The sequence below is a fragment of the Callithrix jacchus genome, chromosome 11, assembly GCF_049354715.1.
Source record: "Callithrix jacchus isolate 240 chromosome 11, calJac240_pri, whole genome shotgun sequence".
NCBI lineage: Eukaryota > Metazoa > Chordata > Mammalia > Primates > Cebidae > Callithrix > Callithrix jacchus.
This window is the reverse complement of record NC_133512.1, coordinates 30,893,227-31,028,725: the sequence shown is the minus strand read 5'-3', so window position 1 is coordinate 31,028,725 and position 135,499 is coordinate 30,893,227. Positions and strand designations below refer to the sequence as shown.

General features: G+C 49.5%; 13 protein-coding genes and 6 long non-coding RNA genes across 26 annotated transcripts in view; 6 read left to right on the top strand and 13 right to left on the bottom strand.

Annotated features, from left to right (window-relative positions):
• Positions 1-19,395, bottom strand: part of SKAP2 (src kinase associated phosphoprotein 2) — a 432,987-nt gene extending 413,592 nt beyond the window's left edge. For all 3 annotated transcript variants that reach the window (XM_078342524.1, XM_078342522.1, XM_078342525.1), the window contains exons 1-3: positions 19,122-19,395; positions 4,737-4,855; positions 2,938-3,056 (exon numbers count right to left, since the gene is read on the bottom strand). The gene's annotated coding sequence lies outside the window, so the exon portion shown is untranslated. The remainder of the gene's footprint in view (positions 1-2,937; positions 3,057-4,736; positions 4,856-19,121) is intronic.
• A 4,948-nt stretch (positions 19,396-24,343) lies between these two features.
• Positions 24,344-29,937, bottom strand: HOXA1 (homeobox A1). Of its 2 annotated transcripts, XM_035253569.3 has the most exons (3): positions 26,886-29,937; positions 26,588-26,682; positions 24,344-26,116 (listed from the first exon to the last, which is right to left on the bottom strand). In XM_035253569.3, the coding sequence occupies exons 1-2, from the start codon at positions 27,234-27,236 to the stop codon at positions 26,623-26,625; spliced, it is 411 nt and encodes a 136-aa protein (XP_035109460.1). In that variant the 5' UTR covers positions 27,237-29,937; the 3' UTR covers positions 24,344-26,116; positions 26,588-26,622. The 2 variants fall into 2 exon arrangements, with proteins under 2 accessions (XP_035109460.1, XP_002807080.2); XM_002807034.7 differs by having other exon boundaries at positions 26,588-29,937.
• On the top strand, positions 27,493-31,575 carry LOC103794762 (uncharacterized). Its single transcript, XR_622197.4, has 2 exons — positions 27,493-27,720; positions 31,099-31,575. It is a non-coding gene; the product is annotated as an uncharacterized LOC103794762 (long non-coding RNA).
• Positions 31,576-31,582: 7 nt separating this feature from the next.
• On the bottom strand, positions 31,583-33,999 carry HOXA2 (homeobox A2). Its single transcript, XM_002751454.7, has 2 exons — positions 33,428-33,999; positions 31,583-32,786 (listed from the first exon to the last, which is right to left on the bottom strand). Exons 1-2 carry the CDS (start codon positions 33,813-33,815, stop codon positions 32,047-32,049), a joined length of 1,128 nt encoding a protein of 375 aa, XP_002751500.1. The 5' UTR covers positions 33,816-33,999; the 3' UTR covers positions 31,583-32,046.
• A 4,308-nt stretch (positions 34,000-38,307) lies between these two features.
• Positions 38,308-71,435, bottom strand: HOXA3 (homeobox A3). Of its 4 annotated transcripts, XM_035253563.3 has the most exons (6): positions 53,755-55,860; positions 50,831-50,880; positions 49,361-50,166; positions 46,881-47,114; positions 41,428-42,073; positions 38,308-40,004 (listed from the first exon to the last, which is right to left on the bottom strand). In XM_035253563.3, the coding sequence occupies exons 5-6, from the start codon at positions 41,951-41,953 to the stop codon at positions 39,199-39,201; spliced, it is 1,332 nt and encodes a 443-aa protein (XP_035109454.1). In that variant the 5' UTR covers positions 41,954-42,073; positions 46,881-47,114; positions 49,361-50,166; positions 50,831-50,880; positions 53,755-55,860; the 3' UTR covers positions 38,308-39,198. The 4 variants fall into 4 exon arrangements, with proteins under 4 accessions (XP_035109454.1, XP_035109456.1, XP_054093112.1 ...); XM_035253565.3 differs by lacking the exons at positions 46,881-47,114; positions 49,361-50,166; positions 50,831-50,880 and adding an exon at positions 71,302-71,435 and having other exon boundaries at positions 53,755-53,837; XM_054237137.2 differs by lacking the exons at positions 46,881-47,114; positions 49,361-50,166; positions 50,831-50,880.
• LOC118143651 (uncharacterized) lies at positions 44,865-47,905 on the top strand. Its single transcript, XM_054237139.2, has 2 exons — positions 44,865-45,297; positions 46,666-47,905. Exons 1-2 carry the CDS (start codon positions 45,021-45,023, stop codon positions 46,797-46,799), a joined length of 411 nt encoding a protein of 136 aa, XP_054093114.1. The 5' UTR covers positions 44,865-45,020; the 3' UTR covers positions 46,800-47,905.
• HOXA5 (homeobox A5) lies at positions 44,877-74,914 on the bottom strand. 2 transcript variants are annotated; one of them, XR_013523909.1, is made up of 7 exons: positions 74,279-74,914; positions 72,991-73,302; positions 71,302-71,405; positions 53,755-53,837; positions 50,831-50,880; positions 49,361-50,166; positions 44,877-47,114 (listed from the first exon to the last, which is right to left on the bottom strand). XR_013523909.1 is itself a non-coding variant. In XM_035253567.3 (2 exons), exons 1-2 carry the CDS (start codon positions 74,838-74,840, stop codon positions 73,052-73,054), a joined length of 813 nt encoding a protein of 270 aa, XP_035109458.2. In that variant the 5' UTR covers positions 74,841-74,914; the 3' UTR covers positions 72,271-73,051. The 2 variants fall into 2 exon arrangements, 1 of the variants encoding a protein (XP_035109458.2); XM_035253567.3 differs by lacking the exons at positions 44,877-47,114; positions 49,361-50,166; positions 50,831-50,880; positions 53,755-53,837; positions 71,302-71,405 and having other exon boundaries at positions 72,271-73,302.
• HOXA4 (homeobox A4) lies at positions 59,737-61,957 on the bottom strand. Its single transcript, XM_035253570.3, has 2 exons — positions 61,312-61,957; positions 59,737-60,778 (listed from the first exon to the last, which is right to left on the bottom strand). The coding sequence occupies exons 1-2, from the start codon at positions 61,931-61,933 to the stop codon at positions 60,432-60,434; spliced, it is 969 nt and encodes a 322-aa protein (XP_035109461.1). The 5' UTR covers positions 61,934-61,957; the 3' UTR covers positions 59,737-60,431.
• LOC128928402 (uncharacterized) lies at positions 62,197-65,619 on the top strand. Its single transcript, XR_008473334.2, has 2 exons — positions 62,197-62,624; positions 65,300-65,619. It is a non-coding gene; the product is annotated as an uncharacterized LOC128928402 (long non-coding RNA).
• LOC103794765 (uncharacterized) lies at positions 71,610-84,836 on the top strand. The gene is made up of 3 exons (XR_622201.5): positions 71,610-71,758; positions 82,885-82,989; positions 83,576-84,836. It is a non-coding gene; the product is annotated as an uncharacterized LOC103794765 (long non-coding RNA).
• On the bottom strand, positions 75,691-80,369 carry HOXA6 (homeobox A6). The gene is made up of 2 exons (XM_002751453.7): positions 78,497-80,369; positions 75,691-77,130 (listed from the first exon to the last, which is right to left on the bottom strand). Exons 1-2 carry the CDS (start codon positions 78,936-78,938, stop codon positions 76,871-76,873), a joined length of 702 nt encoding a protein of 233 aa, XP_002751499.1. The 5' UTR covers positions 78,939-80,369; the 3' UTR covers positions 75,691-76,870.
• A 152-nt stretch (positions 84,837-84,988) lies between the features above and the next one.
• HOXA7 (homeobox A7) lies at positions 84,989-87,978 on the bottom strand. Its single transcript, XM_017975237.4, has 2 exons — positions 87,470-87,978; positions 84,989-86,484 (listed from the first exon to the last, which is right to left on the bottom strand). Exons 1-2 carry the CDS (start codon positions 87,846-87,848, stop codon positions 86,171-86,173), a joined length of 693 nt encoding a protein of 230 aa, XP_017830726.1. The 5' UTR covers positions 87,849-87,978; the 3' UTR covers positions 84,989-86,170.
• A 5,738-nt stretch (positions 87,979-93,716) lies between these two features.
• HOXA9 (homeobox A9) lies at positions 93,717-96,846 on the bottom strand. Its single transcript, XM_035253558.3, has 2 exons — positions 96,187-96,846; positions 93,717-95,143 (listed from the first exon to the last, which is right to left on the bottom strand). Exons 1-2 carry the CDS (start codon positions 96,761-96,763, stop codon positions 94,905-94,907), a joined length of 816 nt encoding a protein of 271 aa, XP_035109449.1. The 5' UTR covers positions 96,764-96,846; the 3' UTR covers positions 93,717-94,904.
• Positions 96,847-100,608: 3,762 nt separating this feature from the next.
• On the top strand, positions 100,609-103,234 carry LOC118143650 (uncharacterized). The gene is made up of 2 exons (XR_004727918.3): positions 100,609-101,081; positions 102,614-103,234. It is a non-coding gene; the product is annotated as an uncharacterized LOC118143650 (long non-coding RNA).
• HOXA10 (homeobox A10) lies at positions 101,921-105,609 on the bottom strand. The gene is made up of 2 exons (XM_002751450.6): positions 104,638-105,609; positions 101,921-103,474 (listed from the first exon to the last, which is right to left on the bottom strand). Exons 1-2 carry the CDS (start codon positions 105,593-105,595, stop codon positions 103,200-103,202), a joined length of 1,233 nt encoding a protein of 410 aa, XP_002751496.1. The 5' UTR covers positions 105,596-105,609; the 3' UTR covers positions 101,921-103,199.
• A 7,001-nt stretch (positions 105,610-112,610) lies between these two features.
• On the bottom strand, positions 112,611-116,347 carry HOXA11 (homeobox A11). The gene is made up of 2 exons (XM_003733569.6): positions 115,548-116,347; positions 112,611-114,117 (listed from the first exon to the last, which is right to left on the bottom strand). The coding sequence occupies exons 1-2, from the start codon at positions 116,260-116,262 to the stop codon at positions 113,885-113,887; spliced, it is 948 nt and encodes a 315-aa protein (XP_003733617.2). The 5' UTR covers positions 116,263-116,347; the 3' UTR covers positions 112,611-113,884.
• Positions 116,348-116,540: 193 nt separating this feature from the next.
• On the top strand, positions 116,541-120,443 carry LOC103794760 (uncharacterized). The gene is made up of 2 exons (XR_001913129.3): positions 116,541-117,380; positions 119,689-120,443. It is a non-coding gene; the product is annotated as an uncharacterized LOC103794760 (long non-coding RNA).
• Positions 118,339-123,259, bottom strand: LOC144578344 (uncharacterized). Its single transcript, XR_013523908.1, has 2 exons — positions 122,727-123,259; positions 118,339-122,209 (listed from the first exon to the last, which is right to left on the bottom strand). It is a non-coding gene; the product is annotated as an uncharacterized LOC144578344 (long non-coding RNA).
• Positions 123,260-125,402: 2,143 nt separating this feature from the next.
• On the bottom strand, positions 125,403-131,132 carry HOXA13 (homeobox A13). Its single transcript, XM_009002237.5, has 2 exons — positions 130,169-131,132; positions 125,403-129,447 (listed from the first exon to the last, which is right to left on the bottom strand). Exons 1-2 carry the CDS (start codon positions 131,079-131,081, stop codon positions 129,203-129,205), a joined length of 1,158 nt encoding a protein of 385 aa, XP_009000485.2. The 5' UTR covers positions 131,082-131,132; the 3' UTR covers positions 125,403-129,202.
• Positions 131,133-135,499: the final 4,367 nt, after the last annotated feature.

Genomic DNA, 135,499 nt, shown 5'->3' with positions numbered 1-135,499 from the left:
TTTTCTTAGTGATATTTAAAGGTGTTCATTGTACTTTTGCCTAAGACAGGTAATAAAAGCTCAGGAGCTGAACACTAAGCTTAAGATATGTGCAGATGAACAGGAGGGATAAGAGGACTATAGTAAATAGTCGATTATTGCCAGAAATTTGAAACTGGCAGTAAGAGGAAGCCAGCGGCTGTATTCAACTGACAAAGTAGTGGTACTTGCATCCTGGCATGTGTGGCCAAATGGCAAGATGCCAAATATTGGCTGGAATAGCACAAACTACTGATTTCTTTTCCACAAATTGAGGGAAGGAAGAGTTTTAGCAACATAGCAACAGTGTTTTATGTAGTCACATTAAACTATCTGTTACTTGAGTTCATTTTCCATATTCTAGTTTATAACTCACTTTTCTTTTTCTTTTTCTTTCTTTCTTTCTTTCTTTTTTTTTTTTTTTTTTTGAGATGAAGTCTTGCTCTGTTGCCCAGGATGGAATGCAGTGGCACAATCTCAGCTCACCGCAACTTCTGCCTCCTGGTTTCAAGTGATTCTCCTGCCTCAGCCTCCCCAGTAGCTGGGACTAAAGGCACGTGCCACCACGCCCAGGTAATTTATTGTTTTTTCAGTAGAGATGGGATTTCATCATGTTAGCTAGGGTAGTCTCCATCTCCTGAACCTCATGATCCGTCTGCCTTGGCCTCCCAAAATACTGGGATTACTGGCGTGAGCCACTGTGCCTGGCCTCCCTTTTGGTCTTTTAAACTTGAAACTGTCATTGAAAATAAACTCATATTTATTTGACTATTGATCAAACGGATATCATCAATAAAAATATTTTTCCAGGTGATTCTATCCCAAGCTGCTTTTGTCTTTCAATTAAGAAAAGGTTTTCGCTGGGCGCAGTGACTCACACCTGTAATCCCAGCACTTTGGGAGGCCGAGGCAGGCAGATCATAAGGTCAGGAGATAGAGACCAACCTGACTAACACGATGAAACCCCATCTCTACTAAAAATACAAAAAAAATTCCCCAGGCGTGATGGCACGCACCTGTAGTTCCAGCTACTTGGGACGCTGAGGCAGGAGAATCACTTGAAGGGAGGCAGGAGAATCACTTGAAGGGAGGCAGAGGTTGCAGTGAGCTGAGATCATGCCACTGTACTCCAGCCTGGGCAACAGAACGAGACTCAGTCTCAAGAAAAAAAAAAGAAATGGTTGTATGTTATGCCAATAGGATGAGATATTTAGAGGATTAAATCAATAGACTACAAATTATATGTTTAAAAAAATTAGGTCACACAACCTAACAATAAATCTGTTGTGTCAAACTACTCTGACACAACAGATTTATTATTAAAGTGGGTAATTCCATAGCAATTCACATTAGTTTTTATAAAGTAGAGACAGGGAGAGATCAATGATAACTTTGGCTTACTGCTGCTTTTAATGGTTCATTTATAATAGCTACTTATCTCCTATTATTTTAGCTTACTATAATAATGTTAAAACAAGAAAAAAGATAATCACCATTATGGGAATATATATTTAATTCAAGTCTGACTGATTGTTCTTTAATCTGATTCATGTATTTGTAGAGTGGCCAGAAGTACTCTAAAATGCATAGTGATTCTTAGGTACACATAAAAACCCCATTATATAGTCTATATCAGGTTTAGAGTAAAAAACATCTGGCAGTTTTGGCTTTATTTTCATAGGCATATTATTATTAGACAAACAACCACATTGCAGGGTACACCCAAAACCCACCAGCTCAAACCCAACTGCTACTACCAACATCAAGAATAACAGCCAAATCTTAAATGGACCTTTTAGCCTCACTGTGTTTCCTGGAGACAATTATCTTTGCAAATGAAAACCAGATTTTTGTTCTACACATGCACATGATCCACATTCCATTCCTGGATTCTCTACAATTGTCTTGCCATACTTGATGATTACTCTGATTGCAATGGAGATTTAATACAGGCTTCCAAAGGTCATCTCAAATGAAGGAGGAATAAGCTCACTGATTTTGTTTAAGAAGGTTGAACATGGGCAGTCCTCACCAACCAATCCCCCATATATTTTCTTCTAAGGACACTGCTATGAAATAAATATTAAATGAGAGGATTGGGGTTATAGAATTAGGGAGGAAAGTTTCCCCAGTACCATCATTATGGTGAATGGTAAATAAGGACCAGGTCTTCTTGGCAATATAAGGTGGCTCTACCATTGTTCATCCCTATTGGTTGCCTTGTTAAATCTCTGCCCAGAAACATAAGGAACCTGACTGATCACTCCTGATTCTCTTCATCTCTGAATGACACTATTGGTGGTGTACATGCAATTTCACTCCAGAATCAGTGGTTACAGTATACCCTCTAAAAAGCTAAAGTTAATAAGACAAGCAATACCAAGTATTGGCAAGGATGTGGAATAACTGGAACTCTCATACACTGATGGTGAGAGTATTAAATTGGTACAACTGGCTGGGTGTGGTGGCGCACACCTGTAATCCCAGCACTTTGGGAGGCCAAGGTGGGTGGATCACCAGAGGTCAGGTGTTTAAGACCAACCTGACGAATATGATGAAACCGTGTCTCTATTTAAAAAAAAAAATGCAAAAATTAGCCAGGTATGGTGGTAGTCCCAGCCACTCGGGAGGCTGAGACAGGAGAATTGCTTGAACCTGGGAGGCAGAGATTCCAGTAAGCCAAGATCCTGCCACTGCACTCCAGCCTGGGTGACAGAGCAAGACTCCATCTCAAATAAAAAAATGAATAAATTGGTACAACCGCTTTAGAAAACTGTTTGGTAGCCTCTATGAAAACTAAACAGATACCTAGCCTATGATCTAACAATTAATTCCACTCTTAGGAATATAGCCAAGAGATATATATGGATACATATTCTCACCAAAAGACATTAACAAGTGTGTTCATAAAAGACTTACTCAAGGTCAGTGTGGTAGCATGTGCTGCTGCAGTCCCAGCTACTTAGGAGCTGAGGTGGAATGATTACTTGAGCCCAGGAGATCAAGGCCAATCTGGGCAACATAGTGAAACTTCATTTCTAAAGAGAAAAAGAAAAGATTTGCTAAAAATAGCCAAAAATTAGAAATAACCAAAATGTCATCACAGTAGAAGAGACAAATGAAACATGCTATGTTCATACAATAGAATACTACAGAGTGATTTTTTAAAGGATAAACTATTATTACTAGCTATAACATGAATAAATCTTACAGATACTACATTAAGAAAAAAGACACACAGTATCTATAGTATGAATCCACTTATATGAAATACAAAAATAGGAAAACTAATCCAGCAGTAAAAGTCAGAATAGTGGGGGTGAGGAGTGAGGGGTGGGAACTGACTGGAAAAGGGCATAAAAGAATCCTCTGGGGTGCTAGAAAAGTTCTATATCTTGATCTAGGTGATCAAGATACACATCAGATATACATCACATCAGGTATGATCAAGATACACATCAAATACAGGTATGTGATGAATCTTAAAAGCATTATAGAAAAAAGACGCAAAAGCCTACATGTAGTATGATTTCATTTTGGAAAGGGCAAAATTGTAGGGATAGACAATAGCTAAGTGGTTGCCAGAATATTTGCGTAAAAGAAGGGAACTAACTACAAAGGATTACAAGCAAACTTTTGGGGATGATAGAATGATCCATATCTTGACTGTGGGTGTGGTTATCTGACTCTACAGTTATCTTAAATTTAAAAGGATGAATCTTATCATAGCTCAATTATAATTCATTTCATACTTTGAAAATATTCAACACTCTATACATTTAAGATTAGTATACTTTATGTACTTCCTATACCATGTGTATATTATACCTAATTTTTAAAAGTTTGAAAGGTAAAGAAACAAAGAGGTTAAGTGGGTTGTAAGACATGCATTCCAGTCCAGACTTTGCTACCGATTTCTTATGTGAAATGCTTTAATTGTTGCTACTGAATAAAAATACAGAAAGTGCTAGGCCTGGAATGGGTACTTAAATTCACATAATCTCACCGTGATCTAGAGAGGAGAAATTATCTATGAAATTTCACACAGCTAGTCAGTTGTGGAGGCACAAAGGAAAACCCAGGACATCTGACTCTCAGATTCTAATTCAATTCCAGTTCAAGGGAGATTTTTAAACAGTCAAACTCATCATCTGACACTACAGAAGTAGCAAATTTTCAACCAGTTGTGTAGTACTGGGCCTCTGTTTCCACATACAGTCATGTGCCACATAAGATGTTTTGGTCAACAATAGACCACACATACAATGGTGGTCCTACAAGATTATAATGGAGCTGAAAAATTACCGTCACCTAGTGATGTCATAGCTGTCAAAATATAATGAAATTAATTTTTTAAAAATAAATTTAGTGGGCCAGGCACAGTGGCTCAGGCCTGTAATCACAGAACTCTGGGAGGCCAAGGAGGGCAGACTGCCTGAGTTCAGGAGTTCAAGACCACCCTGGGCAACATGGTGAAACCCCATGTCTACTAAAATACAAAAAATTAGCCATGAATGGTGGCACATGCCTGTAGTCCCAGCTACTCAGGAAGCTGAGGCATGAGAATCGCTTGAGCCTGGGAGGTGGCGGCTGCAGTGAGCCAAGGTCAGGCCACTACACTCCAGGGTGGGCTACAGAGTTAGACTGTACCTCAGAAACATGGCAAAGCCTGGTCTCTACCAAAAATACAAAAATTAGCCTGGTGTGGTGGCACATACCTGTAATCCCAGCTACTCAGGAGGCTGAGGCAGGAGAATCATTTGAATCCACAAGATGGAGGTTGCAGTGGGCTGAGATCATGTCATTGCACCACAGCTTGGTCAACAAGAGTGAAACTCTGTTTCAAGAAATAAAGAAAGAAAGAATTTTAAAACAAATAAATAAATTTAGTGTAAACTAAGTATACAATGACTTTTTTTCTTTTTTGAGACAGAGTTTTGCTCTGTTACCCAGGCTGGAGTGCAGTGGCACAATCTTGGCTCACTACAACCTCTGTCTCCCCGGTTCAAGTGATTCTCCTGCCTCAGCCACCCAAGTAGCTGGGATTATAGTTGCCTGCTACCATGACTGGCTAATTTTTGTATTTTTAGTAGAAATAGTTTTCATCAGGTTGGTCAGTCTGGTCTCAAGCTCCTGACCTCAAGTGATCTACCCGCCTTGGCCTCCCAAAGTACTGGGATTTCAGGCGTGAGCCACTGCACCCAACCAATGTATAGTGTTTATTAAGTTTACAACAATGGATAGTAATGTCCTGGGCCTTCTCATTCACCCACCACTCACTTCCTGACTCATCTAGAGCAACTTCCAGTCCTATAAGCCCCATTCATAGTAAGTGTCCTATACAGGCATAAAATTTTATCTTTTATACTGGCTTTTTATTGTATCTTTTCAACATTTAGATACACAAATATTTACGGCTATATTACAACGGCCTACAATATTCAGTATAATAATATTTTGTACACGTTTGTAGCCTAGGAACAGCTATACCAAATAGCCTACGTGTGTAGTAAGTTATATACCATCTAGATTAGTGTAAATTACACTCCATGATGTTTGCACAAAGATGAAATAATCGAATGATATATTTCTCAGAACATAGTCCTGTCATTAAGCAACATATGACTACATTTGCTTTCCACTTCCAAAGACGCCACTGTACTCCAGCCTGGGTGAGAGAGTAAAATCCTGTCTCTAAGAAAAAAAAAATTATATATATGAGTTATCAGTGATCCTTTGATAATAGCAATTTACCCAAAAATGTAGATTATGACAGCCTCCATTTAGGGAGCTCCAACTCAAAACTAAATCTTGGCATACCGTCCACCCCTTCCTGTCTGAGGCCATCTCCAATAACACTTAGTCATGCAAAGTACCCATACTAATCGACTGCTAGGAGAGATGTTTTAGGGTACAATCTAGATTTATATGACTCCTTAATTAACTCCTCTGAAAATTTAGTTCCTCTGAAACAAAATCAACTTTTTTAAGTGCACACATTCACAAACACTCTAGACCTTAACAAATTCTATAAGATGGTGTTTATTGTGCTATACAGGTCCCAACAATATTCTCATAAAATTGTGAACAAGAGCAGTTAGGCCATACTTCCATCTCTTGAAAATTGAAACATTAAGGAAGTGCTAAATAAGTGGTCCCTAGTTTCTCTTTCTATGCTCTGTAGCTATCTAAATGATCTTTTGACCCCCCTTCCCCTCCCATCCTCACTAAAGCTCAAACACCAACTTCTCTCTGATCTCCACCCACAAAATAGAAAAGACACTAGTATGTTATTTATACTTTTTGATTGACTGGTTACACTTTAGTTCCTTTTTTTTTTGCTTTTTTTTTTTTGAGACAGAGTCTCACTCTGTCATCCAGGCTGGAGTGCAGTAGCTCAATCACTGCTCACTACATCCTTGACTTCCCAGGTCAAGCAGTTCTCTTGCCTTAGCCTCCCAAGTAGCTAGGCCTATAGGTGCACACCTCCACTCTGCTAATTTTTTTTTTTTTTTTTTTTTTTAGTAGAAATGAGGTGTCATTCTGTTGCCCAGGCTGGGCTTGAACTCCTGGGCTCAAATAATCTTCCCTCAATCTCCCAAAGTGCTGGGATTACAGGCTTGAGTCACCACACCTGGCCCACCTTAGTTCCAGTACGTTTTAGCAGTATGTTAATTCATGTAATATTGACATTTTAAGCCATTTACCCCTTATTGTATAATGAAAAGCCAACTGCTTCTCCATTAAAGAATTCTGACTTTCAATTTAACTTCAGTAAGCAAGTGAGAAAATATTTTAGAAACAAGGAAGAACTTGCAACCACACTTTGTATTCCTAGCCTTGCAGAGTCATGAGCCACATTAGAATAGTTGAGAGGCTACAGAAAGAACCCAAAGGATCATTTGCTCATTTACTCACTCATTCATGCATTCAGTAAACATTTACCAAGTGTCTACCATGTGCCAGGTATTGTACAAGTCAGAGAGAATCAATGATTAATAAGATATGATCTCTATCCTGAAGTAGTTTCAAAGAGGAGTCACAAACAGATGAAAAACATTTAAAGCCCAAAAGTGAGAAGTGCTCTGACAAGTAGAAAACACTGAAAAAGAACAGGAGAGATGGGATTCACTCCCCCTGGGGAGAGTCAGAGCAGGTTTCATAAGGACAGACCTGTGAGCTCAGCTTGAAGGAATGTGACATGTTGAAAGGCAAAGAAAGGGTTGAAATGGGCTTCCCAAACTTTCAGCCAAATATGAAAGGAGACGAGAGGAGGGGAATGAGTTACCTTTCTTTGTACAGAGGGAATTTAAGGCCAGAGAAGCAAATGCCAAGCCCAGTGCCTACTGTGGCCACAAAGAAAAAGGGCCGTGGCAGCAGCAGGGCCCTTTCTTCTTATCTGCAGTCACATGGAGAAGATAGTTGATGACAAACTTTGCCAAGATGCCTTTAGCCACTTTAGGGGAGGACAGATGCAAGCATTTTCATATAACTCCATGCTCAGCCTACACGCTTTAAAAAGTTATGTTGATATCAGGATATATCATTGGAACATTAATTTTATCCACATCCTTTAAAATAGTTACAAGTTTTGCCATTTTTGGACTAAAAATTTCAAAGCCTTTGTTGGTATTGAATTTAGGATAACAAAGTTTTGTAATCAAACAACGTCCTTGACTCAACAAAGCTTCCTTCTAGCCAGGCAAGTATTAGAGGGGGTCTTGCCTAGCTAATATCAGATAAAGGATTATTCCTAGAAGCTTGCTGAAGGCAAAGAAGCTCCTATTCCATCCCCCCCAAATTCTAGCAAAGCCAGGTGTATCTCTACAATACCCAGTGCTGACCTCTTTTGCACAATTTCTTGGCCTAAGCAACTTTCTTAGCTCTTTAACTCCCTTGCCCCAAAATGTGCAGATGAATAGGTTGTCATGAAGCATATTTGATGTTAGTTAGTGTCTAATATTTTTTTATCACATCCGTATTTCTTGGAGTTCTAAATATAGCCCTCAAGGCTAGGCGCAGTGGCTCATGCCTACAATCCCAGCACTTTGGGAGGCTGAGGTGGGTGGATCACCTGAGGTCAGGAGTTCAAGACCAGCCTGGACAACATGGCGAAACCCGGTCTCTAATAAAAATACAAAAACTAACCGGATGTGGTGGTGGGCTCCTGTAATCCCAGCTACTGAGGAGGCTGAGCCAGGAGAATTGCTTGAACCTGGGAGGCAGAGGTTGCAGTGAGCCAAGATCACACCACTGCATTCCAGCCTGGGCAACAAGAGCAAAACTCCGTCACAAAAAACAAAAACAAAATAAAAATAAAAAACAAAAACAAAATAGCCCTCAAACCCCTACATTATTCCAAACTCTGATCATGTAATAATGAACATCTATTCTTTATTCTTTTTAAAAATATATTCATTCTTTCAATAGCATTTAGCCAACAGTGAGGCAATAGGTTAGTTATCCCAATGCCCATTTCCTCTTCTTCCATTTTAGCTGGGTTCATGGCCACCCACCCAGAGACAGTATTTCCTAGTATACTAGGTGCAGCCACACAAAGTTTATCACAATGGAATGTCAGTGAATTTTCCAATTATATTGTAAATTCCTGGTGATCAGAAACCCTGTCTTTACATATATTTTATTTCCAACAGTACCCATCCGGTATTGAGTATGTTAATAAATGTTTGTTGACCTAGCTTTTTATCTTGAATAATATTTCATCTATCTATATGTTTTGGATCAAAAATAAATTTTATGATTCTAGAAACATGAAAAAGAATAGAATGTAAATGGAAGTGATATGTGCAACTTACAAGTCATTTACTTCACAGGAAATTGCTTGCTCTCCATTTTTCCTTTACTACTCTTCCTAAAAACAAATAGGGATGTAGAGGTAACACAGCTTCAACCATGTAGACAAGAAGAAAATGTCAGAGCAGCACAGTGAAAGAAACAGATTCTGAATGACTTCATGGTGCTGAGGCACCCCAACAGTGTGGACACTTACATTCCTCTAAAATGTTACATGCAGGAGAATTAAACTTCAGCCATATGTAAGTGACTTTGTATTTAGGTTTCTTTGTTACAGCAGTTTAGCTGGACCCTAGTTAATATAAACATTTACTCAACATCTTTTTGACCATTTACTATGTGATAAGAACTGTCTTCTGGGTAAACATAAAGTGGTGAATACCAGAAAAGCTCCCAGGACACAGGTTGCTTATAGTCTAGAACAGGGGGGTCCAATCTTTTGGCTTCCCTGTGCCACACTGGAAGAACTGTTTTGGGCCACACACAAAATACACTAACAATAACAACAGTTGATGAGCTAAAAATACATATCAAAAAAAATCTCATAATGTTTTAAGAAAGTCTACAAATTTGTGTTGGGCCACATTCAAAGCCGTCCTGTACTGCATGCAGCCCATAGGCCATGGGTAGGACAAGCTTGGTCTAGAAAGTGATACTAATGGCTGGGTGCAGTTGCTTACACCTTAAATCACAGCACTTTTGGAGGCTGAGGCGTGCAGATCACGAGGTCAGGAGTTCGAGACCAGCCTGATCAACATGGTGAAACCCCATCTCTACTTAAAAAAAACACAAAAATAATGAGCCAGACATGGTAGCAGGCACCTGTAATCCCAGTTACTAAGGAGGCTGAGGCAGGAGAATTGCTTGAACCTAGGAGGCAGAGGTTGCTGCAGTGAGCTGAGATCATGCCATTGCACTCCAGCCTGAGTGCAAGGCATGGAGCAAGACTCTGTCTCCCAAAAAAAAAAAAAAAGAAGAAGAAGAAAGAAAGAAAGTTATACTAATAAAATGTAAAACTAAATTTTCAAACTGTGTTAAATATGTAAAGGAAACAAAGAGAACGCTGAGGTAGAATATAACAAAGAAGGATGTATTCTGAGTGCAACAGTCCACTAAGGCCTCCCTGAGGAAGCGTCATTTAGCTAAGGCCTCAAGGTCATAGAAAGAAATAGGGAGAAGGAGTCCATTCTAGCATTCAAAGACCTAAGGCAAGAAAGATCTTGGCTCTTTGAATCAAGTTCAAGAAGACAGGTAAACAATGTGAGCAGTGTGATATTAAGAGGAAATGTTTCTCCTAAAGAGAGATATACATCTGCATATATACATCATTGCATAGACACAGACACATTAAATAAAATTATAGGTAAATTATCTTTGCTTTTATAGTTGTTCCTCACTCTGTTTTCTTTTTTTTAAACCAGAACTTCCTCTAGTCACTCACATATCCCAGCACTGGGTCTGGAAAAACTAATCACCTTGAAACCATAAGAACTCTGTCTGACTTGGTAACGTCCTTAAACTCCAGAATTTCCCCAAAAGCAGATCCCCGTTTCCCTAAATACACAATCTTCCCAGGGTCATTTCTGTCAATTTTATCCTCTTTTCTCATCCTTTCTGACTTGTAAAAACTTGAAAAGCCTCAAGTTTCTATAATTTTTACTCCTTAGCTTTCCATTCCCTTGGCTTCTACAAACTGGGGGCATGAAATATATGTTAATATTTCCCACACGCTTTGCTTTCTCAGGCAAGTGTTATCAAAAAATTTTAGCAGTTGAACCGTATCACATACTGACTACACTGCCCCAACCAGAACTAAAGGTTTACTTTCAAGTTACATATATTGGGGAGAAAGAAATGTCACCTCCAATTACTCTATAGAATTTTTGTGGGTAGACACAGGGTCTTGCTATGTTGCCCAGGCTGGTCTCAAACTCTTAGCCTCAAGTGTCCACAGAATTTTTATAATAAAATCCTAAAAGTTTAAACATCTAACTGAATTCTAATAAAAATATTACTAAACTATATACTATAATATAAAGTAGATAATAGGTTATTTGTTGTACAATGATTTGCAAGCTCTTTGATAAGAGACTGCATCTTCTCTCTATAAAAACTTTATATCATCCCTTAAGTGTTTTAATTAATAAAAGACAAAGTAATTATAAATAATTCAAATAGAGGCAGCGAGATAGAAACCAGAATAAGGAGACAAGAGCAGAAGTTCCAAAGAGGTTGCGGGGAGGAATTCCTAGAGCCAGAAAAGCAAATCTATACATGCTTGTCAAGGGTACCTGCAGCTGACAGGTACCAAACCACTTTTATAGACGCTCAATTACACAATTATAGACGCTCAATCAGAGTCTCCACAGATGCCTTCATGACATTCTCAAATAAGACAGAGGGCCGGGCGGGGTGGCTCACGCCTATAATCCCAGCACTTTGGGAGGCCGAGGCGGGTGGATCATGAGGTCAAGAGATTGAGACCATCCTGGTCAACATGGTGAAACCCCGTCTCTACTAAAAATATAAAAATTAGCTGGGCATGGTGGCGCGTGCCTGTAATCCCAGCTACTCGGGAGGCTGAAGCAGGAGAACTGCCTGAACCCAGGAGGCGGAGGTTGCAGTGAGCCGAGATTGCGCCATTGCACTCCAGCCTGGGTAACAAGAGCGAAACTCCGTGTCAAAGAAAAAAAAAAAAAAAAAGACAGAAAAAAAGTAGAGAGAAGAGAAGAAAGAGGAAAGATAAGAAAAAAGAAAAATAAATTTCTATTCAGTCAAATCAGTTAGGGGAAAGAGTAGAGAGTGTTATTAAGAATGAGTGCTTGGGAGCCAGACCACTGAGTTTAAAAGTGGCCTTTGCTATTTTGCAGCTGGGTGACCTCTCATCCTGTTTCTTCTTTTGTAAAATGGGGGTTTAATGGCACCTACACCTCATAAGGTTGTGAAGAGGATTTAAATGAGTCAGTCCATGTGAAGTACTTAGCACACTGCCTAGCACAATGTAAGTAATCAACAAGTGTCAACTACTGCTATAGGAGCCTCAGAAGAATAAATACTCAAGCTAATATGATTGGAAGGCTGTAAAATAAAATAGAAAATAAATTATGCTCTCCAACTCAATTAGATAAATTTGAGTTTTCTTGGTGGGTAAAGAAAAGGTCCGTTATTCACTGTTTTTATGTATTTACATAGGTTTGACAAGGCAAAGAGAGTGTGCATTAAAATAGACCAAAGCTAGGTAAAGAGAAAAAAATGGAATATAAAGAAGCTGGCTTCTGGTTCACCTTCTATAGATACTTACGAAATCATATAGTCCAATTTTCCTCACACAATTCCAGACCACAGTCTACAGGCCCTAAAAAATTTCAAAGCTCAATTATTTGGTTTATTATATGGTACGTGTATCAGCTTTCCTAGTTATAAGCAACAGCAACTGAATATTGGCATTTTAATTGGAAGAGGAACAGATGGGTAGCTCAGAACATTGCTAGAAAGACTTCAAATCAAGTTGCAGGAAAAATGAAAAGGTTGGCAGTCAGATCCAGGGCTAACAGTCACCACAGATCCTGTCTGGTAAGGAGACAACTGCTCCTGCCCCAAACCTTATGCTGTCATCTGCACTGTCAAACCACTAGACCTAGTCACTACTGAATGCCATGTCTAGCACCTTTATCATGGCTGTGCTAGAAATAGATGAGGCTACTGAGAAAGCATCTGGATATGGCCTTCTCAGACTTACAATTTAAAAATTCCCTAAACATAAAAGGTTCAGATGGTAGCCAACCCCACTCAAAAAAGTAAAAAGAGGCCTGGCACAGTGGCTTATGCCTGTAATCCCAGCACTTTGGGAGGCTGAGGTAGGCAATCACCTGAGGTCAGGCGTTCGAGACCAGCCTGGCCAACATGGCAAAACGCTGTCTCTACTAAAAAACACAAAAATTAGCCAGGCACGATGGTGGGTACATGTAATCCCAGTTACTCAGGGGCTGAGGCAGGAGAATCGCTTGAACCCAGGAGGCAGAGGTTGCAGTGAGGCGAGGTCGTGCCACTGCACTCCAGACTGGATGACAAGAGCAAGACTCCATCTTAAAAAAAAAAAAAAGAGGCCAGGCATAGTGGTTCACATCTGTAATCCCAGCACTTTGGGAGGCCAAGGTGGGCAGATCACCTGAGGTCAGGAGTTCAAGCCAGCTTGAACAATGTGGTGAAACCCCATCTCTACTAAAAATACAAAATTAGCTGGGCATGGTGGCACAGGCCTGTAATCCCAGCTACTTGAGAGGTTGAGGCAAGAGAATTGCTTGAATCCAGGAGGTGAAGGTTGCAGTGAGCTGAGAGCATACCATTGCACTCCAGCCTGGGCAACAAGAGCGAAACTCCCCATCTCAAAAAAAAAAAAAGTTTTGCCTGGGCGCAGTGGCTCAAGCCTGCAATCCCAGCACTTTGGGAGACTGAGGAGGGCAAATCACGACATCAGGAGTTTAAGACAAGCCTGGCCAACATGGAGAAAACCCGTCTCTACTAAAAATACAAAAATTAGCCAGGTGTGGTGGTGGGAGCCTGCATTACAGCTACTCAGGAGGCTGAGGCAAGAGAATCGCTTGAACCCTGGAAGTGGAGGATGCAGTGAGCCGAGGCAGTGCCACTGCACTACAGCATGGGGCGACAAAGAAACACTCTGTCTCAAAAAAAAAAAAAGGAAGAAAAGAAAGAAAAATTTCTCATACAATAGGTAGTGGTACATACATTGCTTTAACCAGTCATTAAATAAAACTATGTTTATGATGCATCATTAAGGTAAAAAAAACAAATCGAATTCAACATTGTGGTAACATAATTGCTTCTAAGTAAAAGTGTACTTAGAGACAAAGACTGGACTATAGAAAAAAAGCTATATTTCAGGGAATGTGATGGTAACTGGATACTTTTTCCTTATTTTCTATAATAATTGTATATGTATAATATGTTATGGAATCATGCTATTCCTCCACTGACATGTCAGTATTGTAAGCAAGTCATTTTTATTCTGAGAGCTTCAATTCTATCAGCAACCCCACAGATAGAAAAATAAACTTTGTTGGCCAGGTGCAATGGTGCACACCATTAATGGATCACACCAGTAATCCCAGCACTTTGCGAGGCCGAGGTGGGCATATTGCCTGAGGTCAGAAGTTCAAGGCCAGCCTAGCTAACATGGTGAACCCCCATCTCCACTAAAAATACAAAAATTAGCTGGGCATGATGGTGGGCTTCTGTAATCCCAGCTACTCAAGAGGCTGAGACAGGAGAATCAATTGAACCCAGGCAGCAGAGGTTACAGTGAACCAGTATCATGCCATTGTACTCCAGCCTGGGTGATAAGAAACTTCATTTCAAAAAATAAAAATAAAAATAAACCTTATTCTATGTGTGTATATAGTCATATATATTTTATTGTACAAAACTAAGATCATTTATATTGTATACACAGGTTGAGTATTACATATCTGAGATGCTTGGGACCAGAAACGTTTCAAATTTCTCATTTTTTTGGATTTTAGAACATTTGCATATGCCTAATGAGATATCTTGGGGATGGAATCCAAGTCTAAACACGAAATTCATTTATATTTCATATACACATTATACACACAAGCCTAAAGGTAATTTTGTGCCATATTTTAAATAATTTTTGCATAAAACAAAGTTTTTGTTAAGTAGTTATGTGTGGAATTTTTCACCTGTGGTACCATGTTGACACACAAAAACTTTAAGATTCGGCAATATTTCAGATTTTGGATTTTTGGATTAGGGATGCTCCATCTGTATAGATTTATAACAACCTAACACCAGCCTTCTAAAATATAAATATATTTTAAATATGAAATTAAATTTGATTAGTTCTAATTACATTTCTACTTTTGCAGTCCTAAAATGAGATTTCAACATGTGATAATTGAATGAAATGCACGGGCTACAAATTCCAACTTTGCTAATCACTTATTGTGTAGTGGTGAGGAACTTACAAAACTTCCCTAAGTTCAGTTTCTCCATGCGTAAATGGGGATAATAAAACCCACATCATAAGGACGCTGTGAGGAAAAATGAGATAATACATATAAAACCCTTAGCTCAGCATCTAGTGCCAAAAAAAGTCTTCAATAAACGTTAAAAATAGAAGTTGTCACAATTTTCTGAAGTCTAGATTTATCTCATAGAAAGAGTATTTCTTTCTTTCTTTCTTTGTTTTTTGAGACAGGCTCTCACTCTGTTGCCCAGGCTGGAGTGTAGTGGCACAATCACAGCTCACTGCAGCCTTGATCACCAGGCTCAGGTGATTCTCCCACCTAAGTCTCCTAGGTAGCTGGGACTACATCCACGTGCCACAATATCTGGCTAATTTTCTGTATTTTTTGTAGAGACAGGATTTCTCCATGTTGCCCAAATTGGTCTTGAACTCCTGAGGTCAAGTAATCCTCCTGCCTTGGCCTCCCAAAGTGCTGTGATTATAGGAATGAGCCCCCGTGTCCGACAGGAAAGAGTATACTTTACGTAAGATAATGAACTGCAAGTTAAGTCTTTATGGTTCATCAATGAAGCCAGAATGCCCTCAATTTCAAAGATTCCTGAATCAAACAGTTGACCAGGGAACTAACATGCCATCTGAGTTGCTTGGGCAGGGCATTTTATTTATTTATTTATTTATTTATTTATTTTTGAGACCGAGTCTCATTCTGTCACCCAGGCTGGAGTGCAATGCCTCGCTCTCAGCTCAATGCAACTTCCACCTCCCAGGTTCAAGCGATTCTCCTGCCTCAGCCTCCCAAGTAGCTGGGATTACAGGTGCGCACCACCACACCCGGCTAATTTTTGTATTTTTAAGTAGAGACAGGGTTTCACCATGTTGGTCTCAAACCCCTAACCTCGTGATCCGCCCACCTCAGCCTCCCAAAGTGCTGGGATTAGAGGTGTGAGCCACCGTGCCCGGCTAGGCAGGGCAATTATGAAGCTTGCTTTCTTGATTTTTTTCTCTGCCTCATCTGGAAAACCATGTAAGGAACTTGCAAAATGGAAGACATAAAATAGATCAGCCAGTTTCTCTTTACCCATTGAGCAGGAGAGAGCTAAGCTGTTACCCTTCCTACAGGGTTTATGAAGGCAAAATAGGAAGAAAAAACCCTCTGGCCAAATACCTGTTAATTCAAACTTGCTTATTTTTAATAACTTTAAGTTCTTCAATATTTAATGATTACTATAATTAGTATGCTTAATATCATAATTAATTATTGATGTTATTAATATATCTAGTCTGGAATTAATTTTTTCCTGTTTTATTAAATACATACTTAAGGTGAATATTAAAGATATAAGTAATTTTTTTTTCTTACCATTATTGCTGCTAACACCCTTCTAGGCCTATTTTTTCACCTGCAAGATGGAGAAGCCAGATCAGATGAATTTAAAAGTCTCTTCTTTGATTCTGTGATTCTAGATATAACTAAATAATGTCAGTAATTTCTTTTTTTCTTTTTGCCACCACGCCCAGCTAATTTCTGTATTTTCAGTAGAGACGGGGTTTCACCATGCTAACTAAGCTGATCTCCAACTTCTGACCTCGGGAGATCTGCCTGCCTTGGCCTCCCAAAGTGCTGGGATTATAGGTGTGAGCCATCGTGCCCAGCCAATGTCAGTAATTTCTAATATTGATAATTATACCAAGTCCTTGTTCACTTATGCAAGTTAAAAAAGAAAAAACAGGAGAGGCTGGACGCAGTGGCTCATGCCTATAATCTCAGCACTTTGGCAGGCCAAGGTGGGCAGATTATGAGATCAGGAGTTAGAGACTAACCTGGCCAGTATGGTGAAAACCCGTCTCCACTAAAATACAAAAATTAGCCCCGCATGGTGGCATGTACCTGTAATTTCAGCTACTCAGGAGGCTAAGGCAGGAGAATCACTTGAGCCCGGGAGGTGGAGGTTGCCATGAGCCAAGATCACACCACTGCACTCCAGCCTGGGTGACAAAGCGAGATTCCATTTCAAATAAATAAATTAAACAAAAAAAAAATATGTAATAAATAAATAAATAAATGAGCAGGAGAAAGCAGCAGTACATTCTTCTACACACAACTCTTAATATGACTTTGTGTCAACTGAGTTCTGAGAATGATTGGTTTCCAAAGACATTAGGCCTTAGAACGTATTATTTCAAGTTCATGTTGAACCTAGTGCTTCTGGTTACTGTTAGTCAAGAGGTGTTAAGTTGTAAACTATGAGGATTAGCCCTTTGGGGTGAAGATGAATTCTTTCTTTTCTTTAAATGTAAATCATGACTGGATTTGCAATATAAGAGCTAGCCAAATGAAAACTGAAGGTAGGGTGCAAAATCATGCTTCCAATCATACGGCTGCCAGCTTTCATGGAGCTATAACATCATACTTTATATTGACTAGCTCCATTTTAGTCCACTTTAGGCATGCCACAGACATAACCTGTAAATATAAAGGGTTCTTGGCTGAACACGGTGGCTTACACAGGTAATCCAGCACTTTGGGATGCCAAGGTGGATGAATTGCTTAAGCCCAGGAGTTTCGGACCAGCCTGGGAAACATGGCAAATGCCCGTCTTTACAAAAAATTAGCAGAGTGTGGTGGCACACACCTTAGTCCCAGCTACTCAGGAGGCTGAGGTGGGAGAATCACTTGAGCCTGGAAGGTAGAAAGAGTGGTAATCACACCATTGCACTCCAGCCTGGGTGATGGAGTGATACTTTGCCTCCAAAATCTAAAATAGAATAAATGTGCAAAAAAAAAATTGTAGCCATAGTTTGCATATATGCCTGACACTAAACAGTTTCTCTGGCTATTTTTTTTTTTTAAACCAGTGAGCAACTACCCACTACAGCAGCACTTGAATCATAAAATGGTAGCCTCTCTGTAAATGACTTACGCCCAGTTCCGTGGCTGGCCCTAGGATAAATGCTGTAACAAAGTGGGTAAGAGTTTAGGCTCTGGATTCAGTGGACAAGTTACTTAACATCTTGGACCTCTCCTTTTCCTTATCTGTAATATCTGAAAAACCATGTAAATTTTAGAGGACAACCTGAAAGTCAACAAAGAGTCATTTTATCATTTAAAAACTTGAAAGCATAGTAAGCTTAAGTATCCTATCAAGGCTCATAAGGTGAAATGAAAAAAGTATAAAACACAGGCATCCTGAATTCTAGTCAAGCTTTTATACTACACAGGACTGTGTCTTTCTGTTTCTGAGACAGGGTCTCCCTCTGTGGCCCAGGCTGGAGTGAAGTGGGGTGGTATCAGCTCACTGCAGCCTCTGCCTTCTGGGTTCAAGCAATCCTCCTACCTCAGCCTCCCAAGTAGCTGGGTTTACAGGTGTACACCACCAGACTCAGCTAATTTCTGTATTTTTACTTTTAGTAGAGATGGGGTTTCACTGTGTTGCATGTCTGGTTCCAAACTCCTGGGTTCAGGAGATCCTCCCGCTTTGTCATCCCAAAGTGCTGGGATTACAGGCATGAGGCACCATGCCCAGCTGTACACGGGGCTTATTTCTTAGTGTTATTGGAATTTAAGATCCCCGTGGGGAATCCAGTTCACATTTCCAGTGAGGTGCTGTGTAACAAAGCCTCCCGGGTAAACGGTGCCAGTGTGGCCAGGCACAGTGGCTCACGCCTGTAATCCCAGCACTTTGGGAGGCTGAGGTAGGCGGATCACCTGAGGTCAGTTGTTTGAGACCAGCCTGGCCAACGTGGCGAGACCCCCGTCTCTACTAAAATACAAAATTAGCTGGGCATGGTGGCACATGCCTGTAATCCCAGCTACTCGGCAGGCTGGGGCGGGAGAATCGCTTGAACCCAGGAGGCGGAGGTTGCGGTGAGCCGAGATCGCATCACTGCACTCCGGCTTGGGCGACAGAGCGAGACTCCGTCTAAAAAAAGACTTAAAAAAAAAAAAGTGCCATTGTTAGGAGGGGGAAGCAGAAACAGTGGGAAGCAGTACTTGGAAACTTTCTAGAAAGAAGTGAGTTGAGGCAAGGCATTAAGGCATTTGACTCCACAACTGGAGGAGGAGAAGGCATTTAAGAAGCAAGGCAAGGATGCGTCCCTGAATATCCAATGTTCGGAAACCCCCACAGCTGCTGTTTAAAACTATCATGAACTAGAAGAAGAATGAATTTGTTACTCAATTAAGTACACTCTGAACATATCTGGGGTGGGGGGTGGACAGGGAATCAAAACTCTCTTCCGCTTTCACATCTTAGAGAGCAGGATGAGGGGCGAGGCCTCAGACCTGGGTTTCCTCAAGTGTTGGATTCGAGGCCCTCGCCGGGAAGTCAGGTGGTGGCTGCAGGCAGCTCAGACCGCGCCACACGAACGCCAGAAGCGGAGAGACTCTGGCAGGAACCGAATGAGGAAACGCGAGGCCTTCTTGTCTCCCGAGACGAAGCTGGACTCTTCGCGGCTTCGGGGACGTGCAAGGACTCACTTTCCCTTCCTTCCGAAGCCACCCAACGGCGCCGCTCGGGAACAGCGCAGGCCTCACGCTGGGCCCTGAGCGCAAACCCGGGAAGAGCCCGGATGCTGCTCCTTTCCCGCCTTGCGCCGGCTGGGGTCCGTACAGAGGCGCGACGGCTTCAGGCCAGGGAAGGGCCCGGATGCTGCTCCCTTCGTGCTCTGCGTGGGGCCCAGGAAACTGGAGAAACGGAGCGGCGGCGTTGGGTCAAGAACTCAGAGGGAGAAGGCTGGGAAACCAAGGGAAGAAAGCTTTCCTGATCTAGGCTTCGGAGCTCGCCTGCATCCCCGCAGGGCCGCGGCATCTTCTCCAGCAGTTGCCCCGGCCGGGCCGCGCGCTCTCCGCCGCCCCGGCAGAGCCCCGCCGGCAGCCGCTGCCAGAGCGACTCAATCGCCCGAACCGACCTCTTCCCAAGCCTTGGACAGCTGCCCCTTGTGCGTCCTAAAAGAAGGACCCCATTTTTTCCTCCGTATGGGAAAATTCCCGTGCATACTTTGCCAGAACCGTGTTGCTGATATTTCGGTGGTTGGAGGTTGGGGGGGGGGGCCGGGGTACCTTTTTAAATTGTGGCTTTCTGCATTCTTGTTACGGTTCTGTGGCGGCTTAGAACGCAGTGGGTCAGAGATCGTAAAAATGTCCAATGTGGCTAAAAAGTGTCTCAGTTTGGAAAGGAAACAAAAGCCGCTAAATATTTTTTATTTTATTGTCTGTTGCAAGTATTTGTGTATTTTTTCCCAACCAATTAACCACACAGGCCTAAATGAAAATACAAAACAATCTGATTTCTATAGATTAGCCTTGTGACTAGACATTTTACCAACCCGTTTTTAATACAAGAGTAAAATTTAATGAGCTGATTAAAAAATGGAGACACGTGTTTTAGTTGTGTCTGAACAGGTTGAAAAAGAGACATTTGTCTTTTCATTTATTTCCAATAAACTAAAAATGCAGTCATTTAAGGATGTTTTGAGGACGAGATGAGGATTTAGAGTTGCCTAAGGCGGGCGGGGGGGGGGCGGGGACAAAGGTGTTTAGAGGCTAGCGCCAACTCAACATACTTGTTTAATTGATTTTTTGTTTGTAGTTCTGCAATCGAAGGTCAGCCGTATCTGATGGCTGGTGTTGTTAAAAATAAGGCACTAAAACGCTGAGGATTCCAGCTTAGCTCTTCAAACACTGACAACCATTGATGTCCCTTTGGGCAACAAGTTCTGCTGAGATCAGTAGGATCCCATGGCGATGAGATGAAGGAGAATGTGGAAAGTTGTATTGCAAGGAAACTGTTAATCGTTTGGGCTTGGTGGGGCGAACGTGTGTTAGGTAATGAGTCAGTCTTGGAAAAAAATTAAGAAATATGAGTCAGAACAATTTAGGAGGTATGCTGCACTACAAACTACCCAGAAAAAGCAAACACATTTTTTAAAGTTTCAGAGTTAGAACCCCTCCTGGAATGTCCCTTGCATATTGAAGCCCTTTCTAGATGATACTTCTTGACAATTTAATGGAGGTTGAACTTGTGTGTAGGCAGCTCCTCTTTCATTTGTTCTTTCCCATCTAAGTTTAAAAATAAAAATATATGTGTGTGTTAAACTTTACCTGCCCTCTAGATTTCTATTTTATATTTTAAGAACATGTGTCTTTAAACGTAAGTAACACATTTTATTATTCAAAGATAGCAGAAGTATTCGACTCAGATTGTTTCAAAGATTTGGTAGTCTCAAAGTCAAGTACTTGGCTGAGTGAGTGGTCAGTAAAACAGAAATAGAAAAAATAAATCATATCTAGCCTGAAACAAATTGCGTAGAATAAATCAGGGAGGGACAAAATCGAATCAGGATTTTATAATTTAAACATGCACTGGACTCAGGTTCTAAGCTGCCCTGTTTTTTTGTTTAGGAAGTAAGAGTATGGATACTGACTGTGCTCTCAGTCAAACCAATACACCTCTGGGTGCCTTTTCCTGATCCATAGAGTAAGAGATTAGGGATATGGATCCCATTCAAGTCTGGTCATTTAGGCACAAGGAGTCCTAAGGCAGAATTTTTGTGTGTTGTCAGAAATGCAGGCACAAAGGAGACTTATCTAAGGCAGAGGGTCACCAAAGTTGCCCAGTGACTAGCTTATCCTGTAGTGGCATGCTAATGTGTGTTCTTGTATGTACTGAAAAAGCCATAGCGTTTCTAAGTGTGAGAGAGGTATTTTACAGCCCCATCCAATCAATATAAAGAAAGATGCTGTTCATGCACTAATTTCAGAGTTTTTAAGCAGAGAGGTTGCCTGTCTCTCAAAATAAATTAAAGCTTGAAATGCCTACTTTAAGAATGATTATTCTTAAGGAGGAAACACAAACAGCAGTGACCATTTTTCACAGACGTGCTCAGCCATCAGGAAAGCTTAATAAATCCCTATTTAGTATGCATTTATGCAGTGATTACATGAACTTTGACCTCTGAAGAGCTGTAGCAATTAGCTTCAGTGTCTAGCATCTTCTACTCACCATTCCCCACTGGCTTCCTTGGGTCTTCCTTTTTCATCTCTCAATAGCTCATGCATTAGGAACGCGTAAAATTTTAAAGTTGACTTTCCACCTGAGGTATTTGCTTCTGTGCAAGCCAATTCTCCCTCCCCCCTTTCCCACTCCTGTCTCAACAGCCATCTCAGATTGATATTGGGGCTCTGATTGTCAATATTACTCAAACACAAATGGATTTCAATTCAATCTTGCTCTGTACTTTCACAAAGATAAACTCTAATGGTCCAAAGAGCTTCATTTCATAGCTCGTGGCATCTGAAATAAATCAGATCTTTTCTGTCAGACTAATTTAACATTTTAAAAATATTTGATGTAATTTATTTAAAGTCAAATGAAACCTAATAGATTAGCAGAAAACTAGAAGAGGGGGCAGAAAGGGCAGCTGGACGCTTCCAAAAAAAGAAGAAACAAGGAAGAAAAGAAAAGAACCAGGAGGGGAGAGGAAAGTGTTTTAAGTTTCTAGTAAACATTGTTTAGCAAAAGAATAATAGGAAAGTTTCCCCTTTACCAAAGAGGGATGGAACTATAATTGTTGCCTTTAACTGAGAGCTCAGATAAACTGCTGGGACTCATTCTAAAGTGACCCATCACTGCATTCATCTCTTCTTGAACTTTCGGTGAACCTGAGATTAAACAGGGGTGAGCAGCTAAGCAGTTTGTTGTTAGCAGCCTTTTCAACAACCCTTTCAGACTGAGTAAATATTGATCGGGTAGAATCTGATTGCCCCTGAGGAAAACACCACCGCATTTGAATAGCCTCCAAAAGTAAACTTTCAAAGGTGAAACTCAGAGCAGACTTCAGAGCCAAAGCAAGACCTCCACTCAGCCTAGTTTGGGGACACTCAGTATTTGGGGAGTACTTTGGATAAATGTAGAGGAAGCGAGGAAAAAACGTTAGAAAACTAGAATTTTATATCACAATTATCCCAAGTGCCTAATTGAGACCCTTGTTTTCTTTTTAAATGTATCAATAAAATGTTATTTTCAGTTTTCCCACTGTGTGTTGTTTCAGTTACCATCGCTGTCATTTTTCAAGTAGCTAACTGTGCTCAGAGACTGAAGCAGAAAAAGAGAGACCTTGAAATAGGATGTGTTAAGCGCCTTTGATTTAATCGATTGGGACAGCTAAAAAGATACAAATGTTTTCCTTGTTGAAAGGTGTATTAATGTTTCCTAAATGCATTGCTTGTTAACTGATTTATTCCATGATCTAGAGAAAGCTAGAGATGGTTAGCCATAATTTACTGTTCTCTCTCTCTCTGCTGCATTAAAATCACCTTAAAGACCGGAATCTCCGGGATTCCAGTGTGCCCTGCTTTTAGATATTGAAATGGAGCCAGTGGCATGCAAATGACACTTTAACACATTAAAGTATTTGGAAACCAGCCATCTGTTTTGCTGTGTGGCCTTACACTAATAAACAAAAGATACAGTATAAGGCCAAGCAGGAAATGAAAGAAAGGATTGACCGTCTTTGAAGTTCTTCTCCAACCACTTGAGTCTTTTACAGGCAATCTCAGAACCCAGCAGCTGAGGGGAGGGCACCCGGCGCCCTTGATATGGCCGCAGCAACTGCGCCTGCAAAGTTCGGGCTTCTCTCCTTTGACAGAGCAGTGCAGGACTTCTCATGAATGCTCTAGACGGCCTGTAAATTCCAAGTTTCTGTAGGGTTTTTCTACTCCAGCCCATCCTTTGTAAAACACTCTTTGAAGAGGAAGGAAGTCATATGTCTGTATTTGTTTTCAATGCTGTAAATTTTCTGCTCTACTGTTGGGCTAAATAAAATGCCTCCAAAAATATGTGAAAGTAAAGGAAAGTGATAAAGAGGTCTGGAGGAGAGCCCCTTTGAACTCTATCATTTGCTGGCTTCCTCTTTTGAGAGCAGATATGTGCCTTGGTCAGAAACAACTTGGATATTGAAAGACTTCAGGGTAGCTTCCACAAGTTCACCTGGAAGTACCTGTTGAGCCCAGAGAAGAAAATAATTTTTTTCTGGGTTATGTGGCATGGAATTAAAACTGTGGATCCATTACAGCCATGATGGCTATAAAATCAAAACTGAGTCTGAAGGAAATGAGATGTGCAATCCAGAGATGGGGAAGAAGCGGGGAAGAGCTACAGGAAGGGATATATGTTGACAGGAAGAATGGGGAAAGGGATGCAAGGGTTTACTAAAAACACTACATTTAAAGGGTGGAATATATTGGAATTCTGCCTGACAACCCAAAAAGAAGGAAAAGGAGTAGAATGAGGGCCCCATCCTCACAACAGCTTTATACTGGAGCTAATTAAATGTGAATCTCTTAGCTCTTGGTTCACTGATGTGAGGAAAGACTGACTGAAGACAGTTTGGGCTTTTGAAGGGAGTTCTGTTTATATATACGTCAACATCCAGTTGGAGGTGAAAAGGTTAGCACTTGACCCAGGAAGTATCCATGTTTGTTTCAAAAATAAATCTGCTTCATAAATTTCTTCACCAGTCTTTTTTTTTCATTATGAGCTTTGATTATAATAAAGGAGCTGTAATTTTAAAGAGAATCAACCTATTAAACAGACATTGGTTAAGGGAAATTATACTCATGGGGGAGTTTCAGCTACATGATAATGGAAAACATTAACTTTTATTCAAGAAAAGTTTCATCTCTTTGAAAATATTTACCCTTCTCCCTTTTCCCACATGAAATGTGCCAATGTAGGAATTAACAAATTGTAGCCCAGCCAAATACACGGATGCTTAAGCATACCTGAAACTTGTATATATATTTATTACAGACATCCTAAAACCCGTAAACTCTGCTCTGGATCATATCACTCTAGAATCTCAGAGCTGTTCTTGATTGTACAGGAAATGGAGAATATCATAGGCTCACAAAGGATAACTGATAGAACTCAGTGTGGTACTTCGGGAACATCAAACATTGTGCGACATGCAAAAGACTTCACGAATCACACAAAATATACATTCATTGTGCCATCCATCACATTAACAATTGAGCTGAAAATACAACATATCCAGCTAAGATAACTGTGGAAGGAAGAAGTTGGTTGGAATAATACTTTTAGGTTCTGGATTATCCAGCACAAATTTTAAACGGAGGGTGGCCCGAGAAGAAAGGGGTAGGGATTAGGAGAGACTTAGCACGGGAAGCCTGGTTTCTGAACTTTGTGCTCTGCAGGCCTTCTTAACTGTAAGAACAAATTGAGGCTACCCTCTGAGGCATCCGATTGGGTTTAAATGAGGGAATTTGTTCTTTCACCTATAAGCACATATAAAATTGTACCAGTTTTGAGAGTTTGCCCACCCTGTTTTAGTAATCTAATCTAAACATTTCTAGAAAATCTGTAAAAAGATAAATCTCTCAGGACAAAGTATTTACAAACAGCAAACTCACACACATGAAACTGAATTAAATTAGGGATGAATTAGTTGTGTAAACACATAGTGCATCTCTTCTTCGTGAGCTACTGGACTCTCCTTTTACTACATCCTACTTTCAAGGGCAAGGGAGGGAAGAGCTGTACATGTAGTTAGATAAAAAGATGAGAAGATTCCCTCTGACATGTTTCTGTTGGCAAAGGGAACTATTTTCCAAAAGGGCATCTGAAAGGAACAGCAGGTTCTGTGAATTCTCCTAAAAGCAGGAGGGATGTTAAGGCCCACCAGAAAATTGATGCTGGCACCCAATCTGGATTAAGGTGTTAACCCTTACCAAGTCTCTGGTCCAGAATTATCTGCAAACACATTATCCTGGCCAGGAGCTCCCCAGATAGGATCAGAAAGAAAGACATTGTAAATGGAAAGAAAAATAAGCTAAGCGTGTGCTTTGGGTAAGAAGTCCTAGCCCAAAGAGATGCCTGGGCTGTGGTCAGGGGCTGGAGCCGCCTCAGTGGGAGGTAGTCAGAGTGTCTTAAGTAGAAGACCCCGGGGAAGGAACGCAGGGCGAAGAGCTGGACTTCTCCGAGGATTCCTCGGCCTTCTCCTCGTTTCCTGGTGGGGTGGCTGGAGAGATGGGCAAGAGACCCTCCTTCTCCCGTTTCTTTTGCTTCATTCGGCGGTTCTGGAACCAGATCTTCACTTGGGTCTCGTTGAGCTGCAGGGAGGCAGCGATCTCCACCCTGCGGGCGCGCGTCAGATACTTGTTGAAGTGGAACTCTTTCTCCAGCTCCGTGAGCTGCTTGGTAGTGAAGTTCGTGCGCACCGCGTTGGGTTGGCCCAGGTAGCCGTACTCTCCAACTTTCCCTGGGGCAAAGTGGGAAGCCATGAGACGGAAAGGTAAAAATTTTTAAATCAACTTGAAATCCCCTACACACTTCGTGGCAACACTCAGGTAAAGGAAAGATCAAGAACTCAACACAAATCGAGCTGTGGAGGGTGAGTGATAAGGTGTAAAGTGTTAACCTGAAGTCAACCATTAGCGTGGTCAGACGGTGATTAATGGAGCCTGGAGATATTAACAGACCACTACCTTCACAATCACCATCCCCACACACTTCCTACTTCCCTAATGTATAAAATCCTTGAAAACACACCAGTCCCTGAAGCTTCTTTGCCCCAACACCTCTGGGCACCCTCTCCATGCTCTTCATGCACTACAACACTAGTTCGATACAAAAGCCTTTTATTTTAAAAATTATTAATTTTATTTGGAAATTAAGCATATCAGCTCCTTCCAGATTAATCAAGGAGCATCCACCAACCTCCAGGACTGACCTGTTTTGGGAGGGTTTCTTTTGACTTTCATCCAGTCAAAGGTCTGCGCTGGAGAAGATGTCTCTGATGCAGGGGAGCGACAGGCTTCTTGGTGGCTGGCGTGGAGAGGGGACAAGGAGTTATTATACGTAGCCAGGGCCAGGCTCTGGTGCTCTTGTCCATATGAGTGGTGAATATATTGAGGCGAGCCCACCGCGCCCCCAGCATAACCCTGGTGGTGGTGGTGATGCTGGACCATGGGAGATGAGAGATTTCCAGAGTAAACAGCGGGCGCGCACTGGGGGTACCCACCACTTACGTCTGCTTCCTGATTTAACGCATAGGGACTGTAAGGCGCACTGAAGTTCTGTGAGCCATAGCTTGGACCACAACTCGAGTGGGAGTAGGACACCCCCAGGTTCCCGGAAGTCTGGTAGGTAGCCGGCTGGGGGTGGTGATGGTGGTGGTGGTGGTGGTGGGGCGAACCGATCTGTACCCCCCTGCCCACTAGGAAGCGGTCGTCGCCGCCGCAGCTGTTGGCACTGACCGCGCACGACTGGAAAGTTGTAATCCCGTGGTCCGAGGGGTAGGCTCGCGCTGAGCAGGTCCCCGAGTCGCCACTGCTGAGGATGGGGTATTCCAGGAAGGAGTTCATTCTTGCATTGTCCATCTGTCACTGAGTGACCTGGTCCTGCGAAGCCCTGGGTGACCGTACCAACTTTCTCACTTCCTCCATGGGACCAGAGAAGAAAAATGACATGAATGTACAGTGCGCAGGAGGGGGGGGCCGGAGGGCGGAGGACGCTATGGGAGGGGCACGTGACGGTGTCAACCAATGGCTGAGCCTCCTGCAAAAGTTTGCCGGCTTCCGCGGTGATGGATCACCATTTCAGTGGCATTTAAATCCCCGGCGCTCCTTCATCTAGGTGACGCGCAGTCGCCCCCCCAGGCAGCCCAGGCGGCGGCAGCTGCGGCAGCGACTGTCAGGCCGATTCGGTGTGCTGCGGCGAAGGAGAGCAGAGCCTGCCTTCTGCGCGCGCCCGACTCCGCTGCTCCCTCCCCCTCCGGCCTCCGAGAGGTGGGGGCTGGGAGGCGTCCCCCGTCCCCGTCCCCTCCTCCTCCCCACCGTGCACCGAAAGATGAACTGGCGAGAGGTGAGAAGGGAAGAGGCCTCTCGGCTCTCTCGGGGCGGGAATCAGTGGGCCAGGTGGCCGGAAGTACGCGGGCCGAACCTGGAGCGCGCCGAGCAGGAAGGCCGGGAATCCGGCTGACACAGTGCCCCGGGTTCCCAGGGCGACTCCTCTGCTCTGAGGATGGACTGGGAGGCCGTGGGGCTGTGAGGAGCGCAGAAAACCGTGGCGGAGGGCGAGGCTGGGCCACCGGCTCTCCAAGCTCGGAATGGATAAGGAAGAGCGCAGAGGGCTGGCTGGGTGAGCGTGAAGGAGACGAGGGCAAGAAAGAAACTTTCCTCTCTCCTGGATGGTCTCCGAAACTCTCTCCCAACTACCCTTTCTCGTCGTTAGCATGGCAATGAGGAGCTTCTGTAATTCGACCGGCGGTGGGGGAGCGGGGGCGGGGGCGGAAGAGCCCCGAAAACGCCGGGGGCGGCCAGGCTCTTCTTCCCCACCCTCCCTCTCTCCTCGCACTCCGCCCCTTTCTCTTCCCCCTCCGTCCCTTTATCTTCCCCCTCCGCCCCTTTCTCTCCCTCCTCCGCCCCTTTGTCTCCCCCGCTCAGTTTTCCACGGGGAACCCTCCGGGATGCGGAACTACTAGCCGCCGGATTTTGAGGGGTAGGGGGCGGGGGAGAGAGATGACGTGGCCAGCGTGGGGGCCGGGCCGTGTGCTGCAGGCCATCTGCCAGCTCCCGGAGACCCAGGAGCCTGCGTGGGCCTCACAGGGCCAGTCCACAGCTCCAACAAATTACGCTGAACTCCCCTCGCGTTCCTTTTTTTCTGGAGAGGGATGTTAGAAGAAAGAGAGAGCTTCCTTTTATAACCCCCCTCATTGTGCTGCACGTCTGGAGTGGGTGTGGGGACTGGCAGGTGGGAGTGGCGGTGGACAGATGGCTGATGGTGGACGGAACACTTTACCCCAACGTCACCTCCTCCCCTTTCCAACGGACTGTGTAGTTGCTTATGAGAACCTTCTAGTCTTTGCCTAGAAAGACACGTGCAAATCTGAGTGTCATCCCAGGCCAGGGGTCCTGTTCCCCATCACCCTCCTTCTACCCTGAGGCTGATGGGGTAGTTAATTGTTGTTTACTATTAGGTTTCACGTTAACCCTGGGCTTGTAGAGAGAAAAACCCAAACAGATCAAGAACTGATGCAATCTTGGGTAGGAGAAATCGAGAGATCATCCAAGAAGCTTTACAGCCAATGCTGTATAAATTTTACTCCAACCATGTGTACAAAGTTGGAATCCGACAGATTAAATTTATAGTGAGGAATGTATGTGGGTCTGGAGTTTCCACTCCCCTTCAGCCTTTCCTCCCGTTAGAACAAGGAAGTTTTTTTTTTCAAGGCAGGCACATTTCAAATATGTTAGTCACCCTTTCAGTCTTCTGTATTCTCTTCTCCACTACTGAAGTTCCCCCCAGACCTGTCCCCTCAAGAAAGAAAATCCACGCAGACCTTTGACCCTGGTCTCCCTCAGTAGCAATGAAACATTCTCCCCAAACATTTCCTTTTGGAATGGTATTTCTCTGTGACTTGGATCCATCCCAAGCATGGTTAAGAGGGAGCACAGGCAGGAAAGGTCACCCCTGCCCCAGTTTCAGCTCCTGGGAATCCTGGTTTTGGAGAAGGGGAAAGGCAAGGCAGTCCTCCTGGAGGCGGCTTCCTTGCCAGCTCCAGCTTCCCGCAGCGGGGAGAGAAGGAACTCCTGTGGGGGAGGGGACAGGATGTGAAGAGGTAGGTAAGTGCTGGCTGTGCGAGTATTCCTCCCTCCAAGCCTGAGCGAGCAAGTTGGTACATTTTCCCCTGTTGTCTCATTCCTGTACCTTGGTTGTCCTCCTCAGCCTGGATTTTCAGGACCCCTTCGGCTGCAGGGCGCCTGCCACAAAGCCAACCCCAGCTGGAGCCACTCTACCTCCTCTGCTACTTCCGCCGTCTCGGCGCTGCTCTCCTTCAGCCTCTCTTCCTCTCTCCTGGCCTCTTTTCGGGGGCATCTTGGGTGGAGTCCTTTTCTTGGGATAACGAGCTTGCACTAGCACACAGGCCCGCGGCCGCCCTCCTCTGTTTACTGCTCCTGGCTCCCTGCAGGCCGGGCGCTCGCAGCCGGGCCGGCTGTGCCTCGGCTGGCAGCCCAGAGCGCCGCTCTCCGGGAACCGCACACAAAGGCAGCCTCCCCTGGCCTTGAGCCTTTGGCTTCTGTAGCTCGATCAATTCTTTCCCAATCTCCCTCCCCCTAGAAATCCTGGGGGCCGTTCCACGGAGTAGGAGACCCTTAGCCCTCTAGGCAAGTAGGTCAGCACCCGAAGATTCGCACTGGTCTCTTGCAACGCCTTGGGAGAGTGGGTGAAAGGCAAGCTTGGTCAAGATTAAAATGATCGCCTGCAAGTGGTTTGCTTGGCTCAAAACGCCTCTTTCAGGGCTCTTTTACTAGAATGGGAAGGAATAAGGAAGAAACAAAACGCTGCCGAGGCCCTGAGCTGTTCATGGCATCCGCAGCTCAGCCAAGCTGTTGTTTTAAAAGAGCAATAAAAATGAATTATGACTAAACGCCTTCTAACTTAATGCTTTCGGACGGGGATCCCCGGCAAATACGTAAGAGGATTTTTATTTGTGCATGTGTTCCTGCAATTGATCTCTTTGACGACATTCTCATTCATAGAAAGCGTTTGATTTATGAGCGTAGGACGAATCGTATCCAGGAGCTGCGCCGCCCTGGCCGCGGCCAGGACGCCGTGCTCCGCGATGAGCTTGGGGCCGGAAACCAGCCATAGTCCCTACACTCTGCCGCCGCGGCTGAGATTTAGTGGAGGAAGGGGCAAGGGAAGGTAGGGAGCAAATCTATGAAGAAACATTGCGTTTTCCTTGGAACTTTCAAGCCTTTGCTGATAAGAGCTGGGTTCTTAAATCAACCCGTCCCACACGCATGTTGCTTACATGCTGCATTTTCTCACGGTAAGTAAGAACAGAGCTCAGAAAGGGAAAAATAAACATGGGGATACCTAAGAAGGGAGGGGGGAAAAAGCAACAACCCAGTGACACACCCTAGATCACGTTTTATTGGTATTTCATTTAAAGTGCTTTTCTCTCTTTCTAGAAACTGGCTTAATTTATAACCTACGGTGTAGAAACACACAATTTTAAATCTCAACTTGGTAACCTGACTTCGAAGCTTTAGTGATCCATTATTAACAATGTAAACAGTTTTAAGAATGAAATATTGATTTTTCTGACCCGGAAAAAAAAAAAAAAAAGAATCCTAGAGTGACTGAACCACAGGGTTGGAAAGAACCTTTTCTGGGGTGCATTTTCCAGATAGTAATCACTGTTTTGTTTTATTTTCTGTTTTCTCTATCTTTTAGGTCTGTTTTGCCTGAACCCATCAACAACTGGGAGATTAATCAACCACACTGAAAATGTGGAGGGATATATGAGGGAGGGGGTTGACATGTAGATGTTTGAAACAAACGTGTATAAATAAAAGAATTGTTGATAATGTAGTTATTGACCTGGAGACTGGTAGCTTATTGAAGAAACTCCATGTTACTCGTTCCGGGAGTTGGGGGTTTCTGTAGGCACTTAATTTCTCCACTTTCAAGAGCTTGGGCTTGGCCCAAATCTTAGACTGCCCAATCCTGTCTCTATTACAAATTTAAATCTATGGCTTGAACCTGTGCATTGAAAATCAGATCTATTCCCTTTAAAAAGAAGGAGGAGGAGAAGAAGAAGCAAAAACACTTATTAGAAGCCCTAGCCATTTTTGTTTGTTTTCTGTTTTGTTGCAGTCCATTGAAGACTTTGAACATGCCACCTTAATAAATGTATTAAAATTGAAAAAAGAAGTTAAATTGTGACTATGATTTTATTTACCAAGTTAGACTAAAAGAAAAAGAAACCGTATGAGCCTTGAAAAAAGAGGGGGAGAAAAATAAGAAAGCTACTTATAGCAAAGGAGAATTTATTCTATGAAAAATATGCATGACAGTGCATCCTAATGTAATACAAAAATAGAAAGTGAAGATACAATTATATGATCACTTTCTTGCAGGCCTCATATATTGCTCGCAGGAAATCTCAAAAGGTTGTTGAGTTAGGTTTAAAACAACTAAAACTCCAAAATAATCTGTAAAAGATGGCTCTGAAACTGGGTCAGGGAATCACTAAACAGAAAATCTTCAACATTTAAAGGAGGGAAGGGGTAGCTCAAGAAGAAAATAAAATAAAAATATGAACTCCCGGAATAAAAGAATGCAAAACCACCTGGTCAAAGGGGTTTTTGTTTTGTGATGCTTTGTTTTGCTTTAATGTTTTTAGTAATTCAGATGCTGCAAGTCAATTGTGGTGAGTGTGTCTGTAAAAAAGTCAAAACTGTCAGCTGAAATATCTACGGGACTGTCGAGGGAACCTGGCAAACTGGGCGAAACTGCATCTGAAAGCTGCAGGCAGGAATCTGTGGAGAAAACGTTAAAGTCCTGCAAAGAGGGGACCTCAAGGGCCTCGGGACTGTCATTGTTTAGGCCAGCTCCACAGTTCTGGCCCATTGTTGACAAGCAGTTAGGAACAGTGGGTGACTGGTGCTGAAAATGTTTCAGATTTTTCTCATTGCTGGTTAAAGGCGAGACTGGGAAACTTTGGGAGTCGCCATTGTGTCCATTGGGAGCCTGCTGCTGAGAGAGGGTATTTTGCTGAAAAGTGTAGCCTTCCCTCTCCAGAAGGGCCCCAGAGACGCTAAGGGCTTGCTCAAAGAGCGTCTTCTCTTCGTCGTCGTCCTCTACTTTCTCCGAGTCCTCAAGGCTTTTACATTTCCCTTCGCTGTTTTGGTTTTCCTTGCACTGGGTCTGCCTCTTGTGCTTCATCCTCCGGTTCTGAAACCACACTTTCACTTGTCTCTCAGTCAAATCCAGCAGCGCTGCAATCTCCACCCTTCGGGGTCTGCAAAGGTACTTGTTGAAATGAAATTCTTTTTCCAGCTCTAAAAGCTGTGTGTTGGTGTAAGCAGTTCTCAGGCGCCGCGATCCCCCGCCGCTGCCATCGGCGATTTCCAGGGATTCTGCGGAAAGGGAAACCAACAAGAGACACACTCACAGTTGGAGGTGGAGGGGTCCGAGCGGGGTTATTCCACTGGAGAATAAATATAGCAGAAAAGATCAACTGCAACAAAATGGCCGCCCCTGGATGCAGTAGAGCTATTGTACTGCCTTTCCTGGGAGCCCAGCCGGGAGAGACCCCATCTCCTCCACCTCTCTCGAATTCATGCCTGTGGCTCCCCCCAACCTCTTCATACGGGAGTAAACTTTATATCGGCCACAACACAATTTATAATTAATGCATCAGCTGCTTAGCTGAGCAAGAGCGATCTATCACTCTTCATTACTGTCAAAAAGCCAAACTCTAGGACAACTAGACAAGAGGAGGTCAATTCCAACTCAAATAAATCATCCCACATTACACAAGTTCGGAAAAGTTTCCCCCCACTTCCTAAAAATATGTATGTCTCATCGTAGAGCGCAGGATCCCCTTTCCTCTCCATCAAACCCACTCTTGAGCCCACAGGGGCAGGGACAAGGCAACCAAGCATCTCTCCCTCTCATTCTCTCCCAGCCCACTCTCCCCTCCCCCCACAGCCGCTCTCAGCGCAGCCGGGAGAAGGAAGAGGATCCCGGGGACTTGGGGCCAAGTCTTTGGACTGACCTTTGTGGCTGAGGCAAGCAGGGCCGGTGGCTGCTGCTGCGGCGGCGGCGGAGGCCGGCGGCAGCGCGGTTTTCTTGGCCGCCTTCTTCTCCTTCATCCAGGGGTACTCGGGCGGCTGCAGGGCGCCAGCGGGCACCGGGCTGCCGCGGCTGCCCGCGGGACTCGGCTTGGGGCGGCCGCCAGCGCCGTGGCGAGGGTGACTGCCCGGGTTCAGGCTGGGAATGGTCTGCTCAAAAGGAGGAGGAATCAGTGTCGAGTGTGAAAGCGACGAGGTCTTGATTGATGAACTTTGAAATGTATCAGCGACAGGGGGAAAAGATGTCAGGCACTCAGCGAGCGACGGCTGGCTATTGATAAAACCAATCTCTCGCTCAAATTCGTAATTCATGGCCTTCTCCTTGGAGCCCCCTCGGAGAAAAAGTTCCCTCTTTTGGAGGGGCTTTGGGGGGGCAAGGCCCAGGTAAAAGGCGAGCGCAGAGGAAAAAAAAATCTATCATAGAAGATCGCTGCTGGGGTGTTTTTTTTCTAATTCACTGATTACAGCCGTATGGGGACCGCGCTACTATTAAACTATTGAATTCATGGAGACAAGGTTGAAATTGGACCGAATTGGCTGTCACATGATTGCTTCTGCCCAATGACAATTTGGGCTTTAATCAAAAGAAGCCACTGTCTGTTTGATTGATCCAAAAAAGTCGGGAAGGAACGCCTCATTGGGGGCCAGCGAGGCTTTATTTACACTTTTTTCAGGGCAAAAATACATATATGTGGGTGTGATTGGGGATGTCCCGGAGTGCGTGGGGGCGAGGTTGCCTGTGCACCTCCTGATCTGCAAGGATCTGGTTGGCGTGTGTGCGCCTGGGAGTGTGTGAGTGTGTGAATGTGTGTGAGTGTGAGCCCTGCTGTCGGTCCCGCCAGCGGCTGCCCTCTGCCTCCCCCGCACACTCCGTGCATTGTTTGGGACTGTCGGGAAGACGCCTCGCACCTCACAAATCATTTAAGCACCTCAGTCTGACGCCTGCAGTCATTAACAAAGTAATCCATTAATCTTCAAAGTTTTGACACCCGAGGGCCCTGCATCCCAGCCACATAAGTTCTGTTAAAGCAAGAGAAAGGTGCAGAGGGAGAGAGGAGATGAGAGAGGGAGAATAAAGAGAAAGAGGAGAAGAGAGAAATGGGGAGAGAGAAAAAACAGAAAAGAGAAGAAAAGAAAGAGTTTGGTGGGGAGGGGTACCTCCTTTTCTTTCTCATTTCCTTTTTCACTTTTCCTAAAACCAGTTCCTGGATCTCAAAACTGATCTCTCTCGCCTCTGTTTTCCTTCCTGTCTGTCTGTCTTTCCCTCTTTTTCCTCTTCTCCCCCTTTCTCCCTCCCTCTCTCTTCTGTCCGCCTCCTCTTCTCCCCGCAGCCTCTCGCCCCCCTTCCAGTGTCCAGCCCAGAGTCTGCGCCCCCGGCCCATTGTTAGCAGGCTATTCCACGGCAGCTTTGCATCTGGCTCCGGCGGGAAGCGGAAAACGGGAGGAGGCTCTCGAAGCTTCCCAACCTTCCTGCGCCATCAACTTCTCAGGAGTGGCTGGAGAAAGATGCATGTGCCAAGCGAGACAACAACCCCAGGTCCATGTGTCCAAATCCCCGTAGCCAGGGCGGCGACCAGCCAAAGAAATGCTGCCCCGAGCGAGCAGGCGCGTGCGGCTCCTGGCATTCTGGGTTTCATACCCGTAGGGCTCGGGTGCGGTGAGTATTTCCGATTTCCAGGAAGTCTGTTGGAAGTTACCAGCAGGGAGAGAAGATGCTTGTTCCTCTCTCTCCCTCCCTTTCTCTTTTTTTCTACCCTTCTTCTTGTCCTTGTCGCTCTGGTTGAGGGCTGGGGTTGGTTCAGATACAGCCAATGCTCCCTGGCAGCCTGAACTGCCTCCCACACCTTCTTGATCCTTGGGCACCGGGGACGTTTGCTTCCGGGTTCTGTTGTGAGAAACAGCGCTGCGGGGAGAGGAGGCGACCCAAGGAGGAATTATAAAGGTTTTCATTCTCCTTCATTCTCTTTTTTCCAATTAGGAGACTTGAGACTGAGCGAATCTTGGACGGTGCTATAGGGTTCAAAAGATAACACCTTTAGGTTCCAAACAATAACTTTTTAAAAATCCACCAAGCCAGAAAGAGGGGAGGAGGCTCAAAGATAGATCTGGAGGTACCTCTTCCCCCCCCCCCGCAAAAAAAAACTAAGGATGGGTATTCGCTTTTGCTTCCTTTGAAAGGGACCAAGTGATCAGACTCCCCCAGGCCGGCAGGCATCAGTGGCAGGAAAATAAATCATTCTGATGGCCAGGGAGAGAGAGGATGGAGGCAGAGAAAAATCTAAGTAGAAAACAAGAAAGGCCAACCAAAGAGCAGAGACAGGACCCCATCTCTGAGGCCGGCATCAAAGAGGGTTTGAGGTGGAAATTAGATATAAAGTAGCCTGTATCATTGAGCAGCCCAGAGTTTTGCCTTGCTGATAGAGATGCTATTTTGGAAAATGTGAGGTTTTTCAGTTTTCTTGCTTTTATTCCAAACAAAGCTCTGAAGGAAGTCTGGGCACGATCAATCTTGCTCACCAAAAGCCTTGACAGCTTCTAGCCCTTAAGAACACATTTCAGCTTCCAGCTCCTTCCAAGATAAAATGTGGTCGAGCAAAGAGGAGAGCAAGAAACGCAAGTAAATAAGGAAAACTAGTCTTCAAAAAAATTTTTTGGCAGTGAAGAGGGTTATAGGGCTGCTTTTAAAAAGTGTGCTTTGCATACTCTGGGATGGTGGCTGTTGGCATTTGCTTTTACCAGAAAATATTACAGGCTTAAGGGAAGGGAGGTGCAGAGAGGGAGCAGCGCTGCCTTCATATCTCTGAGGCTTTGTCAGGGGCTGCGTGGGTGAGAGCTTTCGGCCGCCTCAGCCGCCTTAATTCAAATACCATCTGGAAGAAACCCTTTTCTTTGACCACTCAACACTGAAATCTTCCCAAATCTATTACTTTAACCCTGAGATATTTTAATAAGGATTTCTTTTTAATATCTAGGAAACTGGGGGGTGTGAATCAATATTTTCTTTGAAAGCCAAAATGAATATCTTGACCAGTAAAATATGGGAAATCATATTAGAATCTCATTTTAAAACCTTAGCCCTGGGGGAAGGAGAAAGCCTCCAAACCATCCCTCCCTCAGTTAAAGAGTAGATTTCAGAAATAGGTTCAAATAGTGGTATCCATGAAAGATCTTCATCCTTAGGTGAATCTCTCCTCCAACTATTCCTTATTTTTCCAGGTAATTTTACACGTGTCTCTAAACTGATTACTTAAAAGAAGACTCCTGTATCTGCTCAGCGTGACCAAAAGGGAAGCTCTAGTTCTCACAAAGCCTGGTTGTGCAGCCTCTGCATTTTTAGGTGCGCCATATTTTGGCACAGAGGTTGAGGTGTGGGAGCAAATCTACTTCTCCTACAGCCCAAACCCTTTAAAAAGGACTTATGTATATCTCTCAACAGCCTCAGGACAGATATGGAGAAAGCACCTCTGGGTGTGAGAGAAACAGCAGCCTGGCTTTGCATCCTCTGAGCCTTTTCCTTAAACCGTGAGGAGTTTCTCTAAAAGCAGCTTGATGGGACCCGGCAGATACCCAGAAATGGCTCCAGTGCCTGCTTCTAAGGATCAACTGAGGGAGCTTCACAGGGGGAAGATAGAAGCCATGATGATGGATATTTTGGATTGCAAACAAAATGGCGACATTTTCCACTTCTGCCTCTGAAAGATACAATCCAGGGAGAATAGGGTTTTATTTGTCACATCCGATGCTCCTGGTCCCCAAGTGAAAACGGTTCCTCACTTCTAGCTCTGAAGGGGGTGATTATGGGGATGCAGGTCTGAGGTTTGTATTTTCTGAATTTGGTTCCTTTCTCCAGTAATCCTTAAATCTGAAGATTAAAATATTTCCCTTTACTGCGCCTTATTTCGCCTCTACCAGCCAGTCAGTAGGCAGCCTTTCTTAAATCCAGGAGTGGAAATGTAATATTTAGCTCCTGTAGCATCAAATGAAAAAAGTACTTATAAAATTGCCTTTTATTTCAAAGATACCGATCTCCTTGCTCTACCCCCTCCACTTGGGGCCATAAAAAGAAACCTGGGAGGGAAGAAGAAGAGGAAATAAATTCAGAGAATGCCAAATACTACATTCAGTAGGAAGCTGATGCTGGGATTTAGGCAGTCTGGGGAAGGGCTGGCTCAGGGTGACTCTCCCCAGCTTAATCCTCCGTTTGCTGGAGACCCGGGTGAGCCTCAATCCCTTTCGAACTGTTTCGCTCCGCGTGCAGATTTTAGGAACCATTCTTTCCTCCGGACACGCTAATGGACCGCTAAGCATTCCTAGAGGAGACCAGGAGTCTGACTGCTCCCGGAAAGTGCTCAGCATCCTCTGTGCGCCTGGCTAATCCCGGGATTTAGGCTTTAGCTGGTCAGCTTTGGCCCGAGGAAGAGCGTGAAGCAGAAGACAGCTCCGCGTTATTTCCCGGCCGGGCCGCGGGGCACCTGTGCGCTCCCGCTGCGCCGTGGGCTGGGATGCCTTTGTTTCCTCCATGCTCAGCACTCGGCAGCCCCAGCGCCCTCGGCCTGCCTCCGCAGCAGCTGCGAACCAGGCAGCCCAGCGAGCGGGCTGCCCAGCGTTACCAGAGCTGCCGCAGCCTCCTGGCGCCCCAGCCGCCATCCTGAGAATTCGCGGAACTTCCAGGCGAATAGCCTGGCCAGGCCGGATGCTGGAGTCGGAGGGCTGCTGCGCCCGGCCTGCTCTGCCGGCTCGCCTCGGTCTGAATTCCACGAAGACCCACGTCTTCAGCCAAAGAACGGTCTTCTTAACAAGGATATTATTCAGAATAAAAACTTTATTTCTTTTTGTTTTGTTTCTCAGAATGTGAGCAGCAAGGAATGTAGAACTCTCAAATCTAGCATTTTTCGCGTTTACAGATGATTTTTTTTAGTTTTGCCGGATTCATATCTAAATCACTGTTTTCAAAAGCTGGATCTTCTCTGGTTTTATTGCATCATTACCGTTTAAAGGAATTCTATTTCCCATTCAAATAAAAAAATTTTCTATGTACGCCAATACACAATTGAACAAAAGGTCCAAGAACCCTTCTGAACAATCAGGGTACAGAATTTCTTTAATATAAATACGAACGGATGGGGATAAATAATATTTAAAACTTATTCAATGCTTGCAAAAAAAAATATAAATAAATCTGACTGTTCACCAGCATACACACACGGAAAGACGGACACTTAGTTATCCTTGCACAGGGAGCCCCTGTTTCAAAGCGCCTTTGATTTTTTTTCTCTCTCTTTACAAGTGCAATTAAAAAAAACTAAAAATGTAAAAAAAAAAAAAAAAAAGTAATCGCTTCCCCTCGGGAGCCATAATGTACGAACAAATTCACATTGAAAACGACTAGAAAATTTGTTCATATACCCTGTTTCTGACCAAAGAGTGGAGAAGGTAAAGGATGCAGGGCCAGTGGCCTAGCGAGGGGCAGGAAGAGATAAATATCGCTACTGATACAGCCATTACAGCAACCAAGATTGCTACGTCACATAAACTATAAAAATGCGTTACCAAAGAGCGGGGAAACCGGGAAACGGAGTGCGGGGGCGGAGAAGGAAGGAAAGGGCAGGAAGAACGTTAAAAAAAAAAAAAAAGGCAACCAAAGCAAAAAGGTGGGTGGGGGAGACTCTCCTGGCGGGTAGCCCCGAGCCCACCATCACAGGTGGGTGAGCTTGGGTGCTTCCTGAATTCTTCCCTGAGAAGGATGGTGGGCGGTAAGGTCCGTGTAAGTGGGGTGCGGCTCCCCAGGCCCCGGCCCGTGGTGGTGACCGCTGCCCAGAGGCCCGGTGCCCCCATAGTCCATGGCGCCCGAGGCAGCGTGGGGGAGGTGAGTTAGACCAAAGAGGGCTGGCCCGGAGTTGCTCATGGGCTCCACATAGCTGCCCCCGACGAAGACGGGGCTTCCCTGTATGTGTGGGGTCCCATAGCTGCCGTTGCCCTGCAGGCCATGAGCGTGCGGGTCGTAGTCGGGGGTGCCCCCTGAGCCCGCCCCTGCCGCAGTGTAGCGCTTCTGTGGGGGTGGCGGGGGTGCGCAGCTAGGCAGGGGCGCAGGGTAAGAGGCGGGAGGCAGCCCGTAGGCACCCTGGGGGGGCTTGGAGAAGGGCGGGGGCGACTGGGGCTCATATGGGACGCTGTTGACCAGCGAATGCATAGAGTTCAGATAGCCACCGGCGCCAGGGGGCACGGGACTGCGACTTGGAGACTGCCCCCCCGATGACGTCAGCATTCCCTTGCCCTTCTGATCCTTTTTGTACTTCATGCGGCGATTCTGGAACCAGATCTTGATCTGGCGCTCGGTGAGGTTCAGCAGATTGGCCATCTCCACCCGGCGCGGCCGGCACAGGTAGCGATTGAAGTGGAACTCTTTCTCCAGCTCCACCAGCTGCGCACTCGTGTAGGCCGTGCGAGCGCGCTTGGACGAAGCCTGCCCGGGTGGGCTCTTGTCGCCAGCGCAACTCTCGCCTGCGAGGACAGAGAGAGGAAGAGCGGCGTCAGGGGCTGCCGCGGCCCCGCCCAGCCCCTGACCCAGCCCGGCCCCTCCTTCCTTCAGGCCCCAAAGATTTCTCCTTCTGTCAGGGCCCAGAGAGAAGTAGGAACTAGGTGCTATCTTCTCTCCTCGTGGGTAAAACAGTGGTAGTCCCTCATTCAGCCAAGGAGCAATCACAAGCTTCTCTGGAAAAGGACAGGGAAGTATCATCCCTAGTTTGCCTTCCTGGTCTGGATTTTCCTTTTAGAGCTATTAACTTTCTGGCGTTTACTAGTCTCTGTGGCCTATCAGAAAACAGCCTCCCTATGGGCCGGTCTCAGCATCTCCATTCCCTTCACAGTAACTGAAATGTGGGAAACCTAATGTACACACTCAAACCTTGTTTCCCTCCCACGCTGTCTGACAATAATTAGGCAGTAGCTTCTACGGGCCACTTATTTCTCTCTAACCAGGAAGAGTCTCTCCTGCCCATTCCAAGAGACAGCCAGACTGGAAACCTCAAACTGGAAAGCCTTCTCTGCCCAAAGGAAGAGATCCCATTGAAGGTGTTCATTTCTGGTGGGGAGGTCTAGGCCCTTCATGCTAGGTCCTATTCTTTAGGGTTTCCTATGTTGTTAAGCAGCCTGCCCAGCTTTTGTCCACTAATCTTGTACCCTTCTGTCTTCCCTGGCCCCCTAAATCCTGGCTCCGGAGGTCCCAGATGCTCAGGCTCAGAGCAGGGCATTGGCAACTGGAGAAGGCAGGGGCAAAGGTAACCAAAAATGCTAAGATGCCTAAGGCTTGGGGCCTTTCCTCTAGTGGAGCCTACTTCCAGGAGGCCCATGTGGTTCCCATTAGGATGACAAGTCTGCATCCCCCTCCCCCAGGAGATCTTTGGCAGCTTTCATTGTACTAAGTCTGAGTAGGGTCTTCCCAGAGGTAAGGCAGCCACTCCATCTGCTGGAGCAAAAATTGGCTCTGATTATAGGCAAAGCATTGATTCTGACTTGGAGGGTGATTAGGCCTGTTTTTATTCTGCCACATTTCAGCATGAGGAGGATGTCACTGTTTCATTAGAAGAGCTGTGCTAAAAAGATGGACAGTGGAGCTCAGCTTGTTTCTGCACAGAGGTCCTAACTCTGAGAGTGGAGCAAGAAGGGATTCCAACTACACTAGACCCTACTTGCCCTTGGAGAAGTCCAGAGAGACTCCCGCAGGTCTGTGGGGTTTTCCAGCCCACAGAGGCCTATCACCTCCCTAAGTTGCAAAGACTCTGAAAACCTTTTTGGTGGGGAGTGGTGTGGGAGCAGCGAATTCCAGACAGGCTCCATCCCTCCTAGGCTATGCTGGATATGGTGGGCAGTAACTTGGGGGCAGCAGCCAGGCCAGAGGACCCTCTTCCAGAAGGCACTCTTTTACCTGAGCTGGAGCTGCTGGTTTTCTGCTTCGTGTTTTGTCGAGACTCTTTCATCCAGGGGAAGATTTGTTTGGCCACTGTGGGTGAGTTGAGCAGGGGGCTCTTGGCTGCGTTGGCAGGGGTGGGGTTGCTGCTGGCATTCTGAGGGGGGGAGACAGAAGAGGGGGGCGGAGGCGCAGCAGGGTTGGGTGCAGGGGGCTGAGGTGGGGGCTGAGGCGGCTGTGGGGCAGGGGGCGCGGCCTGGGGCGGTGGCGGGGGCAAGGGCGTCTCGCCCAGGCTTGGGGGCTGGCCTGGTGGGCCGCTCAGGGTGTGCAGGCATGCGTCACTCAGCTCATGTGCCTTGGGGTGGCCCCCGGCGCTGGAGGGCGACTGGAGTGAGCAGGCGGGTCGGTGGTACTCGCCGTCGGCACCCAAAGCGGCGGACCCCGGGTACGGCTGCTGATTGGCATTATAAGCGAACCCGTTGGCTGCCTGGTAGGGGTAGCCACCGTAGATCGCCGAGCTGTCGTAGTAGGTCGCTTTTTGCATCGCGTTGTTTCACGATCTTGATCGCACACTCTGACAGAGGTTTGACACCCGTGAGGGCGCACATTGGCACGCCCCCGCGGTCACGTGACACTCCGCCGCCAATGGCCGCCCCGCGCAGACCTGGGGGGGGGGGCGAGAAGCGCAGCGCGGTGAGGGCTCCGCGCAAATCCATCTTACTCTCAATAGCTAAGTGACATGAAAGCCATAAAAGAAAAAGTGGTCAGCAATATTTAGCAGCACGACTTGGCCCCAGGCGCAGGGAGCCGCGCTATAAAAAAAAAACCGCTGGAATTTACTGGCAGCTACAAATATTTGCTTAACTTGCGTCTGGAGTTGGGGGATCTTCCGGGGAGAGAGAAGGAAAATGAGTGAGGGCTGGAAGCTGACTCTCAGGAGCCGGGGTCCAAAAGGAGAAAGGCCTGATAGGCTAGAAAGAAACAAGGCTGGGAGTTTTCTCTTCCAGGGAAGAAGAAACTTAGGGTGTCACTTAGTTTCTGCTCCTTGGCCTCCTCCAGAGGGCCCAGGACTCCTCCACTCTGGGAATCTCGGGAAGGGCGAAGAGGCAAAGGGGAGCTTGAGTCGCCAATGTTTTCTCCGCTTTAGGACTGATATTTGCCAAAAGAACCCTGGGATAGGGTAACTTCCCACCCAGCTCCTTCTTAGACTTTCCTACCTCCAAGAGAGGTTTGCACAAAAAAATTTCAGCCAACTTGCCCCATCTAACCATGCTGGATTTCAGAAGCTGAGCTTGTAAGGCACTTAATTCACCTTGTTGGGGATATGATTCATCTCCTCCAAATGGACCCCTCGTGGCCAAAAAGGGGGGGAGGGAAAACTTTGGGTGGCACACATTACGTGTGCATATGTGTGTGTTTAGAGGGAGGGTCCAACAATAACCTCCTCTTCACCACCAACAGCAAGTTGCAACTCAAATCCTAGAGATTTCTTTACTTTTTTCCTCTCCCTGTTACTCAGGCACTTTCCAGCAAGGCACCCTCACTTCTTTCCCCTAGTTACAGAAGGTTCCCAGACCCTCCTGTCTTGGACTTTCTGAGGTGCTGTTATTCAGGGCAACTATCAAATTCTACCTGTTAAAACATGATGGATTGGAGAAAAAAAAACAACCCACCAGGAACCTGAAAAACCAGCGTTCATCTCCATGACCACGGCTTGAACTCTCCTTCCAACTTAACGATAATAGGTTCTGTCTTAGAAACTGCTATGTAATTTGATGTATGGGGGTCATTTGGCTCCGGACGAGGGATGGAACCACAAGCCATAAAATCCTGCCAGAGTTTCCAGATCTTTGTGTGCTGTTGTTGTTGATATTTGTTACTTGGCCTATTTACCTGCTTCAGAAATACCAGGTAAAGGATAACTGAAAATCTAAAAAGCAGTTGAAAACCTTCTCAACCCTCTTTCATTTAGAAAGCAGTTTGCAAAAGTTATATCTGTTTTCTTTTTGTTTTCAACGATTGCATGGTCAACCTCTAGTTCTCAGTACAGAAAAGTTCCATGAGTTTCAAATATTCACATACACACACACACTCAGAATGTCAGTCCCTCTGACCACTTAAGAAAATTATAACAAATTCAAAAGAAAATGGCTTCATTCCACCCAACTATGTATTTGAGTGCCAGAGTTATTCAAGTTCTCAAGGAATATTAGATGCTTTGTTAAATAGAAAAAAGATAATGTATTGCATCTACCAGAAGATGATTATAATTTCATTGTTAATAATGGACTCCTTTAGATTTCATTATTAAGCCAACAATCTGACCAACATCTGCAAAACAGACATAATTAATTTTCCAGAACCTCAATTAAAAATTACAGCATCCCTTATCCAGAGTTACTGTCAGTGATCATGAGCCCTGGAGCATTCTCTTTTGGAAATAGGAAGCTATACATATCATGATTGAAAGTAAATAAAGGATAAAATAAAACTTAAAACTGAATAGCAATTTAATGTATCAGTTTCCTTTTCTTTTACCAAAAACAGTTCTTATTACATTTGGCAGTATTAATGTCTGCATTATAAATTTTTTAGATACCAAGCTTGTGTAAAATAAAATATCAGGTTAAGAAAATGAGACACTCAAACAGCAAGATATTAGATAAAACAAAATTAAGTTGACTTTGCACATGCAATATTTCTAGTGACTTGCTAATCCATTATCACTGGTTATACCAGCCTGCTACTTACTTAAGCCTTTTTATCAAGTTATGAATTTTTTGCAAAATAACAAAAATATCTGTGAAAATCAAAGAGCATACAACAGCCCCCACAAACTTAAAACATGAATTTGACTCTGAGATCCCACCCAAATCCTCCCTATTGTTTGAGGTTGGCAGACCACCACCTTGGAGCTCACACATCCCCTCACCCCAACCCAGCCCCCAAAGTTTGCAACCTAGTAAAGAAGTTGGTGAATTGCCAGCCAGAAAACTTTGCTTTGTACCCTTAAGCAAGGGCTGGGGATGAGGGGAGATATCTCTACAAAGATCCGTTTCTGGACAATAATCTCCAGGTGCAAGAGTCGAAAGAGAGTTGAAGAGGCTACATTGAGTGCAGGAAGCAAGCCCTATTGTCTCTCTGGAAGATGTGCCCAAATTCAACCTCTGTCCTTCTGAGATCGCTCTCTCTTCCCATTCCCTCCTCTTCCATAGCCTTCCCTTGCCCCAGATCTGGGCAGGTTCCTCGGACCGGAGCCTCCTGCCTACCCTCCTTCCCTCTCCAACCCAGAAAAGTTGAGGCTGGGCTAGGGCAGAGGCAGGAGTTGGGGGCGGGGATGGGAAAGCGGCCTGAACTCGAAGTGTAAGGGTATCAGTCACTGCCGGGAAGGAAGCTCCGGCTTGTGAACTCTTCTTGAACCGAGATTTAAGTCTGCAGCCATAAATCACCGAGACGTAAACTCCGCCATTCAGCGACGGGAGCGGCCGGTTGCGGCCCTGCTTACCTTAACTTCTGACGAGCACCAAGAGCGCAGGCTCAGGCTGAGGCTCCGGCACCCGCTCCGGCCCCCGGCCCGGCTCGGCGGCCCGGCCGGGTCCCCTTGGCGCAGGATGGGCACCGACCCTCAGCATCAGCCGAGACGGCAGGCTGGCAGGAGACCCCGAGGCCCGGACGCCGCCGCGAAGAGCGTGGCCGCCTCGCTGCTCCGGCACGGCTCGCCCAGGGCCGACTGGGGCGGCTTGGACCCCCCCTCCCACCCACCCCACCCACCCACCCACCCCTCCCCCACACCCCCGCCCCCTGCCCTTCCCGAGGGCAGCAGCCGCGGCCCGGAGATAAGCGCTTGTGCGGCGCCGGGCTCTGCCTGGGCTAGTGGCACCGACTTGGGTATGTTTCTTATGAATATTACACTCGGAGCAGCGTCTGGTCCAGGGGTGCGGTGGGGGGTGCTGGGGCGGGCGGGAGGGGAGACCAAGGTGGCTGGGGAAGCGCGGGCCGGTGTGGGGGATGGGGCTGAAGCGAAGGGAGGGACCGGAGGGAGAAGGGGAGCTCCGTGGTGGCAAGAGGAGGGCAGCCTCCCCCCACCCCCAACTCCCTCCCTCTCCTGCTCCCAGGCGTCACTAAAGTCCAGGAAAATTATGCTAATGAGGACAAACGGCTCTCACAAAGGGGCTCTCTTGCTGGGCTCTATTTCTTAGGAATCCGTTTGAGAAACTATGTATTCCTCTGCCCTGGACATTTCCAATTGTGTGGTGAGGGGAAAGAGAACCAAGAGAAGTGAGTTTCCCAGACTTTGCCCGGTTTACTTCACCTGCCATCCCCAAACAGATCTTTGGGTCTGGGATTGGGGAGCTGGGATAAGGCTCTCTAGAGACCCCCAAGAGCCACCTGGGCTCTCTTCGGTTATATTTTTAGGCAGAAACAGCTAACATCCTAGCAGCCAGGAGGGAAGTACCCTGGGAAAGACAGACTCTTGTTCCAGCAGTGAAGTGGGATGCTCTGGGCTCAGGAACACCCAAGGGTGTTTAGAAACGTGAATCGCAGGGCTCGTGTGCCCATTTCACAGTGCAGACACGCAGCTTACCCACAGGAAAGACAGATAAAGCTCTGACTCCAAATATATATATTATCTACACACGCATACACACACGGCAGGGGAATACGTGGTTTCTCAAATGGATTCCTAAATATATATATATATATATATATATATAGTCGTAATTAGTGGGATGGAGTAACACTGAGCCGGGCAAGAGAAAGGCCCGAATTTTCCTGGTAATATTGCCACAACTTGAAAGAGGATGGTTGTCCTCCCAAAGCCTCCTTAGCTCCCCAGCTTCAGAAGCAAATTCTGCAAGGGTATGAGTGTAGCAAAAAGAAAGAAATGGAGATTTCCTGCAATCCCAAGGTGTCAACGGCGGGTTCTTCTCAAAGGAAGGTGTTAAAAATATAAGTAGTATGTTTAAACTGTCAAGGAGCCAAAGTGTCACCTTAGAGCAAAAACAAAGCCAGGGGAAAAGGGAGAAATCAAAAAGCACTCTGGGCCAGGGTGGCCTCATGCATACCAATGGTTTTTGTCATTTATGGCTGGGCAAGATTTATGACTCGGCGCCCCAAAGCTGTAAACAGAGCACAAAACAGCAAACACTTGCTCCTTATGGCATATTGCAGCGCAACTTGAAAGGGGGAGCCGGCCGCGTAGGAGGTGAGAGCCGCTGCAAAAATCCATTCGGTGGCATTTTCTCTTCAAACCAGCCCGATCGGATGTAGCATTTGAAGAAAGAAGGCGTGGGTCAATAATCAACCCGCACTTTCTCCTCCAAACTGCTGACGCGACTCTCACCGCCTTCTCAGCTAAGCCAGCTGCCAGGAAGGCCAGCTTTCCGTGAAAACCCGCCCTGCGAAGGAACTCTCTGGGCCAAGGGGACCGAGGCCGCCGGAGCAAGGGCTGGGGCGCCCGGAATTCATACCTTTCCGCTGGCGCCAAGACCCTGCTGGGCAAAACGCAGGGACCGGACTTGAAGAGCTGTGGGAGCCCTGGGATATCTGGGGCAGAAGCTCGCTTCCGGCCAGGGCCTCTATCCGCCCCATAGGTGGCTCCCGGGCTGCCGGCCTCAGCGGGTAGAAGTGGGGCTCCGACCTCAAGACGAAGGTCCGACGTCCTGGCGTGCAGATGGTCGGCGCCCCAGTCTCAATCCGCTCTGCTGAAATCCAAAGGACTGGCTTTGGAGCAAGCGTAGGCGAGATTATTTTAAAATAATAATTTATACTGACGGAAGGTTTCTATTTGTCGGTTTGTTATTGGCGTTTGTTTGTTTGTTTGTTTGTTTGTTTTAAAGATAAAATACCGATTGTTGATTTCCACCTCCAGAAATTACTGGCCGCCGCCGCTGAGCCCTTTCTAGACAAATCCCACAGCAGTTCGCCCGGCTTCACCAAAATCGCAGAGCTTTTCCTTACTAAGAGGACCCCTTGGTTCCACCAGTTTCCCCAGATCCCCGTGGCTCCCGATCTCTCATCCAGGGAGGACTAGAAGAAAACATTTTCTCAGCACTAGAAGAATACTTGGAGCAGCAATGGTGCCGGTGGTGCCTTTCTACCATTCAAGGGGGTGTCCTCCTGAAGGCGTCTGAGAGGGCCTCTGGCGGCTCCAAGGCTAGCAGCCCGGGAGGAAGGTGAGAAATAATGTGGGCAAGAAGAGGCATCAAAATCCCAGAAGGGGAGGAAAATTATTCAGGAAATGTACTCGCCTGTGAGGGTGAAGCTGCCATTTTGAGGTAGAAGGGGACCAGCCTTTTTTGATGCCTAATAGTTTAGCATTATATATATTGGACTGACTTTAGCACTTTCATGGAAGGAAAAACGAATCTAAGCTCTATAAATGTGGCTCTTGGCTTCTCACTGTGCATGCTTTTATATAGAACCAGAGTCCATCCTTAGATATTTATTCAGCTTGCTGGCACTGAATCGACAATAAAAAGATGCCTCTAACAAACCTCTATTCCCTCTCTCATTCTTTCTAGTGAAAGTATATTATTTATGAGTCTTTAACTGGGTCAAAAATGCGCCAGAACTAGGTCATAAATCATATGAAATGCTGACAAGTAATTGAACAGCAATTAAAGCTTACATTTTATTTCCAAGGGGTGTTTTAGAGCACTTGAAAGGGCCTCAGTTAAACACAGTTACTGCCGAGGCCGGCACTGGGGGAGGGCAAAAGGGCCCTTATCGTTCTGGGGTAGTAAATCCCACTCAAGTAGGGGATGCCTGATTTGATTTTTTTTCAAGAACAGAAATAAATAATCTATATTTTAAGGAGTCAAAGGGACAAATCTGACTTCTGACTCCTTATAAGCATCCCTTTCCCTACTCAAGGAGCAGAATAAAGTAGAGTTTCCTGTACCTTTCCAGGGAGTTTCCACCCTTCCCAGGAGTTTGGGGTCCCCAAAGCCCAATTAGCTGGGGCTTTCCCAATAATCTGAAAACATGCGTCTAACTTTCATCTGCCTCCACCGTGCTCCACCTCTGTTTTGGGAGCTCTGAAGCTGTAGAGATGTCTGCCTCTGCTTCCTGAGGAATCTTGTTTCTGGACTTCCCTCCCACTGGCCAGTTCTGGAACTCTCCAGGCCAGCTGGGGCTATACAAGGAATGCCCAGACCAGGCACCAGGCACACTGATAAAGTCCAAACCTAATCCTGGCTCCTTCCTTACTCTGTCTCCGGAATGTTAGAATAAGGAGCCTCAGGGCATCCAGCAAGCTCTCCCCACCCCAAGGCTCTCCTAGGTCTGAGCTGTGTTTCTTCATCCCTCTGGGGCAGAGGGTGCTCAGGGAAACAATGGCAGGCCCTCCGGTTCAGATCCTCGGGTCTGGCTTCTTGGGTCTGGCTTGTGGGGAAGCATGCTCTGCAATCTGGCACTGAACAAAGTGTCTGGAAGCATCATCAATAAAATGGCAGTGCATCTGCACATTTCCCTCATTGATTTCCCTCTTCCAGCTGCTCAGGCTGCTCAGGTCAGCCCTAACCCTCCATCCCCTGCCTGAAAACACTGCCATCCCGGGAGAGATTCCCCTTCTCACCCACCCATCCCCCACCCCTCCCAGGCAGTCTAGCCTTGCAAGCCGGGCCATGTCGGCCTGCACCGGGCTTCAGGACCCTCTTTTTGCCTTGGGCTCAGTTCCTGAGACTCCAGCCCCGCTCTGCTGTAGTGGACGAAGCCACCCTTGCACTGGGGGCCATTGGGCCCACCTAGTAGCCCCCCAATACCCCTAATTTACACCCATAACACTTTCTGAGGCACTACTGGGAATCTTTCCAATGGTTTCAGTTCTAAAAGAGAAACAAAGGTAGAGAGAGGCTGAGGGTCCTGTCCATGAGCCAGGGTCTCCTCGCCTGACCTTTGTCTCTCACAGCCATAACTCACTCTAGATATGAACAATCAGCGGAAATACCTTAAAATAAATTCCATCCTCCTGGTATGGCCTCGACTTCCATCGGCTAGCTCGCCCAGAACCGCTCCATGAGTGCTGAAAACTGCAACCTGCTCAGAAATGCTCTCCGGAGAAGGGGAAGGAGAAGGAGGAGGTGGGTGCGTGGGGGTTGGGGAAAAGCTCCAGCTCTGTAGAGAATCTAGAAAACGTAATCACAGGCGAAGCCTGCCTGGGTCTCCGCTCCAAATGCCACAATAATGCGCTGTATTATGTGCTCACGTGGTTATACGTCAACTTAAATCCTTTTATTTGAAATAGGGAGCCACTAAAGGAACTAGATTTCCAAACGGAATATTTAGCTTTGAGGGAGGGTAGGTGGGGGACCTCAACCAGCAATTTTGAATTTAAGAGTTCTGTCTAAGCAATAGGATGCTGGGGGCCATCCCCCCATGAATACCATACAAGACAGCTTATCTCCACTTACATTTCTTTACACACACTCCAAACACAAGGATACACCAATGCTATTCTTATTTTTAGAATCCACTTAACTTTCTTTACAACCTCCCACCCTCAGACAAGCTGGATTGTGCACACCCATGCACCTCAGTCTCCGCTGGCTCACAGGCCAGTATATCAAAAGGCAAGGGGCAGGCCCAGAAACAACTGGCCTGGATAGTGGACTTCCTCCCTGCCTGCATTGTATGGAGTTTGCTAACACCCACACCATACACCACAGCCACTAGAGAAACCAAAAAGGCCCATAATTACCTGACAAAAGGTTAAAACATCTCCTCCAAGTCCAGCTGGTTTTGTTCAATGAGAGCCTACAAGGAAAGATGTGCTTGGCTATAGTGTGGTGGTCCGGGTTTTGCAAAATCTAGAGAAACCTAGTGCCCTGACCAAACTTAAGCATTTCCTCAGTGCACAGCTGAGTGATACATGAAACTATAGGTTTCTAAAGATGAAAAATACCAGAGGAAATAATCTGATTGATCTGCCCCCCCCCCAAAAAATAAGGAAAAGAATCAACCTTTACTGGAGTGCCTTGAGTTAACAAGGCAACCTGGAACCCTCTCTACAGGCACGTCTGTCCACCCATTTTCCAAGACAATTCTGTGTCCACCAGCAAATTATCCCCCCACCCCCAGACATATCAACTTAAAGATGAGAAAGATCCCCTTCAGAACTCTGAAAATAATCTTGAGGAGAAAACCTATAGAGAACCAGCTGTGCTCAGTAGGAACCTAACTGAAACAAATAAGCTGCACCCACCCCTAGTTCCACCCCTACTCCTGCCTTCTGCCTGGTGACATTGCCCACCGATTTCAACATTGTACTATTTCATGCACTGTCTAAAAAGCTTCTCTTTCCCGTTCTTAGTTTCTGAACTTCTGAGAGTGCTGTGAGGCTAGTGAGATCCTCAGGCCATATTCTTTTGTTTCTGGAGAATGGGTCTTCAGCTGGCTATACCTAAATGTGAGGACTCACTTGTAGCAGCTTCAGGAGGCTGTGCATGATTCCTCCCCTTCACTCCTCCCCTGCAGAGGAACAGAAGGGGTCTGATGAAAATGTAAGGCCCTTAATAAGAGAACCTGGTCATGGGTTATCTAAATCAGAAGGGCAATAGAAGAAGAGACCTAATCCCTTGAAAGCAAGTTCTGGCCTAAACTGGTGACAATATTTCAATAAGGTTTGATCTGTGGTGTAGCTGGAAGAAAACCTCCATGTGAACTTTTCCAGCTTCTATGTTATAAGCTGGAAAGTAAGAAGTAAAAGTGAAAACCTGCCTCTCTCAGGTTTGGGGGATAGAGGACAGGAGCAAGATCTGGTTTCCAAAAAGCATTGTCCTGTCCCCAAGAACTCACTCCTCTCATTCTTACTGCTATCTGCCTCCCTCATCCCCCTCACCAATAATTCACAATGAGCTCTCCAGATACCCTAGAAAAGGACCTGGAGATGTTGCTGGCAAACTCCTCCCCACCCTCAAGTTTCTGCAGAGGCATCAACTCAAAGATGAGAAGGGACCCCCTTCAAAACTCTTGGAAGAGTCTTGAGCAAATCGAAACTCTTAAAGCCACAAGTCAGCCAGGCAGGCACAGTGGCTCATGCCTGTAATCTCAGCACTTTGGGAGGCCAAGGCAGGTGGATCACGAGGTCAGGAGTTCGAGACCAGCTTGACCAACATGGAGGCTGGTCTTGAACTCCCATCTCTACTAAAAATACAAAAATTAGCCCAGCATGGTGGTACATGCCTGTAATCCCAGCTACTTGAGAGGCTGAGGCTAGAGAATCGCTTGAACCCAGGAGACAGAGGTTGCAGTGAGCGGAGATCGTACCACTGCACTCCAGCCTGGGACAGAGTGAGACTACCTAAGTCGCAGAAAAAATAAATAAATAAATAAATAAAGCCATAAGTCAATGAGAGAAGTCATTGGTACTGCTTCAGAGAAATGCCTTAACGCCAGCAAAGCCCAGAGGCATCTCTCAGCTCCAGCCTGGGGCCTCCACAGGGCTGCTAACATCCCAGTTAATGCTCCAACTGCTGTTTAACAATGAACATTAATGACTTGGGGTGGGATTGGGTGATTTGGTGGGATGAGAAGGGAAAAATCTGAAAAGTCAAAAGACATTTAACTTTTGAGGTAAAAAACTGTTTCTCTATGAGAGATCTTGGCCTGGGAAGCCTATCTGGGGAACCAGCAGCTGACAGTTCTCCTTTGCCACTATGAAATCCAGTATCCTGGAGCAAAGCTACAGGCCTTTTAAAAATCCAGCTGCCAGTCCCTCCTCACTCACTTCACTGGCCTCTAACCTGGCCTAGGCTGGGACTCATGCTGTGGTCCTGGTCACCAGAGCCAAAATAGGGGGAAAGTTGGCTTGAAAAAAGCAGGCAATCAGGGATACAGACCATTAGTCAATATTTGCAAGGCTGTTGGCAGATTACATATATCTGTACTCAAACAGTGTAATCTGATTTTTCTATCAAAAATTCACTTAACATTTTTGTCCCATTACTTAAATCTAGTGAATTTTCTACTCAGCATCAGGTAAGGCTCTCTTAGCCCACTGTGTGTGTGTGTGTGTGTGTATATATGTGTGTGTGTGTGTGTGTGTGTATGATAGATTCTTATTTAAGATGAGATATTTCCTGTGAGTGCAAGTGTAGTACAAATGAGCCAATTTCTCTGGACACATGTGGATGTCTATATTGTGTTATACACACGGCCCCAAACTCCTGCAACTATTTACACATGCAATTGTTCTGTTGTTTGCAGAGATGAAATCATATACATGGAGTTACAAATTCCTGAAACGTTTTGTCTACATTTGATATAAACAGACATACAGTAGCTAAGAAAGTAACCCAGCTTGACTATTGCTCTGTTTACCTTCTATCGGAAAAAATAATCATTGTATCCATAACACCATATCAACCTTAGAGCACCACTGAATATCATGTTGCAATTAATTAACAACCTGATATATATTTGGGATCAAATTTAAGGGAAGTTTGAGGCCTAGGGAATAGAAAAAAATCTCAAAACTTTTTAAAAATAAGTAATTCCTGAAAGAACAAAGCAAACTCATTCCTTCATACTATGGTTTTGGTGAAAGCTATTCCAGCAGCCCCTCCCCCAAACAGGCATGTAATTTATGGATCTTTCACAAGGTAATAAACCACAGTAATTACCTCCCTGCATCCCAAACTAAGAGAACAAATTAAGCCAGAACTTGAAAAGAATTTAAAAGAGTTTTCCCTTGTTCCAAATAGGAAAAGAAAACCCCAAGACATAGAAGAGCATATTTTTCCCGTAGGAAGAACCGAGAATGAGCCCTGGTGAAGGAAGGGAGAAGACCGGCTGCCTGCGAAGGCCTAAAGGTTAGAAACACAGCAATCTTTCTTATGCCTGAGAAAAGGCAAAAGGATCTAAGAAACTGCAAGGCGGTGAGACAAGTTTTCCTCAACAGCAAGCTGGGACTGGCGACAATTTCCTAACTCCCAGCCTCCGCAGCCCCCTCGGTCAGCAAGGAGAGCAGCCCACGCAGGGGCCGCGGCGCGCATACCCATGGCCTTTACTTGCATTTGCCCTGAAGTTCAGTGTAGTGGTTTGTTTGGGGCTTGCAGAAAGAAATAAACACACCCCCTTTGACTCTCCACAACCCATCTTTGCCTTCTGCAACCACTTCTCCTGACCATCGCTGGCTTTGGGGTAGACTCTTTGTCTGCCTGAGGCCCCTCATTCTCAGGGCAAGCAGCTTAAAGGAATCCAACTCCAAACTCCTCTGAAGTTAAATATTGACCAGAACCTCTTTCAACAGGCCGCGGTTGCCAGGAGCCGTGGAGAGCCAACTCCTCCCAACCCCCCTGGTGCAAAGTCCCACGCAGCGAAGAGTTTTGGAGCAGCGCTTACCTAGAAAGATGTTTAAATCTGAACCAGGAATTGCCTCCGACTCCGGGCACTCAGGGAATCGCCTTTTCCAATGTCCAGGAGGTCTGCAGACAAATAAACAGCAGAGGGTGAACGGCGGCTGCGAGAGAAGGGAGTTGGAGGCCCAGAGTGGGAAGCGTGGCTCGTGTGAGCGCCAAGGTGGCCCTGGGGGTGACGAGAACACCAAGGAGTCGCCAGGGCACTCGTCCATGCGGTGCACTCATTGCTCGAAATGTTCCAGTCTACGAATGACCCGAAGATGGTGATTTATTTTTGTAAAATAAATACATACTCCATCTCCGCACCCACACTTTCTCCTTTTTCTTTCTTTTTTGGGGGAAGGGGTTGGAGCGGGAGAGGAAAGAAAATGAAAGAGAGGAAGCTGAGAAGGTGGAAGCGCCTTTGCTGGTGGTGTGGGCAGCTTTCAGAGAGCTCTCCTCCGGCACCCCAACTTGGAGAATGTGAATGCTCGCTTTATTTTCTTTTCCTAACAAAAGGAAGCCTTGTCTGGGAGCATTCAATCACGGACTCTCCTGAAACCTCACTAATAGCGTTCATTTCTGTTGGCGCGAAATCAGACCCTGGCTCAGTCCGCTGGCCAGAAGCAGTCTTGGGAGGTTTTATCTTCTGGTTTATCCAACCCTGGGTACGTCTCTTCTAGGTCCTAATGACCTGGTGGGACTATCTCAGTGCTTAGTCCCTCAGAGCAGGACACTAAGGCTGCTGGAAACTGGGAGGGGCGCCGGCTGGTACAATACCTGCTCAGGGACCCTGCTCCAGCCTGGCCTTGCGCAGTGGCCACAAGCCGACTTGATGCCTTGATTCTACTCAAATCTCGTCCCTCACAATATTTGCAACCCTCTCTTGCCCTCTAACCAACAAATGGTCACCGAGCCGGCAGTCAGCTCTGGGGAAGACGCTAGGGAAGGGGCAAAGAATCGTCCGCGCACCGGACCCTGGCTTGGAGAAGTTCTGCACTCCGCTGGATTCTGCGGGCTCTCTTCGTCTAGCCCTGTCCCCACTCCCCCTTCACCCAGACCTAGGTAACCTCCTCTTACCCCAGGCTGCCCCAAATCAGCCCTCCACTGTCTGTCTGCCTCCTTGCAATTCTGTAGATAGCGCTAAGAGGCGCTATCAAATAGCTGAGGAATCCCCTGACCCCTGGCTTCGGAGCCCCCTAGCACGTTAAACAAGTGGCCGCACATGGGCAGCTGCACTTTGCCAACATTCGACCTGCAGCCTCCACAAACCAAAGAAAAAGAGCTCAAGATTCACGCTGCGCCCCCTTTCTCTTGTTCAGACTTTCTATCTGGGTCCCCAAAGGGAATGTTCCCTGGTCTTGGGGCCTCTGGCATGACCTAGAGCAAGGTGTGTACTCATCCATCCTGCACTTTGCCTCTCAATTTCACCCCAGAAAGATCCACTATGCTGCCATCCGCCACCCCCCTGCGCGACACTTAGGAGTATGTAATTATTATGGTTATTATTATTTTTGCTCTTTCCTTATCCCCAAGTCTAATATTCATGGCTGCTGTCCCCCATAAATCGTTCAGACTAATGAGTCACAGAGAGATGCTGCCCAGGTCTCTCGCTCTGCAATGGCCGCCGCCACTGCCGCCGCCGCAGCCGCGGTGGCCTCTCTCGCCGCATTTTTGGCGCTCGCTTGCTCCCTCGCTCGCCCAGCGCGGGTGATTTATGAACGCCGGGAAAATTGAACAAAGCCACGCGCCCGTCCTGTGGTATCTCTGCAGCCTTCCCCAGCGTAAATCAGAATATTACCAACTGTCTGCGCATCCGTCCCACTTCATCACCAAAGCCAGGATGTGACCGCAGAAAACCCAAGCCCGAACTCACGTTTCCCTGGACGCGGCGCGCTCCCCGGACTCGCCGAAGCCCTGCAGAAAAAGCCCTAAGACTAGTCGAGGGCCCGCCAGCTCTGTCCTCCCCTCCGAAGGATTCTCTCCTGCCTTCCTGAAGGAGTTAAAAGCTTTTGGAGATAAATCTAAGGGTGTGTGTTTTTAAAAATCAAATGGGAAGTTGGAGTCTCACTTCTGAGAGATTCATTCCTAGTGAGGCCCTGACGACTCCGATCCATTCCTGACGATCTGCATTAATTATTTAATGAGTCACATGACCTCAAAGATTACAATTTCAATATCTCCCTGGAACAGGCGCTACACCTTTATCAGCTGCAACCAGGGTCCTTGTTTGGCTCTGCAGGCCTCCGGAGCGCATTCACCCTTGCCCTGGTCCGAGGGAAGCCACCACCATGGAAATAGCAGGGCAAGCATGACAGAATTAGTCATTACGGGATTATGAACGTTGTGGAGAGCGAGGAGTCCACTGCTCTCTGAGGCACCCTGACGTCTGTCCCCTCCTGAGCCCAGTGGCCAGACCACCTGTCTGAGCTCCGTGACTAGGGTGGTTTGGTTACAAAAATCTCCCCAGGCAGCTAGGATGGCATATGAGGCAAGAACCCATCATTCTTCTCTGGCTGTACACACCTGTGGCCATCCAGGTCAAGTGTAAGCTTAGATACATCCATTCCTGGCAGAATAGCTTCCCAAGAGGAAAGATGCCTGTGACCTTACTGCTCTCTAGAGTAAGACTAAAGGTTGCATTCCACCCTCACACTCATTAACATAAGGAACCATAGAAGGAGGATGATTCAGCTACCTCAGTTTTCTCATCTGTATATTAAGAAGATTGAACCAAAATGGCCTCCAGGTCTCTTTCACCTTGGGCAATCTCTCAATCTGGGAATCTCTTTCAACCCGATGAAATCAATCCCAGAGAAAGTGGAGCTGGCTTGAAAGGGAGGGGGGTGCCCTATAAGTTTGGAGTCTTCAGAAAAGGTGCCAGAGTTCTATAAGTTGCAGACTAGAGGGTTTCAAGACAGCCACAGCAGCCTCCCTTATACCATCAAGGGAACAGAGCACACGTCTCTTCCTCCTATTGTTTCCAGCCCATGTGTTTCTTTGAAACACAAAGCAGCATTATCCTTGGGCCAGTGTATAATATAGAGAAGGGGCAACAGGAGCAGCAGTTGAGAAAGGTGAGCCTGTGTTTTTCAATACAAGACTGTGTCTAGGTATGCAGAGACCAAAGGAGTGCCAAGGACAGCCTATTGCCTGCATAGAACCCACTCATTCAGATGGGAAGCCCCAGGCTTTTTTTGCTACATTGGTTCTTTGGGTTTTTCTTCTCTTCCATTCTAAAGAGTCATCGATCTGTTTCTATGTGGGAACTGCTAAAGGGAAGGTCACAGCGAGGAGAGCAGCAGAGTTTGGAAGCTTAGGGGAACAGGGGGACAGAGGAAAGATAGTGATATCCACCCTACCCCGCCCCACAGGGAGGAGGCTGAGATGTAGGGGAAAGGGGCACCCTGGGACAACTGCTTATGAAGTCGGAGATGCTACGCACAGGGACTTCCCTCCTCCCCCATCTATCTAGGTAATCTTCCCATGAGCTTCATCCTGGGTATTAAGTACTCTACTATGCCTGTCACAGTTGAATTCCTGCTGTAATAAAACACCGGGTATATCGTAGATTTCAGCAAAACTAGGGAAGGAAGCCTGCAAAGTGCCATTTTTCTTCAAGGGGGAGAGTGTTAAGTACTTAATTCAAACTGTGACCATTAAAGTGTCTCCTATCCGATTTAGGTTGATTTCAGATGTTGACAAAACTTTTATCTTAGGAGTCATGCACAGCTTGGCTGTGTGACTAAAGCAGATGAGTGTGTATTGGAGGGAGGGAGAAAGAGATTGGAGGGAGGGAGAAAGGGAGGAGAGCATGTGTAAGGGTTATTTTCATAGAATTATAGAGCTTACACAAAATACTGTCTTTAAAGGTCAAGGGTTTGAGGGGCCAATAGGGTTTGCTTTTAAAAAAAAACAAAAACAATTAATGAGATAGAAAATTTGTCCTCTCAGTGAACTCTTATGGTTGCCCTAGCAAAGGGCAGACAATGCATGATTTTGAAGCACAAAGTGGGATTTTCTAATCTCTCATAACAAGCTCCCTTAAAAGCCAATCTGAAACAGGCAAAACATAACACTGAAGAAATGACAATCATTTGGATCATTTCCAATAATCTTGGTTCTGTACCTTAATAATCAATACAGTTGGGACAAAAATGCCATCTTATCCCCGAATATCAGAAAAATGATCTCAATCCTCTCTCTTCCCTTTCTGGACAGACTTATAAGTGCAAGTGAAAGAAAGTCATCCCCTTTATCCTCATACAACTGCCTCCAGCATGAAGCTTATGAATGTTCCCATACCCCTCTTTCCCCACAAATGAGAAATATAAGAATTTACCTTAAATGATGATAGTCTGCCATTTGAGATTTTGCAGCTTGATACTCAATTTTCACCAAAGGAGTCTAGGCATTTTTTTTTTTTAAGCAGACAGCCAAGATTCTGTGTCCTTGCCTGGGACCACATTATTTGCAGGAAGATCCCTCTCTCCTCCACAGACTTTTCCCAGAGAATGCCTTTCAGAATTGCTGTTGAATTACAAAGAAGTATTTATTGTATGAGGTGATTAATGATTCCTGGGAAAATTGCTATTTTCAGCATGATTTAATTTCGTTTTACAAGTATGTGTAGTAGGGGAGGGTTAATAAGTTTCAGCAGCAGTTGCATTGCCTCCAGAAATCCCTGGCACCCGTTCACACCTTGTAAAATATACTTTATGCCAGGTTTAGCCTGATTTGGGAAGGTAAATGTGTATTTGTTTGCTCCCAAATTTTTCTGGCTCCTCAGAGACTGGTATCTCTCACTTTCCTCTCAAATCTGATTTGTGGGTACAGAACTGATCACCCTTGTTTGTAGCACACATAGGGCAGAAGGGATAAAAGGGGCACCAGCTCTGACACTGGCTAAAGGGTTTTACCACTAAAGAAAGGAATGTGTTTTAAAATTCTCTGATATTGCAGAGTCAGGTGAGCACCTACTCCCATCTATGCTAAAATTACTACATAACCTAAAAGCTGCATTTTTTCAAGGCCAGGTGACAGGTCTAATATTTTGGGGCTAGTGTACACTGATTTTTGTTATCTTATTATAGGGGACTTCCTGTAGTAAGCACCAAATATAAATCAATAAACAAATACTAGGGTTATAGAGATTAAGAAACGGGTTTTGGTTTTCAGGCTTTTGGATCTAGATCTCTGGAATCATGCAGAAAACGTCACAAAGCATTTGAGGAAAGTGACCCCAGTTCAGAGTTTGGTTATTTTCCAGCAGTAAACTCTCCAGGTCTACTTTGCTTGGGGTGAACTTTGGAGGTATATTATGCTTTTTCTTTCCTCAGAAGAAACTTTGGAGAGTGTACTTGGAAAATTCAGTTTGTTTGAAAGCTGTTTCTTCAAAAAAAGAGAAACAAACAAGCAAACAAACAAAAATCCCTAGGCTGCAGTTAGTGAAGAGGACCTTAAGAACGGCCAAGAAACAAAAGTAATCTCAACCCTTTGCACAAACTATTTTTTTTCTCCAGGGAAACAGGCAGATTAAGTGTGAAGGTGCAATAAATACCAAAGAGACCTCTTCTTTCCAAGTGTATTCAGAGTTCAGTGTGTAGAACAGCTGCAGAAACTCCTGGGCCCACAGCACTGCATGGTTTCAACTTTCATTGCAGGGAAGGACACGTTTCTATGCCTTACAGAGACTTGAAGCCTGAAAGCCTGGCCAAGTTTGGGAAGAAGAGGAACCCTCTCAGAGCTCAAGAGCCTTCCTGCTCTTTGGAACTTTTCCACAGTAGGCCAAGCTTGACAAGAGTTCAGCTCAAGTTGAACATACATACATACAACTCTCTCACACACTCAAATTATGTGAGTAGTCAGAATCCAAGTGAACACAGCTCAAGCCATCTACAAGGTTTTTACATGTAAGGTCAAGTATCTCAATCCAAAGGATTTTTGTCTTCTTAATGAAAAGCTTAGAAAACACATGAATCTTAGATTTTTAATGTTTTTTAAATGGAGTTTATTCTTAGCACATGGCTTTCTATACAGCCACATCACAATTTGTACAGTTCAACATGAGTCTAAATGCACTCCCCTCTCCCCAAAGACTGTGACCCAGAATGGGACAACAATATCTCTTGTGACAGTATCTTAAATAGATGCAAGTAAGGGAAACTAAAATGTCACACCTACATCAAGGTCTACACATCTTAAGAATTAAATAATCTTGTGAAGTCCACAATATCTACTCATTTATTCAGTTCAGTACAAGCTTGGATGAGCTGCCTTAATGGGGGAGAAGGAGGTAAGGAAGGTGGGGAAAGGGTCTGTTTTCTTCTGCTTTCAATAAAGATACAAGTATATGTTCCCAGTCAGCATGGGCCCTCCAGCTAGCTGACTGTAGCCATCTCAAAAGTATTTGATACCAAGTAGTCCTTCTGAGGTATTGACACCTGGCAGCCTTGTTCAGGCCAGGAGTTTGTTCCACCAGCCAGCATCCTGGACAACTGTCCTCTCATGGGTGGCAACCAGCACATACTCTTACCCCGATAATGTCTTCTTTTTGGTTATCCTTTTCACCAAGTTGGGATTGTTTTGGTGTCTAGTATGGTCCAGACTGGGAAGGGTGGATGAGGAAAGGAGCAGGAGAAGAGAGGTTAGGGATAGAAACCGGTCGAGGTCTCTAGAAGATTATATGGAGGAGGGAATGGGTGTGGATGTGCCCGGGTGGGGGTGGGGATGGAGGTGCGGGCTCTGAGTTTGTGCTTTCCCTGGCGGGCCGGCAGAGGCCGAGGCCGAATTGGAGGATCGCATCTTGGTGTTGGGCAGTTTGTGGTCTTTCTTCCACTTCATCCTCCGGTTCTGAAACCAGATCTTGACCTGGCGCTCGGACAAGCAAAGCGTGTGGGCGATCTCGATGCGGCGCCGCCGGGTCAGGTAGCGGTTGAAGTGGAACTCCTTCTCCAGCTCCAAGACCTGCTGCCGGGTGTAGGCGGTTCGAGAGCGCTTAGGCTCTCCTCCGTTATAACTGGGGTTGACTGAACACCCAGAACCCCGAAAGATAAGGCCAAGGAGGAGGGAGTGGAAGAGAGGGAAAGGAGGAGAGAGAAGGTGGGGTGGGGAAGAGCAATTGGACATCATCATTATATAATAACCTGACACCAAGTTCACGCAAGATACATAAAACGGCAAAGAAAATGTTTCACAGGCTATTGACAACGGGAAACACCCGAGAGCCATAAAGAATGGTGCTGGGCATTGGGGCTGAAGAAAAGCTTCAAAGACACATGGCCTGAAGCCTCTGCCAGGGCAATTAAATTTATGGGGGCTATAATTACTGCCCTAACAGTTTGGCGTCTCGTAAATCTCCTGATAAAGGGACCCTGGGTACAAAAGGGTTCTCATGTTGGGATCAGGCGGCTGGCTGGCGCGCACATACCCACATCTCATCGCAGCCCAGGCCAGATGGGGGCTCCCCCTCCCGAGGCCCCGGTCCCCTGAGCCTCTCCCTCCTGACCCCAACCCTCGAACCCAGGCCCGCCTCCCGTGCCTCCCCAGCGGCGCCACGTACCGGCGCTGACATGGATCTTCTTCATCCAGGGGTACACCACGGGCTCCCTGCCCTTCAGGCCCAGCGGGCTCTTGTCGGCCAAGAGCAGCGGGCACGCGGGGGCGCTGCCCCCTGCTGGGACGCCTGGGGTGGCGGGGGCCGCCTCGCAGCGTCGCGGAGCCGCGGGGGGCGCCGCGCGAGGCTGCGGGGGCGGCGGCGGCTGGGGCTGCAGGACGTGGCTCGTATGCAGGCCGTGCGCTGGGCCCTTGGCGTGCGCCGGGGGCTGCTCCGGCTGGGGTGGTCGCCCGGGGCTGGCGCTGCCGCTGCCGCGGTAGCCATAGGGGTAGGCGGTGTCCGCCGCCCGGTGAGCGGGGTAGAGCGCGGCGGCCGGGTAGGCGGGTTCGCGCGCGGCCCGCGGCGCGTAGTAGGAGGCAGAGGGCTCTCGGCCGCCGCCCGCGTGAGGGAGCTGGGGCTGCTGCGGCGGCAGGTGCTGGGTCTGGGGCGCCGGGGGCTGCTGGTAGCCGGGGCCCCCGCCCGGGCCGCCGTCTCCGCCGCCCGGGCCGCTGTGCTGCGCGTACTCCTCGAAGGGAGGGAACTTGGGCTCGATGTAGTTGGAGTTTATCAAAAACGAGCTCATGGTCATTAATTTGTGAAGTGCAAAAATACTAATTTTTCTCGCGTTGTCGTTTTTTCTGGGCTCGCCGAGGCCCCTCCCCCTCCTGCCTCGCTTCCCATCCCCCTTTCCTCTGCGCCCTTCCCCTCCCCCCGCTGTCAAGTGTTCACCCCTCCCCCTCCCGCCGAAGCCGCCACCAAAGTTCCAGCCGCTCCTCCCCAGCCCGGCGCGCGCCCCGCCCCGTGCCCCACGTGCAGCGCCCCCACCAATGGGCGCACCGCGCGAGCGGACCCGGATCAGGAAACGCGCGGGTTCGTGATGGATGCTGCTGTCCGGCCCCTGGGCTGGGGGAGGGAGCAGGCGCTTTGGACCCCAGCCCCCCAACTTTGATTCCCGCTGGGAATTCGGGCCCTGCCGGGCTGTAGATCCTCTCGGGAGCCCTCTGCCTGCCCTACTGCTGGCCTAGGCCTCGGGCAGTCTGGCGACCGCAACTCAGCGCTGACCTGGGGCCCAACCCAGTCAGGCTTCGCGTACTTCAGGGGTTCTAGGCTAACTGGGGGAAGGAAGGGCGTTGGGACCGAGGGGCATCCTGGTTTTTATGTGGGCCCAGAGAGGCCACCAGACTCATTTTCTGAACCGCAGGTCTCCCTTCCCTACCCCCAGCTCCTTGCTTGTCGGCCTGGGAGCCCTTGCTTTGAGAAGCTGGAAGAAGCTGCAAAGGGTGAGTGGGCGGGCAGCTGAGAGAAATCGACCCTAGGATGTAAAGCGAGGCCATTCCATTATAACTGGATGGGCACTTTTCATTTTTTCCTTCTTTGAGGGACAATCTGTTTCGTTTTTTCCTTAGAATAATTGGAACCTTCGTAATAGCATCTTATTTGACTGGGGTTGCCGATGTCGGAGCTAAATAAGCCCGCGTTTACTAGGTGCGATTATGAGAGAGAAGGTGGCCCAAGGATGGGAATGGATAGAAGCAACACCTCCACAGAACAGAGCTTTGAAAACAATAACTTCCTATTTCAGAACAATCCCCAAACAAAAACAAGCTAAAGGTAGAATAAACACCTTGCCTGGTCTGATCGCTGATAGGTCTTTTCCAGCTAAGAGTTTTATATTTTCTCTTTTGGATCCTGCTTTCTCAGGCTGTATCTGAGGCTAGAGTTATATTTACAAGACAGTGTATAATTTCTGAATTGCTGAAAATTAGCATATTAACGATATCAGAAGCTCCGGAAAGGAAGGAGGGGAGACTGTTGCCTGCCATTTGGTAATTGAAATTTGATGGGTACACTAATTATGCCATTATTAACAAATAAATTACTTATTAATTCCACCTAATGTTGATCTTTGAAGTAAATACTGATACCTTGTTTGTACTGTGTACTTTCCTCCTTTCTTTTCTGAGTAACAGACATATCTAGATCGTCTACTTTTCAGCCTGGATTAAAGCAGTGCAAACTAGCATAGTCACCATTCTAAAAATATTTTCATATTGGCATGCAAAAGCAAGGATTTTTCAGCTGGTGCACCTTAGTTAATTTTTCAAAGAGCAGTATAAACAGCCTTCTCACAACTGAGTCTGGAATGCAGACAAGGAAAATTATATCCTAAGCCTGGAGACACTTCAAAAGGAATGTCAATTCTATCTTCATTTATATCGGTTATTCATATGAGTTACTAAATGCTGGAATATAGCCATTTGATGGATAGTCATTTAATGCTTAGCCACATAAAGCCTATTATATGAGACTAATCTTTAAACTAATTTAGGAAAAGAGGTTTAAAAGGGGATCATATTAGCTTTCTAACTGGAATCACCCTGAAGTGGTACAAAGAGATTTTCCACAGTGGGTGTATATGTGTGTGAAGAGTGCTGTCCATTCACATGAGACACCCTGAAAATTTGTTTTTAATGAAATCTGAGCCACAGACAGAAATCAACACTGAGTGTAATCCTTAGCCATATTCTCTAGACTTAAGGAATAAATTAGCCTGTGATACATCTACCTGAACCAATATCTCTCCCTAGTAGGAAAAAATGATATACACATAGATTATGTACTATGTAATATAAATAATATGTACATACATAATATGTATTACAAAGCTGAACCCTCCAAGCTTCAGGGGGAACAAAAAGCATGACAAGGAAACCTTCCTTCCTCCTCTTCATGTTATTAGCCTTGAGTACTAGGGTCTTAACCATGTCTGTTTAATATTTACAGACACTAAACCACAAAATTCATGTTGTTTAGCCTCAGAACCGTCTACCAAGTTTCTGTTTTTAAGTATTAACGAGACATAGGCACTGTTTTGTATATGGTCAACCCTAAGGAATTAACTGCGCCTGTGTTTTGTGTGGTTCTATTACTTTAGGAAGATGGGCTTACACAGAATCCCCCAAGGCCTGTAACTTGTCTTTGTGGTTCGTATCATAAACACAAATGGAGCCAGGACCACCAAGTGTTATCTCACACACCGACATTTTGACATTTTACTGCAAGATTTATGGCTGTAATAAACAATCTCAGTACCTTTTCTGAACCTTCTTCAATCTCCCTTTGCAAACCGTAGCATCATTCCATTGAATCAAATAATCTTTTGAAAAACATTTTTTTCAAAAATACCCCTTGCCTTTACACAATATCCAAGACACCAAAGTAAAGCCAGGAAGAAACTAACTTCAATTAATAAACAAACTGAAGTTTACCAGCAGCATCTTGCTCGAGAAAAGGTGGGATGCCCTGAAATGTAGCAGAGAGGGAGCATGCTAATCTTCGCATGCCAACTGGTTCCAGTCTCAATTGGGGTGAAAGCGTTATCCTTTCCTTAGGAAACTGGTAAGCACATTTGCTCATTTCCACGTGCAGGCATAACATATATTCCCAACAAAAGCTTTCTTAAAATCCCATTAGACGAAATAACTTTTCTTCCTGTCCTCGAATCCCAGATGGAAAAGAAGAGTGAAGGGAGTCGGAGGGAGAGGGAGGGTGAGAGGTAGGCAGTGTTTTGCAGCTTGGCTTGAATCTGATTTGAATCATTTTGAATATATTTGTAACAGCCTTCCCTCTTGAATGCAACCCTGTCCCAAGTTTCAAAGTGACCGAACAGTGACACCGTGTGCATTTTGTTTCTTATTAATCTTACACATTGACAGTCTTTGTTAAATCACAAGGCGCGCCCTTCACCAGCCGACATTTTCATATTTGTTAGACGCACTGACCTGAAGTTCACCTCGGCCTTGGACTTTGCACTTCTAAAAGGTCTATACAGTGTCTTTTAGCGAGCAGGGTGCTTTGCCCAGGTCACTCCTTCTCAGGAAAAACCAAGGGGAAAAGGCAAAGGAAATGTAAACATTATGGAATGTATTGACTGTATTTGTCCTTTGTTCTTTAGAGCGAGAGTACCCCAGACTTCTCTATCGGATGTCAGTCTCGAGCTGAACAGCGGAATGGCAGAATTTCAAAGTGCATTTGAGGACTTCCCCACCACCAACACTAGACACGAGATTTGAGAGGCGCAACACTTTACCAGCCATTTGACCAATTAATTGTTTGAGGGAAATTTCCCTGTAGTAGTTTAAAATAATGCACACAACCCAGGGATGAGGACTGACATTCATATTGGGATTACACATGAATTTCAACTGTGTTTGTTTGACAGGCCCAAGAGTCAAAATCCTCCAAATAAAGAAACAAGCACTCTAAAAGCAATAACTTCTGCAAGTACCCTTTTCTTTTACTTTAAAGACTAGCTAAGAGATATCTATGGTTTTTGAAGCTGATATGTTCAAAAACCATAGATTTTCTATGTTCTAAGATGTGTCACGTGTTTTTAACCAAAACGCACAATAAAAAGTTTTCCCAAAGAGACAAATAATTGTCTTGGTGAGTCCTAGAGGGGGTTTTGATTTTCTTCATCTAACTAGCCCGAATGTGGTGAAATGTTCACTGCTGCAACAGCAAGCACCACAGTTGTTTCCTTTCTTCTGTTTCATCTGGCAAATCCCCATTTGGCTTCTAACTCTTGGCCAGAGTGAACACTTTACACATTGCACAGAAGCACCGTGATTACTTCCATGAAGGCAGTGTTTGGGAAATATTTACTTTGCCACTGAACATACCTGGCACTGTTAAATCCAATCAACCAAAATATATTGGGATGATCTTAAACATTCCTGCAAGAGGCTACATTCTGAGTAGTTGAATTATCTCCAAAGTTAAAAAAGAAAAACCTAGGGAAAATATTTCACCTTTCTCTTCTTTGTTTTCCTAAACTGATCCCTTGAAGGTCAATTCACAGATAAAGGAAATATGTCCCCTGGAAAATAGATTCTTACAGCACCAACACTTAAAGCCTTTCTAGATGTTTGAAAAATAAAATATTGTTTAGCTCTTCAGTTGCAACTCACACATGAGGCACGGTTCCAGTCGGCTTCCTTAATACGCTATTCCCTTTATTTTCTGCTCTCCCACCCTTCACCTTGGTTGCTTTCCCTTCTCCTTGGCTTTTTTTTTTTTTTTTTTTAATTCCAAGAGCATTATTTAAAAGCACTTTCTGAAGAATAGAAAATATTCTGTGTGGTGGTCTTACAAAGTGGCCTGGTATTTGTGAATTACACCTTTCTGCATTCCCTACAGTCTAGTTTTTCACTTATAGCTTGTAGCATTTCTCTTACATTCAATTGTGGTTTAATAGTAAACATAACAAAAATTTCCAAACAGGAACGTTTTTATGGCACCAATAAGCATTTTGTCACTGATGGTGGTGGCGGAGGGGGGAAGGGAGGAATCTTCTGTTTTCAGGAGGGCTTTCACTTCCTTCCTTCCCCTTCCCAGATCTTGGAACCCTTTGCATTCAGCGAACTGTAGTTTCAGAAGAAGCATATTCTATTTGAAAACCGCAAAGATTACATTTTGCAAGAAGTGCCTGTGTTTGCATTTGTTCTTACACACTTTAGGGGTCATCATATGTACTAAAAAGACAAAAAACTGGCCAATCAAAATCTCTCTTTTCAAACAAAGGTTTCCTGAACCATTCTGTTGCCTTTGAAGGCATAATGAAATATTGGAAACTTGCAACATTACTTTTTAAAGCTCCACAGATAAGTTTTGAGCATTTTTATTTTGTAACAAAGCCACAGACTCCTGGTTCTCCAACACCTAAGGTGTTGGTGTTTCAGTAATCTATGCCTATTTACCTGCTGCTATTCCTTCAGAATGGAAGCAATAATTCAAGATGAAATACAGCATGTATTACTCTTGAAAAGAGGAATTTTCTATCCTTTCCTCCGTAATTGAGGTCATTCAACCACTAGGGTTCACCTGGAGTCCATACCGTGATACACACGTCACTCCGAGACATTTTATCTTTTGTGCTGATAGTCAAGATCACAGCTCTAACATTGACATCAAACTCTGTCTGGGCAGATGACTAAGAGCGCTGCACAATGTAAACTTTTGACCCTCAACTTTTTGACCTGCAGTTGTAACGCAGTAACCACAAAGATACACAAAGCTGAGCCTCTTCTTTCAGGGGGAAGAGGCCCCCTAGCATCTCAGGATGCCCTGCTTCTGCCACTGCCATTTGAAATTAGAGGGTGAAATGGATGTTTTGTGTATTTGTGACTGTATATCCTGTTAAATCAGCCTACGACCTCTTTTTCTCAGCACCTAGGAACTAAATTAACTTGAAATCACTCATAGTTCTATTTTACAAGGAAATTTTGGAGCAGAAGGGGAGAACCTTGCAAAAAGCGAAAGAAAAGAGAAGATGGGGGAAAGCGGGCAATGGGAGGTAGAGACATTTTTTCCCTTTATTTAAAACTAAAGACGTAGCCTTAATTGTTGGGAGAGCTGGCCCAGGCGGGTGAGTTGACTGTGAACTTGTACTAAAGCGTGCTCTGCTGGTGATTCCTAGGGTGTGCAGATTTATCTTCTCTGCATTTACTTAACCCGGCAGTGAACTGCGGGGGCGTCATTTGTTAGGCGATGACAGACTTCACCTCCAGCAAGGGCTGCTTCACAAAATTGCAATAATTATCTAATAACCTTCATAACAAATATTATTATTGAAAAGACTGGTTTGTGGGGAGGGGACCTGGTAGGAAAAGAACAAATTTATTTGTGAAAAACACCAAACAAAACCTGGGCAGACCTTCAAGTTCTGAGGCTTAGAATGGGATCCCCTCCCCTATGTGGGTGGGAGCTTAGGCTGACCCCCTCAGCCCTGCCTGGGAGCCCCGTTTATAGTTTTGCCATTGACTAGAAGGAAATTCCTCTCAGAAACCAAAGGGATGGAGCCCATAATGCTCTACACTCTCCATGGTGGGCAAGCCATGGACAGACCCCCAGCCAAGGCAGGGGAGAGGCTGAGAAGGGCATCTTTTAAGTTAAAGGGATTGTTTTCCTCCTTAATTTCCCATCTTTTAAGATGTGATTTGCTTTCCGCTCACTAATTATTTGGATATAATACTCTCAGAATCTCAACAAATGAACGGGACTCTGTTTTTGGTAGGAAAATCTGCCTTGCTCTCCAGAGCCGCCAACAATAAAGCAGGGGAAAGAGCAGGAGAAAAGGAATCCTGGCATAATGTTGTGAAATTAGACCATGGAAATCCTAACAAACCCGTAAGTAGTGTGACCAGAAGCTTCCTGTTGTATTTATAGTTCAGGAATATTGTCTCTTCAGCTTGTGGAAACAAATGAGCCCCTGCACATTGCTGCCAAGGAGAAGCACAGACACACTTCTGCCACTGGCCGAGGCTGGATGTCTTCATAAAGCCCTCAGTGACAGAAATATTTTTTCTTGGTAAGTTCCTCTGCAAGAACAACCCAAAAGAATCCACAAAAGAAATAACTTATCTACAGAATGAGTAGAAAACCAGCCATCCTCTTTATTATGCTTCCTGTGAAAATAGGAAGAAAGAAAAAAAACCCTCCAATAATACATAGGTCTGACTGCATGCTGTATTTTTGAAAAGTCATTTAATTCCATGTGGCCATGTGGGTTGTCCTGCTCCTTTAAATTCTACTTAAGTTTTGTGAAGATTAAAACAGACAGAAATAAGCAAGCTGACAATATTTACAGCCTGTAATTTTTCTCATTCCTTGGAAACATTCTCTATGTTATGTGGTGCTGGATATGACTTCAACAGACTTTCTGCTCATTCCCACACCCCAAGGTGGAATATAGCCATGAAGGTAGTGTGGACACTTTCTGTGTGAGTTACTCCAACTAAACTGTCAGAATCTGTCACTCTCTCTCTCTCTCTCTCTCTTTTTTGCTTCTAATTTCACTCACCAAGAAATCACTCAAGCAAGATCACCAAATGAGTAACTAAAATTGAACCATAACCCAATATTTTCCAATAAGGAGCCAAAAATTCAGAGCAGCAAAACAAAGAATCCAGTATTCTCACCGACACATAACATTATAAAAGAGAGCTCATACCCATGTAGAGTTTATATTCTTGTTCCCACTAAGATGTGGACACCTCTTCTTGACTGCTGAAATACCAATGTCCACTTTAATAGATTACACACAATTACTTCAGGATTTTTTACCTTGCCACAATTCATGAGAAGTAGGGCTTGTGGGAGGGTTTCGATTTTTAAAAAAAAAAAAAAACTTTCTAGGTTTTGCTTTCTGGACCTCTGACTTTGGGGACATCTGTTGGACTTACGTTGAGTGTAGGTGGCCTCTGCACAAGAAACTTTATTGAAATTTCAAATCTACACTTTCAGTGTTTTCACTTTAAGCACTTAATAGGTATCTTTACCAATTAATACTTGCCAAAAACTGCCCAGCTCTTAAGGAGAAAAGCAGATCCTATTTTTTGTTTCATTTCTGAATGCAGTAGAATTTGGCTTAATTCCTAAAACAGGATTGGGGGAAATATACTGAGTCCCTTGTGGGTACCCATCCAGAAAAAGATCCCAGGACAGGCCACACAGTCCCCAACTACTGGGCTTGGGTTTTGCCATTGAAGAATATGGAGGATTGGAGCCAGAAGGGGTGACTGGGGCCAATATGGAACTGTACCCAGGATAAACTTATTTCACCTTACTTCACGCATTGGTGCAATTGTGGAGACTGTTCTGGAAATCATAGATTATGTAAATTTCCTGGGATCAAACGGAAAGAGCAGCTAACAAAAGAAAGGCGGAAATCTCCTACTGACAAAGGACCAATTTCTTCCCTAAACTACCGTTTATGATGTGTCAGGAAAAACAACCTAATGGCTCTGGGGATTTTTAAGTTGGGCATTGAAAACACCTCAATTTCCCCCCAAACTTTAGAGCACAGTTTGGAATAGAGAATTCGCCTGTATGTTGAGGGGGAGTGAATTGCTCCAATCTTCAGTATCATCTAGGGGGCCGCCTAAGTTGCCTTTTGAGGGTTCTGTGCGTAGATGTTTTAATTCTACAAAGAAGGAGAGGAAAAGGAAAGAAGAGAGGGAGAAGAAAGGCAAGGCGGAAGAAAAGAAAGCGCTTTAACCCCTTTCAATTAGCCTGAGGATTCAAAGACTAAAGTTAAATCCGGCCATAAAGTTTATTGCTTGAGACTCACAGGCAGGTGACAACAGTCCCACCGAAATAAAAAGAACGTGCAGGCAAAAAGGGTTCAGGGCCTGGTCCCGGGTGCGGGGGAGGAGGTGCTGAGCACCCCCCACCAGGGTGGGGACCCTTGGTCCCCAGGGTCCGGTGGGCGCCAGCAGCCCAAGCTCCACCTCGCAACCCAGGGGCCCAGCCTGAAGGTACAGCCTCCGCCTTGCCGGCCTCTGCCACACTTCGGCTCTCGCGAGCCAGGCTGAAACCCCGAAGGCCGCCGCCTTAGTTCAGCCCTGCTAAAGACCCCGGCCCCGAAGACATATTGCCACAGCCCCGAAAGGAATCCCGCCAGAGTCCTCCTCGGCCCTGCCCGGGCCTTTCTTTCAAACTCCTGAGCGCAGCGCGGCCCTCGGCGCCCGCGGCCGGCGCTCCACTGTCTCCCAGCCCCCACCTCAAGGCTCCGTGACCCCCAGAAGCCGGCCCGGCCAGCCCAGCAATTGAGCGGAGGGCTGGGGCTGCGGCCCTGCCCGGTCCCCCCACACAGGCCCATTCGCACACAAAAATCATCTTTTTGCACGCCGGCGGGAGCAGCGGAAGTCATTAACATCCGCGGTTGTGCAGCAATTAAAGTTAGGCCCAAGGATGCGGCGCGGTCACAGGCGCTGCTCACCCTCCTGCCTCCGCAGAGCTGGCTCCTGGCGCTGCTCTCTTGGGCAGGGGGAAAGTTTGCTCTGCCTTTTCGAATTCAGAGGCAGCATCAGAGTTATTGAACCAGAGAGAAAGAGAGCAAGGAAGAAACTTTCCAAAGTACAAATAAACTTGAAAGCGCTCAAAAGGCGAGCTTACCTTAACTCGGAGGGAGCCATTTTTCAGAGAGTTTTGAGAACTTGTGGTTTGGACACTTCTGGACCTAAAATTGACAGTTTGAATGGCCAGGCAGCACACGTAGCCTGCAAAAGAGTCAAATGGAGTCCAGCGTTAGTGAGATTATATGTTATGTGGTATATAATGTTGGATGTCAACTCCCCAAAACCATAAAACTTACTTTAATGGCCCCACGTGACGTTTTATAGCCAGTGAGCCGATCTGTCTGTGCTATGGATGATTTTACGATCTAATTCATAGACAAAACCCTATTCATTTGGCACCCAAATGTCATATAGCCGGAACTGGGGCTTATAAAGTTTACTGTTTTATAACTTTTAAAAGGAAAGACGGCATCAGTGTAAGCAGTCGGTAAATGTGCAAATCTCTAGTTGCGCTTTAGCTGCTCTGAGGAGTTTCCCAATCGAGCTAGGATGGGGTAAGTACCTTCCATTTGTAGCAAATTAATTGTAGCAAAAGAAGCCAACTGGGTCCAGGGTGAAGAGTGGGGAAGGGGTGCTGGGACGGGTTAAGGGCAGAGGGTTTGGGGACCACAGCCAGGCAGAGCAGCGTCTCCAGCAAGTGGAGGCCTAGGACAGCCTTAGGAAAGAGGCAGGGTCTGTGTGGCCCGAGGGCAGCTAACAAAGCCCTGGGCTTTTCCTCCTTCTTTCTCACTCTGTCTCTCTGTTTTGTACCCAGCAAGTTAACTTGGTTTCCTCAGAGATGGTCAGGGTGGCCTCGGGCTTTGGAACCGCCTGCAGCTTTTCCCACCTTCTGCCCTGAACTTTGTGATGGGTCAGAGTTAGGAAGGCGATGGGCCAGTGTTGGTCTGAGGTCTCCCTGCACAGGTCATCTGCTCAGGTAGCCTCAGACCTACGGGCTTCCAGGACTGAACAGACAGACAGAAAAGCAGACAGAGCCACTCACTATTTGGCACAAACCAGACCAAGAGAACTTACAATAGAAAGTTTATTTTTTGTTCCAGTCAGTATTTTTTCCTTAAAAACAAATACCAAAAAACAAAACAAAACAAAAAGCTGATCACAGTTTGCTTAAAACAGCCAGACTTGGACAATATTTGTAACTTTGTTCACAAAAACATACATCACTGAAGCTGCGCTTATAAGAGCCACTTCCAGAGTTCGTGCAAAGGGTCCTACAAAGGCACGCAGGGACACACCGCTTGGAGTCACAGTTTTCGTCACAGTCACTAGTCACTACATGTTGAACAAGTCGTGTCTCATCAAGTCACCTCTACAACAGCATTAATTACACAAGGAATATAGGTAGTTTGAATAAAAATATCTTTAACAGCTTGGAGCTATTGAGACAGGAACACTTCCACGCACATGCACAGTTAAACAACTTGAGTGCAACACACAACATTGGCACTAAACGAGATTGAAGGGGGAATTTTTGTGTGTTTTTTTCTCTTTTTTTTTTGTTATAGTTACTTCAAGTAACACAGCTTGCTTCATATAAATAAGTTAAAACATCTATTTTTTTTTTTTTCAAGACAAAGCCATTCAGGACAAAGAGATGAACAGAAAGCAGATCTACTTATACAGGCGCTATAATGGCAATAAACAGGCTCATGATTAAAAGATGAATTAGGGCAACGAGAACAGGGCTTCTTCACAGAAGGAACACAAGGGAGTTTCAGAAAGTCACCTTTGTACTGACACTATGCGGGATCCGCTAATACTGCTCAGTACTTTAAACGCTCAGATATTCAGGGGCGGAAGGCCCCTCCTGCCGCGGCCATGCTCATGCTTTTCAGCTTATTATCTTTTTTCCACTTCATTCTCCGGTTTTGGAACCAGATTTTAATTTGTCTCTCGGAGAGGCAAAGAGCATGTGCTATTTCAATCCTTCTTCGGCGGGTCAGGTAGCGGTTGAAGTGGAACTCCTTCTCTAGCTCCAGGGTCTGGTAGCGCGTGTAGGCCGTCCGGGCCCTTTTGCCTTCCGGGCCGCCTATGTTGTCTGCAACAGAAAAGTCAGCGGTTTAGCCACCAACTCCTCACCCCCTGGCTTCCAAAGTCCGCCAGGGGGACAAGCTTGCGTCCTGAATAGGGAACCCAGGCGAAAGGCTCAACAAGTTCTCCATACCAGCCCGCACACCCCTCCCGAATTTCCTTCCCTCTTCCTTTCTAGAGAGAAAACAATACAATTTGGACCCTGGGAACAATCCGCCCATCTGAGGCTGGGGCCATGTCCGGAGGACTCCGGCTTTCCCTGGCCTCACTCCTGCCCTCTCCACCCTGCCCCGGGCGCCCCGACTGGGAGGCACAGCTCTCCCAGGCTGCCCACCGCTCCGAAGCCCAGGAAGCACGACCCTTTCCTGAGCGCCCAAGTGGCCTTCGGGTCACCCTCCCTCAAAGTTCCAGTCCCTCAAGCCGCCTCCAGTTTACAGCCTGCAGGCTTGGGGCGCCTGCTTTCTTTTTCTTCCCTTTCCTTCTCTCTCCCTACTGCCCCCAAACTTCAGAATCCTGCCGGCTCTCGCCTCGATTTTTCCCCCCAAGCCCCTTTTCCGGGGCTCTAATTAGTAACGCTGTTTCCCCAGCGTAGCCCCCTTCATAAATCATCCGCCCTGACAAGCCCGATTCACGGCTCCTACTGCCATCCTCTACCTCTCTGTGCCTTGCTCGGCTGGCCTGACCCAGGAGCGCGTTCCACAGCGTGGGGTTCAGAGGGTTTTTTTTTTTTTTCTTCCTTCCCCTTTCAGTGCCTAAACTGGCCCAGCCAGCGCCCGATTCCCCCATTATTTATGAGCGCGGAGTGTTTGCAAGGAAGAGGAGGAAGGAGGAAGGCAGGAGAAGGAGAATGGCAAAGAGAGGCTCCGCAGGGCTGGGAGAAATGAGACCAGAAGAGAGACTGGGAGAGGGTGGCAGAGGAAAGAGAGGGGATCGAGAGCCGCGTCCCCCACGGTAGCGTGGATTTAGAAAAAGGCTGGCTTTACCATGACTTATGTGCAGCTTGCGCATCCAGGGGTAGATCTGGGGTTGGGCGGGCGGCGCCGGGCTCGGCTCGCTCTGCGCACTCGCCTGCTCGCTGCTGGCAGGGGCGTCCTCCTCTGCTCCGGACGCCGTGCCAACCCCCTCTCTGCTGCTGATGTGGGTGCTGCCGGCGTTGGCCGAGGCGCCGCTGGAGTTGCCCAGGGAGTTTTTCCCGCCGTGGTGGCTGTCGCCGCCGGGCGAGGGGGCCACGGCGGAGCAGGGCAGCGGGTCAGGCGGAGGCGAGTGCGTGGACGTGGCCGGCTGGCTGTACCTGGGCTCGGCGGGCGCCGCGCTGGCGCCGGCCGCGTAGCTGCGGGCGCGCTCTCCGGAGCCAAAGTGGCCGGACCCCGAGCGGCCGACGCTGAGATCCATGCCATTGTAGCCGTAGCCGTACCTGCCGGAGTGCATGCTCGCCGAGTCCCTGAATTGCTCGCTCACGGAACTATGATCTCCATAATTATGCAACTGGTAGTCCGGGCCATTTGGATAGCGACCGCAAAATGAGTTTACAAAATAAGAGCTCATTTGTTTTTTGATATGTGTGCTTGATTTGTGGCTCGCGGTCGTTTGTGCGTCTATAGCACCCTTGCACAATTTATGATGAATTATGGAAATGACTGGGACATGTACTTGGTTCCCTCCTACGTAGGCACCCAAATATGGGGTACGACTTCGAATCACGTGCTTTTGTTGTCCAGTCGTAAATCCTGCCTGATGACCTCTAGAGGTAAACTCGTGCACTAATGGGGGAGTTGGGTGGAGGCGAGAGGGTTGGCGCGCGTGCCCCGGGCGCGTGCCCGCTGCTCGTTGCCGCCGTTCAGTCGGACTCGAGCGCCACCCGCTGGAGTCAGGGCGCATCGCCCCGCTTCCGACCCGGGGTTGCAAGGGCTGGGGTCGAATTGAGGTTACAGCCCATTATGGCAAAATTATTGCATTTCCCTCGCAGTTCCATTAGGATGTACCAATTGTTAGGCCGTCAGCTGCCGATCGCGCGCCGGGCGAGGATACAGAGGATTGGGGGGAGGTGGTGACCTGCATTTTATTTACAACAACTTTATTTCCCCCGTTTTGCAGCCCCTCTTATTTTTGTGTCGAGGTTGGGGTCGACTCTGCCCGTCCTGCCGGCAGCTCTGAATTTTGAAAATACAGATACCACCTTTGGGGAAGGGGGAAAGCCATTTAGCCAATTGGAGAAATAAATCCTGCCCGCAGCAGCAGCAGCAGCAGCAGCTACAATTACGGCTCTGTTTTTGCTAGCGCATGAGGGACAGTGTCCCTGCCGCTCTTAAATGACAGGCGTCTATTAAAGATAGCTTTTGTGTAGTGTTTCTCCAAAGCGAGGTCAAATTCCATACAATTTTATAACCGTAGTTGATTTTTCTTTCGTGTGAGTATGGTTTTCATGTCATTAGTTTGCTATTTGATTTGCTTACGTATCCAGCTTGGAAAGCCTTCATCACAGGGTCTGGTTCCTCGAGCCAGCCGGGCCCCAAGTTGGAGGGTTCTCGTTGAACTCAGCGAGTGGGCCCAGGCTCCTTGCAGCCACAGAGGCTGCTTAGGGTCTGAGGATCCGCGGGCCGGGTTACTGGGGTCTTGCTTAGACCTCCAGGAGTGAAATGAGGGCGATAATGGAAGCATTTCGTGGCAGTGCCTAGTATCTCCGTAGTTATTTTCCAGGGCTCCGAAAGACGCAAGTAAATCACAAATACAGCTGAGAGGCAAGCGGAGTCTCCCCGCTGGAGGCCCGGTGTTGCAGGCGCCCCTGGTACCTCTGGAAGCCAGGACTCTGGAGGCTCCCATGGCCCCGGGCCCCTCGTTGGGTCTGAACGCTGCTGTGGTGGCCACGCGGGCGCTATCCGAGGGAGGGAGCGGGAATCCGGAGCCGGGAGCCTGAGGGAGCCCAGACGGTCCCCGGACTGTACTGTTCCACTCGCGCCCAGGTTAGCTCGCCTCGTCTGGGGCAGCTTCTCTTCCACTGACGGTTGCGCAAGCAGGGCCGAGAGACTGGGCTCTGTTGGGGCCCCCTTTGTTCCTCCAGCTTCCTGTTCTGGGAGGCGCCCTGGGAGGCCGAGACAACGCCAGGACCCAGCACTTAGACCCCCTCTTTCCACCGGCCAGAGATGATTTGATGATGCCCTTCGGGACCTCCTGGCGAGGGACCTAGGCAGAGACGCCCAGACAAGAAACGGGACTCGGCCCAGGGCTCTTTCCTCCCTAGTAGCCCCGTGTCCCTAGGTCGGGGAGCGCAGAGGCACTAGCACAGGAGCCCCGGACGCATTCAGGGCGCACCCCGGAGCTCCGGCTCGGGTTTGGGCAGCCTTGTGGAGCGGGACTGTGTGTGTGCAGTGCGCCCCGCTCCACCGCTGGTATTGGCTGTGTGTGAGGTTTTGTTTTGTAAGAAATAAATGCACAGACGCTTGCAAAGCTGCGGGCTCCCCTGAAGCTGCAGAAGCCCCCAGATGGGAGCAGGCGGAGAGAAAAGTTGGGGAGCAGGCGAGGGAAAGAGGGCAAAGCCGAAGGAGGTTGCAGCGCTGGCCTGGTCCCTGCCCAGGGGTCTACTGCCCCGCCTTTGCCTCTGAGTCCTCCCCGCTGGGCTGCGTAGAATTGATGAGCTTATTTTCCTTTTTCCACTTCATGCGGCGGTTCTGGAACCAGATCTTGATCTGGCGCTCGGTGAGGCAGAGCGCATTGGCGATCTCGATGCGGCGGCGCCGCGTCAGGTAGCGGTTGAAGTGGAACTCCTTCTCCAGCTCCAGCGTCTGGTAGCGCGTGTAGGTCTGGCGGCCTCGGCGACCATGGCTCCCGTACACAGCACCTGCGGGCAGAAATGGCCGGGCGCCGGTAAGCCAGGGTCTGGACAACCGACCCAGTCAGCCCAGTGCCTCCCACAAGGGGCCTCCTGCCTGGAAACCACCCCGCGTCCATTCCAGCCTCTCCCACTATATCTGGGGCCCAAAGCAGACTGGGTGGGAGATAATTTCACACCAAGCGAGAGGTTTTCCACCTAAAACGACTTGAGGTTGGACTTTATTGTTTTTGAAAACTCTGCCTCATAGGAAAACCATTATAAGCAAAATAGAATGGGAATTCTTAATTTGGGACACCCAAGTCGTGTTTTTGTGAGGATGCAGGGTGTGTGTGTGGGTGTGTCTGGGGGTGGGTGGTGTGGAACCCTGTAAGTAGTGTACATACTCTGAATTCATAGTGGTCTCTCAGGATGCTACTGTGACCAGCCATGTCAGAACTCAACACATTTTTTGGAAAGTTAAAAATGGTCAGCCCTCTCAAATCTTTACACATTCTCCCAAATTATATGACCCTTCTGAGAAATGCAAAAATCCGCCAGGGATAAAGTGGATTTTAACGCAAAACATTGTAATTTTAACAATCTGCGTTAGGCTCTGTCATAGGGAATTCCTAGGAGTCTTTGGGATTTCCTGTGAAGTCTTTGGAAACCAGAGTCTAAGAGATGGAGCTATAGGTAGTCTAGGATTTCGGGCAATGTAGGATTATGTGACTGTCTGATCTGGTGTCAAAGATGCCCAAGGGTGGTGGGGGTCCCTCCAATACAGGTGTATGAAGCTCAGGCATGGGCTCAGAAGAAGGCAGAACTTGGCTAAGAGTGAGCAGTTGAGTGGAAGAGGGAGGAGGGAGGAGGGTGGAGAGAGAGAAAAAATCCTGAGTCTGGGGCTGTGGCCTTCCAAGGCTTTGGGGAGACAGTGGAAGAGGCCAAATGGCCATCTCTCTTTGTATGTGTTTCTGAGGGGCTAAAAGGAGAGGGGATTGGGAAGCAAAGGGTATTTATTTATCAGTGATGCGGTGCAGAAGGCCCTCTGGCTTGGGAAGCTGAGCAGGGTACCTAGGATGCATGAACAAGGCGGTCGATCCCACCAGCCTCCCTCTCTCTTCAGGCTGTCCCTGTCATTGGTCTCACATTTGTGGCAGTGTCCCCATCCTCCCCTAAGGTGTCACCTTACATGGACACTGGGGCCCTTCCCTTCCTTTGCCATGGCCTGATTGCCCCATTGGGAACAGATTTTTTTCTTCTCTTTTAAGAAGCTGAAGAAACTTTGCTGGTTCTTTTCTCCGTTCTCTCTATTTCTCTTTCTACTCTGTTTCCTCCTTCTTTCTTTTCCTGCCTCCTTTCCCCTCTCCCTCCACTGTCTTGGGACGTGCCTTACCCGCGCAGGAGTTCATCCGCTGCATCCAAGGGTAAACCGGGCTCGTGTACTTCCGGTCGGTGCCTTCGTCATGGAGTGCTTTGCCCTGCCCGCTGCTGCTGTCGGGTTTGTACTGCTGCTCGGGAGAAAAGTGCAGGTAGTCCCCGGGGCCCCTCTGCTTGCCACTGCCCGAGGGCGAGGCGCCACTGAGGTCCTTATCAGAATAGAAACACGAGGCCCCGTACTCGTAGGACGCCCGGTTGCAGGCCAGGACCGAGTTGGACTGTTGGTAGAAACAAGGTGAGGGGTACGTCTTGTCCGGGAGGCTGGACGCCCCATAAGAGGCCGGGAAGGGCCTCAGAGCGTCATAGCCGGCCTGGTAGAGGGGCAGCTGGCCCAAGAAGGAGTCCTGGCCGCTGGGCAGGCTCCCGGGGAAAGTGGGATTCACAAAATAGGAACTCATTTGCGCGCCCCTCTGCAGGACTGTGATTTGTTGTGTATTAGTACATCTGGCTATAACTATTAGTAGTCATCGAACTGGTTTGTTTCTGGATGGCCGAACGCCAAAAGCGACAGCAGCAAATCGCACCAGCTGACGCGGCAGCGGCCAATGGGAGCGAGCGCCGGAGCCCGCTCCCCGGGGACCGCGGCGACCGAGGCAGCAAAGTTACAAACAGCCCCCAGCCCGCCCGCCCGCCGCCCGCCCAGCAGATTAATGGGCGCTCTTAGCCTGCCGGCCCTGCTGTCTTCCCGAACGCCAGTGGCGGGCACGGCCGGTTCAGGGGCGAAGAGATCAGGCCAGAGTAGGGACACTAGCGCTGGGGCCGCCGCAAAGGCCCCACCAGGCTCCCTTCTTCCTCCTCCCCTTTTTGCTTTATTGAATTTTGCAGGTTACCCGCCCCTCCTCCTCCAAACAGGAAACCTGAAGGTCCCGCGCCAGGAGGGGCGGTGACAAAGGTGGCTTAGCTCCCGGACGGCGGGCACTCCAGGCACAGCCCCGAATCGCCCCTCCCCTAGCGCTCCCCTATTAGTGGGTGCGAGTTCTTAAGCTAGAGCCGGGGCTCTGAAAAACCAGGCCTGAACTCCCTGCGCTTCACTCCTGCGCCTTAGGAATCGGTGAACTCCCTTAGTGTCTCCTTCTCCACTCTCACCAGGGACCTGGGCCTCGCAGGCCAGAGCTGAAGGCTCACCTCGAGCTGACCAGGACTCAGCCAAACGTAGGTTCTTCCCACCCATTCCCTTCTCCACATACACATCTTGGTTGAGTCCCAAAGGGCTCAATAACCCGAGCCTGCCTGGTCTCAAAGCAGCCCTTCCAGCTGGGCGTCCCCATCCCACCTTTGAACCCAGGAAATTGAGAGGCCAGAAACCACTCGTTTCCACAAGAAAGAATCGAAAGAGCAGCAGCCGGCCATGAGACTGGGCTCCTAAGCCAGCCGAGGTACCTGCTCCCTACCCAGCGCCTGGGGACTCGGCATCCGCGGGGAGAACCGCTCAGAGCTGAGGCAGATAAAAATCCAGGTGTGAATCTCTCCGTCCTCATTCCAGAGGCGCAGGAGGCGCAGGGTCCCTGGACAACCTGGGCACAGAAGGCAGCTCTGCGGGGCCCAAGGCCGCGGGGATAATTGATGAGCTCGGTTTCCGGGGCGCCCGACAGCCGGCACTGTCCTAGGGCCGCCCTCTTTACTGCCCTTCCTGGGACCGCGGAGGGCAGTCCCAGGAAGGGCAGTGGCTCCAGAACCGGGAAAGGGCAGGCCGCCCTGCAGTGGCTCCAGAACCGGGAATGTTGTCTCACTGGCTCCAGAAATCCTGAATTGCTTTCACTGTTGTCCCAGGCCTGGCTGTCCCCAGACAGGACAGGAAAAGCCTGTCCTGGGCTGCTCACTCTTGCCTTAGAGGTGTGCCTTCGAGATAGTTGACTTTTACAGCACATGGATCAATCTCGTTTCGTAAAATGTGATAGCAGCCCAATGGCATTTTTACAACTGTGTTTGTTGGGCTTGTAAAACCCCTTGAATTAGCTTTAAAATCCCCAATTCCGTGGAGGTTGAAAAAAGACTACGTGATTTGGATGGCTTTCTGGAGATTGTTTACAAGATCTGTAAAACCCTGGCCGGAGTAGGCTCTCTGAGTTCAGAACTTAGTGGGGAGGGGGCAACTGGCAGTGTTCCGGTAGGAATCTTGTAATGACTTAGTCTTCCTTGCTTTTTGATTCTTTTGGTGAGCTCTCCTCCCCAAAGGGAAAAAAATGGAAAAGGACTGGCCTAAGGTCGACCTCCACAGAGCCCAAGAGGCACTCCTGGAAGGCGGCTACTAGCCCCGCAGTGGGGGCAACACTGGAAGCCGTGTGCCTGTTCCCCAGTCGGTCCAGCCTGGAAAGGGTTTCCTGTGCAGATAAAGAAGGGCCTCGAATGAGAGGATGGAATTGGGCGGATAGAATTGGACATTTCCCACAGATTACTTCAGGGAAATAATTCAATAGGTGAAAATGAAAACTCGAGTCAAAAAATTAAAAGGGACTTTAAAAAATAGCTGTTTGAAGAAAATCATGTTTGTGTTATTTTTCTTAAACAAAATCATCAGACAACAGTGATTTTAAGCAAGTTATTATTTAAGATGGAAAACAACTGTTTTGGAGATGTCAGTCAATGTTTACATTTATGGTTTCCTTTGCATTCCTCCGTGTCCCACACAGTGTTGGGGTCGGTGCCAATTTACTATGATTATTATTTGTCATGCCTTGACCAGGATTCTCGATCTAATCATTGTTCCAACTAACAAGAGAATTTAATTCCTCAGCTAAGAGCCAGAAAACATATTTCTAGCTTCTGTAGGCACTAAGATGGAAAAATATACATTACATTGGAACCTTTACATGTTAGTCAAGGTTAGTGCATATCATGTTGGCAGCTGACCAATTTATTTTTCCAATCGGATATGCACACATAGGGGTGCTCATATATATATATATATATATATATATATATATATATATAGAGAGAGAGAGAGAGAGAGAGAGAGAGAGAGAGAGACATTCCAGCAAGAATAGGAACCCCACACTTTCCAGAGACCCTCTCCTGCAATGGTGAGAATGGCCACCCAGGGCTCTCTCTTCTCAGCCAAAGCCACGCAGAAAGCGACTTACCTTTCAGTTTCTCTCCAAGGAGGGGTAGGATGGCGAGCTGGGCCCCACTGTCTGCCCTTGCCCTGGTTGCCCATTGAACAGCTCCACCTCCGCCAGCCTGGAAGGTGGCCTGGGATTATGTAGGTGTAGGACCTTGAAGGCCACCTCAGTCCAGCCAGATCGCTAGCCAGGCCACAGCCCACAGCGCACAGGTGCTCTGCTCTTCACAGGCCCTTGCCTGGAGCCAAAGCCGGCCTTCTTTGCCATAGCCAATCCTCCTCAGGGCAGCCAGGCCCACAGGCCTCAGGACTACAGGTAGCCTCTCCGATTTCACAGTCCCAAAGCCAGAGTGTTCCCTAAACCAGCGTGAGCCCCCAGGGCGCCTTGGGACGCGCAGTTTGAACAGAAGCAGCCGTGACGTGCCAGGCGGCCTGTGCAACCAGTCTCCATGGTGCTGGAGTGGGGGTGGGGGAAGGACCCGGTCTATACCAGCGTCCAGCTCCGGTCAGAGGTGGCCGAGGCAGGGAGATTTCCCAGCCAAATAGGCTCTGGGTGATCGCTCCCCAGGTCCCCTTTCGTCCCCCTCTCCCCTGCTTGCTGGAAATCTCTGAGGGGCCCTTACAGCAGTCGCGCCAGGCTGTTAAGAGGCGGGCTGCGGCTGGCGCCGGTCCCGGCGACGGCCACAGCGTGGCAGCAGCGAGCGCCAGCGCGGTTGCAATAAATAATCGGCCCGCGGCAGCCGCAGTCAGGAAGCCAGAGGCCCTAGGATGCAAATACGCCGCTTTATCCGCCCCGAACGCACCCAGAGCACTGGGGAACATCCCAAACATCCACAGCCCCCTCCTATTTATCTAATGCATACCAAGATACTGTCTCAAGATGGTGAAACAACAACCCAAACCAAAAACAAACAAAAAACCTCGGGCTCCTTTCTTGTCTCTGTCCGGGGAGTTCCCGGGGCAAATCTGGTCTGATGCGCACCTAGGCCGAGCTACAGTTCGAGTCACCGCGCTAAGCAAAGCCACCGCCAGCAGCACCCTCCGCGCTTCCTCCCCGGCAGCTCCACAGTCCTCTCTCCGCTCGCGGGAGGTGGGGATTGCGGTCGCCAGTCCGTTGAGCCAAGGTGGATGGGGGGGGAGTCCCCCTACCGCCGCGACTCGATTTTCGTCCTTCTTTCAACCTTAGCTGCGGGCCCCTGCCACCCTGGCCAACACCTTAACGTCCTCTGCACCGAAACTTCCCACCAAGTAACACCCAATTAACCCCATCCTCTCCTCCAACACAGAATTCCACCCACGCACCTAGTACCTCTCCCAGCGCTTCAGACACCTCTCATCGAAAAACTGGGCGAAGGGAAGCCGGCAACGAGCGGAGAACTCTGGCTGAATTAGTAAGTTTTTGTCTGTTTTCCCCATTCTATCTTTCTCTCTGAAACCACTTCCCACGGAATAGAAAGTACTGTGATGCTGCTAATAAAATGCCAGGGGATTAATGCACTTTGCCCTCACCTCTTCCCACCTTCCCAGGTCGAGAATGGTCTCTTGTTAGAGAATCCAACAAAACCAAATTGGGCCATGAATGGAAACAAAATCCAAACCCAAGGGGCTAGCGGGGAACACAAAGTGCAGGCCGCTTCATTTTGGGCTTCACGGGGTCGCTGGGGGTGGGGGGAGAAGACCCAAGGGCTGCTGCCCTGTGCCTGGGCACTGTGCCACGGAGGGCCGAGGGAAGGCGGGCACTTACTGCCAAGGCGAGCCAAGGAGGGGAGAGAAAGGGAGTGTGTGTGTGTGTGTGTGTGTGTGTGTGTCGTGTTTGGGCTGTAGTGTATGATGGGGTGAGTGTGAATGGGTGAATACGGGTGAGGGGGAGTATGCCCCTCTTAAAGCCTCCCTGGGTACCCTCTTCCACCGCTGCCGGTGCCGGCTGTCACCTCACCACCTTTGCTCCTATCTCCTCCCCACATGTCTCACCTTCAGATGGCGGCTCCCAGAAGCTCCTGCCCCTCTGACAGCTGTCGCTTGGGCAGCCCGAGAGACGAATTGTCCTCCTTCCTGGTGCCAGAGGACGCAGGAAATTAGCCAGGTTGTGAGTTGCAAAGCTGCCGCCAAGGCGCCGGGAACTGGGCACGCCCCACCTCCAGCGGGAGCCACCAGGCCTGCTTTGGCCTGGGCTTTCCCTCGCTCGCCATTGCCGGACAAAGCGCAGCCGAGCCGGGCTGGAGGACCGAGCTCCGAAGCAGGCAGGATGGAGCGGAGCAAAAGAATGCGGCTCTATTCTCGCAAGGGAAATTATAAAAAAGTTCATGTTCACGGTTCCCATCCACATGACCGACAGCGGCCAATGGAAGGGCCGAACAACTCATAAAGTTGTATTGCAAAGTTGTAAATTTTCATAAACAACAACGGATTTATGACCCTTTCCCCATCACTGAGAGGAGGCAGCTCTTACACCGGCGCCATCTTACCACTGAGGCCGCCCCGACTAGGGGCTTCAGGTTTTATAGATCCTTTTGGGCCCGGTTTTATTAAAAGAGCCCTAAGAAGCGGGCCCAACCCAGGCAGGAGACTGGAGACGAGGTCTTACCGGCAGAACACAGGATGCTCTGAGCTGCCACCACAACCCCTCGCCCGCCTCTCGCCTCTTCCCCGTACCCAGACGCCCCTGCCCCTGCCCTGGCAGTGCAACCCAGCGGGAGTCTGCGGTCCTAGCCCCTCCCCGCGCCACCTACTGCAGTGTGGGACCGTGGGGCGCCCTCGCCTCGGCTGCAGGCGGGGTGGGGGCCTTAAAATCCGATTTCCTAGCCTGGAGCTGGGTTCAGCGCGCCTGCAAAATCCGGAATCAGTCGCCGGGTAAAGCCCCTTTCCAAACCCACTTGGCAGTCTTAGAGGAAAGGGTGGATTTGAAATTTCCTCGTGGAATTTATGAAGGTTTTTAGGGAAGTTCATAGAATATAACCTATCTACCGAAGATTCCGTTTTCAAGGAATCTAAAAGATGTTAGCGCACACACAAAAACCAGACAAACATCTCTACACGGAGAAAGGCACATACACAATTATGCACTCAGGGAAGGGCATACGCTCTATTGTGGGCACAGAATGGCATGCAATTATGGACACACAGAAACACATGCACCCAATTATGGACATTAAAATATACGCAATCGTGGAATTAGGAAAAAATACACAGATACATACACAAAAAATAAGCACATACTCATACAAATACACATATAAAATACATAAAAAGAAGACATGACACCAATACATGGGCACCCAACACTTGCACCGTCACAAGGACAGCCACCCCACTTTTGCTTCCTCACTGCCTCTTGCCCTCCAGCCATGCTCACCTCCCCTTTCACGTCCCCTCTGGATAAAGCAGTCCACATTTTTGTCACCAAGCATCTTTATTTTTCTGTTACATAAAACAGTTAGCTGGGCTGGGAAGTGTGCCTTCCCTGAACCCCAGGATGGAGCTGAGGGAGATACAGGACAACGCGGGAGATGAAGGGCATTGCGGAAGGCATTGGACCTCCCCATTCACTACAGTTAGCTCAAGACAACACACCATGCTACAAAGTCACCCCAATACCACATCCTTTCCAAGTCAAGACACTGTCCTACAAATGAACTCCAAGACTATAGAAATGACCAAAAAAATCTTGTTCAAATATACAGTATTTGCTATTACAGGAAACGTCAGGGTGTACATATTTAACACAGCTGAACAGCAAGATACAGGAGCCAGAGGAAAGGATAGTGAAGCTGGGAGCATCTCCACAGTCCTACTAAGCAGAAGCTAACCCAGAGGTCTGCAGCCAGCCCAGGAACATTCCCCTCCAGAAGTGGGGGGGGGGTGATGGGCCTGAACTTTGGGTGCCAAGCCAGAGAAGGAGGGATTCTAGGGTGCAGCATTTAGAATGCTTTTTGGAATAAATATATTATTTTTCAATTTAAATAGATGCCAATACCCTGGTCCTGGACCTCAGCACATTCTCAGGGACCCCAAAGACTGCCAGCTATAAGCAGCAGGGGCCTTGCCTGGGAGTAGTCGGCACTAGGTAGCAGGCAAGCCAGCCAGCACGAAATAGGTAGTTTTAGGGGAGTAGGTAGTACTGAGATTCACGTTCTTGCGGGTCTGGGAGGGTGGTGCTGGATGTCTGCCAGTGTTGGGATACATAGGGGCTTCCTGGGAATGGAGGCCCTCTGGGGCTGGATACATAGGTAGTTTGGGGGTGCCTCGAGCGGAGGCCTGTGCTAGGTAGTATTTTGGCCGTGCCAGCACCGGGCCGGCTGGCCTGGGATTGGGGGTATCTGTTGGGGTCGTCAGAGGCGAGGGAATCCAAGGCGACCTAGTCTCTGTGGCCGCTCAGTACAGAAAAGTTGGGAGCTGGAGTGGGTGATGGGGCGGGTAGAATGCAGGTTGGGGACTGGGTTTTCTGGTTGTTGGGTTTTTTTTTTTTTTTTTACATTTTCTTTTATTTTTTCCATTTTTGTAAATAAAACCAGTGAGTCTCTTAAAGACGCTTTTCCGACTGTCCGGTGCAGCAAAGGCCCGGGCTCCGGCCCCTCATTCCTCCTCATCTTCTTCTTCTTCATCTTCGTCCTCCTCATCGGCCTTGTCCGCAGCAGCGCTGGCGGCGGCAGAGGGCATGTCGCCCTCGGGAGCTGCGGCGGCAGCAGGACATTCGTCCTTATGCTCTTTCTTCCACTTCATGCGGCGGTTCTGGAACCAGATCTTGATCTGGCGCTCGGTGAGGCAGAGCGCGTGGGCGATTTCAATGCGGCGGCGCCGCGTCAGGTAGCGGTTGAAGTGGAACTCCTTCTCCAGCTCCAGCGTCTGGTAGCGCGTATAGGTCTGGCGGCCCCGCTTCCTGTCAGGTCCTGAGAACAGACATGCGGACACATGAACACAGGACAGACAAGCAGACAGGGCACTCCTTAGGCTGCTGTCCCAGAGCCCGCACCTTCCTCCTGGTCTAGTTCCAGGCGGGCATCCCCTCGGCCCCAGGCCCCGCACAGAGATAGGGGAGGAGGCGGAGTGTTAGGGAAAGACCCCAATTGCAGGGCCAGATGCACAGGCAGCTCTATAATGAGCAAAGGCACAGAAAGCCAACTTTACAACGGACCTTTCCAGCCGGCTAAGCGTCCACAATGTCCTGCTTCCCCTGACAAAGGGAAACTGTAAATATAGAGTGTGGACAATCGGGAGACGCTGCACTTTTGCCATTCAAAGATGAGCCCGGCTGTTCCCAGGCCTTGCTAGGCAAGTGGGCGACCCTTCCCAACAGCCTAAGACCTTATTCCCAGGACCTTCCTAGGGCACCCCGACCCTCTGTCTTCACTTCCTCACCCCCATCTTGAAATGGCCCCGGGCACAGGGTCGCATTAGAGGCCCTGGAGGGCTTGGCTCTCCCAGCTTTTGAGAAAGAAAAGCCAGGCAGCAAGGAAAAGGAGGTGGAGGGAGGGAGAGAAGAAGAAAGGGAGGGAGGGTGACAGAGGAGGGAGAGAGAATAGCGAACAAACTTAATGTTAAAATTCCAAGGCAAATGGAGTTAAATAAATTTACGAGGATCAAACCCATTAATTGGGCCATAAAAAGTTTTATGAGCCTCATTTACATACAATGCTATGGGCTCCACGCAATGGCGCCTCCGCTCTAATTAAAACCAGAAAGGCTGCGCCGGGAGTCACGGGGCTGGCGGCTCGCAACTGCCTGGATCCGCTCTCCCGGCCCCGCGCTCCGCGCTCCCGGCTCCCGCTCCCGCTCCCGCTCCCACTCCCACTCCCACTCCCACTCCCACTCCCACTCCCACTCCCACTCCCACTCCCACTCCGCCAGCCCGGCCCGCCTAGCGGCTGCGCCTACCTGAAGACCGCATCCAGGGGTAGATGCGGAAATTGGCCTCTGCCGGGCCATGCAGCGCGCCCTCGTCCGCCTTGTCGCAGGCGCCTTTGGCGAGGTCACTGCAGAGCCCGGGGATGTTTTGGTCGTAGGAGGTGCAGGGCAGGTTGCCGTAGGCGTCGGCGCCCAAGCCGTAGCCCGACGCGAAGGGGCTCTGATAAAGGGGGCTGTTGACATTGTACAAGCCCGGAACGGTAGAGGGGAAGGCGCCGGCACTCGCCCCGTAGCCGCTTCTCTGTGAGTTGGGCGCAAAGGAGCAAGAAGTCGGCTCGGCATTTTGGAACAGAGAAGCCCCCGCCGTATATTTGCTAAAAAGCGCGTTCACATAATACGAAGAACTCATAATTTTGACCTGTGATTTGTTGTCCGGCAGCTTTCAGTGTCGGTTTTACGAGGTAGCTTGATATATGATAACATTACACCCCCAGATTTACACCAAACCCCATTTTCTTTTGGACGGAGCTCGCCGCAGCACGTGACCGCCCACATGACCGCCTCCGCCAATCTCAGCAGCCCTCACAGGTGGTCTCGCTCCGCGGGGCCCGCGGCCGCCTAGAATGGAAGGGGAAGACGCTCAAATATGCGGCCCACGAATCCGCCCGCGGTCGGCGGGCCTGGCGCGTCCTGCAGAAAAATACCCGGAGGCCTGGCGGGGGCGACCAGCTGGCAGCCAACGTGGGCACTGGGGTATGCGGACGCCGGGGGGCGCCGGCCCCGCGCAGCCCCCTCACTCCTGCTAGTAAGCCCTGGACCAAGCTTGAGGATCCTCCCCGTCCCTCTCCTGTCCGGTTGCCCAGCCCCTGGTAGGGTCTCTGTCCCCGCGCACCAGACTGCCCGGCGGTGGCCTTGTGGACAGGACTCAGCTATGAGCAGATCGACTCTGCCCAAATCTTCCCTCGCCCAGGGCCGGTGGGCGACAGGCCGGACTTGGACTCGGATCCCGACGGGGAAGGCGCAGCGTCGCTGGCAGCTGCAGCGAGAATGCCACCGCAAAGTGGAACCATGTGGTTCGAATAAAGTCAACGTCTTCCAGCTTCCTTTCCTTAATCGGCGGCACACTGTTTATCCGCCCTAAAGGAAGCAGTGAAATATTTATCTATTAATGAGCCTCATTTGCCAACAGATTTATTAACGTTGGGTTCTCCTCCCTTCTCCCGGACGCTATAGTGCTGCAGGGAGTGTGCCTTCGCTCCTGGGCACCTGGCTGGCTCCAAGAGACCAATAAATGGCTAAAGATTCCTTTGTTCTTGCCACAACTTCTAGTTCCCCTTTGGCGCACGGGAGCCAGGGTTGTTTTCCCCAGCTTGGAGAAATCTCAGGCCCGCACCCTTCCAGGCACTTCCAATACTGGAAGGTTTCCAGCAGCCTTCGCCTCATCTACCCTTAGGCCTCCACCTCGTGGGCCTGGGTGCCTGGGAACAATGCATTCTTTAGAGCCGATTTGGAGAAGGGCTTCTGGCGTCTGGGGACCGCAACCCTCTGTGGACTACCATTTCTTTTGAAGACACCAAAAACAAATAAGGGGACCACCCCCCAAAGGCCACCCAGCTGTGGAGGCTTCACCTATCCAAGTACCAGCTCACACGGAGCTGAGCGCACAGTGGTCTCAGTCCCTTCCATCCAGGACTCCAATTCCTACCTTTCCTGGCCTCCGAACCCTGCACCATGTTGGACCAGCTCAAGCCCCTGCTGCCCACGGCTCGGTGGAGGATGGTGGGGAGAACGCTTTCCCTAAACGCCTCATAAACTGCCCGGGCCGCGCTGGAAGCCCGGCCACCTTTTACTGCCCAGCTCGATTACACACCATAAACCCGACCTCACAATGGAATTGCCCCGGAAATTCTCCTGTAAATTATAGAGTTTAGTTCCTTGTGTACAAAGCACTTCCCATCACTTTCAGAGGGTCCAGGCCGCCCCAATTTACCGCACCCTCTCAGGGGGTCCCAGGAACACAAAAGGTGGAGAGATGGTTCAGATCGGGATGCCAGGGAGCCCCAGTTCCTGCGCAGTGAGCCACCGGGGCTTGAGTGGGTAGGCGGGGGCTGCTGGGGCAGGTGGGCCCTGGGTTGTCTCCTGCGGGGACACAGAAGCCCTGGGGGGCGGGGGAGGATATCCGGAGATGCCCTTTATGGCGGATCAGATGATACCTTGTCTCTGCTGGAGAATAGAGGGAGTAAGACAGAAAGAAAAAAACCTAAATAATCCTAATCGCATCGCCTTCTGGAAGGAAATAAAAACCCAAGAAAGTTAAAGGAAGATGAAGCAAACAAGAAGGCTAGGAGATCAAAGAGGCAGAATTAGACCGCTTTAGACCAATAAATTGTTCCTGGGGTGACACAGAGCAAGACGCAAAGAGAAAAGACCAAGGCCCCCGCCGCCGTCGCCGTCTGTCTAGACTCAAGCGGCTGGAGGGGCCGACAGCACTGGTGTTTAAAGTAGAACCTACCCAGTCCAACAACCCTAGAGGGGAGCGATTTCGGGGATCGTGGGAAGGAACGCACTTCGTCAAGGGAGGGCTGGGCTCCCTCGTCACCAGCTGATCCCTGCCCCGGTTTTGCCCGGGCGCGCGTCCAGAAGTTCTGGCAGGACGCACTGCCCCTCTGCCCCGGCCAAAGAGGATCTGGATACTGCCCGCAAGGCTTCGACCCTTCTGGAACCAAGTCAGCCAACTGGGCCAAGTCCTGCGGACACTGAAACCTCCCTTTCGTTTCCAGGCTTCTCTCTCCCCTCCTGCCTTCTGTGGTCTGATTTAAAACGAAAGGTTGGATAAAATCAGGCTTTCAATAGTCTTCTTTAATTGCGTGTTCTCTAGTCATTGGTTCTCTACTTATTTGACTGAAAAGACACAAATGCACTAGGTTATGTGAGATAATTTTGACAGGAATACTCGTTCACCCTTGGCCTGAAGCAGGCACATGTAGGTGGGTTTCTAATCAGCCGAGCTATCTTTAGATAGACATTTTCCACTGATGTCCCTGAGCTTCCTTCCTACCTACTGACAGAGTGTGTTCACCCTGCTTCTTGTTACCAAATAGTCCAATATTTCAATTGAATTAAGAAGGCAAAGTCAGCTCTAAGCAGCGAATCGCGCCTTCTAGAGATCTGGGTGACTGGCAAATTGCTCTTAAGGTTTCCACCCGTGCCTCTCTCAGGGACTGCATCTGTTCCCCACCCAGTGAGTGATCCCTGCCCTGGGTGCAAAGACAAACCCGTCCCCGTCTCCGACGGTGCAAATGAGATTGAGTTGGTGCGGGGTCTTGCCTAGGTGAAGGCCCGCTGCGGGGAAGCCACTCCCAGGCTTCCCAGATGAAAAGTAGCCTCCCAGCCACCAGCCTGCCAAGGGCAGGGGAGGCGCCTTTGGACAGTTCATCCAGGCCTGGGAGACCCTGGCGGCCTGCACCTACCTGAGGTCTCCGTGATCAGTGGAGAGACGCAGTCACCACCAATGTGTGACTTCGTTTATTTGTAGTTACACAAATCGAGCTTTCTCTCTGCATCCACAGATCTGCGACTTCACCATTTATTTGTAGTTGCGTAAACAGAGCTATCTACGGCTTGGCTACATAGCCACGATTGACTCCTGGGGAAGCTATAAAACCCTTCTTACAATTAGATGTTGGGAAATTATGTACGGAAATATAATGAAGGCGTGTGTCGGTAATATCGACGTATATATATACATATATGTGAGAGGAGAGAGACAAAGAGGGAGAGAGAGAAAGGAGAGAGATTGTGTGTGTGTGTGTGTGTGTGTGTGTGTGTAAGGAGAGGAGAAGAAACACCCAGGAGAGACTTCAGCCAAAATCCCGTCCCCAGTTTTACAGCATGTACAGCACGGAGATGCGGGTCGTAAACATTTTGTGGGTTTGGCGGAGACTATTACGACCCAAATAAATGCACTGTGCCGCGTGTTCACAGGGCTCCGGGGCGCTTCGAAAGGTTCTCTGTTTGCTTTTGCGTTTTCCCTCTGGAACCATTCGATATCCGTGGCTGATGCTCGCACCCGTAGAGCCCGCAGCGTGTTCCCTGCCTGGGGTCCGGGAGAGGCTGGGCCTGGATTGGGGTCCCCTCCCTTCTGGCCTCCTGAGAGGGAAACGCCAAAGCAGGCTCGGTTCCTCTACAGCGGAAGACATTCCGCAGCCAGACAGCACAGGCGGCTTCCACTCCGTGAGCAACACTTTTGGTGCTACGGTGTGATCGTTATATTAAACATCACATTAAAAATATAACTAAAGCAGTTCTTGGTCTGTCCCCCGGGATTCTCCTTCCCAGCCAACTCGGCCCGGCCCCTGGACCTACAGTGGACAGAAACCGAGATTGCCGTTACGCCCAATTTTCACCGCCTAATTTTATTGCCTCGATTCAAGCCGGCCGAGTCCCGGGGTCCTGGCTCTGTCTTGGGTTCTGGCTCGCTGGGCCCTGACCCAGATCGCAGGGTTCGGGGGCCTCCGGGGCGGCCGCGGGATCCGTGGTCACGGAGTGAGCCCTCGTCACGCCCTGTGCACACCCTCTGGAGCGGTCGTCAGGTCTGGGGGCTGCAGGCGTTCCTCCAGGGTCCGTCAGTCAGCCGGGGCTCCCTGGCGCCTGGCTGTGTCCCGGCTGAGGACGGTGACCCTGGAGCCGCGCCCGCGTCTGGAGCTGCAGCCTCGCGGCCGCCTGGACAGCTGCAGCCGGGCAGCCTTGGGCCCTCGGGATACGCTCTGGGAGGCGAGAGCGGTGAGGGTCGGGCAAGCTCCCTCCGATTCCTTGTTTCCCAGCGAGGCTTCTAGCCAGGAGTGAGCTGCACTGAAAATACAGGGCGGCTGTTCACTAAAATCTGGGGCTCCTATTCCAGAAAGGCTAGTGTCAAGTCGACATCTTAGGAACTTCCCCAGGGTCGCGGAGGCGGGAGATGGCGGCTCGGAAGCCTCTTGCGTGGAGCCACACTGCCATCTGCTGGCCACCTTTTGGTTCTGCATCCCCAGCTGCCTCGCCGGGCCGGAGCTTTGGGAGCCGCGGGCGAGCCCACAGCACCCCACTCCCAAAGGAGGGGTGCGGGCCTAGTCCCCGGGAAGTCTGCATGGAGCCCGGAATCTACTGCAGAGGAGGCAATTCCAATAAAAGAGCTGTTTCCGCAGCCGCTTTATCGGCGGCAGACAGAACAAATGAACAAATGAAAGGGCTTTGGTGAAATAGCCTAATTGGGGCTGGACAGTTGTAAACTCATTAAGGACCGAATTCCAGACAGTTCGCAGACCCGGCCTTTATGGCACACTCTTACTGCCTATTCTTTGAAGTTCCTTCTGTCTGCAACAACAGAGGGCGTCCCAACCTGGCGGAGGGGTGGGGGGTGGGGGTTAGTGGCTGCCGCATCCACCCGCGCCCTGGTTCCCCTTTTAAGCTTAGAACACAGCCAACTTTGCAGAAGTCGTGGAGTGGGGGAGGGGGAAGGAAGAGAGAAGCAAAGAGTGGTAGGGGAAGCGAGGCCGAACCCTCCGGCCACATCTGGAAAGCGCTCGGGCCTCCGAAGTTGTGGCCATTCCCCCCGCAGCCCTTTACACCCCATAAACAGTAACAGCCCTCATTTTCTTTTATGGCTCTTCGGGGCTCGTCAGTTGCCTTAGCCAGCCCTGCCTCTGTTAGGACTTGTGCTCGGCAGGGGCTTGCAGTGCGGGACTCAGATTCTCCTGGGCCAGGCTGGCAGGCCGCTGCGGGTGGTGCGCGGTGCGAGGATGCTGGGCTTCGTTCCCTTGCAAGCCCCCAAAATGTTTGCCTGCATGGCCGCGTTGGTCTGGTGGGGCTTCTATTTCCCTCTGCAGAGTAGGCTTAGAAGTTGGCCCCCAGCTCTTTATCCTGCCACCCTCTCACCCTTTTCCCCACCAAGCCCAAGTTTGGGAATTCTCCTGGGGGCACCAAGGTGGAATAGTGGTCTTTCCACCGCTGCTGGCCAGCCCAGCGCAGCCCAGCTTCTCAGGGGCTACTCCGCAGTCCGGCACATAGACACAAGGGCGGGAGCCTGGCTCCGCCGGCGGCTTTCCCAGCCTTTCTCGCCGCCAGGCAGCCGGCCTGGTTGGGAGAGCTTAGCTCCGCGGACTGGTTGTGGCAGGTCCCGCTCCGGAAAGCAAAACAGAGGCAAAATTGGGGCTTTCTCCCCAACCCAGCCCGCCCCAACCAGAGACTCTACACAAGCTCCCCTGACCCAGAGAAGAAGAAAGAGCAGACTGGCAGAAAATAGAAAAGAATCAATATATTTTATTTGGCAAAAAGTTAAATATAATCTCAACACAACAATTTGGTCAGTAGGCCTTGAGGTAACTATTGCAAACTATAGTGTAGGTTCAGTCCGATGGAAACCCCAGATTCATCAAGGATACAAATCTGCAGTAGTCCAATGGCGGTTTCATAGTGTATAATTTATTATCAATAAAATTAACTTCGTTACAATCAGCATTCATTTTCTCCGATTAAAATTAAGCAAAAACCCTAGGTAGTAACCTTCTGCACATATGTATAGCTCCGAATTTCGTCACTGTTCATCTGGTGCAAGAACAATATTCAAGCTTGTTTGATTATGCATATTTCCTTTAATCATATAGATTATATATACAATGGACAAGACGGGACTATAGATCACGGAGAGACTAAAATGCCCGCATTTCTAATGTGGAGAAAACGATGAATCTATGTATCCCCGAGAACACTTAAAAAAAATTTTTTTTTATTTCACTGGGAAATCCTTAGAGCTAGTTTACAATCATAGGTTAACAGCCTAATTATACAGAAGACATATTCTACTACAGAGCTATACTCTATGCAACTGTTTTCCCCCCTCATAAACAACCTGAGTTCAAATTGAATTCTAGCTTCCACAATCACAACGGGTGCATCACCCAATACACAGAAGTTTGAGTCACAAAACATAATTACCACAATAAAACACAGTGTTCAAGTATCTTGGCAGAGCAATCTGCCGCACAAACAGCAAATTAAATTAACTACACAGACTAAAAACTATACAGCCCACCATCAACAGTTGTGCATTATAAAAAGGTAGTTTCTTTCCTTTTGTTTTAAGTCAGGAACAGGTAGATTTTTAAAAAATATGTACAACCTAGCACACATAGCTATCAGCACGAATGCCCACCCCCCCACACACCTTTTTTTTTTTTTTTTTTTTTTTTTTTTGTCTTACAGAAAATGGAAAGCTTACAATACCTCCTCCATCAAAGCTGCAGGCCTAGGAGCCGGCCTGCGCAGGGTTTGCTTGGGTGGGGGGAGATGTGGCCTGAGGTTTAGAGCCGCTTTGTGCGGGACGGTGGAGGCTAGGGTGGGGGTGAGAGAAGGGAGAAGGAGGAAGGGGGACGGGCAGTTCTTTCTTTCTCTCTAGCTCATTCTTTTTTCTAAATAAACCGAAACGACATCACTCGTCTTTTGCTCGGTCCTTGTTGATTTTCTTCATTTTCATCCTGCGGTTCTGGAACCAGATCTTGACCTGCCTCTCGGTGAGGTTGAGCAGCCGGGCCACCTCGTACCTGCGGTCCCTGGTGAGGTACATGTTGAACAGAAACTCTTTCTCCAGTTCCAGGGTCTGGTGTTTTGTATAGGGGCAGCGCTTTTTCCGAGTCGAGCGCGCATGAAGCCAGTTGGCCGCTGGGTTATCTGTGGGGAAGAGAGACACTGGGTTTAGGAGGAGGAGAGGCACACTCTTCTGGGGGCAAAGGAACCTCCTGGGTGGGGTCTCTGGCCAAAATGCAGAATTCCGCTGAATTAGTTAGGAAAGGCAGTCAGGCCTCGGACACAATGGAACCCTGACAGTCAGACGCACAGACGGTCACTTACAATTGCACGCAGTAAAACTTCGGCTCTCCCTCCCCTCCAAGACCCTCCTTTTTCTTACTCTGTCCTCTTGTTCCCCCTCTCCTTCCTCCCACTCTCCCAGCGCTGTATAGAATGAAATTTGGAAATAGATTTCCTTCTTGCCACGCAGAGGGAAAGCATGCTGCCTTGCGCCTTGTGAGAATGGAATTCCTCTCTCCTGCTCACTGGCTTGGCTTGTCTTCCCCACCTTTCCCTCTACGCGCCTCACTCCTTATTTGACCTTCCTAGAAGGCCTTCGGAGCTGGGTAAGCCGCAGGGCTCCCCAAGGCTGTTGATCACGTCTCTGGCTTATTTGAATAATCTGGCATGGGGACCCTTGTGGCCCCGGTCGCCCGCAGCCTCATCTTGGCAGGATTTACGCCGCCACTGGCCGAAGGCAAGAAGTGGAGGGAATCCGCCGTCTTCCCCAGCGTCCCGGCTTCGGCTGCCCTGCTGCTGCCGCTCGCAAATAATCTAGTCGCACAAAAGGCTCTCTCGGCTGCATTGCTTTCGAAGAATGGCCCAAAGTATCTCGGTCCTGGGCCCGCGCAGCCAAGAAGAGGGGCGGCCAGTCTTGGTTCGGCCTGTAGTGCCATGCCCACCCCGCCCCCTGTCCCTGCAGCAGCCGCCTCCTCTCCCGCAACCCTGCGAGTGGCTCCTCACTGCTCTCCCGACTTGGGGCCTTATCCGAGGCGTCCCAAACACCAACTTCTGGCTCCCGGCCCCAACTCAGGAGGTTCCCAGCGATGACTAAGGCAGGCTCAAGAGAAAGCTGGCGGGCTAGCAGATCCGGGAGGCCGGCGTGGAGGCGGCGGCGGTGGCGGCGGATTTGAAGGGACACTTACTGGGATCGATGGGGGGCTTGTCTCCGCTGCTCTCATTCTCAGCATTGTTTTCAGAGAAGGCGCCTTCGCTGGGTTGTTTTTCTCTATCAACTGGAGGAGAACCACAAGCATAGTCAGTCAGGGACAAAGTGTGAGTGTCAAGCGTGGGACAGTCACCCCTTCTGGCCGACAGCGGTTCAGGTTTAATGCCATAAGGCCGGCTGGAGGGCAAGCCCGCGAAGGAGAGCGCACCGGGCGTGGGCTCCAGCCAGGAGCGCATGTACCTGCCGTCCGGCGCCGCCGCCGCCATGGGCGCCTGGGGGTGCACGTAGGGGTGGTGGTGGTGGTGGTACACCGCAGCGGGTACAGTGTTGGTGCCCGCCGCGTGCACCGGGTTCCACGAGGCGCCGAACACCGCCGCCTTGGACTGGAAGCTGCACGGGCTGAAGTCGGGGTGCTCGGCCAGCGTCGCCGCCTGCCGGGGGGGCTGGCCCAGAGTACCCGGCGCATAGCGGCCAGCGCTCAGCTCGTCAGCAGCGTCTGCGCCCAGCAGGAACGAGTCCACGTAGTAGTTGCCCAGGGCCCCAGTGGTGGCCATCGCCGTGCCCAGCGCCTGGCCGGCCCGGCCCGACCCACGGAAATTATGAAACTGCAGATTTCATGTAACAACTTGGTGGCACCGGGGGGGGGGGGAGTACAGTCACCTAATAAGTTGGCGGCGCCCGCGCCCCCATTGGCCGCGCGCGTCACGTGCCCGCCCGGCAGAACAATAACGCGTAAATCACTCCGCACACTATTAATGGCCCGGTGTTTTGCAGTCATAATTTTTATAGCAAAAGCCATATGTTTTTATGCAAAGGGATCGTGCCGCTCTACGATCGGGTTTGTTTTAATTGTGGACAACGAAGATTAAAAGATCGAATGTGGCCTTGCCTCTGTATTCTCCCCTGCCGCCCCACCCCATGCACACACTTCTTAAGCGGACTATTTTATATCACAATTAATCACGCCATCAGGAAGGCGCGGGTCCCGCGTGCGAGTGCGGCCAGCGGAGCCCCTCACATAAAATTAGACAATAATTGAAGCCATAAAAAAGCAGCCAAATCGCATTCTCGCTCTACTGTATTTAAATCTATATTTATGATATTTCATAAGGAGTTATTGTTTCAGAAGCCACACAGGCTGGCGGGAAGTCGGGAACGACCAACAGATTCGTTTGCCTTGCCTTGGCTCCCAGCTGTAAAAATTTACGAGGACTTGGAAAGGTTAAATTAGACTGTTGTGTTTGGTTGGCGAGCTCCCTGTAAATAATCCCTGCAGTCCCCGGGAGAGGTGAGTTTACCGCCGGCCACAAAAAGTCAAATTCAACGCAGTATCTGTCCCAAATGGAGCTGCCACCGGCCCTGCCAGGGCACTCCAGACAGGGACCGGCATCCAGGGAGCATCGCGGGTGTAGGTCCCCACGGCTACCCGCCTGGAGCGACTCGCGCCAGGGCAGCCCTTAAATTTGCCTTTGCTCCTCCTCTGAGGACCCCACCGAGGAGCTGGCCGGAGGATAGCGGCCAGAGGCTCCAAGGTCGAAGGGTTTGAGAGCCTGGTTTTTTGTGAGGCGCCCTCGGTCCCCGGGTTCTCGACTCCACGCCCTTCTTATCAGCTGGGAACCAGAATTTCCAGGCGCAGGCGGCTGGCCACCCAGCCCTGTTCTCCACCTCAGAGGCCCTAACCCTGAGGGCTGCAAGCTTGGTCGCGCTCCCTGAACCCCAGCTGGGGGCAGGGGGAAGGAAAAACAAACAAACAAACAAAAAACCTCAGCAAGTGACATCAATAGAAGGCGAGTTAGGCTTCGGAAAAGGCAGCCCCGCCTAAGTGAGGTGGCTGGGAAGCCGCACAGCTGTGGCCTGTCCGGGGCCGTGTGAGCCTTTCAGGGCTCCTTCCTTCCTCCCTTTCAGGCCACTACTCCTGGCCTCGCTTTGGTTACCTACGGGACCCGGCGACTCGGCGGAGAGGTACAAGACCCAAAGAGGGTAGCCACAGCTCAAGGCCAGGGCTGGAAATTTGAGCGAGGAAGGGCACAAGGGCATCGACTCTAATCCCATTTCTCGGCCTGGCCACGTTGGGGAAGTTTATTTCTCACCCGTTAGGGGTAAATTAAAAGGTAGCAGCTACTCCGTTAATTGGAAGGACCACCCCCCCACAACTCCTAACAGAAAGCAGCGACTCCTAGAAGAGGTAATCAAATTCACGTGTGGATCCTGTGACTGCAACAGTGTGTTTCTCATTAGCCCACTTCCCTGGCGGTGAGGCTGGCGGCCTCGGTCTCTTCCATCTCTCTTTTTTTTTTTTTTTGCCTTCATCCTCACTGGCAGTTCCAGTAATTCCCCCCCCCCCCCCCCCCCCGCCAAACACCCTGACACACTTCCCGCTGGGACTCCCAAATACCGGGCTTTCCGCCGGGAGCGAGGCTGCGACATGGCACAGATACCGACTGGGTCCGCCTTGCTGCACCCGCACCGGGAAGAGGGAAGTGGACTACACAGTGAACTCCGACGAGGCCCGTCCCGTCCGCATCTCCCTCCCCATTTTCCTTACCCCGTAAATTCCTCTGCGTCATGCCCACTCCAACCACAGTTCACCGTGTCCTAAATATCCCCGCAGTCCCCCAGGCCTCTGAGAGTTTCACTTAAAAAGTTAACCCTGGAGAAAACACTTGCTCCTAATTTTAAGTGTCTGCAAATGGGCTGGGCATGTCTGGATGCCTTTTCCACTTTTCGTAGCAGAAAAGACATTATTATTAGTATTTTTAAAGTAACAAAGCTATTCGTTTAAATAGCCCTAGCCCCAAAATAAGAGGATTACTAAATAATTAGCAGGCGTTGAGTGTTAACCAGATGTTACTGGTTCGTAGAAAGGGGAGAAAAAACACAAAACCAAATATTGCCTCCTTTTAGCCCACAGGTTTAGAGCCAGACATTCAGACTTTTGTGTCTGCTTTTATTTTAGAAGTGAAAGAGATTGCATATACATAAATAATAAATGAGTATAATTTAAAACACCCCTTCTCGACTGAGATTTCTAAAACTGTGATCTCTGAAGTAAATCCAATACCCTGGTCGAGAAAATGGCAGTAAGGAGTTGAAGGAAACGGGGCACACAGGCCTCTCAGACAGCAGGTCGGGGGCTGTGCGACAGTTCCTGGGCCTCCAGTCCAGGCATGGAAGGGTAACAGCTCTGTGGGCAGGAATCTGTAAGTGTGTGTGTTAGAGGTAGGGAGGGATGGTTTGTTTTCTGTTTTCCATAGTGAAAATGGTCAGACTGGCTCCCATCTGTAGACTACAAGTTGGAACCAGGACTCAGTTTATATCAATGGTTCTGGAATTTAGGATTTCTCCTGCCCATTTGAAACATACTGGCTCTTGGAAGGGTCCCCTTCTCCAGCACCCAGCTGCACAAAGGTGCTGTATGGAACATATTGTGTACCTGATAGAAGCCACTAGCAAGCAAGCAGTCAAACTTTGCCCCAACCGGTCTCTCAATGTGGTCGAAGTCCCAGCTGTGAACGGCGGGCCAGGAAAAGCTGGCTAAGAGCTTCCCAGCAAAGCTCCCCAGTGGCCAGGTTCCAGTGGGCTGGTTGGGCCTCAGCTCCAGTCCCTGGTAAGGCTGGTGAAGGCCTCCCTGCCTTCCATGTGGGCACACAAAGATGCAGCGAATGCGCCCTAATCAGATCTCCTAGTTAGCCGTTAGCGACAGGCTGAGAAGAAACGCAAGGCCGCCGCCATCCGGTCGTGATCATAACCGAGGCCTTGTCTGCGCAGCAGCACACCAGGCCCAAACCCACAGCCCTCAGCAGCCACCCCACGCGGGCCATTCCTCCGCAGGCTTCCCAACCTCTACTTGAGCTGCAGAGAAAAATGAAAGTCTCTAGGCTCTCCTGAAGCCAGCCCTGGGCTCCTCCCCAAGGATGTTTTGGGAAGGAGATAAGGAGGTGAAATAGAATCTGACAGAGATAGAAGATTAAAAAAAAAAAAAAAGACAAATGGAAGAAAAAGCAGGAAGGAGCAAAGGAAAGAAAAGAAGGGATAAAAGAGGAAGGCTGGAGGGCGAAAAGAAAGAAGAAAAGAGGGGCGATTCCTAGCAGAGGCCAGGCTTACAGAGAGAAGGGTAAGTGACAAGGGCAGGATCCCAGCCTCTGCCTGCCCTATCCTTCCTAGTCTCCACTGGCAGAAGGTTCTTTCCTAAGCTCACACCCAGGACTGGGATGTGTGTATGTGTGTTCCAGCCTTGTAAGAGAATGGCAGGAGGTCCCTGGGCAGGCGAATGCCTTGAGTGGCGGAGGCTCAGGATGGAAGCGCGCCCCTGACCTTGAATGGCCCAAGGCCCAGAATTCTTACCACGCCCCTGGCATCCGCGAAGAAGCAGCTAACCTGACCTTACCTGCAGTGAGCCAGGTGGAGGTGTGTGGTGGAAGGGGAAAGCCGGCCTTCTGGCACAGCACGGAGAAAGACACGAGGCTCCTGCGCAGGGAAAGCCGAGGTTGCCACCGCAGGCCTGGCACGACCAGGGCCGTGATGCCCCGCCCGGCCAGACCCCCGCCCCCCCGCCCCGCGCTCACAGGTACCTGGAGACGATTTCAACTGAAGTAATGAAGGCAGTGTCGTGCTGTCGAGAGAAAGGTGGATCCCAACAACAGGAAACTACCTAAATCACCGACCAGTTCTGGTGCTGCCCGCGAGCCGGGCTGCCTCGCTCGCCCGCCGCCGCCGCCGCCGCCGCCGCCGCTGCCACCACCGCCGCCAAGGAGAGAACCCTGCGATCGCGCCGGCCCAGCCCAGCCCCTAGACAACCTGCGCCCGCCGCAGTGACAGAGTGCCCCAGGCGGCCGCAAATGCGTCATAGGGGAAGCCTCAGGCCCCAGTAAGGTATGCCTGGGAAGGAGAGGGAGGGAAAGAAAGGGAGGAAAGGCAGGAGGAGATGAATAAAGGCGGGGAGCAGGCGAGACGAGAGCTGCTCCGAAGAGCAGTGTGCGCGCTGCTTTCCCAAATCTTGCCGCCCAGAGAGCCGGCGCCAAGAGGCGGCAGCCATGGAAGACTCGAAAGCGCCAGGGACGGTACGGAGCCCTGCTCCTTGTCTGGCCGCGGCCTCCCACCGCTTGCTCTCCTCCTCCTCCCTCCTAGTTGCCCGCCCGCCGGGGCGCGCGCTCCCGCGCCCCCTCCCCCTAACGCCCCCCCCCCAACTCTGGCAAGCAGGAAACGCGTGGCCCTACCAAGGGCCGCCAGGTGGGGGAGGCCGTGCTGGGGGAGGGGGCGGCCCCCATGCAGCCCAGCCGGGTCCACCTAACGGCTGCCCCCAGCGCTAGGGATGCACTGTGGGCCAGGCCTGCTCCACGACTCAGATTGAGGGTCATCTGAGACCCAGACACCCGCAAAATAACCGGCCTCCACCAGCCTCCCTGGGGCTCCCGAAAGAAATCCTGTTTGGCTTCCTCTGTCTATGCAGCTCCCCTCTCAACTGAAATCACTGGTCCAAGACAGCCACAATCCAGATATACTAGCAAGTCATAAAACTGAACAAAAGCCGACAAACCTTACGGCACCAGGGCTATAGGGCCCAGACAAATTACGACCGTCTAGGTAATATTTAAATAGATGCCTCAAGTAATTGCAGGAGGCTCGGGTTAGTCCTCCTGTTGTAAAAGTGGTGAACGGGATAAAGTGGAAGGTGAAGATAAGAAGTCAAAAAAGAGGTAAAATTAAAAAGCTTCATTCCACAGCTTTTATTCTATAAGAACATAAACATCGTCTTTTTTCCACGCACAGCAGCAATACAATATTAATTTATTCTGATTTAAGATTAGAAGTAAATAGAGCTAGAACTAACATTTATAATAACGATAGAATGCATTTGCTTAAAACAAGATTGGCAATTCTTCATAATAATAGACATTTATACAGATTTGTATTTATAGTTTTTTCTTTTTCTGCATCGACAGGTTTGACCCTTTTATGCATGTAACTTCACAGTATAAAGGAAATCTAAACAATGTCTCCCTTCTCTAGTTCATTCCACTTACCCCAGTCCTCCTAGGCTTCTCTGAGTTTCAGAAAGCAAAAATTTAAAAAAACCTTTTTGTTCAAGGTGATTTAAAAAAGCAACTTCACAAGATAGGGAGAATTGTGGTGTGCTTGTCGCATGTTACCAGTGGTAACGATTTTAAGGACAAAAAAAATCCACTAATTCCACATATATAAACAAAACTATATTATTTATCTACAGCCAGAAGGATATGGAAATTTAGAGGTAAATCAAACATTTTAGTCAGGCAATGTAAGACCTTACAGAAACTGGAAGAGAAGTCCCCTTCTCTTGGTAATTTTTTTCTTTTTAAAGCTGGGATATCTTACAGAGGAAGGAAAAAAAATAATCTTTCTGACTTTCTCACTTTTTAAACCAGCCAATGTCAAGCCCGTTTGCCAACCTGCATGTCCATGCCTGTAAGCCCTTCTCTTGGCCAAGGAAGAAAGGAAGAAAGAAAAAAGAAACGCAGGGGCCTGTATCCCCTGATTAAGCACAGCGTAGCACTCCAGGCAGACGTGCCCGGTGGCGGCTCCTTGCACCATTGACCTCAGGCCAGACACCTCAGCGCCAACAATGGGACCTCGGCCTTCCGGCTAGGTTTGCCCCAGGCTGGGCAGGAAACCAGCTCGGCGGAGGACAGGGGCCATTTCCAGCAGTGGGACCCCAAGACAGCAAACCAGCCCAGTCACGACTTGACACTTAGGACAATATCTCTATAGAATTTTAGCACGATATGGCTTTTTCCCCCAGAAAACAACAAATAAACCAGCACCAAGCAAACACAAAGAAAAAAAAAAGTCAGAACAAACCAGCCCTGCACAGATGTAACGGCCCAGGAGATGGCGAGAGTGGGAGGGAGGAACAGGGCTCCAACACAGGTGCGGGTTCCTGGGCAGAGGCTGAAGACAGAGGGAGGGGACCAGCGCTCGGAAAGTGGGAAAACCGCGTCGTCTGGAGCTTCATCAGGAAAAATTAAAGTTGGCTGTGAGCTCCCGGATCCGGTTTTCTCGATTCATTTTCTTCAGTTTCATCCTGCGGTTCTGAAACCAGATTTTCACTTGTCTGTCCGTGAGGTGGACGCTGCGGCTAATCTCTAGGCGCCGCTCTCGAGTAAGGTACATGTTGAACAGAAACTCCTTCTCCAGCTCCAGTGTCTGGTGCTTCGTGTAGGGGCAGCGCTTCTTCCGACCACTCTTTGCTGTGAGCCAGTTGGCTGCGTTTTCACCTTTGGAATTGCCTGGCGTGTAAGAGAATAAAAAGGGGAAGATTAGGTCGAGGCCACACGGACTGTCTGCAGGGGTGAATTGCCTCCATTTCTGCCATAAGAGAGATGTCCCAAGTCACAGAGAAAAGAGTTGTGCCCCCCGTTTTGGCTTGCTGAGAGCAAGCAGTTCCTCCAAAAATCAAGTGGGCCTTCAATCTACACCACGCTTCCAATTTACATTTTCCCCACTTTCCCAAACACCTGTTTTAGCCCTAAGCCGTAGGTGTTTGCAGAAGGAAGGGCCTGGGAGGGCAGGCAGGCTGTACATCTTGAACTTAACGCTTTTCTTTGCTTCTTGCCATATGGCAGACAAACATTTTCTGTAGCCCCCAGGCTAGGAGCACGGGGTGCTTACTTGGAAGGTGGACCGGGCAGCTTGGCTCTCTCACCCGAGGGCTCTGATTGCCCAAGACTTGATAAGGGGAGAGAGAAGAGCATCCTTGGTCCAACTGAGAAGGCACGAAAAACTATTGGGGGTCAAGGGCCCTCCCTCAAGTCTCTCCAGGAGCCAGGGGTAGGTAGCTGGGCGATTCGGAGTTCCAGGGGAAGCGAAATGGCCCTTCTCTGGCTCTCAGCTCAGGGTCCCCAGCTTCCAGGCCGGATTTGCCTTTTCTTCTCCCCGCAACGAAGATTCCCGCCCCTCAGCAACTTTGAAAAAAGCATGGGGGATCGTAAACTCGAACTTCGCCGGTTAATAGGCTTATTTATTGGCGCTGGCGGCTGCTTATTTTGGATGCCTTACAAACATCCGTGCTATCTGCGGGCGAGCTACTTTCCCTCCCTCCCCCCACCCCCCCGCGTGGGCCGCGCCGCGCAGGCTGGGCAGGGACCAGGGCACGGGGTGCTCCCGGCCACAGGGAAGAACGCACAGGAGGGGGCCTGCTCTCTGGTGTCCTCGCCCCAAGTCAGGGGGAGCTGCGGCCAGGGCCGAGGACGTCTTGCTGTGGGGCGCTAAGCCGGACATGAATTTTACTGCGTCCCCACGCCCAAATATTAAAAAGCAAGTTCACAAGGTCAGCCTGCTGCAGCTTGGGCCAAGGCCGGCCGGCTGCCGCGCGGGCTCCTGGTTCTCTGATTCTTTTCCCTGCGTCTGCCTGTGCGCCCGCCTGACTGCAGCCCTCTGCACCCCTGCTTACCCAGGGAGTCCTTCTCCGGCGAGGCTTTGCTGCTCTCGGAAGGGGCCGGGGAGAGCTCCTCCGCGGCCGAGGACGACGCGTGCGCCTCCTCGTCGCCCTGCGAGCCCCCGCCGCCGCCGCAAGCCAGAGAAGGAGGCGGCGGCGAATCGAGGGCTCGCTCCTTCCGGGCTGCATCTGCCGAGCCGGAGGCTAGCGCGGGCGGCGGATCGAAGCCGCGCCCGGGGGGCTGCGCGGGGAACGGGCCCGCCCCGAGCTGCTGCACGCCGCCGCCGCCGCTGCCATAGCCCTTGGCCGTGCCGTAGGCCTGTGAGAGGCGGAAGTAGCCAGGCACTGGCACCCCGCTGGAGGCACCCAAGGCGCAGCCGTCGGGCGGCGGGCCCCGTGGGAAGGGACCCAGTTCGGCAGCGGTGGCCGAGCCTTTGGGGCATTTGTCCGCGGAGTCGTAGAGGCAGTAGGAGCTCTCTTCTTTGATGTTCTGCGTGAAAGAGCACGAGGTGGCCTGAGGCGGGGGCTGGGGTGGTTGCGGCGGGGGCGGCGGCTGCTGCTGGGGCGGCGGCGGCGGCCCTTCGGGTGGCTCCATCCGGCAAGACCGGGGCGCGTCTAGCCACAGGTCTATGGGCGCGGGCCCATAGCCGTGCGCCCCGGAACCTAGACCCCCGCCACCCCCACCGCCGCTTGGCGACGCTGCCTCATTGCGCTTGCCGCCCAGCCCGGGGAAGAGCCCGCAGCTCTGCAGCCCGTAGGGCAGGTCGGCGGCAGGCGGCAGGTAGACCCCTCCGTGGGCGTAGTAACCGCCACCGCCGCCGCCCCCCGCGCCACCGCCACCGCTGCCTGCCTCGCCTCTGCCGGAGCTGATGAGCGAGTCGACCAAAAAAGAGTTCGCGGCGGGGCTCTCCGAGCATGACATTGTTGTGGGATAATTTGGCGAAGGGAGCAGATAGCCCTTTCTGGCTGACATTTCTTGTGCAAAACATGCTGAATACGATTAGCAATCCCCCCGCACCACGGCGGGCGCCCGCAGCCAATCCCGAGCCAGAGTTTCCGCGCGACCACTCCCAGTTTGGTTTCGTAGCGCGGGGCCGCTCTCCGAGGGCGCCCTCGGAGCCCGCGATTGATATAAATATGTAATCTGTATTGATGGGTCAGGAGACTCAAGCCCGACACCTCAGTCGGAAGGCCGGGAGTTGTGGGGGCTGCCCCAACGTGGCTGGTGGGGGACCTGGCCACTGGGCTCGCTCCGCCCCTACCCAGACGTAAGCCCCATACCCGCGTCTGTTTGAAGCGCCCTTGGGCCCCCGCGCAGTTAACAAGTCGGGTGTTAATGGTGCACGTCCAGTCCACCTTGGATGCTCACCATCCCTGTCACAGAAGCTGCCACTAGTCCCCGGTGTGCTCTGACCACTGAAGGGGCCATGTCGCGGACTCACGTGCTTCCCATTCTGTTCTGGACCTGGAGCTGGCCCCTTGTCTGAATTCCGGCTCCCCAAAAGTGGCAAACCTGACGCTACGGCTGTCAGGCTCCTCAGAGTGTCGGGAGCCCAGGATGACTTGCCTCTAATTCCAGTATCCTACAGATTTTCCCCAAAATGCAATGGCTGTTCCCTAGCCCTTAATCCCCAACACTTCTCTACCCTCGTCCGTTGATCCAGTTAGGATCTTCTCCTCTGGTGCTGTGCTCACCTGGCACGCCTTCTCTACAACTCCTGTCAGCGGACTTTGGTGGGCTGGCTGGAGTCGGGATGGGAAGCAGAAGACGCCCCTACTCCCACTCTCAAGGCCAGAGCTAGGTCCAAGCATCCCCTCATCACCCAGAGAAGACTCTAAGCCAACAGTCATTTCGGGGAAGTAAAATGGTGACCCTGGGGTCCTTGGCTGGCCCAAGGGGGAGACTTAGAGGGGTGTGCATGGTGTCAACTCTGCTGCCTTATGCTCCTGCTCTCCTTTTAGCTTTGGCACTCATATGCTCCTGGAGGCTACAACGAGAAGCAAAGTCACTACACTCCTGCCTCTCTGTCCCCTCCCCTCTTCCCCTCCCTCCCATACCCTCAGCTAGGGCAGTCCTAACTCCTGCAGTGTGTGCATTTTAACGAGGCCCCGATGAGGAAATCCGTTCCCTGCTAGGCCGGGCTGGGCTTCTGGCCCTGTTATAAGAGCATGTGGAGGCCAGGCCCTTTGCTCAGCAGACTCAGGGGCGCTGTTTTAGCCAACTGGAAATGGCCGGCCTGGGGTGCTAGCCCCCAAGTGTGACCCTCATACTAGTCTCAGGAAATGCAACGTTTTCCGGCCAGATCCAGTGGAACCCGGGAGGTCTCTGCCTTGTCCCTGTGGGCTACAGGTCTCCAGGATACCCCAGGCCTGTCTGCCCCTCCGGTTCCAGTTGGAGCTGGCATTGCTGAACGCCGGCATCCCAGGAAATAGACCGCTCAGGCCGCTGCCTGAGGCTGGGAAGGACTCCTGTATCCCGGTCATAGGTGCAGCATTTTGCCTCCTTCCTCCCAGTGTGAACCCAGCCCTGAATTCTGGAGGAAGAGGGACCTGAGAGGACCCTGAAAGCGCACGAGAGAGCTGTCTAGGTAGAGCTCCAGCTCTGGCTTCTGAGATTCCAGAAGCTGCGGTCGCTGCGGGCAGTGGCTGCTCCGAGCTCCCGGCCCAGAAGGCTGCTCCACCGCTAGCGCGGTGCTCCAGCCACTTCCACCTCGGCGCCCCACGGTGACCCGGCCCCGAGGACTGAGCATCAGGGTGCCCAGGAGGAGGATGGAGAGAAAAACAGAGAGAAGGAGAGACGGACACAGGGAGAGAAAAGAGAAACAGGAGGGGAGAGAGCACAAAAAACCTAGTTCTTTCCAGCCTGAAAGGGTTTTTAAGCTGCAGCAGCGGCTTAGAGGAATCAAGACGGTGTCTGTGCCGTGAGATCATTAACTCTCCTTTGCTCTTCGCATGCTCCTGCGCCCAAAGCCAAGGCAAATTCTCTTCCTGCTATGCCCATGAGGCGGACGAACCTGAGTGCAGAAAAGCTTCAGAGCACCGCAGCCAATGACCCTATATATAGCTTCCCGGATCTGCCTGGTCACCAGAGGGGTGGAACTGGCTGGGACTGCTGCCCTTAGCAATGCAACCTGGAAATGCCACAGGCTGGGTACTACCTAGGAAGGAAGCTTTGCTCTTCAGCACTACCCATGCCTCTAAGGAAAGCTGTGTCATTTGGGAAGTAGGTCCCAAGAGTATCGAGGTTTCCTCTCAAAAAATGAGCCGTATCAGGTCAGTGGGCCAGGACTTGGGCCTAGAACCTTTCCTCTCCAGGCTAAATGCAGAAGATAACTTCCCAGGACGTTCTGGGAAGGTCCAGTATATGTTTGAGATAGTGGAGACCACACAAAGTAAAAGGCAATGATCTAAACCTATCTTTCTTAACCTTTTAGGGAGTCAGGACCATTTTGGAAAATCTAAGTAACTTTTGACTCATTCATTGAAAAATGCATATCTTGTATATTTCCACATTTTGATCCATCATTTTGAAGGAATTCACACACTCCTCAGTCTTTTCCTTGGGTCTTCCAGAGACTCCGAGTCTCCTGGGACTGGGGGAGGGGGGCTGCCAATTTGGCTGGTAAGACAAGCTGGGTGCCCTGCGGCAGGCAGCTCAGGTCAGGGCCCTGAAGGGCAGCCAAATGGGCTTCTAAGCTGGATAGGATCCAGGGACTTACACATGCCAACAAGGTTACAAAAGTCAGCTTGTACTGCATCTGCTACAAAAGGCTGCCCTGGCGGAGGAGTAGAGGGGCTGGAAGGCCTGGCATTGGCACTTGGGTCTTCAGTGACCTTTTTGTGGAGAGCCAGATGTGTTTCTTTAGCATGACTTTTCCCCCCTTGTAATAAACCAAACGGGATGTTGGACTTGAGCTCTTTTTTGCAAAAAAAAAAAAAAAAAAAAAAAAGGCGTGTAAGCTCGTGTATGGGAGCCCCTCTCTGGCCCAGGGCTGCCTTCCAACCCCCACCAGGGCTTGTTGAGCGGGAAATGCAGGGAGATACTGCCAGGGTGCCCCCTGCCCCGTCGGCTTCTGCTGGTTCAAACCCAAAGTATATCAACGCGGCAGAAGCTCAAGTTAAATGCCTCCTTGGCCCTCTCAGTTGGTCTCCAAGCGCCTATCAGCCCCGACCGGCCCTCATGGCGTGCTCCCTAGACTTTAACACTGAGGTGCTAGATTTCTCAATAAAATATTCCATTTATCGATCGCCTCTGCTTCCCCTGAGATTCCTCACCCCAAGAGATTAAGAAAGCAATTCAACTGTAGTGTGGGTCGGCTTCTAAGCACTTTTCCTCCCTCGTGCTCATTTGCCTTCTTTCTTTTTCACCGTTCTTCCCAGCTACTCAATTTCTCCCTCTCCCTCAGGGTATCTTTGACCTACACCTTTGGTGCCTGCTTGCCTCAATTCAGGCCTTATGCAGCTGTTACGAAGCCACCTCCAGAGCCCCTGTTTTATTTAGGAGTAAATATTGCCCATTTCTACCTGGGTAATAACCCACCAGCACTATGGAGCCAAAGTAAACACAGGCCCATGGATTAAGGCCTTTGGCAAGGATTAGGCTACAGTTCACTAGGTACTCCTGAGTAGGCCCTTGTAAGAAATAAACTGCTATGAAAAACAAATTCCTAAAGAAAAAAATACTAAGTCCTGAGATTAAAACTGCTAGTAAACAATTTATATCTGGAGGGCACTCTCAGTGCTTTCAAGGCTCTAAGTTATCCAGTGGTGGAGATGGGCTGCGGTACCACAGAGGAAAAAATAAACGCTACTTTTACATATCCGGCTTTAGCAGAAAAAAAAAAAATCAGAGCTTCTCAGATCCACACATTTATGCATAGTTAGAAATGTTTGCCACAAGCAATAACGTTCTTTTAAAGTTTTTCTAAATCCAACCACTGAGATGGCCCTTCCCGTGTTAAGGAAGTGCTGGGGCCTTTTCACACACCCCTTGAATTGCAATATTCTTAGTTTTGTTCATAATAAACCGCCTCTGGCCTTAGAACTGTAGGCGGCTCTGTAATTGCAGGGAGGGCTTCAGCTGCAGAGAGCAGCTCACTGGGTGAGCGCTCATTCCTTGCCTGGTTGCTTTGCTCTGGTATAGTTTGGGACCTAGCCCTCAACAAAGACTAGTAGCTATTATGGTCAAAATTTACTCAACAAACAGGCAATACTTGCTTCTCTGGGATTCCCGCCACTCACCACGCACTGTATATTTGGGAAAAGAAAACGATGTTCAGAAACTAATGGAAAAATAGTGGAAAAAATAAACATAAGAGAAAGAGGGAATGTGAATCAGGTCCCCCAAAATGTAAGTTAATTTTTATTATTTAAAATGTGCTTGACGACAACCCCGATAGAGTGATTGCTCCATCAAAATTTATCCTCGGTTGCAGCTTGTAAATATGTATTAGTATTTACCAATACATTTTTGCATATTTGCAAAATATCTTTTACAAAAGATCTAATTTTCACATGTAAGAAATTACCGCAAAATCCCAGCCGGGTTTCTAACACGTACTCCAAGTATGCAATACAGAGACTTGTCTGGCACTCTCAAAAATCACATGCGACTTCTCCAGATTGGCCTTTTTTCGAACAAAGGTTTTCTCTACGCTGTGAGCAGACCTATAGATGCACCTAGTAGGAAACCAGTGACCTCCAGGACGTCTGCCCCTGGGAATAATCCCGCCTTAGCGGCCGCAGGCTTCCACCACCCCATTGTTTAGAATGGAAACTTTCTGTTTTCCTCAGCTCCGTCACCTCCTTTTTTTTGCCCTCCCACAACCCCCTATCCCAGCACAGCTGGAACCCTTTAGCCTAGACGCCTCTCATCCCTAGCTCATTCTATTCTGAATATTTCTACAAAATCGAAAGATTCGCCTTGAATGAAATGCTGGCGCAAGGAGCTAAAATCCCCAACTTTCTACTTAGGCCTCCCCCTGCTTTCCGACCTTCGGGAGCAATGGGGTTGGGGCTGCCTATCGCGTCACCCGCAAACCCAGCCACGTTCCCGAGAGCCCTGCTTAGACATCGGCCACCTCCCCACTCCCTCCCCACCAGACTGAAATTGCTAAACTTGTGGCCTCTTACCTTGACACATTTCCGATATCACTGCCAAGGGGCAGTTGGCTTCTCCGCGCGGCGACGCTCGCGAGGCCTAGCGAATGCGCGTTGCTTTAAATTACAATACCAACCGCTTCTTGAGGGTGAGCCCCCTTTTCCTGATGCGAAGGGGAGCGGGACAAGTGAAATAGTGTACCATGCTGCTCTTAGTATCAGAAGCGAACAAAGGCCAAGAATCACGCTGGGGTTCCCGGCTCCCCGGCGGCTTTGACATTGATCGGAAGTGCGCCATCTGGTGGCGGCTGCGCGCCTAGGCTGGGCCGGAGCTTCAGCCCGGAGCCGAGAGAGGGAAACCGGCTCCGGGCAGAGAGAGAGGAAGAGAGGAGAGGATGTGCCCAGCCCGCTGCTATTAAGCTCTCATTTTTACATCTAAGAAATCGCTGCAAAACCCCAGCCGGGTTTATAGCGGCGCATTCCAAATATGCAAATTGGCCGGCCCCGGACGGGTTTACGACCACATTGTCACAGCCATCCGAGGATGGGCTTTTATAGGGCTCAGAAATCAAACCCGCGCCCGCCTGCCGCCCGCCCGCGAGCAGTCCTCCTGGCTAGACTCTCTCTAGCAACTTGAGAGACTTTAGTTAATCTTTAACCATCCCAAAGGAAGTCTTTCCCTAAACCCAGGCTTCCCAGCCCGCCCCCTCCCTGCCCCCCAGGAGGGCCCTTGTTCGTCTCTGCGTGTCTGCCTATCAACCTAGACATTCATCTCGGGGTCTGTCCCACTCCCCTTTCGGCTGGATTTCCCCAGTCGCGCCAGTTAGGCAAACACACAAACAAATAAACAGACTGGGGTCTGGGGCCTCTCTCCAAATGCGACCCTATCTGCTGCTCTGGCCCTGCCTGGGTGGCTGAAGAGAGGGTGGGGTGGGCAACAAAAGGCTCTGTCCTTTCAACCCTTCTCCTCAAGGTTATGGGTGATGTCCAATTTTAAGGCAGAAGTTCAAAGGCAGCAAACAAAGTGGAAACCGGAATCCTTTTTTTCCCAAAGGGAAAAAGCAGCCTCCACTGGGAGCTAGGGAGAAAGCGCCCTTAGAGGCTCCTGGGAGTCTGCTCTGCGTTGGAACTCAGACCCGGCTTCCTCTTGCTGAAGCCTCCACAGGGCCCTGGATGGTCCCACTGCAGGCCAACCGGTCCTGCGGTGAGTGAGGACAGCCTGGAGTCTGACCCATTGGCCACCTCAGGCCCCAAGGCCCTCTCCAGGGCTGAGGTCAGTCTGAGGGGATAAAGTCCCATATTCCAGGCCCTGAGATACCCCATCCCCAGGTGTTCGCTTCCTACAAGGACCTAGCCAACCACTTTGACTTTCTAAGCCTGGCTCCTATTGTAGCCAATTCCTGACTCAGTCACCTTCTCACCTCCTCAGGGACCCCTCAGGGGCCACTTGCCCCTGGGTTAGGTAGGGTGTGTTTCGGGGTGGGGGGGGCAGACATTTGGCAGTAAAAGGCGATCAGGGAGAGGAATGTCACACCAGGATACTCAAATTTCCACCGTCTTTATTTTCCTTGTGCCCTGTTGCCTGTATACACGCTGCCACACACATGGTGGGTAAGAACCAGAACTGAGGACAGGCCAACATTCCCAGTACAAATGGAGCTATCAGATATTTTTTAATATAGAGAGGCAAAGGAGATTCAACGGGAGGGTGCCTGGCTTTCCCAGATGAGGTCCCCAGGCCGGGCAGGCCGGTTGCCTCTGAGCATTTCCCTAATGCTTTCCAAATGTTGCAAGAGATTAAAAAGACCATTCTCAACACCTTTTCCACCCGCTCCAACACCCCAAAGGAAATCAATTAATGGCAAAAAATAAAACAAAACAAAACAAAATTGGTTATGGTTCCTTTATTTACAAGTTTCTGAACACCATCCCTGTATGAAGCATACATTCAAATATTCTTAGCAGTGAGCGAGTTTAACTATGAAACACTGTAAACAGATAGAGCCTTTAAATATTCATCGTCTTTTTCCCCTCTACATTGCATCTTTTAAAATTCACTTTGGTTCCTTCAGGGAAATATATATATAATATAACATTTTTCTTTTAAAATAATTCCACCTCACTCTCAGGCTCTTGGAGGGTCACCGGAAGCTTCCAAGCTCAGTTCCGGAGCCAATGAGGGCAGTGTGGTGCTGGAACCCGGTGTTTCGGGGGACTCAAGGCCCTCCTAGACAAAGCTGGGGACCGGCTGGCCAGGCCCGCTGCACCGCAGCCAGACACTGAGCAAATCCAAGCTTCATTAAGTGTGGTGGAGACTTTGCCAAACTGCCGCACTCCACAGCCATTTCCTGCGGAGATCTCAGGGGCCAGTGGTCTGGCCGCAGCCTCTTGGCTTTTCCGTGTCTCCCACCTCAGGGAACAGTTCACTCTGCGACGAGGCTTTGGGCCTGAGTGGCAGGCTGGAACGAAGACCCTCATTTGGTAGAAAGGAAAACCAGGTGGGCTGTAGGAGGCAGTGGCTAGGAACTCAAGCCTGGATCAGTGTGGTGGGTGGCTAGGAGGAGTAGAAAGACACTAACACCACCTGGAATCATAGATTTCTTCTCCCACAAGGTTTTTGCAGCCCTCTTCTACCTCATAGCCACCTCTAAGTCCAGCCGCCGTTCACATTGGCTTTGGAAAGCAGCCTCATTCTGGGCACCTAGCAATCCTACCCCTTCCTCCTGCCCCTGTCCCCAAGCTGAACTGGGCTTGGAGAGCACACGGCTCTTTGACTCGGGGGTCCTGGAGGTGGGTAGTCTCCCATTAGAGGGAGGATGTGGAGGGGTTAGCCTCCAGGGGACCTGGCAGGGTGCCCAGTCCCGAGTGGAGACCACACCCAGCCCACAGCTCTGCAGGTTCCAAGAGTGAACCACCAGGGGTCCCAAACCTGTCATTCTAGCTGATGCACAGCTCTCAGAATCCAATGATTATTAGAAATCTTAACCACCAAGATCTTAACCAAGAGAGTCCCAGGCCACCTCCTGTGGGGCTATCTCCATGCATCCCTCTCTTGCACACCTTTTTTTCAAAAGTCACCATGTGGCTTGACCTTGTCAAGGGCAAAATCTGCATATTATCTCCTGTGTATGAAGCCCCCCACCCAATTCCAGCCGCTGGAGCCTTAGAGGAGCGGATTCGCTGAGTAGTACTGTAAACGGTCTCTGTTAATTTTTTTTTCCTTCATTCTCCTGTTCTGAAACCAGATTTTGACTTGACGGTCAGTGAGGTTGAGCATGCGGGACAGTTGCAGGCGCTTCTCTTTGTTGATATAGACGCTGAAGAAGAACTCCCGCTCCAGCTCTCTGATCTGGTACTTGGTATAGGGGCAGCGCTTTTTGCGGGTGCGTTGACCACCTGTGGAGGTAGAAAAGCAGGGGGTAAGCCAGGTGTGGGGGCTGCAATCCACCCCAGAGACGACAGCTGAGGAGAATGGCTGCCACAGGGATTGGTGGTCCAGCCCAAGCCTCATCAACGTCTCCCCGAGCCCCAGCTTTTATCGCTCGGACTGCGGGCTTGGAACCGGCCGCAGTTGGAGGCTCAGCCACAGATAAAAGTCAGCTCCCGAGATAGCCCCCCGGGGAAGCTGCTCCCACTGCCCCCAGAACAGAAAGGAGGGCTTCGCATAGCAACAGGCGAGTCTGCGCTGCCTAAGCCTCTTTGAAAGCCGCAGAGTGGGGGCTGCCGGCTGCCTCTCGCCGGCCAGACTAAACAAACAGCCGCCTGCGGACATTTCACCTTCCAGCACCTGGGCTGCCCCTTCTCAAGGCAGTAAAGACGGCTCCAGTCCCAGTCTTCCTCGGCTGCGGCCAAGACTGAGCAGTCGTTAACATCTGGGGCGGCTGCCGGGTCTTTGTCAGCCCAAGTTCTGGCCACCAGCTTCTGCCTCCTCGGCCAGCCTTCTGGCTCCCCTGAGGTGGGAGGTGGCGGCAGAAGCCCCCTACCCTGGGCTTTCGCTGAGCACCACCGCCACACAGCCGCCCTGCACGCGGCAGAGCAGCGGCGCTATTTTAGGTAGGGTGAAGGGAAAGGGGGCTTCCCAAAGCTGCGGGCAGGCTCTACTTGCTCCCCCTTATAAAAAAAAAAAGACCCACAAGACCCCCCCCCCAAATAATAATCGCTTTTGACAGATTGAGTAACAATTGTGAATAACATGAAGTTGGGCAGAAGGAGGCACGTAATTGCCACCACGCCAGAGGAAAATGGCTTCCTTTGGACAAAAAGGCCAACTTTGGGTTAATTTGTTTCTTTTAATATATTGCTGGAGCTAAGCGGGCTACTTTATCTGTTAAATGCGCTCCTAGCGCCGTCGTTAAACAGCGACGCCTTTGAATCCCGGCCGGGACCGGAGTCCTGGCGCAACACATGGCTTTTATAAAAATCACCGGATTACCTCGCTATCAAAGGCTCCCGGAGCCCTAGCAGGGGGAATTTACAGGCGCCCACCTCTGGCTCCCCAGCTCGGAGCTGGCCCCGAGCGGGGTCGAGCTGCCGGGCTTGGGAGCTGAGAAGGGAAAAAAAGGGAAAAGGGGAGTTGTTTTTTTTTTTTTTTTTTTTTTTTTTTTTTTTTTTTTGCAGGCATGCCTTGGCCGGTGGGTATTTCACGGCCAATTTCAGCACTCGCCACGTGATCCCGCCTTTTATAACAAAGTTTTGTTGGGGGAAACCTAAAGGCCCTTCATAAACCTTATATGCTTATAAAACAGCATATAAAAATTTAACAGCGGTGCTGCGCTGGATTTCCAACTCCCCTTTCATAAAGCGCAGGGCGCTGCCTTTATACGTACTGGAGCCGCCGGCCTTGTCCTCAGTGTGGCCGGAAGACGACTCAGGGCTGCTGCTGCTTTCGGGGCGCCGCCGCCGCTCTTTCTCCTCCGCCGCCGCCGCCGCCGCCGCCTCCCGGCAGCCGCCGCCGCCGCTGTCCGAACTTGAAGTTGCCGGCGCGCCCGTGGCCGCCGCTGCTGCAGCCGCGGAGGTCGCCGTGGCCGCTGGGGGCCCCTTCTCGGCGCTCTTGTCCCCGGGGTAGTCGGAGGAGGCGAGGTTTTCCGGGGTGCCGTAGGCCGTCTCAAAAAACTGGTCGAAAGCCTGTGGCAGGACACCGTTCCTCCCCACGGTGCTATAGAAATTGGACGAGACGGCGGGGGTGGGGTGGTGGTAGACGTTGGCCGAGCTCTTGGCCAGCACGTCGCCAGGCACGCCGGCCGCGCTGGGCGCCTGTAGGCAGTCTCTGTGCACGAGCTCCTCCGCGGAGTAGCAGTGGGCCAGATTGCCGCGGGGGTGCCATTTAGTGGCGGGCTCAATGGCGTACTCTCTGAAGGTCACTTCGCGCACGGGTTGGACCTGGGGCAGGTTGGAGGAGTAGGAGTATGTCATTGGGCGCGAAGACGGGGTCTGGGGCAGAAAAGAAGGGAGGCTGGAGAAATCTGGACCCGAGACGTAGTAAGTACAACTTGGCAAATACATGTTAGAGGAGCAGGGACCACGCTCATCAAAATCCATCATTGGGCTACCTTGGGCTCTCCGCAGTAGCCGAGCTTAACATGATTCTCCACTGCAGCTGCCTCTTTGAAGCGGATCCGTGAAGTAGAAATTTGGAGACGTAAGCTGACGTGGAAATCTATCCCCATCCTTAGCAGGGAGGTGCTGGTCATGTGACCCGATGTTGAAATTGACAAGCTGCGAGCTAGTCCGGGCCTTTTTCCTCCCCCCTTTCCTTTTTTTTTTCTCCCCTCCCCTCCCTCCCGGCTTCCTTTCTTTGTAGCCACCTCAGGGGAAGCAACAGATCGTCACTCGGTGTTCTCACCGAAAGCACGTAATCGCCGGTGTAACTCATGTTGGCTGGGGGGCCTCCCGGCGCGCGGAGAGGCTGGGGTGCGCCCCCATGCAGCATGCTAGTGCTCAATTTTAGGGTCCTGGTTCTCGAGTGTGCGGAGGGCGGTGAGAACTCAACTCTTGTTCTGCCCCCGCCAACCCGCAGCTCCCCGGGTGGGTGAGGGATGCCCTGGGCTGGGGATAGCCAGGTGGGAGCCCGTCGCTGTGTGACCTGTGATCTAGGAGTCTGTTCTCCTGGAGGCTCGCATTTGCACCCCCTTCTTCGCAGCCCCCCTCCCATAGACTTGCTCTGGAAAGCACCTCTGCCTCTGACCCTAGCCGGAACTCCTTCGGGGCCCGGGTTTGAAGCCGTGGATGTGCCTGCCTCGTGGCTTGTCCGATTTGCACGGTGACTTGATTACACGGTCGCATTCATGGTCACTTCCGAAGCGCTTTAGTGACGTCCGTCCCTAAACCGCCGACAGCCAGAACAGCTTCTCCCCGCTGTTTGTCACTGATCCACAGGGCCCGGAAGGGCCTTCGTCTTACCCGGGATCCACTTCTCCCCTTCATCTTCCCTGCCTGCCTCCTCATCCCACCTTCTGTCCTTGGACAAACACCCTTCTTCTCGCTGCCTGCCGCGCTTCCGAGTGACTTGGCAGAGATAGAGGCACAGGGGCTGCTGCCCCGCTGCTCACCGGTCCACCCGTCTGCCTGGTCTTCTGGAGCTGAGGACTCGGGAAACCATGCAATTGAAGCAAGCCTTGGGCTGCTTTAGAGACGCTGACATCCGAGGAGCCTTCTCCTGGGTATGCTGCATCTTCGTGGGGGGCCCACCAGGCTGCTTGTAGAGCTCCAGGGGTGTGGGGAGAATGGGGGTGGAAAGGATGGGCTGAGAGCCAAAGAGAGGTGGCTGAGAAAATGGTAACCTGCCTGCTCTCCTATTTGCCTTCCTTGCAATATGTGAGAGTGAAAGCAAAGGATGTGCAGGGCAAAAACTCAGAGAGCTCTGTGCCTCTCCTACTGCTTATTCCGCAGAAGGAATACAATACCAGAGAAAGGAGAGGTGCTACCCGAACCCTGCACCTGGGGAGACAGGGATGCCTTGAAAAGGCTAGGTTCTGCTAAGGGTAGAGAGAGGCCATAGCACTACTAGGAGTCTAGCTTTCTTGGGAAGAGGAAAAAATAAATTAAGAAGGCAAAATATGCTCCCCATCCTGCAGGATTGAAGGGGCAGTTTGGAGGAAGCGAAAGAAGGGAGAGGACACAGTGCAGCCAGGCAGGGCCAGGAGCTGAGAGGGACCCAGACCTGAGTCCTCCCAACAACTCTCTTCTTGGAAGGAGCTGGGGTGTTACCGAAGAAAAATGAAAAAATGAAAAAGATAACCTTTTCATTTTCCCTCTCCAGGAAATAGCTAAAAGTATTTACATATCTTGGGGAGATTTAGAGTATAAACTCTAAGATCTTTGGCATTTAAGTGTCAACATCGATTTATTTATTTATTGCTGAGCTGACTGTAACTGACTCAATAACAAATCTAATCATGTATTGCACTGGAAAAGAAATATTTTCATTATGTATTTTCCCCAAATAATGGCCTACCATTGCATTTGAATACCTGCTGTAAATATCAATAATATGGAGTAATTACTCTGTAGTCAAGTAAACTAATTTATTAGCATTAATGTTTATGTGGCTCTCCACTCCCCCCACCCTTTACAAGCATTGCTCATCACAAATCAAGCTACTTGGACACATAGGTTTAATGAACTCTTTATTCAAGATTTGCTACAAGAACTTTCATGTCCCTTGAATCCCTGAGAACTAAAATTGAAATTATTTGTGCATCTTCAGCTTGACATATTTGTCCACTGTGGCTTGTCCAGAGGGCAGAAGTGCTGTGAGTGTGAAGGTCCAGTGGGAAGAAAGGTTATTGGAGAAGAGTAGCTTCAGACCTCCTAAAGCTGGGAAGCACATTTACAGAATTGCCCTGCAGTGAAAAAACTCTATTTCCAGCAGTGACCAACAAGGCAAAATATTTGTTTCTCCACAGCATTTCTTTTTTAGAGACAGAATATAAAAGGCAGAAGAGAGGTTTCAAACAGCGGTATTCGAGCTGTGCCCTGGCTTGATTTTGGCTATCCCAAACTCTCTCCCTGTAGCCCACCCAGTCCTCGCCACCCCTACCTTCGAACAAAAGGAATGCATGAGGGGTTTCAGTGACTTTGCCATAACAAAGGCGCCACCACTGCGGGGCTCGCCCCGCCCCTGGGTGAAGGCAAACTAATTCTTGCACTTGTATTAGGGCTTTTAAGACCATAATTGAACCCGGGGGCGTCTAGGAAAACCGAAAACTGTTCTAGACAGACCTGCGGTTTTATAGCAGTTTTGGCAGTCAACTTCAGCTTGTGCCTGAGCAGACGGGGCTGTGGTGGCCCGCCAGCGGGGGACGCCAGGCCACCTCCCCCAGCGGCACGCAGCCCCTCTCTTAATTAGATCGGTTTTCCGCTGGTGCCAGGGACAGCGGTCCCCGCAGAGAGGTCGGTATGGGGATGCGCGCTGTTCCGCATAACCATTGCCTCCTATATCCTCCTCGAGGGCCAAACCGAGAAGGTGCTGGCAAGGCTGGATCCCATGGGTGTCCGCAGGAGACAAAGGCGAATTCCGGAAGAAAGACTAGGGCTGAGAAAGGCGCACCGGGATCGGCTGGCAGGGCAATTCGGCAGTCTGCACCGAAGCGAGGTGCCCGCAGGGACTTGCAGACTGGAAGGGGTGTGCGGGGGCGATGCGGTGAAGACGGATCAGGGAAAAGCCTTTTGATATCAGCAGAAGGGAAAAAGCCTGGAGCGGCGGAATGCTTTTAGTTGAGCAGCAGGGATAGAAGGGTACTCAGGTCCCCAAGGCTGCGCAATGTCCCAGCTTTGCCCGCTCCTGCCCTCGTGTGCGGAATATGCTGGCGGTGTGAATGTGAAGGTTTCGCCAGGCAGGCGGCTGGAGTGAGGGGTGGGCGCAGCTCTGAGGATCAGACCAATTCTGGGGGAAGAAGGGGAGGCAGACCTTCGAGTCCTTGGTTTTGACTTTGCTCTGAGCCTATGATTGACTGCTCCGCTTCGCAGGAGGTCCAAGAGCCAAGCTTAGCCCACCCGGCTCTGGGAAAGACTCGACTGGAGCTAAGGCCGCCCCGGAAGGCCAAGTCCGAGTTCCATTTCTTGAAGAGGCCGGGGCGGGTAAGGCTGTGACATTGGCCCTGGCGACTGGCTTCCCAGGAGCTGTTCTTTCTCAGGAGCTCCACAGCGCGGGCCATCTCCAGAAAACTGTCTTTAGCGTGGATTTCCTTTTATCGTCAACCCAGAGCCCCACCGCGGCTAATGCAAGAGGCCAAAAATGTTTGGAGCAAGAAAAACAAAGGCAGGAAGTGGCGGCGGCCTGACGTTGCGTGTGTGTCTGCAGAGAAGGGAGGGAGCCGGTTCAGTCTCTTCTTGTTTTTCCAAACTTCAAGGTCCAGGCAGCCCTCCGCGGGGCCTGGCCCCATCGCTCCCCGCGCGGCATTTGGAGGTGGCCACCCGGTGAGGAGAAGGCCGACGCCCGCGCCAGACTTGTCAGGCGGAAATGGCTAACAAGGAGATCTGGTCAGCAAAACAGGCAAAGCCCTTCCGAGGCTTCGTCTGTGTTGGCCCCAAAGGTTGGGCAGGGCGGGGGCTTGCACAGCACCTCCGGGATCCTCCTCGCTGAGGACCACCATCCCTGAGGCTTACGCTTCGCTCCACTGCCTTCGCAGGCGGAATATCGGAATAAAGTGTGTCCAGGCGCCTCTGCCACCTCTGCTTCTTCTTGCAGCCGGAGGGGTCCGGGAGGCAGCGGTTAGGCGCAGTCGGAGAGTGCCCAGGCGGCTTTGCCTCGGGGCGGTCGGTGTGCACCCAGCAATGTGAAGCCTTGTCACCGCTGTTGTGCTGGGGGCGTTTCCAGCAGTCATTCAAGGGACTTGAGCTGCAAGGATCGTCACTTGACAGGCAGCTTAACACCCTCTCACTCCAAGAGAGGATAGAGCTGGGTGGTGGGGAGCACCTCCACACTCCAGGCTTCCCAGCTCCAACTGGCAAAGCTACTGGACTACCCTCTTCTCTCCTTGGGGCTGGCTTGGGAGGCAGCAGCTGTTCCTTGTCCCAGAAATCTGAGAATTTGAAGTCCCCAGTGTTTGCACATGCAGCCCTTTGAATGCCCAACATTTGTCCAGTCTCAATGTCAATACCAAGTTGCCCTCAGTCACCACGGTCCTTCCCAGGGGGGGTTCTGTACCCCTGACAGTTCCTAATCCTGCCCTGCCTTCTTCCAGCCAGTCTCACCTGCTGGGACCTCCCACCTCTTCCCTACCTCTTTTGATGTCTCTGCTAGACTGAGCAAGGGCTGAGGTGCCACTGGGGGGCACCCAATACTCAGGCACAGAGAAAGAGGGCTGTTAGGTCCCTGACTCTCCCCCTACTTTGGGCCTCCCTCCACCAGAGCCTGAACTGAGTTTCCCACCTCCCTTCTTTGGAATACTCCACCCCAAGGCCCCAGCAAGTCCGGCTTATCTCCCTCCCTCTACTCTCCCTTCTCTACCCTCCTTCCTTCCCCAACACTTCCTCCTTTTCTGTGGACCCAGCTCCTACTTTTCTAGGCTGAGCAACCCAGATGGGATAGGCCTGGGAAGGGTCAGGACCCACTTGACAGACCGAATCTCACTCCTCGATGGCTACAGTTAAGTTTCTCTTTTTGTGGATTGTTTAGGGCACCATTAATATTTTGCTTCCTCCTGCTTGCCTGAGCCCTTACTTTCCTCTGTCCACAAATGTCACACTGTTTCTAGAAAGCTACACAGAAGAGTGTTTCAACCCTGCTGACCATATTGCACACAGGTGCAAGAACTGGCCCGGAAGCCCTGGTTAGAAATGGCAACGGAGCTCTTCTCCTCCATTTCAGGAATATCTCTTTTCAAATCGAAGGGTTCCTGGTGGCACATCTCTCTTCCATGGTGAGCTGGGGAGGTGAGTTGTCTGGGAAGGCCCAGTATTTATTCTCAGGGCATGGCTTATTGCCAGATCATTGTCAATCCATCACATTTTCCAGGAGCTGCCCAGAGGCAGCACTGAAGCTTCGATTAAAAATCAGATCACCTCTATCACTACCAGGTAGAGGCAGGGGTTAATTTGTCTCTTTGTCGAGACACCCCACCCTCCCCCAAGCTCCCTTTCACTTCCCTAAAGCTCACAAACAGGTAATGCCCTGAAATTGACCTCATAATTCTTCTTGGTCTGATTGGCAAGTTCAGTCATCCTCCAAAGACCCCAAATATCTGAAAAGGTCCATACCCTTCTCCTGGCCACTACAGAGTGGGGCACAGGGCTCAGCTGAGGGTCTCAAGTACCCAAGCAATCTGGTTATCATTTACTTTAGTGAATCTCAAACTGAAGGAAGAAGAGAAGATTACTTCCTTTAATAACTATTTTTATTTTTTGTTAGACTTTTTTTTTTTTTTTCCTACAGAGTGGAAACAAATGGAGTAGGGGAGACTTTGAAGGGTGAAGGCCTAGTTCTCGTTGTCTCCCTTCCGTTCCCCCTGCAACTTCGGCCAAAACGGGTTTCCCCAGCAGAGTGTGTCTGCGATAAAGAAGACAAAAGGGGGTGACCCATCACGAAGATTGGCTCTGGTCCTAGGGTCTGGGTCCCCACAGCTGTAGCTCACAGGAAGCCCCCAAGCCACCAAGCTCCAACTGCTTCCTATTTCCACTCAGTGCCTGTGGTGGCTCAATTCCAGGCTTGAGAAGAGCCACCACCCCATCCAGCCCTCTTCCCCTACTCATCCTGCCAGGCAGTTCTGCGATGGGACCCATTCACAGACAACTGTTTCTGCTATATATGCCCCCATAGCCCAGCCCTTCCATGCAACCCTAGAGGTACAACACAGATTTTGGCTTCCATGAAAAGAAACCCTTTGCAGGTTCTCTTTGGTTCACCTGGAGAGAGAGGCTCAGCGGCCGATCAGGCTTAAGCTGTTTACCGCACCGCCTGATGCTCTAACCTGCTGCAGGTAGGCTATGCGCAGGAGGTTAGGGGCTCTCTCCCTTGCAAGAGCCCAGTGAGGGATTCTTGGGGACTGGGGGTCAGGGGCTTTTACCTTACAAGGGTGTGCCTCACATCTCAGTGCAGATTTTAGGCGGGAGAAGAGCATCAAGGGTCTCACCAAAGGCCTGCCACGCACTGAGGGAGGGCCTGGACTCAGGGACCTCAGGAGAGGCTTTCTAGCAGGGTCTTGGCTCCATTATCATCTTCCCCGCCAGGCCAGCCCTGCTGGGCCCCATGTTCCTACCAGGACCCAGAACTCCGATCCAGCCACGTCCTCTCCCCTGGGCTTGCAGGCATTCCCTCTCGCCCTCGCTAGGCCTTAGCGGGCTCCGAAGTCTGCCGGACTGGGGCAAACCCCGCTCTTCTGGAACGGGGACACAGCCTGGGCCACCCGTGGCTGCGGGGACTCCTTTCCAACACGTCTGGGGATGGGAGAGTTGCAATTCAAGAAAGAACCTCTGCCTCCAGGGCACGAGCCCAGGCTACCAAAACCCGCTCGCCGCTGGAATGACGGCCCAGCCAACTGTGCGTCCTGTGCCTTCTTGAGGCCGCAGCGGCGACCGGCCCTGACCGTGGAAGCGGCCCGGCCGTGGCGCGGAGGACTTGACCTTTAAGGCGTGAGAGGAGGGCGCTCGTTGAGCCTCGGGGAGGGGGACGCTGCTCTCTCTCCCCCCCCCCCACTCTTCCACCCAATAGCAGCCCGCTCGACCCACGCCTGCTGCGCGCTCACCCTCTTTCCCCCTCCATTTTGTGCAGTGTCCGCAGACCTGCGGCGGGAAACAAAGCCCCCAGCCTGCTCTCACCACCCTTCTTGCGAGCTGCTGTCGCCTATTCCCCAGGCCAGAGGCTGAGCTTACACCAGGCTCCTTAAGGCCCTTTTCAGAGCCCTCTTCTCTCGCCTAACCTCAGCCGCCCTCAGCCAGCGCCTGGGTACTACTCAGGGTGCCAACCGGGACCTACCGGGTACTACTCAGGGTGCCAACGTCCCGTACACCGGGTCCCGACCTCGGGCTGCGGGCGGCGCCGGGGCCTACACCCCAGCGGAGCTGAGCGTGACAGAGGCGCGGGGCACAGCGGGGCCCGGAGCTGCCTCCTTCCCGGGTGGACTCTGCGGCCACTGCTGGGTGCACAGCGTGGCCCCGCGTGCCCGGCTTGCTCTCCGCACCCTCGGGTCGCTCCCACCCCTCGGTTCCGGGCTCAGAAAGCGGAAGTCTTTGGTAGAGAAAAACATGGTTTCTTTTCAGGTCTTCTCAAAACCCCTTTTAGAGAAAATGCTCCTGTCAAGTTTTATTTCCCGTTGCAAACCACCTTCTACACTGCCAAGAATTCAGACCGGGAGAGATTACCCGATTATCCTCCTTGGAGGGCGGGGCAGGGAGGGGAAGGGGGCACCCGCACCATACATTCCCTGGAATCGGCTCGTCCTGATCCAGTCGCGCCCCGGGAGCCCCGCGAAGGCCAATGCGGCCTTCGTCAGTCTTCAGCTGCGGGGCCACTCACCCGCACAGTCCGGGTCCTCGCTGTTCCGCGCCGGGACCTCCGCCCGCAGTCCTGCCGCAGCCCGGACCAGCCCGCGTGCCGTCCAAGGGAGGCCGGCTCTCCACTGGCCTAAGCCTCCATTTTGAGTAGGGGGTTCTTGTAGAAGCGTGGAGGGTTTGGGGCCGCGCCTGTGTTCCCGAGGAGTGCGACATCGGGTGGCTCTCGGAGTTCACACCCCAGTACCTGGGGGAGTCCCTATGTCTCCGCACAACCTCCCGCAGAGGTTTGGAAATCTCTGAGACCCGTTGTAATTATTTGTGCCCTGTGGATCCGGCTCTTCAGTGCCATGAGAGCCGGGCAGAAATGAAATCAACTGTGGCAAGGCCTTGGCTGCTTTTACGGAGGAATTTTTCTGCGCCAATGTCTTTTTTTTTCTTCCCTTTAAAATAAAATTAAAAATAGCAAGCACCTCTCAGGCATTCATCAGAAATACGTAGATGTGCGAGGATTGAGTGGGCATTTTCATAAAGAATGAGGCCAGCTGTTATTTACCCGGCGGCCTAGCAGATGAAAACTTAATTAGCGTGCCTGTCCTAAAACCTAGGCATAAATCTTCCTCTGCCTTTTGGATAACACTACATCTTTGCTTATGAGAAATGGGATGTGAGCAACTCGCTGCACATTTCTCTGATTCTCCAGGTCCTGGTCGGCTGACACGCATTCGATCAAGTTTAAAGGAATGCGCATAAATCAGCAAGCCCCTAGCGTCTCCTCCCGAGAGGTCCGCAAATCCAGGAGGGCGCCTCTGAACCCACTGGGTCTGGGGATTAGCAGTCTGGGGCAACCTCTGTCTCTGCTCCTGAACTCGGGAATTCGCAGAAGATGCTAGACACCGCATCTTCTCCAAGCCCTCCAAACACATGCAGCAGAGTGCAATATGCACTCACATCTATTACAAAGTGAAATCTGTGTCAACTCTCCACACACAGATTTCGGATGTTTCATCTGCAGCTGAATTTCACTGCCTAATGAATTTTTAAGAAAATATTTCAACTAGGTTTTAATTTTTTTCTTTCCTTTTCTGTTAATTTTTTTTTAAATCCACAATTTGAATAGGTGGCTTCAGCTCTGCATCAGTCACAATTAGTAGTAAAATGCACAGTGACATTTAACAATCATCCATTTAAAATAACTAACTAAATAAGACAGTACTGAGAGCAGATAGAAAAAAGTAGGGTTTTTTTTTTTTAAGTCCCATATTTATTATTTTTTATTCAGGAAGAGTTTTCTTTTTAGAAAAAAAAAACTTTAATCAGGTTTTCAACATTATCCATGGATCAGTGGCTGACACTATTATTCCTAATTTTCAAGATGTGGCTGGTCTCCCCTTGGATGTCTTTTTTTTTTTTTTGAAAGGTTTTAGACTGATTGCTACTTGTGCATTAAAATAACCATCATAAATAATCCATGCTCACCTCAGGTTATCTGATAGATCCACAGAAATTTTAAATAGGAGGAATTAGGGTAAGATCGACACTATCAATGACCATTTTAGAACCGGGGGGAAAAAACCCACAACAACCCTGAAATATCTTCTGTCATTACAGTTTCAAAAACTAGAGAGAGAAAAAAAGAAGGCTACTACTTTACCCAGGGTTCCTGTAGTGAAGATGGCTTTCGAAAGGGGCAGTATTCCGGCTGCAGAGCTGCTGTTGGCCTCCTTCCTAGGCTCGAGGCTCAGAATATTTCTTACATCTAAAGAAAAATATCCCCCATCAACAGAAGACCCCCCTTTGGAGCTGTTCTTAAACACACAGTTTGATTCAGCTTTGAGGGGATTTTCCACCACTTTAAACATTTTGGGAGAAGGTTGGTATTTTGGCTTGATGGCAGCTCATTTGGAAATGGAGTACTGTTTGGAACAAGAGGTGGAGAGGCGGGTCTGAAGCAACATTTTCATTTGTTTCCACAAGTGGAGTGAAAATCCTCAGGGCAGCAAAATATAACTGAATTTCTCAGGACCTTTCAATATGTGTGTTTCAACACCAGCCTGTTTTTGAGGCAGCTTTGAAGACTCTTTCCATAATTCTCATCTATAAAGAAGCTGTGAGTCCTCAGGTGAGGTTGGAGAGGTTTCCGGCAGCCAGTTTTGTAACCAATCAATATTATTTTCCATAAAATGATGAATCTGGTTCTTCCATTCGCTATTACTTTCCTCTAATATAGAGATAAAATTAACCTGCATCACACAATTCTGCATCCCATGGCTACTGACTCCACCAATGTTTTAATACATATGCACATAGCATGGATTTGACAGAAACACATTATCCTATGTGTGTATTAAATATATAAACATACATATGTATTCTTTATGACTCTGAAAACAGCACCTGATTGTTGTTAGAGGTCAACAGTAGATATAATAATATTGTTATTACAGTTTTGATGTAAGTTGCTAATATTAAACATATTTATTTCTCCCACAAATCAAATGGCAGATTCACAAGCATCAATATAAGATTGCACACCACCCTGGAGCAGTACTCAGCTCTGAGTTATCCAGGATAACTCATGTTCTGTATCCAATCCTGTGGTCATTTTGTAGATATGGATATTTATTAAGTCCTTTTTACTGACCTCTCAAGAGGTGGGTTTCTTTGAATTTCTGAAATGTAACTCTAGACTTCTAGAGTTAGCAAGGTGTCTGAATCTTAATTTGCTCTAAAGACTCCCCAGTAGCTCTAATTAGAGTTAGAGACCACCTTGGAGGGTGAGGACCAGGAAAGAATGGTGATTTAAGAACACCTCTTAAACTATAACAAATATGTACAGCTTTAAAGCAGATCTGCAGAAATCTGATGCAGAGCAAGCCACTGTGAAGATAAATCAAACTTGGCCATTAGAGAAAAGGAGAAAGGCTTCATCTTGTAAAGTACATTTTGTACCTCAACTCTAGAAATCACCTTAAATTACAATATGTTGGGTCATCAGCAATTAATGATACGATATCTGTACAGATTCTACAAATATATATACAAGCACACACAAGCACTAATATGCAAATGTATACATGTGTACACATATATGATATATATTTACATATATACAAGGACATGTATAATTTACATATATTCAAATTTGCTCCATCTGGAGCCAAATAATCGAGTACTGAATCTCTAAAGTCAAGGAGGTAAGAGCTCTTGATTCCCTTGGTTGAAGAATTACAAGGAGGCTTGTCAACACGAGGTGGCGCCCTTGATCTACTAATCCAGCTGAGGCCAATTCATGAGCTGTCAAAAGTCAAGGTCACAAATTGTCTTTTTTTTCGTCAAGGTCAAGGTTTAAGGCCTTTCGTAGTCTTGTCATTTCAACAAATATCAAAACCTGCCCTCTCAGACACATGTGGACCCAACAGCAGATTTTTAAAATACAGCAGCCTAGGCATTGCTGATACAAAACAACTGGTTTTCATTTTCCACAGGGAGCCTGGGAATTCATACTCTCTCTTCCTCCTTTCTTTTTTCTCCCTTTCAGAATACCTGACACTTTTATCTCCTTGAAGCACTTACCATTTTTAAGGATTTTGGCTATGAGGAGTTTCTCCCTCTTAAAAATTTAGTAGCAAAAAAAGCACTGAATAATAAAGAATGGTCCTTGGTTTATGTAAGACAAACCTGCTCCTTTTCTTTCTGTGCAGTGCACATTTAGCATAGAAAAGTAAAGAGTATTTTCTTCAGATTTTATTGGCAGTGACTATTTTATTATCAGAAGTAATACCACTATATCACTATCTACAGGTCTACTTTTTTTTCTTTTTTAGTAGAAACATTTAAAAAGCAGGTGCAGAAATACATTTTCTCAGTGTGCTGAATGTCTTTATTTACAAGATATCATTCTATAGTGAATATGAACAAAACGAATGTGCTGGTTGAAATAACTGCTTGATTAAAAATGTGCTATGAAGATGAATTACTAATCTTTCTAATGCAATCTGATAACTCAATAAACAAGGAAAAATACTACTCTCTTAATAGTTCAAAATATAGAATGTAGACACCTAAATGTTTCAGAAAAATTAATTTTCATTCTGAGTTTTCTTAAAAAGGAAAATTACTTCTCCCGTTAATGTTTAGCAAATATTGAGAAATGCCAATTTAAATGAAGAAAGGAATTGTGTTGAAACCAAAGTTCATCATGTTGGGACGGAAACTCCCTGAAGATTTCACATAAAGTGAATTCTGCAGATCATCTGATGATTTAAACATTTTTAAAAAGATACCAAATCCTTTGGAAAATAACTGATATTGGGGCAGTACATATAATCCAAATGCCAGAAAATATACTTGTTATAAGCAATGAAAAATTATTCTTAAAAGGATATTAGCAACCCGGTTCGTAGCCTGAAAGGTTCAGCTCGTCGGTTTTACTATGCTACCAAGACAAATGATCCTCAGAAGAGCTTTCTCTCCCTTTCTCTCTTCATAGCAAATAGTCCAAAATCATTATTTCAGTACCTTCTCATTTTCCCTCTAAACCTATACATAAAATGTTTTGCAGAACATACAACAACGGTAGGAACCTCACTAAGATTTACCTGAGCAGGCACTTAACATGCAAAGGGAATGGCGACCTAAGACGGACAAGCAGATGTTTACAATGGCTCTTGATTTTGTAACCAGCTTCCAGATTATTACCATCTAACGCAGTGCCCTAAAATATAACGATCACATAAATACTTACAAGATTTCAGTCACTGCGTAACTTATCTGAAATTGCTTATTTGGGGGTTTGACGTTTGACATTTAACGGGCTGGGCTGGTGGGGTTGGCGGAAGAACCGGCAGGCTTTACCTTTCTTAACGTTTTAAAACAGTTGTAGAATCCATTAAAGAGAAAGATATCTCCTTCAGGAGAGCAAAATGCCAGTGTCTGTCTCTTTCTCTTTCCCATTCTTCAATTATTATTAAATATCATTATCATTATCTGGGCAAAGCAACGAGTTCTGAAGCGTTTCTTCAAGTTGCCTTCTTGCTCCATTTTTAATCCATTAACTAGTGGTTTTCAGTTTGTTGATGACTTTTTTCTCTTTAACCCTTCTGTTCTGGAACCAAATTGTGACCTGCCGTTCAGAGAGGTTCGTCGTGGCTGATATCCGCCTCCGTTTGTCCTTAGTAATGAATTTGTTCGTGGCGTATTCCCGTTCAAGTTCTTTTAACTGCACCTTGGTGTAAGGCACGCGCTTCTTTCTCCCCCTCCTATAGGAGCTGGCATCCGAGGGATGGGAGACCACGTCTAGAAGATAAGAGAGAAGGCAAGTTACACAGGATCAGACCTCAGCCAAGCCATAGGCTACAGCTCGAACTGAGCCACCCGCCTTGCAGCGCCCGGCTGCTCTTTGCCACGCGCTATACAATCCGGCCTTCTGCCAAAGCCTAGAGGGTCAGTGGGAAAGGTGGATAGTTCTGAAATAAAATGAAATCGCCCAGGGCTCCAGTGACTTCCCCAACCCGGCCATCCTGCGGTAGCAGCGCGTAGGCAGCCTCGAGAGAGAGTTTGGTCCAGCGGCCCACACCTTAGCGCCAGGCTTAAGGTACAGCACTTCTATGCCTGTTTCCTTCCTGGGTGCCCGTCCCAATACTCGAAGCTTCTACACTGAAGCCATTTTTGAGAGAATGAATAGAGAGGGACAATTTGGGGAGCTGTTTTCTGGTCAATTTCTCATCTTTAAATTGGTGTCAGGGGCTGTGAAGGGCGGGGCGCAGAAGGAGAGGGAAGCTAGCCTGGGTCCCCACAAGTTCTTTCCCAGCCACCCCTCACCCAGGGAGGGCCAGGGGCCAGCTCAACTCAAGCCAGCACAGGCAGCCCCAGCCAGTCATGCTCGGACTCCCAGGGGTGCAGAGCCTCTAGGGCAGACCAGGAAGAGAACAGAAGGGCACCCGGCATCGTCTGCGTGCGAGCGGAGAAGCTGGAGCAGAGCTGGGAAGACCAGAGCTGGGAATAGGGCGCCATTTACCGGGCAGAGTGGACTTCCAGAGGTGGGGAGGCTGCGCCTGCTCTTTGGGGCAATACATTTGGCCGTTCCAGCCGTTGGGCAGCGCCCAGGGCTGGTAGCTTTCCATGGGAAGACCCAGGGGCTCGTGGCGCGACTCGCCGGGGCCACCGAGACCCGGCACCACGGGCATATCCAGGTAGCCAGGCATGGGCTGATGATGGTGGTAAGGCCCGGCTGCGTAGCCCTGGTGGTAGAAGGCGAACTCCTTAGCGCGGGAGCTGAACTCCTCGGCCGCTGGGCCGGCGGTATCCATGTACTTGTCCGCGAAGGCAGCGGCGGCGGCCGAGGCGGGCTGCGCGCACGACTTGATAGCGTTGGGGTGCGGGCCCATGCGGGCGCACGGGTAGTAGCCGCTGCCGAAATAGCCATAGGGTAGTGCCGCGGGCCCCGACGAGCTCTGCGCCGCTGCTGAGCAGGGGCTGCATTGCTTAGCGGCCTCTGCGCCTGCCGGGCCCGCCGGGCCAGGCCCTCCGGAGGACGACGCGGCGGCGGCGGCAGCGGCGGCGGCGGCGGCGGCGGCGGCAGCGGCGGACGGGGGCGCCTCCCCCGGCGCGCTGCTGTAGGCGGACGCGGCTCCTGGCGCCAAGGGCGCCGGGTGCGCCATCAGGTTGCGGCATTGGTTGGCCGCGGCCGCCGCCGCCGCCGCGGCCGCCGCCGCCATCGAGAAGTTGCCCCCTGCTGCCGCCGCCGCCGGGTGGGGGAAGCCCCCGCCCCCGGCCCCAGCCGCTGCAGCGGCTGCCGCGGCTGCTGCTGCAGCCGCCGCCCCTTCCATGTTCTTGTTGAGCTCGTCGGCCACCAGGCCGCCGCCGTTGTCGTAGAGAAACATGACGGTGGGCTCGATCCAGCGGGGGTGGAGGAGCACGGAGGCTGTCATAGCCCGAGCCGCATGGAGAAGACCCCAGTGGCGCTGTTTTAAAAAGCCCCCAAGAAGTGAAGAGCGCGCGGCGCGGGGCCGGGGCCCGAGCGAGGGGGGCGGATCGCGCCCCGCGGGGTCGCGCCAGGCGGCCGCCCATTGGCCCGGCCCCACCCCCCGCTCCGCCCAGGCGTATGCAAAGCGGGCGGCTCCTACTCCAGCTCTGCGCGGTGCACCCGCCGTCCCGGCCGCGGCCGGCGCCGTCCCCAGCGCCAGCCGCGCGGTCGCGCACCATTCACCCAGGGGAAAGGCGGGGGAACGTGCGGGTGGGGCAGGGAGGGAAGGGCAGCCCCATCTCCGCCCCCCTTTCCCTTCCTTTATCCTGGTGGGGCTCAGACCCGCAAAACCAGGCGGGGAGGGGAAGTGGGCGCGCGGTTGGGTTGCGACCTGGAGCGGTGGGGACAGGTCAGGTAATACTGCCGGCGGTCAGGGATGGGAGAGTGGGGAGGACCGGACAAGCCTAGCTCAGAATGGGTGTTTCTTGGGGCCTATGAGGCTGTTTTCTTTCCAGGAACCGGCGCGTATTTCTGCAGTGAGACCCTAGGACGGACTCTACGCTTTCGGCTTCGATGGAGTCCCGATTTTGCTCTTTACAGGGAAACAGTGGAAGGGTGTTTGCTGCTTGTCGATTCCAGAGGATATGCCTGGTTCATGGGTCCCCGGACATTCCACTGGAGGCTTGGACTGCATTTAGGAGCTGCCATCCCTTCCCTGTCCACACTGTTAGTAAGCAGTTTCACATGTTTGCATTTAGATTCGTAGGCTCAGAACGACTCATCACACACACACACACACACACACACACGTACGCGCGCGCGCGCACACACACACACAGTGTTCACTGACATACTCAATCACATTCACACACTTAGGTATACAGCCTGTTCCTTGCTCTGAGCCGGTTACAACGTTTCCTCCTCCAGAGACTTTGAGATAGAGCGAGCGATCCGTGGGCACCATTCATCCTTGCTCGTGCCTCGCCAGTCTGGCTAGCTTGTTCTGGAAGGGGCTTAAGAGGAACAAGCCCCAGCTGTGCTTCCGGCTGGGACTCAAGCCCCCCCCCCCCTCCTTCTGGGCCCTAACGCCTCCAGCTTCTTTGTGGACCGGACTTGACTCTCCCGGCACCTGGGAAGCTACTATTTCATTCTATCTGGGGACAAGAAAAGGGGGCTCTTTGGAGCCACTTCCTGCCTTCCCCTAAAGTAGGATCTCCAGCCTGCAGTGGTTGCCTAGTCCTTCTTTGCCCAAGAAGCCTTTCCTCTGTGCCTGGGAAATGCAACCTTCTCTTGGGAGCATGGTAGGGTGTTGGTGCTGGAAGAACCAAGCAGTGACCCCTCTTGCAGTTGCCATGTTTTGGTGAGGGGTTCTGGGGGTCCTGCTGCTTTAGGAGCCTATACTTCCACTTCCTGATTCACTACTGTGAGCTAGTCAGATGCTTAGAAGGGGAACAAGCTTCAAAGTGAAAGTGGGCACATTAACGGAATAGAGCTGGGGAGAGTGCTGGATTCTTTTCCACCCCAGGCAGACTGGTGAGAGGCCAGACTTGGACCTGTCCTCTGCTCCTAGCTTGCAAACTCAGCCCTAAACTCAGAGCAGCATGCATACCACCCCCCTCCCCACCCCACCATCTGCTCTCTAAGGCCCCTGGGCTTCCTGCAGGGTCCAGACCAATGTGACTGGGCTTGGGCTTTTATCTGTCCTGATCCTGGGTTTGTCCTGACCAATGTAAGTGTCGCCCAATAAAACCTTCTATGACCCCCCACCAGCCAACCCCCCACCCCCACCCCAGTGTGCCCTTTCCTTCTTGACTTTCTAGCAGTTCTGGGTAAATATTGATTTGCCCCCAGTTTACCTTCTCCCTGACTGGCCATTTGCAGACTCAGGAACTAGCCTCTGTAGGGACTTGATTTTTCTGTTACTTTCTGGCCCTTTCACTTACCCCCCCTTCCTCCCTCCAAGTGCATTGTAAAACTCACAGTGACAAAGACACAGGGTAGGGTTCGAGGCCCCAGTTCCTGGGGACTTGAAGGAGGTTTTACATGCGGGTCAGACACGGCTGGAGGCCAAGGTCAAGTTGAAAGTTGCAGTCTAGCCAGCATGAGAACTGCCATGCAAGCATGGAGACCCAGGTGGCTGCATAAGGCCCACTGCCCACATACCCTCACTCTTAATTTTCTCTCTCTTTTTAAAATTCTCGGCTCTGACTCTGTTTGGCTGCCCAGAATGTTTTGCTGCCTTGGTGGGGTTTTGGGAGCCGTGTTAACCGACTCTTCTTCTCTGCCTCTGCCCTGCTCAGCCGATGCTTTGAGCCTCTTTGGTTTTCCAGCCAGACCCAGAAAAACGAAAACACAGCTTGGGGAGCCCCCACTAGCTGGCGCCTGTGCCAGCTCACCTCTGGCCATGGCGGCAGCTGCCGGTGCACAAGGCGGCCAAAGCCAGCTCCACAATCTTCCCTCCCCCTCCCACTTCACCGGAGCTCGGAACCCTGCGTGCAGAGGAAGGGCCTCAGCTCCACAGACGACTGGGTCCCTCCTCACCAAAAATGGTGAGACAAGATTTCATCTTGTCCGCTGAGGAGCCACAAGCAGGTTTGTCTGGAAGGGATGGTGCTGGGGGAAGGCTTTGGACTGCATCTCAAATTAAGCTTTGCCACTTAAATGTGGCGCTCTCACCAAGGAAGAGCTTGGGGCCTGAATTATTGAGATTTATGGTGGACCTTTAGTGGTCAAATTTGTCTGGACATTTTCTTAGTTCCCCATGTGTCCCTAACATTAAAAAAAAACAAACCTCTCAAGACATGATTACTTAGAGGAGGCACCCTGCTTGTTCCCTTCTTGTCTTGGATCTCAGTCTACATTTTATTTTTCTATCAAGCATGTCAATGGCCTCCTGGCATTCCCTCACTTTCTTTAAATGCCTGCATGTCCTGTTAGTATTGAGTTGTAGTCACCAGTTAGCAGAGGTGGTTTATGGAAGTGGAACAAGCTCTGGGAATAATTTTGGGTCTGAGTTTCAGAATTTCTACTCACTTTGAAGCAAGAATAATCTTCCTTCACCGTCTTCTGCTGAGGGAGATAAGACATTTATTAATGGTTCCCAATATGATTTCTTTCCCTGCCAGGCAGTCAACAAACTGACTTGCTGTGGCAAAAGAAAGGTCGGAGGGCAATGAAGACAAGTGTGCTCTGGGAAGCAAGCACAGACCCTCCTAGCATTTTTCCTCTTTTCCCAACAGCAAGGTCAAGATTTGCTTGCCTGCCCGACCTTCTGAGCTGTCTGTCCTTCTGATTTTTTTGTTCTTCAAGCTCAGAAATTCCTATGGTATTACATGGAGGCACCATCAACATGACAATTTTATGTCCTCAGACTCCTCATGGGGAAGGAAGCCAGGGCACCCACTAGGATCTGACGGCAGCAGTGGCACCTTAAGCATGACAGCCAAGCAAAGGGCTGCGTGAGTAGAGGTGGGGGAGATGGGAGAGGCTGCAGTCACTTCCCAGGTACTGTCTGGTATACCCAGATTTCTTCCAGGACCCCTGAGAGGGCAACAGGCAGGACCGGAGGGTGGTTTCTGCAGTAAGCCCTTTGTTTAAGGAGTTGCCAGAGCCTTTCTCAGTGCTCCAGAATGTCTTGGCTGACAAGGCTCTAACCTCCTGCGGTAGGCCAGGGTGCCTTGCAGGGCTTGGCTGCCAAAAAACCTTTCACTGAAGAAGAGACCATGGCTGGGTTTTTCTGGGTTGGGGACTGGATGCCAGCCTGGCCCATGGAGCTCTGGGTTTCCAGTGTTGGAGGAGAAAAGGACAAAGGGAAACCAGGTTTTCATTGAGTTTGATTTTCATTAGCAAATGAAATTACCTGCTCTCACTTTAACTAAGAGGAGGCTGTCAGCACTGCTCCCTGGCACTATTTCTTTGCATCCATCCAGCATTAGAACATTCCTTGGTTGGTTCCAAAGACACTGTATTTCAGGATATTCAGGTGTTTTTAATGTATCCAAGCAGCTTTACAAGCCACTTTTGCAGAACATCTTAACCCTCTCTTCTCCCACCCTAGGTGGGCTGGGACCCAGATAATGGCAAAAGAAGAAAGATCCAGAGGAAAAACCGGTTGAGGGGCTGAGGAGAGAGAAAAAGAGAAGATGAAACCGTCAAACGGTGTAGCACCTCTGAAGCCAAACTTGTGCGGATCATTTGAGAACGGAGCAAGTGGGGGACTGCACTACTTACAGAGGGCATTTTGGGTGTCCCCATCAGGGAAGCTGTACCCTCTTTCTTAGAGGAAAGGATAAATCCTGAGACCTGGGCTGAAGTTGGCCAGTGGGCAGGGAAACGGCCGATCGAGTCACCGATTCAAGCTTTTGTTCTAGATTTCCGTGCATT

Bases quoted from the DNA above. Each gene is read 5' to 3' on its own strand.
- HOXA1 (XM_002807034.7), bottom strand. From the start codon at position 27,236: ATGGACAATGCAAGAATGAACTCCTTCCTGGAATACCCCATCCTCAGC. The intron at 26,117-26,587 runs GTCAGTCCTGGA...ACTTTGCCCCAG, and splicing joins AAGAAACCCTCCCAAAACAG to GGAAAGTTGGAGAGTACGGC.
- HOXA2 (XM_002751454.7), bottom strand. From the start codon at position 33,815: ATGAATTACGAATTTGAGCGAGAGATTGGTTTTATCAATAGCCAGCCG. The intron at 32,787-33,427 runs GTCAGTCCAAAG...CCCTTTCCGCAG, and splicing joins TGCTTGCCTCAGCCACAAAG to AATCCCTGGAAATCGCCGAT.
- HOXA3 (XM_035253565.3), bottom strand. From the start codon at position 41,953: ATGCAAAAAGCGACCTACTACGACAGCTCGGCGATCTACGGTGGCTAC. The intron at 40,005-41,427 runs GTAAAAGAGTGC...CTGTCCTCGCAG, and splicing joins AACCAGCAGCTCCAGCTCAG to GCGAGAGTTGCGCTGGCGAC.
- LOC118143651 (XM_054237139.2), top strand. From the start codon at position 45,021: ATGGGCACCGACCCTCAGCATCAGCCGAGACGGCAGGCTGGCAGGAGA. The intron at 45,298-46,665 runs GTATGTTTCTTA...TCTTCAAACCAG, and splicing joins GGCTAGTGGCACCGACTTGG to CCCGATCGGATGTAGCATTT.
- HOXA4 (XM_035253570.3), bottom strand. From the start codon at position 61,933: ATGACCATGAGCTCGTTTTTGATAAACTCCAACTACATCGAGCCCAAG. The intron at 60,779-61,311 runs GTACGTGGCGCC...CTGGGTGTTCAG, and splicing joins GAAGATCCATGTCAGCGCCG to TCAACCCCAGTTATAACGGA.
- HOXA5 (XM_035253567.3), bottom strand. From the start codon at position 74,840: ATGAGCTCTTATTTTGTAAACTCATTTTGCGGTCGCTATCCAAATGGC. The intron at 73,303-74,278 runs GTAAAGCCAGCC...TTTCTGTTGCAG, and splicing joins CAAGCTGCACATAAGTCATG to ACAACATAGGCGGCCCGGAA.
- HOXA6 (XM_002751453.7), bottom strand. From the start codon at position 78,938: ATGAGTTCCTATTTTGTGAATCCCACTTTCCCCGGGAGCCTGCCCAGC. The intron at 77,131-78,496 runs GTAAGGCACGTC...TTCTGCCCGCAG, and splicing joins GCGGATGAACTCCTGCGCGG to GTGCTGTGTACGGGAGCCAT.
- HOXA7 (XM_017975237.4), bottom strand. From the start codon at position 87,848: ATGAGTTCTTCGTATTATGTGAACGCGCTTTTTAGCAAATATACGGCG. The intron at 86,485-87,469 runs GTAGGCGCAGCC...GTCTGTTCTCAG, and splicing joins CCCCTGGATGCGGTCTTCAG to GACCTGACAGGAAGCGGGGC.
- HOXA9 (XM_035253558.3), bottom strand. From the start codon at position 96,763: ATGGCCACCACTGGGGCCCTGGGCAACTACTACGTGGACTCGTTCCTG. The intron at 95,144-96,186 runs GTAAGTGTCCCT...TCTTCCCCACAG, and splicing joins CAAGCCCCCCATCGATCCCA to ATAACCCAGCGGCCAACTGG.
- HOXA10 (XM_002751450.6), bottom strand. From the start codon at position 105,595: ATGTCAGCCAGAAAGGGCTATCTGCTCCCTTCGCCAAATTATCCCACA. The intron at 103,475-104,637 runs GTAAGCAGGGGT...CTTACACGCCAG, and splicing joins GCCGGAGAAGGACTCCCTGG to GCAATTCCAAAGGTGAAAAC.
- HOXA11 (XM_003733569.6), bottom strand. From the start codon at position 116,262: ATGATGGATTTTGATGAGCGTGGTCCCTGCTCCTCTAACATGTATTTG. The intron at 114,118-115,547 runs GTACGTATAAAG...CTACCTCCACAG, and splicing joins GGACAAGGCCGGCGGCTCCA to GTGGTCAACGCACCCGCAAA.
- HOXA13 (XM_009002237.5), bottom strand. From the start codon at position 131,081: ATGACAGCCTCCGTGCTCCTCCACCCCCGCTGGATCGAGCCCACCGTC. The intron at 129,448-130,168 runs GTAAATGGCGCC...CTTATCTTCTAG, and splicing joins CTGGAAGTCCACTCTGCCCG to ACGTGGTCTCCCATCCCTCG.